General features: G+C 30.7%; 1 protein-coding gene and 1 long non-coding RNA gene across 11 annotated transcripts; one reads left to right on the top strand and one right to left on the bottom strand.

Annotated features, from left to right (window-relative positions):
* Positions 1 to 38,619: 38,619 nt before the first annotated feature.
* LOC107436775 (cell adhesion molecule 2) lies at positions 38,620 to 101,728 on the top strand. 10 transcript variants are annotated; one of them, XM_043050601.2, is made up of 8 exons: positions 38,620 to 38,703; positions 42,534 to 42,594; positions 83,303 to 83,419; positions 85,054 to 85,268; positions 89,963 to 90,098; positions 93,671 to 93,804; positions 100,503 to 100,683; positions 101,586 to 101,728. In XM_043050601.2, the coding sequence occupies exons 3-8, from the start codon at positions 83,341 to 83,343 to the stop codon at positions 101,672 to 101,674; spliced, it is 834 nt and encodes a 277-aa protein (XP_042906535.1). In that variant the 5' UTR covers positions 38,620 to 38,703; positions 42,534 to 42,594; positions 83,303 to 83,340; the 3' UTR covers positions 101,675 to 101,728. The 10 variants fall into 10 exon arrangements, with proteins under 10 accessions (XP_042906535.1, XP_042906541.1, XP_042906540.1 ...); XM_043050607.2 differs by having other exon boundaries at positions 38,646 to 38,703; positions 83,308 to 83,419; XM_043050606.2 differs by lacking the exon at positions 38,620 to 38,703 and adding an exon at positions 40,454 to 41,054 and having other exon boundaries at positions 83,308 to 83,419.
* On the bottom strand, positions 46,466 to 49,300 carry LOC122270998 (uncharacterized). Its single transcript, XR_006226098.2, has 2 exons — positions 48,999 to 49,300; positions 46,466 to 46,661 (listed from the first exon to the last, which is right to left on the bottom strand). It is a non-coding gene; the product is annotated as an uncharacterized lncRNA (long non-coding RNA).
* Positions 101,729 to 144,179: the final 42,451 nt, after the last annotated feature.

The raw sequence follows: 144,179 nt of genomic DNA, 5'->3' as shown, positions 1-144,179 counted from the left end.
TTTTTATATGAATATCTTAAAGATTTGAAATAGCTTTCTTATGATCTCTACTTCTTTGAACAGAATTCCATTTTTTAAGTAAACTTTTATTAATGATCCTCGGCAGAATTTAAATAATTCTCAGCACAAAGAATGATTTATGTCAATATAAAATAAACTACTGAGAGTACAAGAATTTGAATTGTAACGTTTGAGCAGCATAAATAAAAGATGAATAGTACATCAATCGGAAACAAATCGTAACAGACACACAATCCTTACTACAGTTGATACTCTATGTCAGAAATGACAGGTTGCTGTTACAAAAAAATAATCTATGTTTTCTAAACAGTATTCCAAAAGTTTCGTTTCGTAAAATTCAGGGAAACTTTTTGGTATGTTGGAAATAGGTTTCAAATGGCAAGCTTATGAAATATTAATTTCAATGATAAATTTCCTCAGTTACGGTTTTTAGACAAGTTATGTTATAAATTGCTTTGGGAAAGATTGCTTTAAATTCATATTTTGTTTTTACATCAGTATTTTTTTCAATGAATTTCTTAAATAATTTTTTTTAATACACTTTTTAAACTTGATTATATGCACTAACACTCAAAACACTAACATTTATAGTTTCTATACTTTTTGATTAAAGTTGCTATAGAATTTTGATCTTGACAATAAGCTGTAGAATACAAACAAAAATTTCACAAGATGTTCAATATTGAACCGATTACTTTTATCATTAGCTTTTGAGTCGCGATGGCTCCAATTCGATAGTGCGTTCGCCTTCCTATTAGGAGAACCGGGTTTGAATCCCTGTGATGACTGACCGATATTCATCCGCATCCGGCTCGCACCGACCACAGTGTGCTGACCTGAAATATCCTTGGTGGAAGACGTATCATGGGTATCCTTGCGTAGTTCCTGTAAGGCTAACCGTGGGAGATTTTCGTGGTTTACCCCTGCATGTAACGCAAATGCTGGTTAGCTCCACAAAAAAGTCATCCAAGAAAGCGAATATCTCTCGATACTTGATCCAGGAGTTTCCTTGTTTTCTGGATTGGGTTTAAATTTACAAGGTTTCGGAGTTAAATATTTGTTGTAGGAAAAACCAAAAATTAGGTCGGTTGTTCAACGACGTTTATAAATATATTAATAAATATCATCAACTTTGAAGTTAGATAGTATTTATAATTACTAGTAAAAGATTGTTTCATAACGTTGAGGAAACAGTTTTCGAGGTTGCAATTATTTTTTAAAGGCTGCTTATCACACATGGGGAATATCTAGTATTTGGAAAAAAGTAAACAATCATTGTCTGCCCAAAAACATAAGTTTAAATATTTATTAATTTGATATATGAATATTTAATCAGGGTGCTTAGTATATTTTATTTCAGAGTTTAAACAAACAAAATAAAAATAACTATAAGAGCTGCGATAAATTGCAAAGCGTTGAGTTGAGTTACACCATGACAAGAGTTAAAGAATTTAGCGTTAAAAAAATATGCATATAAATGATTTTGAATTGTCAAGTTTATGTTTTATGCATAAGATATTTTTATTAAAGGAATGATAGGTATTTTATTAACGTAGTACTAAAGCTGTACAATGGGCTTTTAACGACGGTCTGGAAAACATCCTTTAGGGTGATCCGAAGACATGCCATCACATTTTTGATCCTCTGCAGAAGGGATGAACTCCTCCACGCTTTGGTAACCCGGCGGCGAATTGCCAAACCATACCACAGATTATAAAAGGGTTGGCGAAAATTTCTATTGGCGTTAAAGGAGCGTTCTCGCAAATCGCCAAACAGCTGTATGCTTATGTTTTTGTTTTGTTTTCGGTATCACGTATCGATTATTCACCAAGTTATATATAGGTGCGACATTTCAGAGTTTCAAATAAGCTGATCTTCATTAGATTCTTCTGCATTAAATGAAATATAAATCGTATTTTTTTTGTTATAGCGCCGACATAATCGTTTGTATCTGTTAACATAATTGTGTTTATTAGCGTTTTTTTAGAATGTCGTAATAAAACTAAGATAAAAAAATTATATATTATTACCTCCATAGCCCCTTCTATATTTTCATAACTTTCATTAAATGTATTTCGAGTAGTGAACTTCTTTACCTACTCATCCACTAATTAAAATTAATAATTTCACAATAACCTTTTAATTCTTAATAATGAAATGATTATTACAATAAAGTTTGTTCACTTAAAAGATAAATTTTTTTTTATTTATTGTTTAGCAGAGACTTTGTTTCCCATTCTATATTCATTAATTAAACTTAATGGTTCTGCTCGACAACCATGTACAATTTTTTTAAAATTTTATTTAATTTTCAGTTATTACGGAATATTTCGACTTAGAGATTATTTAGCAATAATGCGAAAAGCTAAAATTTATAAATTTATAATATTTCTAAATGTTTAAGAGAATTTTAAGCAGCTATTTTGTACTAATTATTTTAGTTGAAATGTTCATTATACACAGTTTTATAATAATAATCGTAAAATTCATTGAACAATTGAGTATTACATTTTAAAATGCAAGTAGAATTTAATAATTATTTCATTTTATAATTGTAAAAAGGTCGATAAGTAACTTCGTCATAAAGTTTTACATGATACGAGAATATTATACGATTACTTTATAATGAAAGAACAACAATTAAAGTTTTATACGTTTTGTGGAAGAAAAAAAAAACTAAATTTTTTCCTGTCATCGGTGTTAGCGATTAGAGAGTCTTTTATCGTATAAATATTAAGTCAGTACTGTTCCAATTTAAATAAAAATGCATTTTGCTCCAGAAAAAAAAATTACTTGAATTTGTCAATAGAATTCCCTAAACATAACTCGAAGGAGGTTTAAGTAAGGACATTAATATCAAAATTTCAGAAGAAAAAAAAATCACTTTTTAGTGTACAGTGAGTAGTAAACAAAAAATCTAAAACTAACTTCTGATCAAATGATCAGATGTTTACGTTCTTGGACTCAGGCTTTAGATTTAGAATTTCCTTAATTCCCTACCACTATTGTAAGGTATTTACTTTTCACCTAGCTTGCAAAATTAAAAAGTTTAGAATTCCTTACAAAATCATACCCACCCGCTTACTGAACGCGGCCAGTGATGCTTGCCTTCAGTGTTCCACTGGGAACCGTCTCTTTACGATCAACTCACTGAGGTACTATAAACCCCTAAACAATCGGTTAATTTTCAAGAAAACGGTCATAAAAGTGCCTATTTTGAAAAATACGCTTATTTGATTAGCAATTTTAAGCGTTTAAGCAATATATTAAGAGAATAGTTAATTTCTGTCATATTATCCCTGATCTGAAAATCTTTACCTGCAAATTAACATTCTTGTTATTTCTTATTTATTTAGAAAAGAGATCTCTCGAATTAAAGGTTCCCTCCAAACGAAGGTTTCGTCTACCGCCAATTAAGGTTCCGTCTACCGCCTACGAAAGGAGGGCATTTAAGCAATATATTAAGAGAATAGTTAGTCACAAAAAAAAATTCTAAACTACTTAAGCCACGAAAACTGCAATATCGACTGCAATAATAAATCTTTTAAAATTTCATATTTTATTTATTTTTATTTATTTTATAACCTTCGTTGAACAGCCGACCTAATTTTGAATTTACTGTTACTAATGCGCAACTACATAGCCTTATAAATTTGAACCCAATCCAGAACACTTGAATACTCCAGGATCGCGTTTTGGGAGAAGTTTGCCTTTTTGGAGGACTTTTTGATGAAACTAACATGCATTCGCGTGTCATGGAGAGCAAAACCACGTAACTCTCCCACGGTTAGCCAGGTGACAGGTTGAATTATCCATCATACGTCTATTTTACCTGAGGATATTTGATGCCTACACTGTTGTCATCGCGTGCCGGGTGCGGAATTTATGTAGACCAGCCCTCGCTGAGATTCGAGCTAGGGTTACTTTATTGGAAAGCGAGTGCTCTTCTCCCTGAACCACAATTACTCTTAGATTATAGATAATATTTAAAATATCAATACCCTATTCTAATTTTGTTACACGATGAGGATATTTCTGTAGTCATTAAGTCTTGCACAAATTGTTATAACCAAGCCGTTATCACCTTATTTCAAATTTATTGCAATTTTATTAATTGCACATTTATTTTAAGCTGCAGTCACTATTATTTTAAATAAATACCCTCGCGCCACTACTTAGTATAATTTCCGTTCATTGGTGTGTTGTAGTTCATTTAAGTCGCACTAGAGCTGTATAATAAGCTATTGGCGACTGCCTGGATCTTGATGATGATCCGATGACATGTCATCATAATTTTGATCCTCTGCATCGGGGATGGATCCTCCCCTTCGATAGCAAGAAGACCCGCTCGAAGTCTAGCACTTCACGTTAAAACAGTTTAAATAAGACCAATACCGCACATCTTTGGTCCCTACGCAGTCTGACCCAAGCGGTCAATCACCCTCCGTTCATTGTTGTCATTCGTTCTGGCTATTTGCGAATGAAAAACACAATATGTATTGGTAGTTTCTAAACTGTCTTCAACCGAAAACCTTTAGCACATTTTAGTTTGGAATCAACTACGTTTCTAGTTACGTTTGAAGAGGGTTTAAAGTTTTAACCCTTGAAATCTTTAAATAACTAATTACAAATAAACTTAAATTTTAGATTTTTCGAAATAAACTGAGATGAAAATAATTCACATAACCTGTAATTAGAAGTCTTTCCAAAGTTAAATAATTCCCTTCACGCAGCGTTTGAAGATTCAACACAAATGTTGATTCATCTTTTGAACTCATTGATGACACGATGATTCCTTAGGGATGATTCCTCGCTGTAAAGTTTAAAAATATTAAAGAATTTATAAAAGCAGACGATTGTAAAGTCTAAAAATATTAAAGAAATAATGGGTTTGCAAAATCATAATTAAAATAAAGTAAACGCATAAAGAGATAAACTTAAAATAAAAGCAGACGATTAAATTAGAAGTCAATATTTAGAACGACAGAGTTGTTGATTCTTTTTAGATTAGTTTTATTGTGGAATTTGAGTTTCCTTATATCCCGTTACGGTTTTTCTAGTTGTTTATGATGTTTTCACTATCCCGTTACGGGTATTGCATATTTCTTAATGTTTGTGTTTGTTAATAAAAGTTTTTATTTAAAAGAAAAACTGAATAGTTCTTGATATAGCTTATGATACGTTACATCGCAAACCTAAAAATGCAATTTAATAATTTTGTAATTATGAAAAAAAACCAAATTTAAAAATGTTGGTCTAATATTAAACAGTATGCTCTCGATATCTCAAGGGTGAAGGAACGCTAAAAAAATTTGAAATAGCGAATACGAGATTAGTTGCGAACTAAATATGTTCTAAAAATAGTTTATATTCTAAAATATTACTTTAAAAAGAAGAGTCACGAATCCTAAGTATAACTACATTTGAATATGTATATAGTTGTTAATAAGTCCTAAAAATGAAATTATATGCGTTGTATTTAAAGTAAGACAATTATGCATTAACCAGAAAAGAATTAGTAAACAATAATTTTACATTGTGATTTTTCTAAAAAAGATAAAATTTCTATTTCGAAAAAAATTAGACACAAGGTTTCATGAAAAAACTCTTGAACATAGGGAATTCAAATTAACATTATGTAGTTATATAATGCTAAGGGGGAAAAATTGGCATGGGGTTTCATGGGGTAATGCTAAGGGATAAATATTTTTTTTGACATAGACTTTTCGAAATACCGAGAGTAAACTTTAGTTAATATTAATTTTAAAAACTAAAATTTTCGAAATACACTGTATAACAAAAAAATCGACGCACCAAGAAGGAGTTGCCCGATTGAAACGAAAATTGGTGGATAGGAAGACAATGTGCAGAATAGTAAATGATTTAAATTTCATAACAATTGAATAATTTATTGCAGAGTTACAGTAACAAGTTCAATAAGGTGTTGACCCGCCTCTAGCCTGGATACAAGCTGCCACACGGCGTGGCATAGACCGATAAAGCTCCCGGATGGTCTCTTGCGGTATTTCCTGCCAAATTCGATCTAATTGTTGAACGAGGTCATCAACATTCCGTGCCAATTGCAATAGCCTTCCCATCATATTCCAGACATGCTCGATGGGAGAGAAATCTGGTGATCTGGTAGGCCAACAAAGAGTTTGACAAGCTTGCAGACAGTTCATAGCAACACGTGTCGTATGTGGTGTGGCATTGCCCTGCTGAAACCCAGCCCAGGGTGCTGCAAAATGAGCAGTAGCAAAACAGGTCTTAGGATGTCGTCGACGTACCGCTGTGCAGTAAGTGTACCTCTAATGACGACCAAAGGGGTCCGGCTGTCAAAGGAAATGGCACTCCAGACCACAATACCTTGTTGAGGGCCGGTGTGGCGTGCAATAGTGAAGGCAGGATCCCCCCTCTGCCCTGTGCGTCTCCTAACACGTCTTCGATGATCGTCAGGACACAGTTGGAATCGGGATTCGTCGCTAAAGACTATACGTCCCCAGTCGGCATCATTCCAGCCTGATCGAGCGTCAATTTTGCGCGTCTTAGTGCGTTCTTGGCGCGTCGATTTTTTTGTTATAGAGTGTATTTCATCAGTTTCGGTGCAGAAGAATCGGTTGAACCATTATATAGAACCTGTAACATTGAAAAATCAGCAATTTTTATTCGATGAACACCATAAAGTTTAACATGATATGGGCTCAATTTTGAAAATCTGAACGATATCATAGTTCAAAATTTTCATGGGTAGAACTTGTAAGTATCCACCTTTGCTTTATGATCTTACCTATATTTGTTCAATATTGGAACTTCTGCTTATGTTCAACACAGTAGTCTCTTAATTTTGAAACAGACCTTTAAAACAAGGGGAAATATACTCAAATTTGTTTCATGCTATTTAATTATTTACACTTATCTGTTTAGAAACAATTAGACTCAGATAAAATATTTGCTGGGAAACAACGCAATATTTTGACCGTCGTTGAACAGCAGACCCAATTTAGGGTTTACGGCTTCTAATGTTATACTCCGTAGCCTTGTAATTTTGAACCCAAACTAGAAGACAAGGATGAAGTATTAGGTGAAATTTGCCTCTCTGGGGAACTTTTTGATGGAACTAATCCACATTTGCGTTCATGGTGAGGAAAACCTTTCACTAACCGACGATCCGCCTTCCTCTGAGGATATTTTACATTAGTACTATGGTCAACGTAATGCGGAATTAATATCGACCAACCATCGTTGGGATTCGAACCCGGTTCACTTCATTGGGAGGCGAACGCTATATCCACTGATCCACAGCGACTCGAAAGAACGAAATTATGTTCCTCAGTGAATTCAAAATGACTAACCTCGAAAGAAATGCTCCAAATTTTTAAATCATGGAGTATGTTTCACATTTATTTTATTTCCTAAATAAAAACAGAATTAACTATGCATGAATTATCCGTTTTTAAATCAATTATTAAAAAAGAGTAAACCAATTTTAATACTAAATTTATCACTGTTTAATGATCTCTAATATTTTCGTTAAAGAAAAGTTCGGTAATTTTTCAGTTTTCAAATTTTAGAATTATTTTTTTTTAGAATTTTTTTTTTTGAACTTTGAAGGGATTAATTTGATTTTTTTTACTAATCATGTTGGTAAAATCATGACACAATAGCTCGCAATTTTAAAAAAGTTCAGCTTGAAAGTTATTTTGCCACTGTACCTAAGTTCTCAGTAAATAATTGTTTTACGGTGAGGCTACTTTCATAAAATATTTGCTAAGAATCCCCATTGATCAGCAGGAATTTAAGGTAAGGTACAAAAACATTTTATGCAAAACGTTCGAAATTTAGTTTATTGTAAATTTAGTATTCCTGTAAGTTTATATTTTTAAAAATACTTTAATTTTGTTTTTACTCTATTTACAAAGTTATAGCAGTTTTTGTGCATGGTGATAACAATGAATAGACTTAAGTCTTTAAATAATTAGTCTATCAAGTAATCTCGAAATCAGATTATTTCACATGGTTCATCACGTTAAACACGATATCTTGTGTTCTTAAAATAATTGGCTAAAGTTTTTAATGCTTGTTTATGACTATAGCACACATGTTTTGAACTACAGATTAAGAGGGAAAAAAAGTAGAATTTTTATGCATGTTTTTCTGCAAAGACAAGTGTGGAAAGTTTCAAAATTTTGCTTTTTTAAACTACATTTATCCCTAACTCAGAAGTACATGCATTTTAATTCGTGGAGAACTTTTTAATGGAACTAACCCGAATTTGCTTCAAATTGAAAAGGAAAACCTCGAAAATCTCCTATGGTAGGTCTGACGGCAAGGGGACCCTAACCCATGATCCGTCTACCACTGAGGATATTTTGCGTCAGCATTGCGGTCGGTGCAAGCCTGATACGGAATTCGTATCGATCTGCCAGCCCTGGGATTCGAACACTGTTCACCGCATTGGGAGGCGAACGCTCTATCCACTGAGCTACCACGGCTCAACAGGAACTGTTTGCGGAATGCCAAAGTTTCTATCATTTTTTCTGATCGCTAAAAGCAGCATTTATCGTCAATCGAAATTTCGACAACTTTCCGACTAGCCAGAGCATACAAATCTCAACTTGAGTTTTGTGCAAAAAAAAAGACAATACATGTGTTAAATAACTTCCTGAAAGTGATAAGTAAATATCATTAAAATTGCCAAAATAATTTATTACCAAACAAAATTGAGACCACTTTTCGTCTAGCTAGAGTGTTCAAATGTCAATGCCTTCGTGGAAAAAATTTTGCTTTCGTGGAGGACTTTGTGATGGAACTAACCAGCATTTGCTTTACATGGATAGGAAAACCACGAAAGCCTCTCATGGTTAGCCTAACTGCAAGGAGATTAACCCATGATCAGTCTACCACTGAGGTTATTTTACGTCAGTACTGGGATTCATACTTTGCAATACATTTTAAATCCTTCAGAAATTTGACGGACTGACAATAAAATACGAAAGAAAACAAGTATTTTTGAACGCCTTGCAGAAAATCGAGCAATAAACTTATAACGTATATTGATTACTTTGGTTGTAGTTTGCAATAACTGCATAAAAGTTAGTAAATCTAGCTTATATATTTAAGAAGATGAAAACATTTTTATAAAAAACTATTTTTTTTGTTGCAAATGAAGTGATCGAAAGAAGTTTATTGCTTGATTTTCTGGAATAGGGTGTTCAAAAATATTTGTTTTCTTCCTTAATTTTTTGCCGATGCCTCAAGTCTCAGAGCTTTAAACTTTATTGCAAAGTAGGAAAAATCACATGACCTAATCACTTCTAAAGTCACAAAATAGTCCTTTAAGTATTTCAGGAGAAATTCACAAAAATATCAAAAACTAAAGTGCCCCTTCCACTAATGTAGTGTAATTTTTGGAAATTTTGAATAGTTCTTTCAATAATGACGATTATTTTCGATATATTAAAAGGTTAAAAAAGAACATTTTAGTATCAGATGCAAGTGTAGGTGTGTCAACTAAAGATGGTTAAGAACAATTTTATTTTGGAATCAGTTTCAGAAAAAAAATTATTTATAGTATCTGATACACAATCTTATTTTCATATCTATGTTATAATATCTTATCTTATAATATCTAATAGTATAATCTTATTTTCTATATGTAGAAAGCTAATGGAGAAACATTTTAGTAAAATTTCAATCTCTTTTATCAATAATGAGCTAAATGTTTATTTTAAATCTGTAAGGCTAATATTGAATTTAATTAGCTAAAATTGCAATTAAAATTCAGTTTTAATTTTAAATTGCAAATTAAAAATTAGTTTAGTTTGACCTCAAAAGCTACGTTGTAGTGATAATATCGTGTTTGGCCAAAAGGATCGATTTGATAATGCCAGAGTACCATTAAAAATTAGTTTCAGTTTTGAATTATAAAGACAGCAATTAAAAATTGCAAACTATTTTGTTAAAAAAATAATATTTAGCACATTTTAATCGTCATTGGCACTATAAGAACATTAATCTGCATATTCTTATAGTACATCTATGACTAACAAATTCATGTATAAATAATTACTGAAAAATAAACTGATTGTAATAGCAAACTGAACATTTTTAATTTATTCCCAAATCTAGCCATCGATAGAACATAATTACTTCAGCTCATATCAAAACATTTATTGTATTCAGGTATTATTTTCAAATGTTTTATAATTATGTAAAAAATTTAACACACATTTACTGTAAAATGAAGTGGATAAATTTAAAATAATCAAATACAGCGTGAAACTGATGGTTATGGAAAATCAAATTTGTATTTTTCCGGTGAAAGAATTTTAAATGAAAAAATCCACAATATCCAAAAGCTTGATAAATAAATTAAAAAGTTCATGTATTTTTTTGGAATCAACTGATTTAAAATTTAGATTTCGCATTCAAAATCACATACTACTCTAAAAAAATATATAAATTATATTTTGATTTTCAATTATAGTTAAACTAGAGTGAAATTTTTTTTTGCATTAAATTAAATTTAGATGTAAATTATGTTTTAATCGGTTACAATATTTTTTAATTCGTTCTATTTTTTAATTAGTTTAGTTTTATAGTTTAATACACAAAAGTAAAAAATCTTACACTCGTTTTTAAATCAAGCAAATTTATAAAGCCACAAATTTGTATTTCGTCCATAAAAGTCAGAAAATTATCTTTCGTAGTTCAATCAAATAACTTTAACAGATACTTAGATTTGTCTTCAGAAATCAGCCTAACATTTCTAATAAAAAATTAAGTAATGTTAGGCTAGTTAATGCCAACAATTAACGAATTGTAATAGCTAGGTAATCAATCATTATAACAAAATCGATTTAATATATTAAGCATTCTCTCTCAATAAAAAGATAAATTGCACTAAATTAATGTTTAGTTCAACAGCAATAGTGATCAAAATAATTTAATAAAAATTTGCCTTCGTGGAGGACATTTTGATTGAACTAACCCGCATTTGCGTTGCATGGTGAGGAAAACCACGAGAACCTCCCGCGATTAGCTTGACGGAAAGGAGTAATCCATGATCCGTCTACCACTGAGGATATTTTATATCGGCGCTGTGGTCGGTGCAAGCCGGATGCGAAATTCTTATAAAAATTAAATTTTAACATTTTAATAAAAATTAGATTTTGACACACGAAATCACATTCTATTCTAAAAAAATGTATGAAGTATTTTTAAATCATAGATATACTAGATACAAATATTTGAATATTTGCTTTAAATTCAGTTTAGATATAAATCTATGTTTTAATTGGTTACGATATTTTTTAATTCGTTCTAGTTCTTTTTATTCGTTTTATAGTTTAATACGCAAAGCTACCATTCAAGCTGGATTTCACAACTTGGACTGATTTTTCAATTTCTTCGTTTAATGAAAAAAGGAAATCAAAAAATTTAGGGAAAATATTTAGGGTTTAGTTTCAAATTTGGAAGCAGTTCTTACAGAATAATAAGGTATGGTTTCATTAGGCTGCGAAGATATTGAAAAAGCATTTCTTTGCGTAGCATACAATCTAAACGTGTTTTAAATATGAGCGATAAGAAAAATTAAAAAAAAAAACAGTTCTAATCAAACGCTTTTTCTTTCTGGATTGACTAAGTTAAACGCCACAACATTTCAAATTATGGGTTTCAAAAACTGTCTCAATTGTTTGTCGTCGAATTGGTTTTCAAATCTTGCCTCAAGATGTCACAAAATACTTTTCTTTCTTCAGCATTTATATTGAAATCGTAGTTAAGCCATTAATTATATGTTAATAATAAAATATAAAAATACTTTTAATTATTATTATTTTGTAAATGCATTAAAAATGCCTGCTAGTGAAAATAAAAATAGCAGTGGTCGCCATAGCAACGCAGCGAACAAATTTAAAACTTGCATTTGAACGGATTACCTTTCAATAAAAACTCAAAACCCGGTGTGCTTGTTGCTTAATCGCCAAATTGTTCTTCAGATAACAAAGGCTATGAATTTTGAAATTAAAATCGGTGAATTCATTTTATCGTAAAAGCTCAACATCATTTGATACATATTTTTACGCTTTAAATTTATCGAAATTAATGTATTACTAAAATAATATTTTCTATGCGTCAGATGTTAAACATCAATTAAGCAGATAGGAGGGAGAAAAAAAATTAATGAAAGTCTTTAATTTACTTTAAATTTGAGTACTACAATAGAGACTATTTAAAGATAAAAAGCAAAATCTTTTGACAAATGTTATATACATGTGCTGATGAAAAGATAAGATAGATGAAATTAAAATTTTAAAAACTACGTTTTTAAAGAAGTAGATAGAAGGAAATTTGATTTTTGTTATATTAAAAACGATAAATGTAAGGCGCAATACAGTTGAAAGACGAAAGGTGATTTCGATATAAACAGATATAACAGATGGAATTATTTTTTTTAATAAACTTCGACGATTTAAAATTTTTTTTTCATTTTACTACTTTCCTATCTGATATTGTTTAAGTTTGGGTCAGAAAGTGATCGAAACTGCGATTGGCGATAATAACGATAATACATTTTAGCTTAGAAACTTGAACACTAGAAAGACAAACTTAGTCTATACCTATATTGCCCAAAAGCAGTCAAAAAGACTGCATTGTGAAAGAATAACTAATGTCTAAACAAATTTTTTACAATAATTTTTTTAATAAATATTGCTTGCGTTAAAATTTTGTTATTTAAAAAAAAATTAAAAGCAAGTAAAAAACTATAGCAAAAAATTACGTATGGAAAAATTTAAAATTTGGTATTAAATTTGAATTTGGAGTGAGAACAAAATTGGAAAAAAAAAATTGCGTAAAGTTTCAGTTTTAAGAATTTTGAACACTAAAGAAATACACAAAAAATTCAGAAGAAATATTTAACTCAAAATTTTATAAAATGAATTAAAATATATTTCGTTTTAAACACAGTTCAAATTTTCATTTGAATTTAATCCTAGAATTTGAATACTACAGTATAGTGTGATAAAAGAAAATACAAAACCAAAACCCCTGAAAAATTCTTACGCAAGCAGCGGTACCAACTTTCCAAACCAGGAATCGGTAATCATTGTTAAATAGAATTAACAACAATAACACAATGTATACACTATACCAGGGATGGGCAAACTTTTTTGGTCGAGGGCCAAAAATTGAGAAGAAAAAAATTGTTTTGTGGGCCAAGTAAAAACTTCAAAATTTAAATTTTTAAAAAAACTAATATTTAAGTTTTAATTTAAGTATTTAGTGAGATGAATGAAATTTCGATTTCATTTTTAAAAGTTCCTTATATGAGGTTCGAAGTGAGATGTGCTTACTTTAAGGAACGAGGCTAAATGCTTGTCTGTTAGTCTACTTCTAAAATGATTGTTTAAAATGTTCATAGTTGAAAACTCTTGTTCACATATATATTTAAGATTAAGCAAACATAGCACTGATTTCCTGAGCATGAAATATTAAGATTTTGGGTACTAGCTTTTGGTAATGATTTGTAAAACTCGAACATTGGCATATTTAGAAACAACTGTATCAGATGATTGCTAGATTATCCTCTCGTTGGAGCTTAAAATGCGCAGTCTGCCACACGTGAAGCATATTTCACCTAGATTAGATTCCATAAGTTTGCTCCTCGAGAAAGACAAACGCCTATCTACAGCTATTCTATAAAGAACTTCTGCTTTCAACATTTTACCAATTGAAGCTCTCTGTGCTATTTCCATCAATTTATTTGAAGAACAAAAATAGAGAAAATAAAAAGGTCATCAGTACTTTGTTAAAAAAAAGAAAGAACATAAATAGCTTTAAAAAAGTCGACAAGAAAATAGATGCATATTTTTTATATTTACCCTGGATCGGCAAGTTAAAATTCTATTCGCGGGCCGGATAAAACCTTCCGACGGGCCACAGCTGGCCCGCTGGCCGTAGTTTGCCCATCTCTGCACTAAACCATAATTGTATACAAAATTCAATATAGTGCAATTTTAAAGTACAATATACTGAATTCTATATAGAAATAAAATATTATTAGAATTTACCAAAAATTTACTATTCAATAAAGAATTAAAGGTACCAAATAAAAAATTATTATACACTGAAAGCTTATACAGTTTAAGTTCCTTATATTGAAAGTTCGTTAAATAGAAAATCACAGTTTGAGACAAAACAGGGTTTCACTTCATAAACACTAGACATAATTAAAACAGCAATTGATACATCTTGTAAACTAGTAATCTACTTTTTATAAATCTTAACCATCAAAGAAATTTGCATGGGAAGTAAGAATAGAGCAAAACATCATTCAGTGTTACACTATCATGCTACATATATTTTCAACTAACGAAAGCTAAATTTATGCATAAAATTATAGCTGCATTTATAATAAAAGTAATTTTAAACATACACTACCACATGCGTTTTTAAGTTTAATTGCAACTGATAAAATATTTAGTCTGAGTTTTTCGTTTGAAATGCAAACAAAAAGCGAAAGGGATTTTACTGCTTTCTATAAATGTTAAGTGGCTTCGAAAAACAATTCTAGGTCATTTATCCCATAAAATAAGTTAACAATTCTAAAATGTTCAGAAATATTTTGGAAAATAGGGAAAGTGGATCTCAAAGAAAAGTTTGTTATCTAGAAAATTCAGTTCGATATTTGGAAGTTAACTTACGAAGAAATTTCCAAAATGTTCTCGATTCCTCGAAAAAATTCGCAAAATAGAAAAATTCGCAAAATGGAAGTTCGTTAAATAGAAGTCAGACTAATTCCATTAAAAAATAAGTCTAAATTGATTACTCGGAATTATTTGGGTAAAAATTAGAACTAGCCCCTATTGCATTTTTAGGATTCTGCATTTGAAACACAAAACAATTTTGCTCACAACACTTAAAATTTGAGTTTATGATGTATTTATGAAATTTAAACGTATGTGTTCAACCATCTATATTTCCTGAAATTAGCTTACAAAAATTTGATAACACTATAACATTCAATAATTTAACTTCAACAACAAGTTAATTTAACAAGTTTAGCAAGGTAATATAAATTTAAGAAAATCAATTCTATCACAATTATTAACGTAAATAGCTATAAAATAATTGGATAGATATTATAAATATATATTTAAATCTGCAATAAATGTTTTAAAGAAATGGTAACTTACTAGATAGATCGCAATTCTATTTTCAGTCTTATTAAAAATAACACGGATATGACAGACAATATATTCAGTTACAACAAGAAATAATTTAAGAACTTAAAACTCGTGATTGCTCCGCTCTAAGAAAGAGAATACTAGTTAGGTTTTCAAGGGTTGCTGTAATCTGATATTGTTTCTTCGGTTCTTCTTAGTTGGTTATTTAATAATAAAAAGTCGCCAATTTAAAATTCACTGATTAAAAAGGTTTCTACTAAATTTTACATGCAATTTTTAACTACAGATTTCCTTGAAGTATGTTTAAAAAAGTTGTGAAACGCTTTACTTAACTTGAATTCGATTAACTAGAGTCGAGGACGAACTACTTACTCATTTTAATTGCATTGATGAAAAAAATAATGCATTTTATTACACAGATGATTTTATGTAGATCACGATTTTTTAAATAGTTTCTTTTATTATCAATTTTTAAAACCTTGTTTTTGAATAAAACATAATAAATCCAATTTTTATCTGTTTTTCGAAAACATCGCATTTCGACTCAATTTTCTGACTGAAGCACTCAAATCGCATTCGAAGCCCAGTGCCATATGCTAGTTTGAATCGTTTGCCTATCCGTTACATATGCAATCGTTTGCATTTACTGTTAGAATCGTTTACCGTTATAAGTAGAAATTATCTTTATTTTATGACTAAAATGAATTTATCTTCTGCAGGACCAAATTAAGGGAGGTGTAATGGGGCTGTAGTCTTAATCCCTGTATCACAGAAGGATCAGACATGAAAAATTATTGTTGAAAGAAAGCTTACCAAAATACTAAATAATGGAAAATTCTGAAAAATAATATTTAACTGTTTTCCTCAATCTGGAATTTTACCACCAAAAATTAGAAATTGGACATTTTTTAACACTATTTTACTATATGAAAAAACTTTGTGATAGAGAAAAAAAATAGCAGAGTCTGGTCAGGGTGGAAAATAAACAGTAATTGAAACAACTTTACAAATTATTATAAAATTTTAATTTCATCAGAAAATCTCTTGGTGAGAGTTCCTAAACAGTTTGCTAGAATGATTTTAGAAAGAATTTTCTCACAAAAAAAGGTCAGCTGCAAATTTGTTCGAAGACTACTTATTTGATATATTCTTGAATGCGGGTGTACCTAAAAGGTGTTCTGAAGAACCCTGAGGTTTCGTGGAAAAGCCACAGGGGTTCTGATAAATAATTTTTAAATAAGTTAAGATTTATAAAATCAATTATTCTGTTTATATCCCATCAATTATCTTATTAATTATCTGTTATTATTTATCTGTCTGGGGAATACTAACATGAATTAAACTAATATGAGCCATCGACTAACGAAATAAAACTAAATTATCAAAATAAACTATTTAATAAAATCTTTCAAATGAAAAACTGAATTAGAACATACTTCAAACTTCCAAAGTAGTTGGAAAAAAGCTCTGTGGGACCTGAAACTCGCTTAAAACCAGAGTAAAACATGTTGTCGCGAAATTGCTAATCCAACTGAAGCAGGCAAAAATATTCTAGTTAGCTAGAGTTTCAGAGCGCATGCGTAACAAATCAACAAATAAGAAAAGATTTCTCCTAACAAGTTATTGTTAGAAGATTCAACTACGGCTGAACAATCAAGAAGGGATTTAGATTGCTTTTCTAAATCTTTGGTTAAACAACTTTTTTTAGTGACAAAAAATTCGTTTATTATGTATATCAATATATACCTAAGAAAAAATTCTTGATGGTCCCATCAAAACATTTTGATGGTTTATGTTGGTTTCAGTTCGATTCATGATGGTCCAACATTATTTGATGGTCTACCGCCATCCAACATTTTCGATTACGTGTTCATGACTTTTGATATACCAACAAACTTCCATCATTGCATGATGGGAAATGCCACTTAAATACTATGATGGTTAACTATCTAGAAAACTTTGGCTCTCATGAACCGACTATCCATGATCTGTGATGGTTTATGATTCCAACTATTCATTGCCATAATGGTTTAATGGAATTCTCGTTAGTTCTCGGGAATATACCAGCAAAACAATTTAGTTTTTTTTCTTTACGTTATACCATCAAAAATCAGTCTGAATTCCTACATTGAAATGGTGGTTTTTCATGATTGTTCCAACTTTTGATTTTTAAGACACTATGAGGGAACCTTGTGATGGTTCAACCATCAAAACAAGTTGCTATTATGTTGGACCATCATAAATCGGTCCGAATTCCTATATTGAGGTGATTATTACTTATGTAACTATCAAAAATGCAATAGTTCATGATGGAATTATTGATTGTTGCCATCACGATTATGTTGGTTCATCAATCAAAAATTCGAGTGTGGTATATATATTATGATGCACTTTTTTAAAATTTTCGGTTCATAAAATGTATTGAAAGTAACCAGTGGTAATTTATAAAATTTAAATTAAACATATTTAAGTCTGGTTTTACAGTTGCGCTAATAGTAGATCAATACAATTATTTTTATAAAATTCTTAAAGCATTAAAAATGCTCTAGTTTGTTTAAATAATAAAATTTCGAACTAAATGTCTAAAATGTAAAAATATTATAAAGACATAGTCTTTGTCTACAGCAGTGTTTTCCAAAGTGTGGTACGCGTACCCCTAGGGGTACGGGAACAGTTTAGCGGGGGAACTCGCTCTTATATCTTTCAAAAAACGAAAATTTCAAAAAAAAAATTTTAAAAACAAAGCTAGCAGTGAAAATTAACGATTACGTATTTTTCTACTGACTATTTTTTGCAGAGTTAACAGTTCATAATTTGTGGTGTCAACAGCCAGTTGTGATTTTTAACATTTGTGGAAATTTTTATAGTAAAAAATACATTAATTTTATATTTGTGGTACACAGCGCTAGGAAAAATTTAGAAAGGGTACACAATAGTCATAAGTTTGGGAAACACTGGTCATCAGCATTGAATGTCTGATTTCTGCTTAGTTGTATCGAATAGTGTTGAATTTAGAAATCTCAGTAAGCATGTAAATAATGACTTTTAACTAAACGCAAACTAAGTCATACTTTTATTAACTAAGAATATAAAACTAAAACTTAATGCTAACAAAATTTACAGATTTCAAGTTTCTGTTACCTGTCTTCACAGAAGTTTTGGGTGTTCAAATGAGTGTCGCAGCACACGGTGTTATTTTAAAAATATGGGATGATTTTTGACACCAAACGATTGCTTTCTGGTTTGAAAAAAAAAATTAACTACTGTGATTTCATCCAAGATAAAATAAGTTTCCGAATGTTGCAGCTGTAATTTGAATTTTTTTGAAAAGTGTGAAACTATGTTTTTCTATAAATTCACAATGTCACCAATTATTTATGAAATTAACTATCGGAAACATACTTAAAAGCCAAATTTATATTTATGTATTTGTAGTTGGCAACGCTAGAGAAATTTTAATGCGTTTCATAATTTCTGGAATAAAATTATAATACTATAATTTGCTTCAATATAAACTTTCGAAATGACCTTTTAACTGTAATTTAAATTAGAAAAAAAAATCGAAGCTATTTGTTTCTCTAATTTAACAATTCTTCTAATTATTTATGGAATTAATTATCAGAGGCATAAACTAGAAAGCCAAATTTATATTGTTACGAGGAAGTTAATCTTTTTAATGAACTTTTTTAAAGGAAAACTCAGATTTTTACTTTCGATTTAAGTTCCATGATTCTAATGCATTCGCATACCTGCCAACTTTCACTCTTTCCGAGAATGGATTTTCAGAGTGGTTGTAAAACAATAAACGAAAAACAATCTGACTCAAAAGAATATTTATATTTTGATCCCGTTGAAATTCGCTTGAGCAAAGATTATTATGCTTTGATACATTTATTGCAATTATTTATATGTAGTGGTGGTCAAACTCATTTATAATTATCATTATAATTCAGAAAGTTAACTAGAATAATCTGAGTATTGCTATCACTTTAAATATGAAAATAAAATCTTCCGGAAGAGTTGGCAGGTATGCATTCGTAGTTGGTAGCGGTAGAGAAATTTTAATTTCATAATTTCAAGATATTCGTAATTTCTAGATAAGAATCCAGATTGTTGATAGTCCACCAGTCTTATCACAATTTGTTTACGTTTCAATGCATAAGCGAATATTAAAAAACGCATTTTTATTTTAAAATGCACTGTCAGAATTTATGAGATACTTCATTTTCGATGTCGTTCACAATTAGCCATATCGTTAAAAACCTAGAGTTTCGACAGCTTTTTTTAAAAATATTAACATAAAATTTTAAGAACTAGTTTATTTGTTTTACGTGTAAAAACACTGGCAAAAATATTCTTTTCATATGGCTATTTTTTGGTAAAAATAAAGCATTTTTTAATATGCGCTAAACACTGTAAAGAAATTTCTATCGCCTAAAACAAAAATCCTTTGGAGATTTTATTTTGAAGTTAATAAACTATATTTTAAACTATTACATTAACAGAAAGTGCATTACACTGCTTAATTAAAGAATATTAATGTAGTTAATGTAGTTAAAAAGTAGTTAAAACTTAATTAAATTGTTTAAAAAAAAGTAAATGTTTAAAAATTTCCGCTCTTGCCTTAGCAAAAACCATGCATTGCGCATGATATTCTTATTTTTTCCTTTAGTTCAAAACATGTGTGCTATAATCATAAACACTCATTAAAAATTGTAGACAATTATTCTATAACAAGAGGCATCGTGTTTAACGTGATGTAACATGAGAAAAATCTGACTTTGAGATGGACACATTTAAAGACTTCAAATAATTAGTCTATCTAGTGTTATCAACTTGTACAAAAACTGTTATAACTTTGTAAATAAGTGTACAAGCAAAAGGAGAGTACTTTTAGAAAGCTAAGAGTGCGGTGATTTTAAATTAATAGTGAACTCAATTTCGAAAATTTAGCACCAAATCATGTTTTTGCATCAAGTCTAGTTTTAGCTCCTTAACAAATTGTAAAACTCTTACTCGGTTGATTGATTGAATGGAGGGTTTAGTGGCACAAAGTCCAAATGAGGACATGCTGCGCCAAACAGTACGGTAAAGTAGTTTAAAAGCCTAATTGCATACAAAATTTAATTGTAGCACAGTTATAATTGATAAAACAGTACTAGTAAGGGAATAAGACAATATAAATTATCTAAATAAAATCAGATAAAAAAGTATGATTACAGTATAAGACGCACGAAGTGAGTAAAATATACGAAGATGGTAAGATATTTACAAGAGTGCATAAAACAGTAGATGTGTTAAAACTTTTATATGCTGTTAAAAATGCCAACGACACGCAAAAAGACAAAAAATGTTAGGATGGTGAATGTCATCCAACAAATCTTGAATGCATAAAATGGAACTCCCAAATAACTTTAAACGATGTTGATTAAAACATGGACACGTTATTAAAATATGATGAATTGTGAGAGGAACGTTACAAGTACTGCATTCAGGGGGAGGTTCTCCGAACAGCAAATGAAGATGTGTTAACCGGGTGTGACCGATTCGAGTGAGTTTAACGTCAGAACGGTGCAGAACAGGCAAATGGTCCAAATTGGTTTTAACACTATGTAGCTTATTGAGAGTTTGGAGATCACACCTTTGCTGCCATTAAAGATGTTATAAATTTTCGGATGTGTAACTTAACATAAATTCTTACTCGAATTTCCCTTAGAGGCTATTCTCTAACAACCAATTTTGAAATGTGACTTCATTATTTAATCGACTAGTGGATTTCATATAGCCGAGGCTTGTTCTTGTTCATTTTCGTCGCACTAGAGCTGCACAATGGGCTATTCGCGACGGTCTGGGAAACATCCCTGAGGATGATCCGAAGACATGCCATCACACTTTTGATCCTCTGCAGAGGGGATGGCACCCACGCTTCGGTAGCCCGACGACCTGCACGCGAAGTCGAGCACTTTACGGTAGAACAGTTTAACGAGGACCAATACCGCACACCCTCGGTCCCTACGCAGGCTGATCCAAGTGGTCACCCACCCGCACACTGACCGTAGCCAGTGATGCTTGACTTCGGTGATCTGCTGGGAACCATGTCTTAACGATCAGTCCACTGCGGGACCATATAGCCGAGGCTATATTGTGAAGGTATGGAAACAAGAATTTTGTCTTGCAGTAACATTTTTTAATCGGCGTTGAACAGCCGACCAATTTATGAGTTTACGACTACCAATGTTCAATTCCGTAGCCTTGTAATTTTGAACCCTATCCAGAAGACAAGGGATTTCCTGAATAAAGTATCAGAAGAAATTTGTCTTTGTGGAGAACTTTTTGATGAAACTACTAAGCCATCACGGCTTAGGGTATAGAGGAAAAAAGGAAAGTATTTTTAGAAAAATAAGAGTACAGGGATTCTAAATTTATAATCTCAATTTCAAAAGTTTTGCCCAAAATGTTTTTGCACTAGTCTTGCCTTAAATCCCTGCTGATCAATGGTGATACTTAGCAAATATTTTATGAAAATAACCGCAGCGTAAATCAAATTATTCGCTGGGAAAAAAATAAACTAATTCGTTAAAAACTCAAAGAACAATCTAAATTATTTTAAAACTGAAAATCTCAATCTTCTTGAACCAAAACATTTCAGGGAAAACAGTAAGCAGTGTTACATTCAGTATAAAATTGGTTTACTCTTTATTAATAATTTGTTGAATTAATAACTGCTTTAAAAATACGTAATGTATGCGCAGTTTAATTCTGTACTGGTTTTTCGTTACAAGATAAAAGAAATTTTAAAGTACAACCAATATTTTAAGAAAAATTTCGAAAAAATAAACTCCCACTTTGGGAACATATGGCTTGGATGGATGACCACTTCCCAATGAAGCCATCATGGTTCGAAATTTAACGACGGCTGGTAACTCTTTAAGCTGCGTCCTGGTTTGTACCGTCGTGAGGTTTTGCTTCAAAATTTCACTCCCATTGCAATTTTGGTTAGGTTTACCCATTCCTCAATGTAATAAAGTTTCTTCAATGCTTAATAAAAATTTTAGGAATAGTAAATTTAATAATAGAAATTCCCAGCATTCCGAATTGCTCAATAGAATGTTTCAGATTTACAAGGAGTAGTTCAATATGGGAGAAAGAGCGTTTTAAGCGTTGTTTTTTTTTTTAAGTATATTTGGAGCTTTTCTTTTGAGAGGAGTCATTTTGAATTCGCTGAGGGAACAATTCTCTCTCTCATCGATAACAGAAAATGATAAAATGATATTAAAAAAAAGATAATAAAATGATAATCTTATTTTTCAAAAATTTAAGCGAAAGCAAAATTATATTTTTAAAAATATAATTTTGCACACCCGCAAAATAGACGTCGCCTAAACTGTCAGTTAAGAAATTTTAATTTTTTGAGTCAATAAAAGTGCGTTTTTTTCAAATCGGTTCCAGTAGAAGCGTAAAACTAATGTGTCATTGATGTTGGAAAGGTCTAAGGTTCGAGTTTATAACAGTCGTTGAACAACCAATCCAATTTTGCGCTTACGACGACAAATCTGCGACTCCGTACCTTGTAATTTTGAACCTAATCCAGAAGACAAGGGAACTCTAGGAACAAGTATTGGGAGAAATTAGGAGACATTTTAAATGGAACTAACCCGAATTCGCGTTAAATTGAAAAGGAAAATCTCCTATGGTAGGTCTGACGGCAAGGGGACCCTAACCCATGATTCAACTACCATTGAGGATATTTTACGTCAGCAATGTGGTTGGAGCGAGCCAGGTGCGGAATTCGTACCGACCAGTCATCGCTGGTAATCGAAACCCGGTTACCTCATTGGGTGGTGAATGCTCTACCCCCTTAGCCCCCACGTCTGTAAAAGGTACGTCAACGGCACGTGGTGTTCCTAGGTGGCCACCCTTCCAAGTACTGACTGCCCAGATGATGCTTGATCGGAGGAGTACCTGTACTTTCATCATGGTATGTAGTTATCAAAGCATGTTTAATTTTTTTATTACGTTATGGATAAAATATGGTCCACGCTGTGAGGTATTTTATGTCATTCATATAAAAATATATGATTATTTAATATAAAATGTAATTTTGAGTCCAAAATATTTTGTTTTCCTAAAACTTTCTTAAAGTTTGATTATTTTGAAAAAAAAATTAAAAAAAAAATAATGCATACTACAGAATTTCTTGTTTTTTCTTTTACTATGCAAATTAGATCAGTTTTGATTATTGCATGAAGATATTTTAAAAAAAACTCAGGAAATGCATATCAGGATCTAGAAAACCGAGTACACTTAAATATTATCGTTCTATACAGGCTAAAAGAAAAAATATTATGCAAAAAAGGGGTTTTTAAAAATTTACACTATTTTTTTAAGAAAATACAGTTTTATTGAAAATAATATCAGTAGGAAAATTGAACTTCAGAACATTTTTAATGTTTGTCGAGCTTGTTTTTCAAATTTTTAAGAAAAAATGAATAAAAAAACTAAAGAAAAAGCAAATATTGAACATTTAGAGCCCCATAATGAATTTTATATTTCGAAATGATATAATAATTTGTTGAATGATAGCATTAACAAAACACCAGTGAGTGTAAAGCTATTGTTCTAAGATAAAAAATTCATGATAGAGCATAAATTTATATTAGTCTCAAAATATACAACAATAATTTGTATATTAAAATAAATATTTGAGCCGTAAATATCCTTTTTAATTTTAAGCAATTAAAAAAACTCGAAATCTAAAAAGAAAAAAAAATCGTTTGCTTAAATTGTATTTTAACCGTTGCAATTAAAAAACTAACAATAGTGTAAATAAAAATAGAACGTAGAATAATTTGTTGATTTTCGTTTCTATTTTAGATTAATTTTTTGAAACCCATTTATGTTAATAATTGTCAAAAAGTAATTCTTTTCACATGCTTTAACTTAAATCAGTTACAAATTGTCTGTCTTCACAAACAGCGTATTTCAGCGTATTTAAAAAATTCTACAAAAGACAAACTTATTAAAACAGTTTTTGCAAACTTGAATGCCCAATAATTATTAAATAGTAATGTAATAATTCATATTTCATTATTAATGATATGAATTAATGATAATTAATAATATAATTAATGATAATTAATAATACAATAATTCATTATTAATATCGACATTTCATGAGGGGAAAAAAAAGAAAGAAATCCTTTGCAATGAAAGTCGTACTTATCGACTTCTCCCTCGAATAGAAATAAATCGAATCTTAGAAAGAAAGGGAACAATGGCTCTCAGCTAGAGTTCCAGTTTAGGACTCAACTGGAAGATGCTTCTTTGTCCGATGCCAATTTCCTGTTGTAATCGTTAGATTGTCAAAATCTTTTTTCTATTGGTACTCGTTTTTCGATGACAACATGATTGAGGAATTTGCTATTCAACGACTGTTATCTTAGTTTAGAATTACTAACTCAACGTTGAACCCTAATTAAGTACAGATTCGCTGCAAACTTAATAAGGTTAAACCATCTTTCTGTTCAACCTTAGCATCTTGTAAATTAGCTTATTATTATTGTTACCTTAGCATATTAGAGCCTAAATAGTATAGTTTGCATATTAATTTACTCTTAGAATTACTGGTTCAACGTCGAACCTAAATAAGTACAGATTTGCTGCAACCTCAATAAGATGTTAATTTAAACAATCTTTTGGTTCAAACATAGCATCATGTAATTCAACTTATAATATAGTTATCAGTTTAATACCTAAAATACGATAATATAATTTAGGCACATTTAAAACATTTTAGAAAACTTGAACGATATTATGGTGTAATATATGTACTTAAATTTCCAAAATTAAATCTCTAAATTTAAATTTCTAAATACTTCTTTTTTTTTAATATAGTTTCATGTATTTTTTTTCTATTATTACAGTGTTCAACAATATATGATGTCTTATGATGAGCAAAATAATTGATGATTGTAATATCCCCCCCCCTTTTTTTAAATTTCTAAGTTAAATTTATTGTATTACTTTTCTTTGTCGCCTGGACAGGATTTTCCTCTTGACGACGAATATATATTCTTTGTATTTATGTGTTTGTTTTTGTTTCCAATAAAGTTATTAGTTTGTAAAAAAGAAAAAAAAATGATTCAATGTTGAACCATAATATTGATCAATTTAGCACAGATAGCTACCACCTTAAAGTGATTCTCATTTTCTATTCAAATTGAAACTTAGTATTGTGTAATTAAACTTAAGTGGCTCAACTTAGAACCATATTAAAGCAGCCACAAATTGGTACGATGATCAGGTTCATTATATTAAGGTTCATTGTTGAACCTTAATACCAAAATATGTAATGCAAATTTTCTACCACTTTGCTAATGAGGTATTAAACTGAACCACGTTTTCTGTTTAAGTTGTGCCTCAGAGTTAAACTTAAATACGATAATTAGGTGCAACTTTGCACCATATTAATGAAGTAGCAAATTTAAACTGTATTATGTTTCAATATTTTTTGCAGTGCTTGAAATAAAGGGAAATGCATTTTAGAAAGATAGAAAATAAACAGTTGTCTTCAGGTATGTATAAAATTTATTTAAAATATAAACTTTATAAATACAATATATCAGTAAAATATGCATTTTGTATTACACTGTAAAAAAAAAACTCTGTAAATCTTCAACCAGTATTTGGTGCAAAGTTTCTCATTATCCCTAAGTTTAGTTAAATGAAACATTTTATTTTAGTTTCACCGTAAATTGTGAAGCATGTTCGAGAAATACTTCCATGGTGCAACTGACTTCACTAAAATTTAGTTAAAGACACAATACATTGACTGTAAACTGAACGATGTTTGTTTACGTCGCTATGTTTTATTTATTACTCAGTCTCGGTGTATCGGGACGACTAATGCACGTTGTTTCAAGTAACAACTTATTTAGGTATTTACATTAATTAAAGTTAATTTCCTTTATGTTGCCTTTTTATATTTGGTTGGCGGTATAAAATGGTTTCAGATATGTCCCAAGTCCTAAGAAAATTCTAAACTACTTAAGCCATGAAAACTGCAATATCGACAGCAATAAACCATTTTTAAAATTTCATATTTTATTTTATTTTAATTTTATAAGTCGTTTAACAGTCGACCCAATTTCGAGTTTACTGCTACCAATATAGAACTACGCAACCTTGTAATTTTGAACCCAATCCAGAACACTTAAATACTCCAGGATCGAGTTTTGGGAGAAGTTTGCCTTCTTGGAGGACTTTTTGATGAAACTAACTTGCATTTGCGTTACATGAAGAGCAAAACCACGTAACCCTCCCACGGTTAGCCGGGTGACAAGGAGACTTATCCATGATACTTCTGTTATACTAGAGAATATTTTTTGACAACACTATGATCTGTGCGAGTCAGGTGCGGAATTCATCTAGACCAGCCATTGTAGGGACTCGAACTAGGGTTACTTTATTGGAAAACGAGAGCTCTTCTCCTTGAATCACAATTACTATTAGATTATAGATAATAAATTTTGAAATATCAATGCTCTATTCCAATTTTGTTACATGATGAGGATATTTCCGTAGTCATTATGTCTTGCGCAGATTGTTATCACCAAGCCGCCATCACCCCATTATTTCAATTTTTTAGCAATTTTATTAATTGCACACTTATTGCAAACGGCAGTCACCATTAATTTAAATAAGTACCCTCATGTCACTACTGAGGCCAACTACCGTTCATTAGTGTGTTTTAGTTCATTTACGTCGCACTAGAGCTGCACAATAGGCTATTGGCGACGGTCTGGGCCTTGATCATCCGATGACATGATATCATAATTTTGATCCTCTGCATTAGGGATCTCCCCTTCGATAGCCCGAAGACCCTTGCGCGAAGTCTGGCACTTTCCGGTAAAATAGTTTAACAAGGACCAATACCGCAGACACTCGGTCCCTACGCAGACTGATCTAAGCGGTCACCCACCCTCCGTTCATTGTTGTGATTCGTACTGGCTATTTCCGATAGAAAAAAATTATAGTTATTGGTCGTTTCTAAACTGTCTTCAACAGAAAACTTTTAACAAGTTTTAGTTTAGAATTAGGAAAGGCATTTATAATTCATATTTATAGGACTAACTGAAATTTTTTATTTTATTAAATTCCTTTTACTCAAATAAAGTAGATTAATTAAATTACATCATGTTAGCCGAGCAAATAATTTGAAGTTAGGAAATTCTAGTTACGTTTTTGAAGAGTGTTTAAAGTTTTAGCGCTTGAAAACTTTAAAATTTAAGCTTATTCGTAATAAGTTATTCAGATTTTTCGAAATTAACCATAAGATGAAAATAATTCACATTACCTGTAATTAGAAGTCTTTTCAAAGTTAAATAATTCCCTTCATCAAGCGTTTGAAGATTCAACACAAATGGGGATTCATCTTTTGAACTCATTGATGAACACTGATTCCTTAGGGATGAGACAATGTGATTCAATACTCGCAAACCTAAAAATACAATTTAATATTTTTGTAATTATGATTAAAAATCAAATTTAAAAATGCTGGCCTAATATTAAATAGTATACTCTCGATATCTTAAAGTTGAAGGAACACAAAAAAAAATTCGAGATGACAAGTTCAGAACTAAATATGTTCTAAAAAGTAGAAAAATATTCTAAAATATTGCTCTAAAAAGTAGAGTCATGAAATATAAGAATGACTACTATTAAATATGTATATAGTGATATATTACTGTAAGTCTAAATACAGCAATGATAATTTTATCTTTTAAAACTAAGACAATTATTCATTCAACACAAAAGAATTAATATATAATAATTTTATATTGTAATTTTTCTGAAATAAATTTCTATTTCGAAAAATAATTCGACTTAAGATTTTGAGTAAACAATACATTACGTAACTAAGGGAAAAAAATATTTTTTGCATGGAGTTTTCGAGATATCGAAGTTAAAGATATTGAGAGTATACTTTACATAAAATAGTTTTGAAACTAAAATTTTAGAAACATTTCATCAGTTCCGGTGTAGAAGAATCTGTTGAACCATTATACCGAACCTGCAACCTTGAAAAATAGCCATTTTTATTAGATAAACACTACCAAGTTTAACTTCACATGAGTTCAATTTTCACACGCACTATAGAGCAGTGTTTATGACTTTTGTGTACCCTTTCTAAATTTTTCATGATGCTGAGTACCACTAATAAAAAAGTGAATGAATTTTTTACTATAAAAAATTGCACAAAAGTTAAAAATCACAACCGGCTGTTGATAGCACTAATTATTAACTCTACAAAAAATAGCCAATAGAAAAATACTTAATCGTAAATTTTAATGGCTAGATTTGTTTTTAAATAAATTTTTTTGAAATTGTAGTGTGGTTCCCAAAGTGTGGTAAGCGTACCCCTGGGGGTACGCTTACCACACTTTGGGAAACTCTGAACTGGAGGATGAAAATATGAACGATATCATGGGTAGAACTTGTAAATGTCCACCTTTGCCTTATGATCTTATCAATATTCTCTTAACACAGAAATCTCTTAATTTTGAATAAGACCTTTAAAACAAGGGAAAGATGCTTTGTTTCATGCTATTTAATTAATTACACTGATCTACTCTGTTTAGAAACAATTTCATTCAGGTATAATAAAAAAAACCTGGTTGGAAGCAACTCAATTTTATGAACGTCGTTGAACAGAAGACCCAATTTAGGGCTTACGGCTACTAATATTTAACTCTCGTAGCCTTGTAATTTTGAACCTAAACTAGAAGACAAGGCTGAAGTATTAGGTGAAATTTGCCTCTGTGGAGGACTTTTTGATGGAACTAATCCACATTTGTGTTCATGGTGAGGAAAACCACGAAAACCTTCCACTAACCGATGATCCGTCTACCTCTGAGGATATTTTACATTAGCACTATGGTCGGTGTAATGCGGAATTAGTATCGACCAGCCATCGTTGGGATTCGAACCCGGTTCACTTAATTGGAACTCGTATCGACCAGCCATTGCTGGGACTCGAAGCCAGATCAACTCATTGGGAGGCGAGCGCTCTATCCACTGAGCCACCGTGACTCGAAAGAACGAAATTCTGTCCCCCAGTGAGTTCAAAATGACAAACCTCGAAAGAAATTCTGTAAGTTTTTAAATCATGGAGTATGTTTCACATTTTATTTCCTAAATAAAACCAAATACAGAATTAACTATACATAAATTACCCGTTTTCAAAGCAATTATCAATTCTGCAATTTATTGAAAAAGAGTAAACCAATTTTAATACTAAATGTAACACTGTTTACTGTTCTCTAATATTTTTGTTAAAGAATTGCGATTTTTCAGTTTTCAAAAATTTAGACTATTCTTTTTGAACTTATAACGAAATAATGATATTTTTTTACTATTCATATTGATAAAATAATGACACAATAGCTCGGAATTTTAAAAAGTGTACTTTATAAGTTATTTTGCAGAATACGTAAGTTCTCTGCGAATAATTTGTAAAACTTTCACAAAATATTTGCTTAGAATCCCCATTGATCAGTAACAATTTAAGGTAAGGTACAAAGACATTTTCTGCAAAATTTTCGAAATTGAGTTTATTATAAATATTGTATTCCTGTACGCTTATATTTCTAAAAATACTTTATTTTTGTTTGTACTCCAATTATTTACAAAGTTATAGCAGTTTTTGTGCATGGTGATAACTATGGATTGACTTGAATCGTTAAATAATTAGTCTATCAAGTAATCAGTTTATCTCGAAAACAGATTTTTTTTCACATGTTACATCACGTTAAGCACGATATCTTGTGTTTTTAACATAGTTGCCTAAAGTTTTTAATGCTTGTTTATGACTATAGCACACATGTTTTGAACTACAGACTAAGATGTTTTTCTGCAAAGACAAGAGCGGAAAGTTTTAAAATTTTGCTTTTTTAACTACATTCATCCTTAACTCAGAAGTACATGCATTTTGTTTTAGATTATAATTCAAAACATAATTGATAGCCTTCTAAATAAAATCCTAACAAGATTTTTTGTTTTAGGCTATAGAAATTTCTTTGGTGTTCGGTATATATGAAAAAAAAGCTTTATTTTCTTCCTAAAAATGGCCATATAAATATAAAATAAGGTTTATTTTTTTGCCTGTTTAATATGTTTTTACGCATAAAAAACTAGTTTTTAAAATTTTATACCTATATTTTAAGAAAGTTGTCTAGATACCTTAACGGTATGACTAATAGTGAACCACGTCGAAAAAAAACTACTCTTCAATTCTATGACAGTGAACTTTAAAATAACAAAAATATTGCTTTCAGATGCATTGAAAACGTAAAAAAATGTGATAAGACTGGTTGACTATCCACAATTAAGGTTTTATTCTAGAAATTACGCTAACAAAATTGGAAGAATTCTCTACCGCTGCCAACTACAAACACGTTAAAATCATTGAACTTGTATCGATAGTAAAATCTGAATTTTTCTTTAAAAATGTTCACCAACAAACTTAACTTGCTTCTAACAATATAAATCTGGCTTTCAAGCCTGTGCCTCTGATAATCAGCATTGTTAATTTATAGAGAATCAAATAGTTTCGAACTTTTTTAATTTCAAAATAATAGCTGTAACATTTCGGATACTGGTATTCTATATCGGATCAAATTACAGTATTTAATTTTTTAAACACAGAAAGCAATCGTTTGGTGTTCAGATCATCCTATATTTTTAAAATAACACCATGTGCTGCGAAACTCTTTTGAACACTTACACCTTCTGTGAAGATTGGTAACAAATTTGAAATCGTAAATTTTGTTAGTATTAAGTTTTAGTTTTATTTTCTTAGTTAATAAAAGTATGGTTTATTTTGCGTTCAATTAAAAACTGTCATTATTTACATGCCTACTGAGATTTCTAAATCCAACACTATTCGATATAACTAAACAAAAATCAGACATTCAATGCTGTAGATAAAGACCATATCTTCATAATATGAGACATATAGTTTGAAAATTTTTCATTCAAACAGGAACAATTTCAATACTTTTAGAATTTTATAAAAATAAATGTATTAATCTAATTTCAACGCAACTTTAAAACCAGACTTAAACATGTTTAATTCACATTTTAAAAATTGCCTTTACATTCTTTACATAGTTGTACATTTACTTTAGGGAACACATGGAATACACATTTTTTCCTTTTGTGTTTCAATCAGAAATTTCGCAAGCTCCAATCGCACAAACTGGCATCTCGTTAATAATTTTAAATTTTTGTAATTCACTTCAAAAAACTTAGGAAAATCACTGTAAAAAACAACGAATGTCTTGGAATATGTCACAAAAAGGAATGCTCCAATACTAGTTAGAGCTAGTTAGACCGAACTTCTTGAAGTAAAAGTTCAAGCTTTGCGTTGCCGTGACGTCACAGGCGAAAATCGGCGATTTGGCACGGCGAGAGAGATTCTTCAAAGAAGTGAACTAGCCCTTCAATTCTCTCTTTAGCCCTGGGGTTTTAAAAACTTGAGTAATAATAAACTAGCTAGATTAGTTTTTTAAACACAATTTTCAGTAAAGTTTTTAAAAAAAATTTTTGTAAAATCAGAATTATTTTGAAATATTTTGAAACTGTTTGAAGTTTTTAAAACTTATTTTATATCTTTTATAACGGTCGTTGATCAGCCGAGAAACTTTTTTGGTTTAGGACTATAAATGCTAAACTCCTCATCCTTGTAATTTGAGCCCAGTCCAGAAACAAGGGAACTTGCATTCTTGGAGGATTTTCGATTGATCCAAACTGCATTTGCGTTACATGGAGAGGAAGACCACGAAAACCTCCCAAGGTTAGTCTGACAAGGGGACTAACCAATGATCCGTCTACCACTGAGGATATTTCATGTCAGCAGTGTACGAAATTCGTATAGATCAGCCTTCGCCGGGATTCGAACCCGGTCCACCTCATTGAAAGGCGAACGCTCTATCCCCTGAGCCATTGTGGCTCTTATGAAGTGTTTATTAAAAATGACCATTATAAATTAAATTAACGGTAAAACCACATCAAAATTAAAGTAATTCTTTGACAATGCATTTTAAAATAACGAAATTGCTATCTTTATTCAAAATTGACTTCCATGTTTGGAGTATGCATTGATTATGTAAACAAATTCTGATGAAACTAGACTATCGACAATCTAAGATTTTTTCAAGAAATTCTGTTCACAAAATAAGAAAACATTAACATTTCTCTACTGTTGCAAACTACAAAGTCATTAAAATCAGTGAACTTTAATCGGACTAAACTTTTAAAAAAATTTCTATTAAGCTTAACTCGCTTCTTAAAATATAAATTTGGCTTTTTAATATGTTTTTGATTATTAATTTCCTAAATAATCGGAAGCATAGTAAATTTATAGAGAAACAAAGAGTTTCGAATTTTTTTCAAATTCAAATTACAGCTGTAACATTTCGAAAACTTTTATTCTATATTGGATCAAATTAGAGTATTTAATTTCTTTTTCTAATCTAGAAAACTTTTCACAACACACTGGACAAACTGGAATAAACAAACTGGAACATTTTAATACTTTAAAAATTTTACAAAAGTAAAATGTATTAATCTACTTTTAGCATGGTGGGTTGCTGGGTGGCGCATTTGGTTTGTCATCGGCCTTCTGAGCCCAAGTCTGCGGGTTCGATCCCCGGCCCAGACACCGGATTTTCGGGATGCAGAAAATCCTCAGCGGCCATGTCGTAGGATTATGCAGCATGTAAAAGATCCCTGGAGTGCCTCATTGGCTCTTGGCATTTCCGGCAAAATTAAATTCCTAGTGCACTTTAGCATCCAAATAGAGTCTCGGTGCTGCCATCTAGTGTGGCAGAAACTAGACGTCCAAATTAACAAGACCAACGGTATCTCACCCATTGTGGTGGTCCTGAAAGAGTGGATACCACCTCTGGAGAACGCACTAGGTCTGCTCATCGGCAAGACCGATTGTGCAGCTCATTGGAAATAAAAAAAAACTTTTAGCATAACTTTGAAACAGACTTAAATATGTTTAATTCAAATTTTATAAATTACCACGAGTCACTTTCAATAGATTTGAACTGAATACATATACATAATAACTAAATTCAATACCTATAAACTGAAAATTTTAAAAATGTACATCATAATATTTAATCGACTTATCAGCGAATTTTTTGTCGTTAAAGAAAGTTATTTAACCAAAGATTTAGATAAACAATCTAAATCCCTTCTCAAATAAATTTAGAATTTAAAGCGTTAGTGAAAGCTAAAATCTACATTTCAATAAATAAAGCGGAATTTTAAAAATTCAGATAATTTAGAATCAGCCCATATGGCGGTAAATTAATCTACAAATTCCATGAATATCAAACTCTGGATTTTGACGGAAAGAACAAAACAAAAATGTTATTTAGAATTAAGAGAAGTTTTTTTCCCAACATTTCAGAGATTCAATAATATAACCGTAATAATAGACCAAAACTATAAATTCTTTAGTACAATAGTCTATGAGACATTGCATTAAATATCTCAATAAATTATTCGCACTACGTACATTTTATAAACTAATCTTGGTTAAAAGAACATAAAAGTGTGTTTTTAAAATTATTACTTATTACGAGAACTATCTTCATTAAAATATGAAGTTTTTCGAGGGTTTTAAAAAACTTAAGTAAAAATAAACCAGTTCGATTACTTAACAATTGTGATTAAAGAACTAGTTTTTTTTATCAAATTAGATTTACTGTAGAATCAGCACTACGCTAACTATTTTGAAACTGAAGTTTAGGATTCTCTTGATTTTCAATTTTTTTAAGAATAAATCTACAATGTACATGAATGTGTTGCATAGCAAAATTTTAAACTTTTTTTAAAATCTCGCGTTGCGGAAAATTCAGGAATAAATTCAAACTACATGGTGCGTATGAATTTTCTTTTGTATTAATTGCAATTAAAAGAGAAATATCTTTCGCGCATTTTAAATCATGGTCATACATATAAATAAAATTTGTGAAGTTGTACTTACTGGACAAAAATTTAATCATCAAGAAGTAGCGAGTCTGTGAGTTAACGATGAATAAACCACAAAAAAGGAGTAACTTGTAAATTACAAACGCGAATACTATATTACTTTTCAAACAACCTAGATTCCTTTTCATTAAAAACAACACACACCAGTTTCAATCTTGACTTCACCTCCAAATTAAATAAAGTAATAGGACTCACATTTGACAACAACTAGTCATCATCATCATCATCGAAATATAACTGGGCGCCTGGGGCCGTTAGCGGCCTTTTTCCCATTCATCTTGTATTTAATCTTTAAGGTGGTTCTTTCTGGTAACTGGAATAAGAGGAAATCAAATATTTTGTATTTTAGTTAAAATTATGTCACTACAAAAATGAGCTGCAATCGGCCTGAGGTTTATGTCTTCTCTTAAGTTTTCGAACGTAAAAATTTCGTTGAATCCTGCGGTGTCACAATATTTGGTTTTTTCAAAAAATCTGAAGTTTTGCTTTGCAATGTGATGATCTAAGAAATCTATGTTGAGGTCGCTATGTATGTTTTTATTGCGGATAAACCATCTTGCTTTTGTTATTTTCCTGAGGATTTTGTTCTGGCATATTTTGAGTTTTTTAAGGAGTGATGTGGTGATGTTGCACCAAGCTGGAGATGCATAAGTCAGGATGGGACGGATCATCGAGATGTAAAGTAAACGTTTAAGTCTGAGCTCCATTTTAGGGTTCTGAAGAAGGATTTGTAATCTGTGGTAGGCTGTTTGTGCTTTGTTGATGACTGTTTTGACGTGATCTTTCCAATTAAATTTGCTGTTTATGACCAGACCAAGATATTTTGCTGTTTTGACTATGGGTATCGTTTCGTTAAAGAGTACAACTTGATTTTTAGGGAGGATCGTTTTTCTTTTATGTTGAATGATTAGTAGTTTCGATTTTTGGCCGTTTACTTTAAACTTCCAGTCTAGGCACCAGGTTTCTATTTCTGTGATCTTTTCTTGGAGTTTTTGTAAGGCAATGTTGGGATTTTTGGACTTCACGACAATTCCTGTATCATCTGCAAAAAGTGCTGTGATGCTGACAACAACTAGTTAATTCCGACGAAACACCTCTTTTTTTCCGATACGTAAATGTTGCGCAACTGTAGTTAATCTAACTTAAGTAAAGAGAGTTGAGTTGTTGAAGATCTATATTTCTCGCCTTAACCGGCCAGGTGACGGAGCGGTCAGCGTGCTGACTGTGGAGCCAATGGTTGCTGGTTCGAATTCCGCTCAGGGCATGGATGTTGTGTGATGCGTGAATGTGGCCCACCCTATAAATGGGTATCCGTGTCAGTGTGGCGTGGGTAATGTTGCTCGCCTCCGTGACTTAGGTTCACAGGTGTCCACTGGGTAACGTTAAATGAGTAATGCTTCCGGCATCTTTTTAAGCGAAGAACAGTGCCTGCCGTTAAAACAAAATATTCTCGCTTTTATCCAGAGGACGAATTGCTACTTGTTTTTTTTTATCTTTTTTTGGAATGACGATTTAATTTTTATTTTATAACCGTCGTTGAACAGCCGACCCGATTTCTTGAATTTACAACTGTTAATGTTAACCTACGCAGCCTTGTCATTTTGAACCCAATCCGTAAGACAAGGGAACTCCTAGATCAAATACTAGAAAAAATTTGCCTCCGTTATTCTTGTTGTTCTTGTTAATGTACGTCGCACTAGAGCTGCACAATGGGCTATTGGCGACGGTCTGGGAAACATCCCTGAGGATGATCCGAAGACATGCCATCACAATTTTGATCCTCTGAGGAGGGAATGGCACCCCCGCTTCGGTAGCCTGACGACCTGCGCGCGAAGTCGAGCACTTTACGGTAGCACAGTTTAACGAGGACCAATACCGCACACCCTCGGTCCCTACGCAGACTGATCCAAGTGGTCACCCACCCGCACACTGACCGTAGCCAGTGATGCTTGACTTCGGTGATCTGCTGGGAACCGTGTCTTAACGATCATTCCACTGCGGGACTTGTCTCCGTGCAGGACTTTTTTGATGGAATTAACCCGCATTTGCGTTACATGGAGAGAAAAACCACGGAAATCTTCCCCGACGACAAGGGGACTAACCAATGATTCGTCTACCACTGATTATATTTTAAATCAGCAATGTGGTCAGCGTAAACCGGAGGCGGAATTCAAATCGACAAGTCATCGTTGGGATTCGAACCCGGTTTACCTCATTGGGTGGTGAATGCTCTTTCCCCTTAGCCCTCGCGTCTGTAAAAGGTATGCCAAGGAATGCAGAGGAAAAACCACGAAACACTTCCACGATTTCAAGGCGACTCTAACCAATGATCCGTCTACCACTGAGGATACTTTACATCGGCACTGGGGTCTCCCTGGCCGAACGGTATCGCCCACCAAACGCTTTGCAAAAGGTGAAGGTAGCGGGTTCGAAGCCCTTCTATTTGACAAAGGTTTATGAGCCTAAATTGAGCACACAAGCTTGCAAATGAATGCAAATCCAATAAAACCGATACATCATCACTGTGGTCAGTACAAGCCGGATGTGGAATTCAAAGCGACCAGCCATCGCTGGGATTCGAACCCAGTTCACTTCATTGGAGAGCGAATGCTCTATCCCAACAGCTATCACGGCTTTTGAAATGACGATATCATTTTAATTTTATTTTATATCGGTCGTTGAACAGCTGACCAAAATTTTTGGGTTTACGACAACTAATGTTTAACTCCGTAGCCTTGTAATTTTGAACCAATCCAGAAGACGATATGTTATGGGAACATGGAGGACTTTGTGACTCGACAAATGTAACGTACATCAGTCACTATTTATTACGCGGGAAGTCTTCAGTCGGCGAGGATAGAACCCATGACCTCTTGGTCATGGGCCTAGAGCCCAAGCTGGCTATCCCGGCTCATTTGAAATGACAACTGCGATTGAGATCTATCTGGTCAAGCGGTTTCTGCGTTCCGCCATACGGTTATAAAGTCTAAAAATATAAGAAAGATAATTGGTTTGCAAAAGCATGAATAAAAGTAAAAATATTAAAAACTAACAGGCTGGCAAAAGCATAATTAAGATAAACACATAAAAAGATAAATTTAAATAATAAAAACAGACGATAAAATTAGAACACCAGAAAGTTGTTGATTTTTTAGAGTTAGTTTTGTGTGGAATTTGAGTTTTCATATATCCCGTTACAGGCACTTTATCTAGTTGTTTTATAATATTTTATCTATCCCGCTACGGGTGAGTTTCCTTATATCCCGTTACGGGTTTTTCTTGCTGTTTTTATGATCTTTTCACTATCCCGTAACGGGTAATTCATATTTTTTACTGTTTGTGTTGTCTGTTAATAAAAGTTTTTTATAAAAAAACTGAACAGTTCTTTAATATAACTTGATACGCTACACGATCTGTTTGCTCTTCCCTGGCCTAGAGCTATTATCCGCCAAACACTGTTCAAAGCGTGGAGGTAGCGGGTTCGAATACCGCTGTTACCCTGGATGTACCTTTGTGCTGCCCTTCTCTGTATTGTTCTATCTGTCCTTCTATTTGACGCAGATTTATAAGCCTAAATTGAGTACACAAGCTGCAAATGTATGAAATTCAAATTAACCAATACACTCTGTAGCCTAGAAGAAATTGGACTCGAATCTCGCCGTAATTCTAAATAGATATTTGTGATGATATGATTAAGTTTCTCTTCAATTTGAAAATTAGAGTGATATTTTTTAGAAATTTAACTGAGAGCGTAATTATCAAAAAGAGCGTAATTATTAAAAATATAATTTTGTACACACTCAAAATAGACGTCGCTTAAACTGTCAGCTAAGACATTTTAATTTTTTAAGCAAATAAAAGTGTGTGTGTTTTCCAAATCAGTTGGAGTAGAATCGTAAAAATGATGTGTCATTGATGTTGGAAAGGTCTCAGGTTCGAGTTTATAACAGTCATTGAACAATCAATCCAATTTTGCGCTTACGACGACAAATCTGACTCCGTACCTTGTAATTTTGAACCTAATACAGAAGACAAGGGAACTATAGGAACAATTATTGGGAGAAATTCGTGGAAGACTTTTTAATGGAACTAACCCAAATTTGCTTTAAATTGAAAAGGAAAACCACGAAAATCCTCTATGGTAAGTCTGACTGCAAGGGGACCCTTTCCCATGATCCGTCTACCACTGAGGATATTTTACGTCAGCAATGTGGTTGGTGCGAGTCGGGTGCGGAATTCAGACCGACAAGTCATCGCTGGAATTCGAACCCGGTTGACCTCATTGGGTGGTGAATGCTCTATCCCCTTAGCCCCCACGTCTGTAAAAGTTACGCCAACGGAGCGTGGTGTTCGTGGGTGGTCACCCTTCCAAACACTGACTGCCTAGATGATGCTTGATCGGAAAAGTACCTGTATTTTCATCATGGTATGTAGTTATCAAAACATGTTTTTAATTTTTTGTTACGTTAAGGATAAAACAATATGGTACACGCTGTGAAGTATTTTATGTCATTCATATTCAAATGTATGGTTATATAATATAAAATGTAATTTTGAGTCCAAAATATTTTGTTTACCTTACAGGAACTTTTTTATCGTAAAAGTGTGATTTTGCAAATTAGATCAGTTCTTTTGATTGTTGCATAAAAATATTTTTAAAAAAACTCAGGAAACGCATATCAGGATCTCAAAAAACGAATACACCTAAATATTATTGTTCTATACAGGCTAAAAGAAAAATTATACAGAAATGTTTTTAAAAAAATTTACACGATATGTTTTTCTTCCTTTTTTTTTTTTTTTATAAAAAAATGCAGTTTTACTGAAAATAATATCAGTATGAAAATTGAACTTCATAAAGCACATTTTTATTGTTTGTCGAGTTTGTTTTCCAAATTTTTAAGAAATTTTTTTTTTTTAAAGCAGAAGTGAATATTGAACTTTTTGAACCCAATTATGAATTTTATATTACGTAATGATATAATTTGTTGTATGATAGCATAAAAAGACACCAGCTGTATAAAGTTATTGTTCTAAGATAAAAAAATAAATTTATATTAACATCCAAAATGCACAACTATAATTTTTATATTAAATAAATTAATATTTAAGCCGTATAAATAATAATTTTATTTTATTTTGAGCAATTAAGAAAACTCGAAATCTAAAAAGAAAAAAATTATCATTAGCTTAAATTGTATTTTAATCATTGCAATTAAAAAACTAACAATAATTTAAATAAAAATAGAACGTAGAATAATTTAATTTTTTTTTCTATTTTAGATAAATTCTTTTAAACCCATTTATGTTAATAATTGTCAAAAGTAATTCTTTTTGCATGCTTTAACTTAAATCAGATTATCTATTTTACAAATTGTCTGTCTTCGTAAACTTGGCACTTTTCCAGCATATTTAAAAATTTCTACAAGAGACAACTAAAACAGTTTTTTGCACACTTGAATATACAATAACTATTAAGTAACGTAATATATCATATTACATTATTAATGATAATTAACAATATTATAATTAATTATTGTTAATGATAAGAGTATAATAATTCATATTTCATTATTATATTATTTACAGGAATGAACCTTAATTTCTGCGGACATATGATAAAAAATCAAATAAAAGAGTACTTATTTAAATAACAAACTTAATTTTTTCATAAATATTATTCTATAGGCGTCTTATTAAGGGAAAAAATAAAGAAAAAAAGAAATCCACTGTGATAAAGGCGTATCTATCGACTTCTCCCATGAATAGAAATAGATCGAATCTCAGAAAGAAACGGAACAATGGCTCTCATCTGGTGTTCCAATTTATGACTCAAGTGGAAGATGATTTTTTGTCCGATGTCAATTTCCTGTAGAAATCGCCGGATTGTCAAAAACTCTTATCTACTGATGCTCGTTTTTTGAGGACATCATGCACAGGAATTGGTTGTTCAAAGACATAATAGGTTCACTCCTAAGAAACTCTCGCCACTCCAAACCTCCGATATTCGCCTATGAGGTCAAGGTCGCTTAAAACTGGAAACTTCAAGAACGGAGCTTTCGGTCTAACTAGCTCTAACTAATATTGGAGCATTCCTTTTTGTGATATATTCCAAAACATTCTTTGTTTTCTATAAAGATTTTCCTCAGTTTTTTTTAAAGTAAATTACAAAAATTTAGAATTATTAACGAAATGTCAGTTAGTGCGATTGCAGCTTGCAAAAATTCTGATAGAAACACACAAGGAAAAAATATAATTTTCCACGTGTTCCCTTAAGTAAATGAATAACTATGAAAGCAATGGCTTCAAAGTTGCAAACGAAATGACCCAGTTAATATTAAATATCATGAATATGCAGTAAGCATTACTTGAAAGAAGATTAAAAAGATTGATATGAGAAATCGTTTGCTTGGATTGCCAATTGGAATGATTTTAAAATTGTCCTACGCTCTACCAAGTGCTCCCTTATCTAAGGGGGGATTAATTGTTCCGTCAGCAGCATGGATGAAAGTGTGTCAGTAATTTGAGAACATTTTTCAAAGAGTGCATGGAACCTCTTACAGAAAATCAAAAAGTGTCATCAAAGAACTTATAAATGAATTCGAGGGACGATATCCCGCAGTGAATAAAACAGTAATACGCTTATTTAATCTTTCAGAACTTTTATAAGTATTCGCCATCTAAATTGAAACCGCCCAGCTTCTTCAAAAAGAAAGACAGATGAAAAAATTAGAAAATGGATAAAGTCAAAGAAAATGAAGAAAACTAAAATGAAAGGTATAAATAATTAATAGTTAAAATTCTCCGAATTTCATAACATATTTTTAATGAAGTTATTCTAAATATTTATAATGTTTTAATTGTATTCTTTTAAATTTATATATCTATAAGCAATTGTAAAATTTATAATATTATTATGAACCTAAATTAATATTTTGTTACAGTGATTAGCGTTTAAGATAGCTGTTTCCTAAAGATTAAGTATAAAGAAATTGTCATTAACAACACATTTTAAGATCAGGATTCTAAATTTACCCAAACCAAATTATTGTTATCGAACAATATGTAACTAAAAGAGTGTCGATGTATGCATTAAACTTTTTTTCATAGTAAAATAATAATAAAAATAAAAGTCAAGAAATAAAAATTTTAAAATAAAGTATTTATAGCGTTATTTGCGACAACTACTAAAATAGTTTTAGTAGTTTAAAATGGTATTTAATTTAATAATTTGGCCAAGAAAAATTTTTTAAACTATGTTTTTCAAAAAAAATAATGTGTTAATTGTATAAAGTTTGAAATCTAATATTACAAAAAAATCGAACTATTGATGCAAAGTTTTCATAATATCTTTGCTTGCAATCTCTGTGTACAGCGTGACGTCATGAGGAGGGAAATCGTAGCTTCGTTATCTTAGTTTACTGACGCCCAAAGAGTATCTAGTAATTTACATATTAACTTACTCTCAGAATTACTGGCTCAACATTGAACCATAATTAAGTACAGATTTGCCGCAGCGTCAATTAAATTAACCATCGTTCTGTTAAACCATAGCATCTTTTAAATGAACTTATTATTATTGTTACCTTAGTTTATTAACCCCCAAATCGTAGTATAGTTTTCATATTACTTTTCTCTTAGAATAACTGGTTCAACGTTTAACCCTAATTAAGTAAAGATTCGCTGCAACCTCAACAAGGTGTTAATTTAAACCATCTTTCTATTCAACTATAGCATTGCGTAATTAAACTTATGATATAGTTATAAGTTTAATACATAACACGATAATGTAGTTTAAGCACCTATAAAATTTTTTTTAGAAAACTTGAACGGTATTATGGTGCAATATATGTATACAAATTATGATTCAATGTTGAACCACAATATTGATGTTTTTAGAGCAGATATGCTACCACCCTAAATAGTATTAAATTGAACCACATTTTCTATTCAAATTGAAACTTTGTGTAATTAAATTTAAGAAATGGCTCAACTTACAACGATATTAAAGCAGCCTCAAATTGGTACGATGATCTGGTTCATTTTAATAATATTAGAATTCATTGTTGAACCTTAATACCAAAATATGTAGTGCACATTTTCTACCACTTTGCTAATACCGTATTGAACTGAACCACGCTTTCTGTTTAAGTTGTGTCTCAGAGTTAAACTTAAGAATTTCGATAGCGTGATGCAACTCGGCACCATATTAATGAAACAGCAAATTTGAACGATAATATTTTTTAATATTTTTAGCTGTGCTTGGAATAATGTGAAGTGTATTTTAGAACGATAGAAAATAAACAACAGTGTTCAGGTATGTATAGAATTTATTTGAAATATAAACTTTATAAATACAATGTATCAGTGAAAGATGCAATTTGTATTACACTGTAAAAAAACTCTGCAAATTTTTAACCAGTATTTGATGCAAAGCTTCTCATTATCCTCTAAGTTTAGTTAAATGAAACACCATTTTATTTTAGTTTCACCATAAATTGTGAAGTATGATCGGGAAACTTCCATGGTGCAACTGACTTCACCAAAATTTAGTTAAAGACACAATACATTGACAGTGACTGTAAACTGAACGATGTTTGTTTACGACACCATGTTTTATTTATTACTCAGTCTCGGTGTATGGGGACGACTAATGCAGGTTGTTTCAAGTATCAACTTATTTAGGTATTTGCATTCGTTAAAATTAATTTCTTTTATGTTGCCTTTTTATATTTGGTTGGTGGTATAAAATAGAGTTATGTCTCAAAATTACCTACTTACAGTAAATAGTTTTGTAGCGGTAAATAACAACTTCGGCCTGAATTTGAGTTCTTTAAATATACTTAATAATGGAGCAACCTTCCTACGCCTTTATAAAAGAAAAGAAAATGAAATTACAGACAGATTTCTATTTAACGAATTTTCATTTTGCGATTTTCCCTATTTTGCGATTTTTTCCCCCCGAGGAACGAAGAACATTTTGGAAGTTTCCTCGTAAAATAACTTCCAAATAGCGAAATGAATTTTCTATTTGACAAACTTTTCTTTGAGATTCACTTTTCCTATTTTCCAAAATATTTCAGAACGTTTCAAACTTGTTAACGCATTTTATGGAGGAAATGACACAAAATTAATGGATTTTATCAGTAGCAATTAAACTTGCATGTGGTGATGTATGTTTAATATTACTTTTATAATAAATGAAGCTATATAATAATAATATTTGTAATAATAATTACTATTATACAAGTAATTATTCTTGTAATTGTTACAATAATTATAATGGTAATTATTATTTTAGTAATAATTATTATAATATAATTAAAATGATAATTATCATTATTATAATAATAATTATCATTATTATAATAATAATTATCATTATTATAATAATTATTAGAATAATAATTACTATTACAATACTATTTAAAATAATAATAATTATCATAATAATAATTATTATTATGGTTATCATTAATGTTTTACAATTAATTATTACAATGAACGGTTAATAATAACGAGTAACTATACACATAACTGTATATCGTAACAAATAATTATCATGATTTCTAATTGTCCTTCCTTTTATAACGATACTTAGTAATATAACTGCTCGTTAACATTGATTTGAGGCACCATGTGTATAGAATCTAATGATTTTTTTTGACAAGTTCTAAAGATATTTTTTTAACTTATCATAAATTTTTAACTTATGAAAACCAAAATATGAAAAATATCAAAATAGTTCTTGCTTTCATTCATTCAAATACTATCAATTGCATTGAACAGTAAATAAAAAAATAAAAAAAAAACATCAGTTTCGGGCTTCTGAATATTTCAAACATTTTTTATTTTTACGAAAACAGTTTTTAACTTAAGTGTTTTGTTTACAAAATGAAAGTTGAAATTGTTTAAAAACTATTCATTTATTTAAAAAAATAAACAGTTTAAAACAATTTCCTTACACGAAATATAAGTTTAAAAGAAAATGGAGGAAGAACTGTGCTCTAAAAATGCAAGTACTTCTAAACAAAAATAAATCAAGAAGCATTTTAGTTCCAAATCTCATATTTTAAACCTACCATGCAGACCACAAATTCTTAGTAAAACTTACATTCTTATAGTTCTTGAGGAGATTTTTAAAATTTCTAGTTTAGAAATGTTAGCATTTTTATGTCAAACAGACATTTCTTACAAAATAATTCTTCATTTTTATTTGTATAAAATACATATCCTTTTTTTATGAAAAAAGGGTTACATTTATACTAAAATGTTTAACTCTTCCGTTTATATAAATACCGTCAAACCCCGGCATAGTGAACTCCCGGATATAGTGAACGAAACGTTCTCTCCCGTGCCTTGCTATATGCATATATTATTTTTTGTGGATATAGCGAGCCAAAAGAAGAGAGTAAATCGGATACTATGAACTTTTTTCTGTCTTCGACAGATTTTTACATCATTTTCCGGTAATTTTGAAATTTTTACATAAAATACATATGCCGATTTTTAAAACTATCTATTGAATAGAATGTAACCATAAGCATTTCTTCTTGTCTCAGTTTCCCATCCCTAAATAAAGACCACCCCTAAATTATGTGGGCGCAAGATGAAGAGTAATTAAAAATAAAAGTTAACGCAGTTTTGTTACTACATATCAGGGTTCGTGATTTTTTTGATTTTTTTTAAAAAAATCAAAAAAATCGGATTATTTTGATTTAAATCGGATTTTTTTGATTTAAATCAGATTTTTTTGATTTTTATTCAAACACATTATAAGAGCTATAATTTATGATTAAAAAAACTTTATAAATGTTTAATCAAAATTAAATTAATATTAAAACTATATTATAACAATATTTTAGAAGCTCTAACTTATTAAAATAATTTTTCATTATAATGCATAGCGACCATTTTAATACAAAAGCATGATTGAAATTAAAAGACAAGATAAAAAAGATAATTTAAAGAATACTACTTTAACTAGTAACACAAAGTTTCAATTAGCACACCATAATTTTAATTTTAAATTGTGATCTCTTTTTTTTTTTCTCTTGATTTATAAAATGGCAAAATAAATGCAACAGATTGTGTTTATAAATGTTGTCATTCATCAAAAAATAAATATTCAATCTATATATTTTTATGTTAAAATAATCATTTTTAATCCTATATCAAAATACATAAGTTAAGCTAAATAACATTTTTTAAAAATCTATATACTCATTGGAAATTTTTTTCACAAAAGAAAATCTGATAATTTCAAAGATACCGTGAACATATTTTGAGGAAAAAAAATACCAGTGAATAACCCTTCTGCTTCAAATAGACTTTGAAAGGGAAGAATGACACTATATCAGGAAAAAAATATCTGAACTCAGCTTTTTTTTTTCTTTCTATTTTTGGCATATTAAGGTAATTTCTTTTTAATGTAGCCTCAAGCTTTAGAAATGTAGAAATTTCCATCAATAAACTATAATGTAGATTAGAATTCCATGCTTTTTTAATCAAAAGGTTAACATTTGCTTTTTTTCTTTATGAAAAAAAATCATGTTTATTTACTTTCTATAGCTATGCAAGTCTATATTAAGATAGCATTAAATATTTACTTTAATCTGTACTTTCAATGTTAAGAATCAAAATATTTTAAACATGTAATTTCAAATGTGTTTAACACACACCAAGAAAGAAAGTAATTTCGTTAACTAAAATTAATAAATGCAGCAATTTATTTAAAGTAAATTTTAAAACTAAGAAAAGAAAATAATAAAAGTATCAATAATTTAAAGCACTGTTTTTTAACTTTTAAAATCAATATAATATATATATAAAAATCAATTGATTTAAATCAATGATTTTTTTAAAAAAATCATTTGATTTTAATCATGATTTAAATCGTGATTTAAATCAAGCTGATTTAAATCAACGAACCCTGGATAAAACTCCGCAAGTTTCATCAAAACCGGATAACTGTGGTTTACAACCCTTGTGCAATTTAGCTTCGGATGACCTTACATCGCAATTTATTTTTTAACCTAAACTACAACATAAAGAGGGTCTAATGTATTGATAATTCTATTGTGAAAATGTAGATTTATTAGTAGTACGTATTGTAATGTAGTAGAAAATATAGTATAAACATACTTACAAATTTTAACAATTAATATTTTAAAAAAGAAAACAACAAATTGACAGTAACAATTTTATTTATTTCATTTTTGATAATATGCTGTTCTTCAAAATTCAGAAAACAAATCCAAGCTTCTTACTAACTTCCTTTGAGGTACTCGCTTAAATGCCTTATTCCAGTCATTGGTGTTTTTCATTTCCAAAAGAATATCCAATAGAATATTTAAAGGAAGACTCTTGTTTCCTCTACCCCACCTAAAAACATTACATTGCAAAACTATAAGAAACATATCACAATTAATTTTATAACAAACATTTAGAACAAAGGTATAAATTAAGGAGATTTATAATTAATAAATGAAATTATGGTAAGAATATAACTGCAGCAAGATTCTAATTTTTCAATAATCAATTTTGTATTTTATAGATAAACTTGCAGCCTGTGGTGACCAGCTTGGTTACCTTTCGAAATTACCTAGTATAGCATAAATAAACTTGATTAATAATTAAGCCAACATTATACATTTACATTTTATAGTAAGGTACATCACAACTGTATTTAAATATTCAAACTCATCAACTCTGATCCTAACATTTTAATTAGTTTTAAACAATAAATTAACGAAATGTTTTCATCGTCTAGATGGTGCTTACAAGGAAGTAATTAAAATTTCAATTTAAACCAGTGGTTCCCAATCGTTTGTTGCCCACTGTCCCCAGAGAGGCCAGTTAAAGTGGTAGTTTATCAATTGTGATTCTTTGTTTAACAAATTCAATTTAGTAGATTTTTATCTACCACTATTTCTAAATAATTCGTAGGCTTACATAATTCACCACTTTATAGTACTTTAGTCATGCTATATCTTTTAAAAAGCAAGCAAAAATTGTCAAATATTTGCAAAACTTACTTGCAAGTGCGCATCAATAAATTTGAATATATGCTAAATTATATCTGATTTTAATTTAAATGTAAATAATGAAGCAATTTTATACAGTCACTGTAGAAAATGAAATTAAAAAAATGTGCATCCCTTTCACGTTTTTTTCATTCCAAAAGAGGTGATATTTGAAGCGCTAAAATGGAAACAAGAGTATATATTTTTAAATTTATTTTGTAATTTAATCTGGAAAAATTGTGCTGGAAATGTCTTGTGTTTGGCGGAGTTTTGTAAAAGCTTGAATATCAGGCGTTTTGTTTGTCAGATTAAAGCATAGGTCTTCTTTGATGCAAATCTCCAACCTACTTCTTTGTTTTATGAGAAGCTGGATGACCTAACTAAATCTTTTTTTTATACTAAATATGTTGATGGGAGTCAGATGAGGAGCGATTGGCTGGCTTTTCTTATTATTATTAAATTTAATTTATAACTGTCGTTAAACAGCCGACCCAATTTTTTGGTTTACGACAAATAATGTTCAACTCCGTAGCGTTGTAATTTTGCACCCAATCCAGAAGGCAAGTAAACTCTTGGATCAAATATTGGGAGCAATTTGCCTTTGTAAAGGACTGTTTGATGGAACTAACCTGCATTTGTGTTACATGGAGATGATCATGAGAACCTTCCACGGTTAGCCTGACAGCAAGGGGACTCTAACCCATGATCTGCCTACCACTGAGGATATTTCACGTCAGCACTTTGATCGGTGCAAGCCAGGTGCGGAATTCTTATTGACCAGACATCACTGGGATTCGAACCCGATTCACCTCACTGGAAGACGAGCGCTCTATAACCTGAGCCATCGCAGCTCTATTATTATTGATTGCAATTTTCTCCCTTTGAATACTATCCCCCCACCTGAGGATTATTGCCTCGTTGAGGAGCCACATTGTTCCCTTTAGGGTCTCGAAGCCTTGATTTTATAAACTGCAGTATTAGTGGAGAGAGGGAAAGAGATTTTGGCTGCATAACACTAAGTACAGTACTCCACACTATCAAAAGTCTTATTTCTGAAAGACACTAAGAGGTCATAGATCTGAGAACGAATGGACAACAGCCCAATTAATTTTTGCCATAGACTTTTGCTTTATTCACAGCATTTGAAATGCCATTCTTGTTAAGTTTAATGTTTTATAATAATAAAAAAGTACAATAAATAAGAAAAAAAATCATAAAGATATCTCATTTTTATTAGATTCATGATAAACTTAAATAAAAAAAAACAATTTAAATCAATAAACTTTATGCTTAAACTTAAAACTAGAAAATTATAAATTCAATCTGTATCCAGATTTATTACATCACACTTGTTTAATATCAGTTCAGCATGTTCCATCATAGGTATAACCAAGAAATTATTATGATCAACCCAAAATACTTATGTTTAATGAATATAACTTTTCTCTTCAGTTTCCTTCACATTTTGACCTACTTTTTATAATATTGTAGTCAAGTCAAAATAGCATTACTTATAAACTATTGTTCATTTGGAATGATAATTTTTTGGAAAAGCGTCATACAATTTAATATTCCTACAACTACTAACAATGTTTATTTTAAATTTTATACTTATAAAAAAAAAATGATTTAAAATACTTTTTCAATTCTACATTTTTGAAAGTATGACAATAATGATTTTTTACTGAATACTTACATTAAATATTCATCATATGGTAGATGCACAGCTTTAATTTGTTCTCTTTTAGCTTTAGCCAGAACTACAGGTTCTTTAATGCATTTATCTACCAGACCACCTGAAATATAGTGATAATATTAGATCAAACTGTGAGATATCATCAGATAACGCAAATGATCTAAAACTATTTCTGTTAGTGTACAACAGTTCATAATTCTATACAAAGAAAAAAATACATTTATTATAGTCCATTTAACGTAAATTTTTTGTCATAATTTTTAAACTGGGTAACTTAGCCCCAAATTTCAACTATGTTTTTTCACATTACTTGTTTAATTGTTGTTTATAACATGTTAAATTCTTTTTACAAGANAGTTTTTCACATATTTTAAAAATAACATCAGTGATAGTCTCTAGCTTATAGCTTTATTTGAACAAAGAAAAAAAGATTATTCCGCACATTTAAATATTTTATATTCGCTGTGTCAAATAAATTCAATAAAGAACTGCACGTGTGGTCCTAGTAACCAAATTTATACTTTTATAGTTGTCTGATACTTGGTCGCTTATTTTTCAATTCCTACTATTAGTTCACACTCTCCCTATATATCTTGTTCAAATTTTGAATCGTTCATAAAATACTTTTTATTCATCCACTCTCAAGTTCAAATACATTTTTTTTTAATTATAGGGGATCACACTTGATGTTAATACAGTTTTTTCAAATATTAATTCATTCATTAAATTTAAATAATTAATTTTAGTTTTATATGGGAGAAAAAATTGTAATTGTTTATTAGAAAGTAACTAAAATAAAAATTTTCTTTGTTGGCCTAAGTAGGAATTGACTTTAAAAAAAAAGAATTATATTTCTCTTTTTTAATTTTAGAGGCAAGTGTTAGAAACAATGTTCTAACGATAATATTTAAGAAAATGGTAGATATTTAATTAATTTTTTGTTTTAGAAAAATAATTACGTGCTCACAACTATATCTAAACAATATGTTAACTTCAAAGCGAAAATAATTAAAAGTACGCGTACCCGGTAGACGAAAAAGATGAAATTTCTATTAAAAATGTGTTGAGTCTGTGCAAATTCTCTTTTTTTTTAACTTTTGTATTTTTCCCCAACCTATTATAGAAGTAAACAAACTTACAAACAAATGTTTCATTTAATTATGAAAAAGCATGAGAGCATGACTACTTCACTTTCTGTTACCGAAGTCGATTCTAGTTATTAGGTAGGTGAAGGGGACTGTTAGGGGGGGGGGAAGAAATCACGCAAAAATGAAGACCTTGTTTACCAGAATCTAGAATTTAGCTAACTTTTCGACTATCTAGAGTGCTTAAATGGCTTTGTGCTGAATAACAAAACAAGTTTAGATCTGAATCGACTTCTAATAGTGATTACTTCTTCTAGTTATAGCCAAATTTAATCGATTACGAATAAAGTTTTCCGTTTTTTCTTGAGTAGATGACGAGATCAACTATAAAACTCAGATGAAAATGCAACGTTTAATTGTTTTCGAATCATTATAATTACAGTTTATAAACAACTTTCTACATAAAAAATAGCACAGACACATTACTAAAGTTGTATAAAAATGATATAATAAAACTCTTCGTAAACCAAACATAACTAAAAAGAGGAATGAATTATTTTTGAAAAATGATAACTAATCATCCCAAGAAAGTGAATAGGAAAAATAAGCATGTAAGCAGAAGATTCCATTTACTTAAAAACTAACGTAGATAAATTCAATATATTTCGAGCACTCAAAACAAGACCCCTATTTTCACGCATGAAATCACGTGAAAAAGAATCAAATGGTAAAAAAAAAACACAAATTAATAGTTAGTAGTAGTGTAGACAAAGTAATCAACGGGAAAAAAATGGAGAAAAAAAATTAAACGACGGGTAGTAAAAAAACAAATAAAAGAAGCTGTGGTAGCCAATGAAAACAATGGCGGCGAAACAGTCAAATGAGTTCATGATATTTTTCATCGTAGATTGTAATGAAGTAACGGAGTTGACATCATCAGCATTTATATAAATGTAATATGATAGAGCGGTGGTGGCTTAGGGGATAAAGCGATCGCTTTCCAATGAGGTGAACCGGGTTCGAATCAAGGCGATGGCTGGATGATTCAAATTCCGCACCCGGCTTGCATTGACTACAGTGCTGAAGGGAAATATCCTCAGTGGTAGACGGATCATGGGTTAGAGTCCCCTTCCCGTCAAGCTAACCGTGGGAGATTTTCATGGTTTTCCTCTCCACGTAACGCAATTGCGTGTTAGTTTAATCAAGAAGTCCTCCACTGAAGGCAAATTCGCCCTATACTTGGTCCAGGAGTTCCCTTGTCGTCTGGATAGGGTTCAAAATTGCAATGCTACGGTGTTGGAAATTAGTAGTGGTAAACCCCAAAAAATTAGATCGGCTGCTCAGCGACGGTTATATAAAATAGAAAATAAATAGTTATACGATATAAATGGAGCATAATCCCAGAGCATCGAGATAAACTGATGTGTCGGGGTGAAAAAAAGTTGGCGTTATCAAAGTTAAATTTATGTCCAAGGTCCCAACAATGTGCGGCAATAGATGATGTGCAAAATTCCTGATTGCATCATTTACCGTGTACCCTTATTCTAAATTTCACAGCTAGTGTGGTTTACCTCTCTCTTGGCTGTATTGACTCTCTTTGTGACTCTGTCAGCCACGTTGTTCCTGTCTTTGCTTTTTTCCCTTTTTTCCTACAGTTTATTTCTTTTCCATTTTTATGCGTTTCATCAAATAAATAAATATATATATANTATATATATATTCTAAGTCTTCGTAAACAATTAATGAATAAGAAATCTGCCACCTATCATTTTCTTCTTGTCTGGAGAGTAACGTTAACGAAGTGAGAGAAAAAAATGACTCTATTTTTTCCTCCGTTCAGTTAATGCTTAATATTTCAATCAGGAAAGGTGAAAGTCGAAAGAAAAGGTCTTAATGAAAGATTTTAATTAAAAGGGAAGCGTGTCAAATAAGAAAACTAATTTTAATTCCCGTCACTATTTACCATTAATACCTTCTATTTGTAAATCACGATTATCAAAAGTATGATAAAAAGTTTCAAGGATATAAACGGGGGAAAAAATAATAGCTAAAGAATTTGTTAGAAACTTATGATTGTTTCATCTTTAATTTACAAAAGTATCTTACGTTTTTTTTACTTACCAAATTAAGTATTTTATAATATTTTAATTAAAAAAAATTTTTTTAATTTATGCGAATTTATATAAATATATCACCATAGTTTTCTTTTCGTTTCAAGTAAGACTCTATCACTCATAAATTACATCTTTTACGCACTCAAGATTATTAACTACGTTGTTAAGGGTGTTAAAACACAACTCAATTTTTCAAAAAAACTGCCAATACCAAAGTTAAAAAACTTACAACTTTTAATTATTTTAAATAAAACAATGCTAACAAAAAAAACATCATACCAAAGAACAAAACAGAAAAAACACCAGTGGCGTAACTAGATCAATGGTTATTGCTTTTTTAATTTATTGTCGTTTTCAAATAAATGATCAAGTTCATCGCTTTCAATTTATTGTTGCTTTCAAATACATGATCAAGTTCATTGCTTTTAACACAGAGAAGTCCTTTTTTATCTAATATATCCGATGTCTAGCAATTATTACAGGAAATTAAAAAAATTATTTAACTCGTGTCATATGTTGTCTCAGATCAACGAGGTGGTGGAAGTCACTTAAACTTTTACTTAACTGTGAATTATTTTAAAGAGAAAAAGAACTTTAACACCGCGGAGTGTCCTCATTTTAGTGTTGCCTTGATTTTATTGCTTCCTCTAGTTTTCTTTTTTACTGTTAGTGGTATCTTTAGATTTTAGTTTACATAACAACGCTGATTTTTCTACAAGCAATTTGCCTTTGTGATTTTAAGGTAATAATAATGCATATAGGAGAAATTTGCTATGAGAATTTTACAAATCTTTATCAAACTGTGTTTTTGTTTTGTAAAATTCGCTTTGAAAAATTATATAGCTCATTCTAAAGCTCAACATTCAATAAAAGTTAATTTCAATTCAATATTTATTTCTTGCACATGTTTTCCATTTCATTTATAGCCCCTGGCCAAATTATTAGACACACTATAAGATTCTATGTAAAATCTTAATTATCGTGTAATACTATACAACTTTATTGTTTTTACTCAACTGAAAACGATTTGCACGTGTTAACGTTAGTGTAGGGTTAGCATTGCAATGCAATACACTGGAAATAAATTCATGTAGGAAGTATATGAAACTCTTCGGTATAAAAATCTATTACAGGTACTTCGAAATATAAATGTATTGTATATAAATTCGTGCAAAACATGCAATTATTAAAACACTAGGGGAGAGTGGGGTCAATTGTAACATTTTTTACTTAACTATTTTTAACTAACAAAAAATCCAATATATTATTAGTATTAATGAATAGACGAGTAAAGTAGACTATCCTCTACTAGAAAAAAAATAATAAATACCTTATTTTAAACGTTATTATATTAGTTATTAACAATTTTTGACAGTCGTGCACTTGTTACAATTGTCCCCACTTACGGGGTCAATTGTAACAGTTCATAAATTCAACTACAACATAGTTAATTATACATATTATCATAGTTGCGATATATTTTTTTATTGACCAAAATAGTAGTGATATTTTAGGAGTAAAAATAATAATGAGCAGAGACCTAAAGGGTTAAACTTTTAACTTTAAGGGGTTAAAAATTTTAATTTATGCTGTGAAAGGTGACAAATAAAATAATGCACATGCAACATAATATAAATGATAAAGGAAACTATGGGTGGTTCTTAAAGAGTTAAGTAATGGTTTGTAAACATAAGATTATTTATTTTCAGCTGTTACAATCGTCCCTTTACTTATTTTTACAATCGTCCCCAAGACGCCATTTCAGCTTCATTTGTTAAAAACAATGCTAGTTAATTAACAAAACTAATCTTTTTTTTTAAATGTTAATTAAGGTGTCTACTTACATATTCGGTTACTAATTTTTATTTGTTTAAACAAAATTACTTTGTTACAATATAATATTCTAATACTTAAAAAAGTACTTACGTAGCGTGAAAATATCTTTTGTGATGTAACTCTTTCAAAAGTACATAAAAATGGTTGCCAGCAGGGGTGTACATATAGATTTATTAAATACACCTTGTGGGCCACCTAGGAACCAAATCTAGAATCCGACACTCAAAATTTTTGCTCTGTTACAATCGTACCCTGTTACAATTGACCCCACTCTCCCCTACAGTGCGTCTAATAATTTGGTCTAATATTAATATAACACCTGATATAATAAATACTCTATATTTGTATATTATATCGTCTAATTTATCGAATCGTCACATTTATAATATATATCATCTAATTGAACCAATACGATACACGAACGTAAACAAGTGCAAATCGGTTTCAGTTGCATAAGAAAAAAACAGAGCTGTATAGTATCACCTGATAATTAAAATTTTACATAGAATCTTAAAGTGCTTCCAATAATTTGGCCAGAGATTGTACATAATCAAACTGTTAGCCTTATTCTTATTTCTTCAGAAAACGAGAAACTACGCAGACTTGACTTCCAAGCAGGAAAAAAAACTACTATAAGCTTAGTAGACTTGTTATTAAGTCGAAAGAAAACATTAGATGTCAACATTCCTTTACCACAAATACTTTCAAGAGCCAGACTAACTTACACAGGAAACAGAATTACACAGGCTCTTGTGTTCCATCATAACTGGAGTAGTATGGTTTATTCCAAAAGTCTTCGACAAATAATAAGCCTCGTTTTTTTCTTTTTTCCTTTCTAGGATAGGCAAGATGAGCTCTTGCAAAAGATTTTCACGATTTGTTTCTCTCTTCTTTGATGTTCTCTTCACCCTAACGTTCTTTGATATGTTAACTCCAAGGAAACTAATAAGATTAAATTAAGAACACGAGGATCGTTTTCTTATAGTCTGAAAAAAATATCATGAAAACGATTTGTTATCAAATGAACTGCATTTTTTTTTTAATTTTTAAGGAAGAGATTTCCATTATGTTTAGAGATGGAAACGCAAATAAATTAAGTAGGTAATAACCATGTAATGTCATGAGTTATTTAAAAATGTTTTAAAAGATGGATTTTTAGAGACGCAGATCTTAAGTATTCAGTACCTGACCAAATTATTCGACTCACTATAAGATTCTATGTAAAATCTCAATTGGGGTATAATATAGCTACGTCACAGGTTGTGTTGTTCCTACTAAATTTAACCCATGAACGGCATTTTCTGCGAGCCTAACTTCAAGCCACAAATAAACAAACGAAGTGTTCGATCGTTTAAATAGCTGCTCGCCAGATTTTATTGCATTATAAAGAAAAGTTATTGAAACTAAATACAACAAAATAAACAACAACAACTAAAACAAATAACAACAACTACTAATAACAATAACTAAATAAACAACAACTAAATTCCATTCGTTTAGCATTGCGTCATATGTTGTTCCTACTAAATCGAAGTAGTTGTGTTTTTTTCACATTATACCCAATTATCAGGTGATATTATACAGCTTTATTGTTTTTATGCGACTGAAACCGGCTGCACTTGTTTACGTTCGCATATCAGTGGGTTAAATTAGACGATATATTATATAGATCAGACGATCGGAAAAATTAGACGATATATTTTATAAATAGAGAATATCTATTATATCAGGTACTATATTAGTATATTATAATAATTAGACCAAATTATCTGACGCACGGTAGTGTTTTAATAATGACATGTTTTGCACGAATTTATACGCAATATTTTTATGTGTAAGCATACATGTAATGGATTTTTATTTAGGAGATTTTTCATATACTTCATTGTTAAAAAGATTAATTTTAACTTTTAATTTAAAGAATAACGATGAATAAAACGTACGTCAAAAAATTTTGATATTTTTACGACATGTATGCCACTTGATAAATTTTCATGGAATTTATGACAATACGATGATCATCTGATTAGTTTAATCTATGCAATCATTTTTTTAATAAGAACTCAATCATTTGATCGTGATAAATTATTAACAATGCAATTTGGTAGTAAGAAACTTTTTTTCTCCGAAAGAAAATGCATATTATAAATATATGCAGCTGATTATCCAACCTACTGTTTGTTTCTTTGTACTTTAATTCTGTAATGAAACTCTTTTCCGAATGCAGCGTTACATATTAAATCAAATCTTTCTCATTAACCCCAATCGTACTGAAAGGGTTAAAAAAAAGTCCTCATGACTCAAAAATATAAATTCTTCTCACCCTGTGATATATATGTAGGAAACACGGCTTTTACTTCAACTGAAATATTTTTTGAGTAATGGGTACCATGAAAAGAAAAAAGTGTTCTCTTCACAGGCCGAAGAACTTAGAACTCAATTCCAATTTATCAAAGAATTTTTATCTTTATCTTTTCCCCTCTTGCACTGGATTAAAATAAATGGATAAAGTTTGCAAGGAAGAGAGAACAAAAAAGAAATTGTGAATAAGTTTTCCTGACAGTTGCTCATTTCTTGCAGATAACTTTTGAAATGATTTCAGGAAAATATGACGCGTGAATAAGAACATAAATGAAAGATGTGTTTGAAGCAATACACAACTGAGATTTCTTGTGTGTGAATTATCTGTGTGTGAATTATTATTTTTTTCTTAATTATAAGGACAATTATTATTTAATTTTTTTATTATGATTATTTTCATTGTTTGAAAATGAAAGTAATAAAATTGGGAAATTCTATATGTGATAAATATAAAATTTTTTAAATTATACATTTATAAACTCAAAACCAATTTCCAGCATTTAATTTTGTGTGTGTGAATTATTAGTGTGTGAATTATCTTTTTTTTTCATTATAAGGACAATTATTATTTAATTTTTTTATTATTATAATTATACTCATTGTTTTAAAATGAAAGTAATAAAATTGGGAAATTCTATAACTAGAAAATGCTATGTAATAAACGGAATATTTTTTTAAAAAATATTGTACCTTTTTAAACTCCTAACCGATTTCTAGCATTTAATTTCCTTTAAAAACAATTTAATATCATTATTAAATGTTAATTATTATTGTTAAATTATTATTGTTAAATTACAATTATTATTTAATATTTTTATTATTATGATTATTCTCAATGTTTTAAAATGAAAGTAATAAAATTAAGAAATTCTATAAGTAGGAATTGGTATGTATTATATATAATTTTTTATATGTTATACCTTTTTAAAATCTAAACCAATTCTAATTTTAATTTTTTTTAAAAACAATTTATTACAGAAGCAAATTGAGTCTTAAATAAAAGCTTAAATAAGAGATGTGTTAGACGTAGTGTTTTTTATTCACTTGAAATAGTGAGTTCAGATTTTCTGCACGTAAACTGTCTGTACAATATCATTTTTTTATAATTTTAGATAAAATTATAAATTAGAAATTTTAGCAAATTTTTTTTAAAAATTGAAACAATTAAAATTTAAAATAAAATTCTACAGTAATGTTAACAAGGTTACTATGAGAGTTGTATATTTTGAACATCAAGCCCACTTCTTGTGCTTAATCAAATTAAATGAAATTAAAAAAAAAAAAAAAAAAAAAGAANAAAAAAAAAAAAAAAAAAAAAAAAAACAAGTCATATAAAAAGAATTTAAAGTTAATTCCAAAGAAAAAAGCAAAGAAAAATTTCATTTTAGTTACTTTTTATTAAATAATTAAAATATTTTCTCTAAATTTAATTCTAAATCTAATCTAAGATTAATTAAATAAATTTAACTAATGAATCAATATTTGAAAAAACTGAATTAACATCATCCACTACAAGTTCAAAAAAAAATGTGTTTGAACTTGAATGGAGGAATAAAAAGTATTTTATTAACGATTAAAAATTTGAACAAGATATGAAAATATAAAAATAGTAGGAACAAAATTAAATAATTTTAAATGTTAGCTTATTTATTACACCTAATTTTTTAGAATGATTCAGAATGAAAATTGATTATTATTACGTCGAATCTATATTATATATCATCTAATTGAACAAATAGATACACGAACCTAAACAAGTAAATAGAAGCAATATTGTTTAAACATTAGATATTTAAAATTTTGTGTGAGTGAACTGGAAGTAGAGTATCGATTACAAAAATCGATTTTAAGTCTTAATTTTTTTTTGTAATCAATTTTTGAAATTATCTGAGTATATTAGGGGGCTAAACCATTTGTTTGCTGCCTTTCGCCAATCCCGATGATTGAGTCGCATTAATTGGTGTTTTATGTCATAAAATAAATTTGTACGAAAATTAAAACTATTCACTTGTGAACTAAAAAAGAACTCCTACTTCTGTCAGAAGAACACGATTATATTAGTGAACAATTTTGCTTGGTAATCATTTTTAAAATTTAAGTTATATTTTTACTGTAATTTATAATTGTATACTTTATGTAATTTGTAGAAAAAAAAACAATGATTACAGAAGTATTGAAAAGTTTAGATACCGATAAGTTTATCTTAACATCGCTCTAAGGAAAATTCATAGAATTGCGTAGTAAAAAAACTCTTTTAAATTCAAAAAAGTGATATTAAAGTGCCATGAGAAAAATAAATACGTCAAAGGAAATTAATATGGGATATTTACCATGTGATTTTCCATAAAAACGCTAACGGAAAAACTGTGTTAAGTATATAACTCTTTAATAATAGCATAAAAAATGTGCGTTAGGAACACTGTTTGTCATGTGATCGAGTGCTCTTTGTGAATTATCAAAAGAGTAGAATTTTTTTCTAATATAATTTCGAGGAGCAGTGGTGACCCGGGGATAGAGCCTTCCAATGAGGTGAACCGTGTTCAAACCCCACTAATGGCTGGTCGATTCGAATTCCGCATCCTGCTGGCACCGACCACAGCGCTGACTTCTGCTGTCCAATGAGGCCTGGTCGACACGAATTCCTCATCCGGCTTGCACCGACCGAAGTGCTGGTGCAAAAATATTCTCAGTGGTAGAAGGATCATGGGAGGTTTTCGTGGTTTTCCTTTCCGTGTAACACAAAAGTTGGTTAGTTCCACCAAAAAGTTCTCCACGAAAGCGAATGTCTCCCATTACTTGAACCAGGAGTTCCTTCGTCATCTGGATTAGGTTCAAAATTAGAAGGCTGCGTAGTTGAACATTAGTAACCATAAGCCTAAAAATGGGTCGGCTGTTCAACGACGGTTATATAATAAAATAAAATGCAATTGTAAGGACAAAGAAAGTTTAGTTTTCGTTTAGATTTCGATAAAAGATAAAAAAGAGTTTATAGTTACAGATTTACTAATTACGTAAAACATTCTCTCATCGCTTATATTTATGAAAATACTGCAAACTTTCTATAAGAATGCGTCCGTAATATTTAAACGCGAAAAAAAATTAACTTTTTTCATCTTTTTTGTTAATTTATATAAAAACACTTGAGTACTTAAAAATCGATCAACTTTCAGAAGAAGTAGAATATAGTTTATAACAATTGCCATAAATTGGAATTCAAAATCTTAACTGTATAAAGATTCCATGTAATACAAACTTATGACCTTAGCAAAATGAGCAAAAGAAAACAACTAATTTTCAATATCGTTTATTAAAAGCGAGTTCAACTGCATTTGTATTAAAATACAATTTTTACGAAAGGTTTTACTGTAGCTTTAAAATTAGTAACTTGCAATTGATTTGTTCATTTTATTGAAATAATTTAAACTAAAATTTTCCTAGACGTGCTGTTATAATCTACGTGCTGCAAAGCCTTAGGAAACTCGCAGTTTTACCCACAAATAGTTTCCCCTTATTAATTCTTTTGAAAATGCAAAATAACAGTGAATAAACAAATTGATAATTCCAATGTTTTTAAATAGCAAAAAAAGAATTATTTTAAAAAAATTGTAATAATTTGAATTTCCAAACTAATTTAATTTATTGCACTTATATAAAATTTATTATTATATGAATTCGTCAATTTAGTTAATTACTTATTTATTTAATTAAGTTTTATTGAATTTGTACTGTTTTTAAAATTTAGTTTCTGAACGAATTTAGTTTAACACGCTGATATATGAGTTTCATTATTCTAAGGAATCTGTGTTTGTTAATAATTTTCATTTATTAACGCAATTTGTCCCGATTTCAGAAAGTGTTTAGTTATAAGCAACTGTTTCATTTTTAAAACAATCACTTTTTTTACATATTAATATTCATTAGTTAAGGTCGTTTGCAATTTCAGAATTGAATTTCAGAGGGAGTTTAATTTAATACACACCAATATCAGTTCGTTTTCAAAAATTCCATACGTCAGTAAATAAAATTTATTAGCTAACTTAGTTTTTAATAATTTCTGATCAAGTTTAATTAATTTACTTAGCATATTTTACTTATACAAGTATATATATCAGTTGCATGAATTAAAAAGTTGTATTAGTTCATTTAGTTTTTAATGATTTTAACACTAAACATACTATATCCGATCAAATGACCGTTAAAAAACTTTTGCATCTAAAATGCGCTTATCATCTTATCGTTCTTGCACGTTTGACTTCATCACTTTTTCTAACTATTATATACAGTTAATATTACATTATTATTTTTTTGTATTTTGTTTGTATCGAATAATACTTGTCGTATACTTATTTCTACGTCCCGCAGTGGACTGATCGTTAAGACACGGTTCCCAGCAGATCACCGAAGTCAAGCATCACTGACTACGGTCAGTGTGCGGGTGGGTGACCACTTGGATCAGTCTGCGTAGGGACCGAGGGTGTGCGGTATTGGTCCTCGTTAAACTGTGCTACCGTAAAGTGCTCGACTTCGCGCGCAGGTCGTCGGGCTACCGAAGCGGGGGTGCCATCCCCTCCACAGAGGATCAAAATTGTGATGGCATGCCTTCGGATCATCCTCCGGGATGTTTCCCAGACCGTCGCCAATAGCCCATTGTGCAGCTCTAGTGCGACGTAAATTAACAACAACAACAACTTATTTCTACCACAAAAGGGTCATTTGACCGGGAGAACAATTTATTGCTTTATAAGGCTAACGGATCAGAAATTACGATGTAACGCGTGTTCAACGCATTGCATTTGATGAGTTGCACATTTCTGCAAAGACTGTTACGTAGTTGGTTCAATCAGAATAACTGTGAATTCCAATTTCAAGAAAGTACCTATCATTTTAGATTGGCATTTTTGTGTCAGAAAAAGTGACAAAAACTAAATGTTTGTGTAAGTAGCTTATATTTTATTTTGATAGCTCTACTTCATTTCTAATTAACTGTTAGTTTTTACCCGGAGAAGTGTCGAAACAATCAAGACAGCACAAGTTCTTAGAAGAAATAATATTAATTACAAAAATAATTATAAGAATTAAAATTCTTATATATTCTTATAATTATAAGAATAATTATAAGAATTATAGAAATAATAATAATTAGAAGAAATATGTTTACGAAAAATGTACAATGGAAACACGCTGTATATGTAAAAAATGCGTTGAGCAATAAATTAAAAATTCTTATTATTTGTGTTTGTGATACATAAAAATTGGCAATATACAATTTTTTTTAATTATAGTAAAGTTTTTTTTTTATAGTTTATTTCCTTCCTAACATCCATATTTTATTCATTCAATCAAGAAATATAAAGTCCAGTCATTTGACAGGCCAAGTTAGAAATAGGTATTAAGTGTTGGTATGGTTAGTGCTAAAACAAATTTTACTGAATAAAGCACTGATATAAGCTTTACTATTATATAAACCCCTTTAATAAAAGTTACGAAGTTTTGCCATTACAAACGAAACAATTCAGCATTATCATAAAAGCCCAAGTTTTAAGTCATAAACCTTATCCCGTTATCCTAATTTGTCTATTTTAAGACGTAACTTTGGAATGGCTTTTATTAAAATATTAATTCCTGAAGTTACATTTCCGCCCGCTCTCAAAGACAGGTAGACAAATGACGGCACGAATTTAATGTCAGAAATCATCTAAAACTTGAGAGCGCCATCTACCGAATGAAAAGAAAGAGTGGAGAAGTGATGTTGTTCTGAGCACCGAGAGGCAAGTCTTCATTTCACATACTTTCGACTAACGAGAGAAGTTCGAAGAGAGAGGCGGCGAAGTTGAAAGAAAAAGAAGATAGAAATTCTGCGTAATTTGATAGGAAATAAATTGGAAAAACTCGCAGAGAAGACATTAAAAGCTTTTCCGGAGTTAAAATTGCATTGATGATAAACTTTCGCATCGGTGTTTAACAATTAAATATTGAAAAATCTACCTTTGTGTTATAAATGTTCGAAAGCATGAACTTATATATAATTAAGCTACGAAAAGGTTGTTAAAAAGATTAATTTTAAATTTTAATGTACAGAACAATGATGAAATTAAATGTACGCCAAAACATTTTGATAATATTTATACGAAATTTATACCACTTGACGAATTTTCATGGAATTTAAAACAATATGATGACGATTTGATTAGTTTAATCATGTTACAGTTTGTTAATAAGAATTAAATAATTTGATCGTGACAAATTATTAACGATGCAATTTGGTAGAAAGAAACTTTTTCTCCAAAAGAAAATGCATGTTATAAATATTTGCAGCTGATTATTTGTAAATTTATCCAACCTAATACTTTGTTCACACGCCAGTCTGTAATGCAACGCTGGATGAGTTTTCCGAATGCAGCGTTACGTATTATATCAAATCTAAGTGTTTTAAAATTTAAGAAAAAAAAGAATAATTTTTGCTTTTTGTGAGAAAGTTTTGATTATCAAACTAATACCTGAGTAGTTTATGAAAACAAAAGTGCTGAAAAGTACAAAAGCAGAAAAACTGTGAAAACGCAAAGCTCGGGAATCTAAACTGTAGTATTTTACATGGATACTGACTTCGAAACATCTCTATACAATAATCGTTGCGTAACATTTGGAATATACAAGTTGGTAAGTACTTTATATTTATCGAAGCTAGTTATTCTGTAGTACATCAATTGCGGTGTTTACGAAACACCCTGTATAAACAGAATTTTACTATTGATAAAAATCTAGTGATGGTGTCGCAGTTTTCCATTATTGTCCGTGCATTTTTATCTTTTTCTTCACGTAAATATTAAATTAATTTTCCTTAATTTATGATAGGAATTCTAGATATAGGTATTAAGAATAGTGATGGCAAAATATTTTGTACATTTGAACAATCCTTATAAGAATTGTCCCCCCCTTACGTGGTCCGTAACTATTTACAAATATTTTTATACGTATGAGTGTAAGTTAATAAATAATGAAGAGTAATAGACTTTAACAGTGTGAATATTTTGTAAATGGATGCAATTTTTATTGAAGTTTAAAATTATGACTAATTATGCTGTTATAAAAGCCGTATCTTTTTTTGCATTTTTCTCTATTTATCATTGAACAAAACCTCTAAACAAAATGCAAAATTTATTATTTGCTGTGCTAGAATTGCCTTGCCGTCAGGTTAGCCGTGGGAGGCTCTCGTGGTCTTCCTCTCCATGTAACTCAAATGCGGGTTAGTTCCATCAAAACGTCCTCCACAAAGGCAAATTTCTCCCGATACTTGATCCAGAAGTTCCCTTGTCTTCTCGATTGGGTTCAAAATTACAAGGCGACGGAGTTGAACATTAGTAGTCGTTAACCTAAATATTGAATCGGCTGTTCAACGACGGTTATTAAATAAAATAAAATAAAAACAAAATAATGAAAAAGTAAACATATTTTTGAAGCAAATTTATCTTTTAAAAAAATTCAGGTAATTTTTGCTCCAATTTATATATTAATTGTAGTACAGAACATAGTTTTGATTTAATAAGAAAGTTAATAGGAATAAAAAAAATTATCATAATATTCAAAACAAGCTAAAGATTACATAATAGTGTTATAATAGTTTTCTCAGTTGAAAACGATGACAAATCATTACTCATCTCTTATTATCTTCTGGCATAAATGAAACCAAGCTGAATGAAAATAATTTTTTAAAGAACCACGTTTTTCAAGTGAACCTAAACAAGAAAAATCGCATTTCAAATTAATTTTACAATAACTTCAATTTGCAATAAGTTCCAGTCATACTCTCACATGTTTTGTTTTAGGTGGGTCAGAAATAATTTCTGAGTTTTATTATTTTTTAGCCCACTCAAAAAGCGTGTTTTTTTATTTATATATTAATTTTTTTGAAAGAGTTATATTGTGTTATATATTTTTATTCATTTTGGCGGAGAAAAAAAAGAACGTTATGTGACTGTTTATTATCGTTCTTGAACAGCCAAGCCAATTTTGGGTTTACGACTACTAATGTTCAGCTCCGTAGCCTTGTTATTTTGAACCCAATGCAGAAGACAATGGAACTCCTGGATCAAGTATTGGAAAAAATTTTGCCCTCGCGGAGGACTTTAAGATGGAACTAACCCGTATTTGCGTTACATGGAGAGGAAATCCTCGAAAACGACCCAGGGCTAGGCTGGCGCAAGGGGACTCTAACCCATGTCCGTCTACCACTCAGAATATTTTACGTTAGCCCTGTGGTCGGTGTGAGCCAGATGCGGAATTCGTATCAACCACCAGAGTAGCTGGGATTCGAACCCAGTTCACCTCATTGGAAGGAGAATGCTCAATCCCTTGAGCCACAATGGCTCTTCGTGTTACAATTGAGATGAGTACTCTGAGCGTAAAATTGTTGTTGTCGTCGGTCATTAATGCACAGGGGGTGCAATTGTTCTCGTTTTACAGTGGCGCCATCTATGGCCAAGAATTCGACTTCTGCCTCACCCATACGTCACACCCGTTTATAGGGTGGGCCCATTTATGCATCCATTCCATCTATATATAAATGCCGTAATTTTGACCTGACCAAAGAACAACCAATCTCCAATTCAGTATAACATTTGTAACATGCATATTCAGTATAACACAGAGATAACATTTGTTATATAAACATGGAAGACTTTGTAACCCGATAGATTTAACGTGCACCAATCACCATTTACTACACGGAGAGCCTTCCGCCGGTTGGATTTGAACTCCCTTTCTCACGAACGCGAGTCCAGCACCCTGCCAACCAGACCATTGGAAACCAACTCAGAGGAAAAGTAAGATAGTCGATCCTTTTTCGACAAAACTTTGCTTGATAAAAAATTATTTTAGAATTCCAATATTTTAATAAGCATAAAATGTAGAAAAATTGTCTACATCTTTACAAAAATAAGAAAATTTAGTTTCATTATGGCTTTAGAAACTGTAAAAATGTGTCTATTGATAAAACTTATTACAAATTGATTCAGAGTCTTCAGAAAGAGAGTTTATTTTAACATACTCATATATTAATATTTTACGATTAATCGATATCGAAGTATATAGCAATCTCGTTCGTTTAAAATATTATATAACGTACATTTTACAATAGTGTTGCATCTTGTAAAGTCATAGATATCTTTTCTGGCATTTAAAATTTTTAAAAACGTTTACAATAAAGGATTTTTGACACATCAAGGATTCTATATCAAGGATAATGGTGTTAGAAACGGTAAAAATGTGTCGTTTGATAAAACTTATTACAATTCGATTCAGAGTTTTCAGAAAAGGAGTTTATTTTTTAACATACTAGTATATTAATATTTTGTAGATTAATCGATACTGAAGTATATACAAATCTCGTTTAAAATATTATTTAACGTTCATTTTACAATAGTGTTGCATCTTGTAAAATCATAGATATCTTTACTGGCATTTAAAATTTTTAAATGCGTTTACAATAAAGGATTTTTGACACATCAAGGATTCTATATCAAGGATAATGGTGTTAGAAACGGTAAAAATGTGTCGTTTGATAAAACTTATTACAATTCGATTCAGAGTTTTCAGAAAAGGAGTTTATTTTTTTAACATACTAGTATATTAATATTTTGTAGATTAATCGATACTGAAGTATATACAAATCTCGTTTAAAATATTATTTAACGCGCATTTTACAATAGTGTTGCATCTTGTAAAATCATAGATATCTTTTCTGGCATTTAAAATTTTTAAATACGTTTACAATAAAGGATTTTTGACATATCAAGGATTCAAAAAATAGAACAATTGTGAAAAAAATTCTGCATTACTTCAAAAAAATTTGCTTCACTCTTTAAAACTTTTTTATTTTATTTTAACTTAGAACATATTATGATAAGGTTAAAAAGCTTTAATATAAAAAAATAAGGCTTTGTTTAAAAAGCTTTAATTTTGAAAAAAAGCTTTAATATAAGGTGAAAAAGCTTTTAAGCTGTTAGTATTCTCGAGTTTCTTTTCGATAATATTGCAATTTTAAGAAAAATTGACGATTTCAATTGAAAATGACCTGATGATATTATTAAAGACTTAATAATCTAGTATCAAAAATCTTTGATTTATTTATCAAATCGTTTCGTTGTGACTCTTACATATTCCCGTTTTGCAAAACTAATCCAAAGCATGCTACTGAAATTAAAATTATACACAGAAATTTTTTTTTCTCGAAAACATTAGTGAAAGATAAAAAACTCTACGTAAATAAGCGATAAGAAACAACGTTGTCGCCAAAACTTAGCCCATAACAATTAAGCACTAAAATTAAAAAGAATAATGTATTAATAATTGAATAATTCTAAAAATCGTAACTTCATGGTTAAGTTGCGTTTTTATTCTTCTATATTTACTTCTAAGATAGATTTAAAAGTTTAAATATATTGGATTGTAGAATGAATAAGATGGAGTAATCGGGATTAATGTGATGTTTTATGGAAAAGAACATTCTGAAAATTCTTTATAAATAAAAAAAAATTATTTTATTTTATAACCGTCGTTGAACAGCCGACCCAATTTTTTGGGTTTACAAATATTAATAACAAGCTTAAGCCCGCCCCGCCCCCGTAAGGGGGCATCCGGGGGCACTCCGAAAGTTCGAAGTGAGCGTAACAGTTCAATTACATGAGCAAACATATTCAAAATTTTCAAATTAGAGTTTTAACAAATAGGTGGAATGTTAAATATGAAATCCAGAAAACGGTGCTACTTAGAAATAAACTAAGGAAACAAACACTACAAAGAAAATAAACAGTAACAATCAGAAGAGATATTGATGTCGCATCTTCAGTAGGGGTGCAAAGTTAATAAAAGGAAACAATTTCACATGGAAAATATAGGATGTTTGTAACTCAGAATATAATTATGGCTGGCACAACAGTACTAAAGTTATCAAATTCCAGTAATTATTATTATTATTTTTTTTNTTTTTCTTTTTTGTATTCTATTTGTTTCTTAATTCTAAGTTGAAGATCCTTTTCAGCTTGAAAAAGTCTTCTTCTTGCTCTCAGCTTCTTTCTTTGTATGGAGAGGTCAACCGACCACCATTTAGGGCTATTTTTATGGCTCTTACATATTTTCTTTTTTGAGCTATGACAAATATTGGTAATCTTCTGAGTTACATCTTCAAGAAAATCGTCCAATTGAGATGTAGTGGTTATCTGTGCTAGAGTGTCTTTCGTCTCCATCACAAGTCTCTTAAAGGATGATGAGAATGTAAAGAGATCCAAGTCATGATAGCTAATGTGTTTCGAAGCAAGAGAGGGTGTTTTTTCCAAAGCTATTGACATAATTATGAGCCTATGGTCACTCATTGTTTCCTCGTCAGATACTTGCCAATCTGTTACCTCGACGTCACCACGGGTAAGTGTGACGTCAATCCAGCTTCGGCCAGTGATTGAGTCAAAGGTTGGAAGAGAGTTAGAATCATTTTCGATATTCATATCCATTAGGATGACAAACTCCACCAATTCTCGACCTCTGTCAAATAGTTACCCTACCACAGGACCTTTACAAATATTAATATTCAACTCCGTAGCCTTGTAACTTTGAACCCAATCCAGAAGACAAGAGAACTCCTGGATCAAGTACTGGGAGAAATTCGCCTTCGTGGGGGACTTGTTGATGGAACTAACCCGAATTTACTTTACATGGAGAGGAAAACCTCCCACGATTAACCAGACGGCAAGGGGACTCTAATCTATGATCCGTCTACCACTGAGGATATTTTACGTCAGGTCTGTGGTCGGTGCCAGCTGGATGCGGAATTCATATCGACCAGCCATCACTGGGATGAAACCAGGGTAACCTCATTGGAAGGTGAGCGCTCTATCCCCAGAGCCTTCGCGGCTCTAAATAAAACTATTGTAAATCCAAAATTAATTAATTTAGAGGATTATTAAATGAATAACATGATTTTAGATGATTATCATCATTAAATTAATTCAGCTGTGAAATATATAAGGTCTTCGTAGAACAGCTTTTCGTTCCTGCAACCAAATGTGGCACGATAAACCATAATATTTTAAGAGTTTTGGCTTTAAAATTCCAGCATCGATTTTTTTTCATTGTAAACGGAAGGTTGAAAAAACTCTCTCTTGATTCGCTTTCAGTCACGTGGTTTTATCATAGGGACAAAAATTATCATGACGTGTACGCTCTATTATATATTACCTCTATGAAACACATACGTGAAACAATATATTTCAATCAGTAAATGAAATAAGAAATATGTTTTTGTCACCTTGATCAAACTTGTCTTATCTCGTTCTGTATGGATTTCTCAAATCTCATATATGCCGGAAATTTTGAGTTAACTTTTTTTTCTGTTGGAATGAAACTTAGTTTTATTTCTTTATCGAAATAACGGCCTTTTTGGCCTCCTAAAGCCGTATCATTTTAACCACAGAAATGCATTTATTTCCTTAAAAAATCAGTTTACACTTTTTTTTAAAGCTTTTCTAATAAGTTTTTTTCAAATGAAATTGCAGCCTAAAGTAACACATTTTACAAATGTAATTGTTAATTAAGAACATTTTAATTTCTTCTAAAAAAACTTTTATAATTGTAATTTTATGAAATTTTAAAAATAAAATAAATGCATCAAATAAAATAAAGAAAACTTTTTTTAAAAGAATTAAAACTCAATTGAATAGCAATATTCACTCAGGAGATAAAATGATAATAAATTTTTATATTGACGTTTTAATTTGTATAATTTTATAGAATAATAATTATTTTGTATTTTTCTATGTATTTCATTTGAATGTTACATGTTTTAAGCCTTTTCTTTTAAGATAAAATTAGATTTTATTATTTTGCTTGAATAAAAAAAAAAAATTATGCTGTTTTTTTTAAACTTCAATTCCATTTCTTTTTATATTCCATTCAATCATTATTCCGTTCTATCACTATTATCATTATTCCATTTTTGATTGGGAAAATTTCCCTCCTTTCTTCCAATAAGAAACGCAATGTAAAAGGAAGTTAATAGAATAACAGTGTTGGCATAGTAAACTTAAAAAATAATTATAATACTCTCCATATCTCAAAGTTGAAGAGAAGCTAAAAGATTTTCCAGATAACAAGTTCAGAGGCAAATATGTTCTAAAAAGTAGAAATATATATTCCAAAATATTACTCTAAAAAGTGGAGTCATGAAACATAAGAATAACTACTAGTAAATATGCATGTAATGATAGTTGACTTACAAGTCTAAATACAACAATGATAATTTTATTTTTAAAAGTAAGAAAGAAATAATTATGTATTAAATAGAAAATAATTTGCTTAAAAATAATTTTTGTGATGTTTCCCCCCCAAAAAATTTACTTTTCTTTTTCGAAGAAAATTCGACAAAACAAGGCTTTAGTAGAAACCTTTCGGCATAGGAGTTCAAATATTTTACTGTAATAATAATTCCTCGAAGACTAAAAGCTGAATTTAGAAGATTAATCGTCCTCTTCTTAAACTTCTGTTCTTTGAAACTGGGGTTTCCAAAATCCAGCATTTGCGTTTCATGGAGAGGAAGACCACGAGAACCTCCCACGATTAACCAGACGGCAAGGGGACTCTAACCTATGATCCGTCTACCACTGAGAATATTTTACGTCAGCACTTTGGTCGATGCGAAATTCGAATCAACTTGCCATCGCCGGGATTCGAACCCGGTTCACCTCATTGGGGGGCGAGCACTCTATCCCCTGAGTCACCACGACTCCGACTCTGTGATTTAATTTTTATAACCGTCGTTGAACAGCTTAACCAGTTTTTAGATTTACGACTACTAATGTTCAACTACGTAGCCTTGTCATTTTGAACTCAATCCAGAAGACAAGGGAACTCCTGGATCAAGTAATGGGAGAAAGTTACCTTCGTGGAACACTTCATTTGATGAAACTAACCAGCATTTGCGTTACATGGAGAGGAAGACCACGAGAACCTGCCACGGTTAGCCAGATGGCAAGGGGACTCTATACCCATGATCCGTCTACCAATAGGATATTTCACGTCAGTACTGTGGTGGGTGCAAGTCTGATGCGAAATTCGTATCGACCAGCCATCGCCGGGATTTGAACCCGGTTCATCTCATTGAAAGGCGAACGCTCTATCACCTGAACGCTCTATCCCATAGTGCGCTACGCTACAAACTATGGAAAAAAAGTAGCGATTACAGTAGTTTCGAGCGTTTGTTGGTTCTGCTCATAAATATGTTTTAAAAAAAGAAGTCAAATGTCAAACATTACACCAGAGAAACACATAAAAATTGCGTCATCTGGTCTTTAAATAACTTATATTTGTTATTTGGATCTGGCATCAGTGTTTCCCATACATTTTTGTTTGACGATACGGTTGACGTTTTCACTATTCCTTTTTCTTTTCTATATATGCCTTAGAATTCCATATTTGTACGAAGAAACCTTTCTTTTTTTTTTGACAGCTGTTTCAATCACTTTTAAAACCCCATAGTAGTACTTTGTGTCTCATGTATTGATTTTTGTGTACTATTCGAAAATTCTTATTCTACTTTTATAGCAGTTTCTGCAAAAATTGAAAGGGATACTTTTCTCAGCTACATGAGTTTTTATTTTATTTTGTAGCTATTTCCAGTCTATTTCGAAAAAACCCTTATTCTATTTTGTTGGTGAAAAAAAAAAAGAAATCGAACTGCATCCGATTTCCCAACATAGGAGTAGGGTTTGGGTTGGTGGAAATATAAATAAATAAAATTCTAAAACTTCTTTTTCGACATTTCCTCTCTGTGCCAGATCACAGTCTAAAGGATATTCTTGAAAAGGGAAGAAGAAAAAAGAAGTTCGAAGAATCAATTTACCTAAGCGAACGGGCATGAAAGTTAAGGAATTTTCGTTTTTTTTTTTAGTATTTGCAATATATTAAGGAGTAATGCCACACTAGTGTTATTAAAAAATTATATTCCTTGGGAAGTTGTTATGCAATTATCGACTTCTGTTATTTACACTAGAAAGACTGAAACTTAGTTTATACCTATATTGCCCAAAAACAATCAAAATGACTGGATTGTAAAAGAATAAAGAAATTTGTTTAAAATTAATTTTTAATATTATTTACAGTTATATTGCAAGTTACTAGAAAATAATAACAATAAAAAATATATGTTGTACAAAAAGTCACAAAATTCTAAAAAAATTTCGTCATTATATACCACATTGTTTTTCTAATTGAAATTAAAAAGCAGTCAAAATGATTTCCTTAGGCCAGTGTTTCCCAAAGTGTGGTACGCGTACCCCCAGGGGNTATTATTTACAGTTATATAACAAGTTATTAATAAATATTAACAATGAAAAAAATTATATGTTGTACAAAAAGTCACAAAATTCTAAAAAAATTTCGTCATTATATACCACATTGTTTTTCTAATTGAAATTAAAAAGCAGTCAAAATGATTTCCTTAGGCCAGTGTTTCCCAAAGTGTGGTACGCGTACCCCCAGGGGTACGGGAACAGTTCAGCAGGGGTACGCGTTCTTATGCGAAATATCTTGCAACATATGAAAATTTCAAGAATTTTTATTTAAAAACAAAACTAGCCATGAAAATTTACGATTACGTGTTTTTCTATTGGCTATTTTTGGCAGAATTAACAGTTAATAATTCGTGGTGTCAACAGCCAGTTGTGATTTTTAACTTTTGTGCATTTTTTATAGTAAAAAATACATTCATTTTTTTATTAGGGGTACACAGCGTTACGAAAAATTTAGAAAGGGTACACAAAATTCATAAGTTTGGGAAACACTGCCTTAGGCAATCTAGTGTTAAAAGCAGCCATGGTCAAATGTTCAGAAACGCAGGCAGACAGTTGAAAGGACAATGATATTTATGTCATTTTAAAGAGATGACAGAGCACTATTTAAATCATTTCAAGCATTGGCGTGTCTCAAATCACACCCCGAAATCTGAGTGCTTTTGTTTTTATCTTAGGCAAAGTAGCGTGGTATGGCTCGGCAAATTTTCCCTCTAGTTTATTAGGTCTCCGAAAAAAGGGGAAACATTAATATTTATAATGGGTCTATTAAATAGATCTAGGGATATTTAGCTTTCTCACGCTTAGTTGCTGGGGAAAATGTCTAACTATTAATTAATGCGTACTTGAACTAAGAATAGATAGAAAGACAGGAAGTGAATTTTAAAGTGTGAGAAAGAGCGTTTAGATTTGAATAATAAATTAAGTAAAATATTTACAGAAAAAATATAACAGAAAAAGATTAGTTGAAGCTTATTATGTTGCAATATATTAGTAGCGAAATTTGCGAACGAAATTTTATTACAATGATACTTAAAATGAGAAAAAACCTTTATGCACTAAAGATCTGCTATCAAATAAACGAGAGAAAAAACTTTTCTTCTTCTTTGGACTCTCTACTCAGCTTTGTAAATTTAATTTGAAACAAATTTAAAGAATGAGAAGAAATTCTCATTCACATCTGGCATGTCCTTGTAAACGGGCGTCTGTTTTTGAGCGCATGAAATATGTCGACTGTTATTTCCAATTTGTATATTTTTGAAGCGAATGAAGTTTTTAATCAAGTGATATCTTACAGATTCAGTGTCTTGAGATCATTTATTTAAATTTAAAGGTATTTTTTTTAAGCTTCAGCAATTATTTTATAACTTTTTAGAGAGAAAGAAAGTTTCCCAGAAAAATTTGCGGCCACATCATGAAAATTTGTTTGAAAAACAAAGGCCTCTTTTATTTTATGCTATTACTGTTGAAGTTTTAAAACTGATTTTCCATCTAAATGATTAGATATTTTTGAAAATTGTGCTTTATTATGCTTGATGGAATAAATATTTATATTTACTTATTGAAAATTTAAAGACGTTTTAAAAACCAATTCTTACATAAATCACTTTGCAATTTTAAAGTCTTGCGGCATTCATTGCGATATTTGCGAATTTTTTGGACACAAGTCAAAATAATCCCGTAAAATCTCGTATTACATCCACTAGATTTCTCATTTCTCAATATTGATTATAGATATCGCAGTTGAGGAGTGAGAAATTATTTCGGGTTACGCTTCCAGCTCTCATGTATCTTTTAAGATAAGCTTATGTCAGAGAATGTGATATTGAACAATATGTCTTTGCTCCCCGGTTAAAGCTGCTTTCTATTTGATATTAACCTTGTGAACATTTATTTCCGTTCTGCGTTAATGAAAAGGAGGATTCAGTAAAACATCAAATCAATAAAGAGAAACGGGTCTTTAAAATGTTGTTAGAATTTATTGTAATTTTTAAAAGCATTCTCTATACGATTATAATGGTGTAACAAGTGCATTTCTGAATATATTATAGATTAGTTTACTAGTATTATAGATTGTTTTGAATAGATTATAGATTTATATCTTTATTTTATGTTGTAACCGTCGTTGAAAAGCTGACCCAATTTTTGGTTTACGACTACTAATGTTCAACTCCGTAGCCTTGTACTTTTGAACCCAATCCAGAAGACAAGGGAACTCCTGGATCAACTATTGAGAGAAATTTGCCATCGTGGATGACTTTTTGATAGAACTGAGCCGCATTTGCGTTAAATCGAGAGGACGATCACGAGAAACTCTCACGGTTAGCCTGACGGCAAGGGGACTATAACCCATGATCCGTCTATCACTGAGGATATTTTGCGTCAGCATTGTGGTCGGTGCAAGCTGGAAGTGGAATTCGTATCGACCTACCATCGCTGGGATTCGAACCCGGTTCACCTCATTATAAGGCGACCGCTCTATCCCCTGAGCCATCACGGCTCAGATTTTTTTATATTTTACTGAAACATATAATGTTCAGTTTATGAGCCATTCCATGAAAAGCGATGCTTTCGTGCAATTTATTTTCATCATCATCATGGTTGGATAGACAGCCCAATGTGAGCCAATGCCTTCCTTCTTTTAAGATTTCTCCATAACAAACTTCAGTTTTATCTTTGATCTCTAATTATTTTCCTTAATTGCAAGAAATTCAGACTCCACCTAGTCAGCCAATCTTAACAGCGGCCTTCCCCGCTTTCTTGTTTCAGAGGGTCTAAAAAGCAATATCTTTTTTATTGTATTATCATTAATCATTCGAATCAAATGGGTCCAGCAGTGGACTGATCGTTAAGACATGGTTTCCAGTAGAACGCCGAAGTCAAGCATCGCTGGCTGCGGTCAGTGTGTTGGTGGTTGTGACCACTTGGATTAGTCTACGAGGGGGCCGAGAGTGTGCAGTATTGAGTGTGCAGTACTGTTCTACCATAAAGTACTCGACTTCGCGAGTACTGGGCAACCGAAGGGGTTGTGCCATCTCTTCTGCAGAGAATCAAAATTGTGATGGCATGTCTTCGGATCATTCTCAAGGATGTTTCCAAACAGTCGCCAATAGCCCATTGTGCAGCTCTAGTGCGACGTAAATAAACTACAACGACATTGAATCACGTGGGCCGTTCAATTCATTCTATTTATTATTTTCATTTTACGATTCTTGTCACGAAATCTTTTGAAGAAAAACCCCGAATGACTTCAATTTATTTTATTTATAATGAAATTAAACTGTTTTTATATAGTTCAGGTAAATAGTTTATGTAAACATGCTTGAAGATTGATTTTAACAGTTTTGTCGGTATATTTCAAATACTCAATATCTGGAAACAAATATTTCTATTAGTTTAAACTATTTTCTGTTTTTATGTAGCTGAGATACTCTATGTTTAAAACTAAACATGGAAAATAATCTACATGTTTAGTTTCAAACAACATGGAATTTATTTCAGTCCAAACAACATGGAATTTAGTTCAGTCCAAATAACATGGAATTTAGTTCAACAACATGGAATTAATAATTTCCATGTTGTTGTTTGTTACAATTTATCTACCGCCGGCCAGGTGGCCGAGTGGTTAGCGCGCCTGACTGCGAGCCAATGCCCGCGAATTCGAATCCCGCTCTGGGCATGGATGTTTATCTCTCTTGTGTCGTCCTCTGTTGTTTGTGATGAATAAATGTGGCCCACCTTATGAACGGGTTTGTGGATGTGTGGCGTGGGCAATGTTACTCGCCTCCGTGACTTTGGTTCACAGGTGCCCACTGGGTAACGCGAAATGAGTGACACCTCTGGCATCTTCTAAGGCGAAACGAATTAAGTTCAATGCCTGCCATTCGGAAGAAAAAAAATTATCAACTCATTTTGGGAAATAAATAAAGGATTATTTTGCTATTTAAATATAGTCCAAATACTTAATTTGCAGAAAAAAACATGAATATTAATTGTCAATCCTGATAAGCCTTATCACAATAAACAAAATGGCTGATAGTCCCTTTAACACTTTTTGTGTTGTTACTTCGAACTTTTTGTTCCTGTAATATTAAAATTTATAAGGTTTCCCCATAATCACTATATTAAGGGTTTTTATTATGATAAATTTCTCTAGTTTGTTTAAAAATAAAATAAAATCTGTAAAAAGGTTTTTCACTAGAAGTGTGAGAATTTTTAGTGTATTGTCACGATCTGTACTGTGATCGTTTCTGTACTTTAAAAATACATAATGAAGAAATCTTCTTTTCATGTGTATCAAATTAAAGACCTAAGTTGCCTACATTTAATACACTGTACTGGACAAGTTGTTCATTTTACTATACACAAAAACAAGCAATGTAAAAAAAATGTAAAGTCAATTTTAGTCATAAGGTCATAAAGTCAAATTTTATACATTTTATTTTAGTTACTTTTTATTATATAATTACAATTTTTTCTCCCATATAAGACTAAAATGAATGAATTAAATTTAATGAATGAATTAATATTTGAAGAAACTGTATTAACATCACGTGTCATCCAGTACAAGTTTAAAAAAATTTATTGGAAGTTGAGTGTATGAATAATAAGTATTTTATTAATTATTGAAAATTTGAACGAGATATAGGGAGAGTGGGAACTAATAGTTGCAATTGAGTAAATAAATCGTAAAAAGAAATATTTAACTGTATAATACTCAATAAAAATTTATTCTATAAAGCTTTAATTTAAACTATCACCTGATTCAAATTAGTAATCACCATTTTATTTTCTCTGGAAGAAGCTCTACCATTCTTCTGCAAATCAACATTACGTTAAACATCGCACCCAAATATCTTACGTAATTCCTCGGCAAATTACCTTTGCCGAACATATCATTTTACGATCGAGCAACGTACAACATTTACATCGTGAGAATCGTATGATTTTTCTTTATTTTATTGCCGTAAAAGTATATTTTGTAGCAGATTTATGGGATCGCAGATATATGTTACGGATGATTGTAACAAGATCAAATAAACAATGGAGCCTTCCTACTCTGATGACGTTGTTCTGAGTTAAGCAGCAGCTATTGGATGTAACGAGCCAAACATAATGGCAAAATATGTTCTCGGGAACGTGCTAAGATTAGTTTATTTGCTTCTTTATCGTTATCAGTTCCTGACATAAATAGGATCAGCCATTGCTGGCATATCAAATTCATTGCAGAGAAAACTGTTAGGGATAAATTATCGTTTTCTCGAAAAATCGTTTTCTTCGTTTGTCTCCGAATTCAATTTTATCGAACGATGCTTCATAACTAGTTGCCGAAATTATTGGGACTTCTTCCGAGAGTGAAGAAATTCGATGTTTTTTCCCGCTATAAAATAAAGAAAATATTGATTTTGAGATTAAAAGAAAGCAATTTTTATTTGACATGATGGACGGATTAGTCCGACTAGACACTCATCTACTCAATTTTGTGGAGAAAACATCAAAACTTGTTGCGTAAATTATTAAGTTTTTTTTTCTTCCAATAATAAAGAACCTAGCAACTTTCCTTAAAAAAATTTCGACAAAATATAAGTTCAATACTTAAAAACTTTTGCGATAAAATCTTTAGTAGAGCAAGTTTTTCCTTAAATAATAATGATCTCCATATTCTAAAATAATGATTTAAAAAAAGATATTAAGTTTTCCAAAATTTAAATTAAATAATATAATTTAATTCTTTACATTACTTGCACCGAAAAGAATTCAATTTTTCTTCAAAATTAATAAAACAATACATCTTTTTTCTTTAAAAAATGTATATCTAGATAAAAACTCTATGTGAGTTTCCTTTCGCCGTTATGTTGAATTCCGAAATTTGTTATCTAAAGATATTGTTTCTAAGTAAAAGCTATTTATCATTCTTCTTTCCTTTTCTCTATTTTTATTAAATTCCGAACAAAGAAAATATGCTATCGGTTAAAATGTTTATAGTTCCCATGCCATTAAACGGTGCACATAAAATGTATAATTATTAAAAACTAAAAAAGTAATGGAAAATTCTTAAAACAATCTTTACAAAAATGCCATTAAAATTATAATATCGCTTTTTAATGAGTTCAAAATAAACGATAAGCAGCCTTTGCGTCTTTCTGCTGAATGTAAATAAAAAAATTTTAGATTTAAGATTATTTTGAGATTTAATTATTCATATTAATGATTATGTTGTAAAAATGGCAAATCTAATAAATCTAGTTTTTTATCACCTATTATAATTAATCGTTATTCTTTTTTAAAGAGATAAATGTTTTAAATTTTACACGGAAAAATACCTAATTTTGAATACATCGAGGAATTTATAAATTTTTAAGTAGATTTTTGTTTTTACAATATATTTAAGGTAGCTCATAGAACTTTTATTTTATTTTTATTCAAAATAAAATGTATACAATTTTTTGAAACTAATTCATATCGAATAATTGACACTTTGATAATGCAAAACACTGTAGCAAAAATAAAATTTATTTACTAAATGCACTCTTGAAATCTAAACAAATTCAATTTGTGCAATCTTTTTCATGGTGCGTAGCGTTTTTAAAAAGTGCTTGAAGGTGCTAATTTTCGATTTTTTTAAAGCCCTTAAGGGTGCTTTTTTTATTAAGTGTTTTTAAAAAGTACTTTATTTTCCCTTTTCGAAAATGAAATTTTTTTCGTTACCATGTCAATTTTCGCCTCGTATTATGCAAAAGCGTGCTTTTCACATTTTTCGATTTAACGTTTTCACAATTCATTCAACCACAATCCATTTCGGCCTACCGTCGGTCCATAGCGTATGAAAACGCCAATCATTTTACATGTTTGATGAAATACTTGCAAGTCCGCATGTGCTTCCACTGAGCTGGATTCGGTGAGATTCTTGCACTCTCATGTGCAACTCTGCTGCATTTTGCAAGATATTCTCAATTTCTGGCTTCGTTATTCACCCTCTGATAAAGAACCAAAAAATCTCTTGATCATTTTATAATTGTTAATATAATCAAGAATAAAAAGTTCTTTGTCAGAAACTAGTTATTTTATCATGATCATGTAAAGTCTTTGAAAATCGTTTTGCATTTTGCTAATGTATATAGTCCTTAANCTTAATTTTGGTTATTTTTTAATGCTCTTAACGAATTTATAAGCCATACAAATATTTAAAAACAATCCTAATCTTGAAATTATAACATATAAATACTTGGAAAATGTTAACTTTCTTTTGTTATCATGAATTGAAAATTAAAGTGTCAACATATTAACACATATTGTTCATTAATTGGGAAATCTATGCCCAGTAAAGGAACCTGCCTGTTCCCTCACTGGTTAGAAGTTGTTTTTCGTATTTTTAACATACTTTTGATGCGGAACATCACTAAAGGTACAAGAAAATTAAAGTTTATCTTTTATTTTCATTAACTTAGAAAAAAAAACCAGTAAAGGAGCACTTGTTCCTTCACGGGTTTTTCATCGTTTGGTGATCCAGTGAATAAACACCCCCTTATCTCAGTACTTTATTATGCTATGATGCTTAAAAAAAATTACGTAACTTCAATAACTATATTTTGAATTCTCTTTTTCACAGTGAGAAAAATGAAATTATTACATGCAATTAATTCCACTTCAAACATATAAATACAAACCTTCACCTTTTAATTCTTTCAAAGAAACAAGGTGTTGCAGAAATAATAGCAAATTCAAAAATTTTTCCAGAGAAATCTATTTGACCAGGTAATCCAAAACATTGCTAGATGACTTCCTATTGTTTGGCAGTAAGCTATTGTTACCAATCAATCTAAAGAAAACTTTTAAATTCTTATTTTTAATCAATATATATGAAATGTTCCTTCACTGGGTATTGTTCCTTCACTGGTTGGTTCACCCTATATTGTCCTTAAAAATCACTTGAAAGGTGCTTATTTTTCGTTGAAAGATTTAGCTAAGCAAGCTGTTATTTAGTTAATTTATTTTTTACACTCTTTTAATATCAAACGCATTGAGACTCAAATTCTTAGACTTTTAACCTCAGACGTTTTGTTACATTTATTTATTAATAGAAAAACCTGAATAAAAAGAATATTTAGATACATCCATGGCTAATAAAATATCAAGACTTTTAGTTTCACTTGTTGGTTTATCAAAAAGTTGAAATAAATTCTAACAAAAAACCTTAGTTTATCTCAACAACTAAATAAAAGTTAAAACTTTTAGTTTCATTTATTTATTGAAGATGCGTCTCAATAAGTACTGGAGAAAATATTTATCTCAACTGTTGTTGAAGTTTTATTAATTTTATTTACAATTATTTATCGAAACAGCTAAATAACTTTTAAGAAAATATTTATTTATCTCCGTCACTTAGAAAATGTTAAAATATTTAGTTACACTTGACTGAATAAATTCTCGGAATAATCTTTGTTTATCTCAACACTTAAATAAATGTTAAATTATATAGTTTCATTTGTTTATTGAAGATGGGTCTAAATAAGTACTGGTTAAAATCTTTATCTATCTACACTGTTGTTAAAGTTTTATTAATTTCATTTACAATTGTTTATTTTTCGAAAAGACTTATTAAGTTATAGGAAAATATTTATCTAAGTGAGTAACAAAACGTTAAAACTTTTAATTACACTTGTTGACTGATCGAAAAGTTCTCAGAAAAATATTAAATTTTTTTAGTTTCATTTGCTTATGGAAGATGTATTTAAATAAATACGCGGAGAAAATGTTTTGTTAAAATTACCAAACATGGATGGTAAAAGCATTTCTAGTGAAAGAAACTAAAATATTAAAAATTAAACCAAAATATGCGGTATTTAAAATTATTCATATGGTAATTTTACCGTTCGCTGTTGTTACTATTTACCGGAAATTCTGCTTTCCAAAATTCTAGTTCTTATTACAATACATTTAGTGACAAATACGAATCTCAAAGGTTAACGTAACCATATAAATGGTTTTTATGTCATGATCTAAAGTATCGTGATAAAATTATTAAATTGATCTTCAGAACTATCAGCCCTTTTGTGATTCATTTTTAATACTTTTGACCTTTTGATGTTTTTGCCTCTTACGAAAAAGAAGGGTAATAATCTGCTGTTTAAACTTTATTTAAAATAGCAGTTTATTTCAATAGTTGATAAGAGTTAGATGAATACTGACTATTTCTTATTCTAATATTGTTGTTGGTTTAAGTCGCATTAGAGCTGCATAATGGGCTATTAGTGACTAGTCTCAAAGCAATTCATTTTTATATCGAAAGGTTAATTTCCTCATAAAATGTCTTTTTTTTTCTTTCAAAAAACAAAAAAAAGGTGAATGAGAAATTTTTATTGCAGTTTATAATCCAATAACCAATATAGATAGTTAGGTACTTTATTTACGTCGCACTAGAGCTGCACAATGAGCTATTGGCGACGGTCTGGGAAACATCCCTGAGAATGATCCTAAGACATGTCATCACGATTTTGATCCTCCGCAGAGAGGATGACTCCCCTGCTTTGGTAGCCCGACGACCTGTGCGCGAGGTGGGTGCTCTTCACGGTAGAGCAGTTAAACAAGGGCCGATACCGCACACCTTCGATCCCTTTGCAGACTGATCAAAGTGGTCACCCACCCGAACATTGACCGCTTTATTACCGCCAATCAATAATGCTTGACTTCGGTGTTCTATCGAGAACCGTATCTTAATGAACAGTCCACTGCAGGTCTCTAATTATAATATAATTTCTCAATTATAACATTCGTTAAAAAAACAAGAATGCTTGTATAAATTATTTTAAAGATATTAAATGCAGATACATTATACTATGAAGACTGTTTTATCCGCATTTTATGAGGGTTAGGAAGATATGTTTATTGAGAGAAGGTACGTTTTTGTGTCTCATTTTGTAACTTAAAATATCATTTGCACTAATTGTTTGGCATCATTGTAGTTACCATCTTAAACCATTAAGATTGAGTCCTAGAACCTCCGATCAGTAGATTAAAAGTTATTTACGGTGGTCAGTTTGCTCAGTGTACGTTGCCTTGCTATTGGTGGGGTATCATCACCGACTTCAACGATTCTATTTAATTACTATCATTTTTTACAGAATTTTATATATTTTTTTAAAATCATTGCTAGTTATCAACTAGGAAATTCCTTAAATGATTTTTAAAGTGAAAAAAATATATAGAAAAATTTGAACCTTATAATCAACTCTACATTTTTCATTTGATTTTGTATTATGTTAAACTCGGAGACATCCTTATAAATTTCGCTTGTTTTAGGATTCTTTTTCTGCGAAACTTTGTCTTTCTTTATCTTCACATGAAAAATAGTTTGCTTTTTCTAAAAAAAATGTTTTGAGTGTTGAACTAGTATTACGTTAAATTTTGTTAATCAGATCCCTTAGGCATAATTTTTTCATGCTTAAAAAGTTACTCAAATACTGCATTGTCTGGACCTACAACAATGGAGAATTAATGATTGATTACAATACAATTCAAAATTCTCGTAGACAGCTTAAAAGAATTGAATTTTTTTATATTTAAGCAATTTGCCCGTTCTAAATCTATGATAATTCCTTATGGTATAGTATAGTTCGTTCACCAGCAGTTAGCACTTGGCTCCGCCTTCATCACATGGTATCTGGCAATACTATTTCGCTATTTTGGGTAAAGAATGTGACAATCGTGAACCATGGTTGCTCTTTGGCGATCGTACGACAAAGATATTTATTTCGAATCTTTATGTGCATTTTTTTAACAAGTGCATTTTATTTCCTAAATTTGATGATATTTCTCTCTTTTGAGTGAATTGTTTGTCCTTCTTGAGAAGAACAAACTTGAGAAACTTTGCTGCAATATATTTAATTGGTTAGAGTAACGAAAGGTATAATAGCAGATGATAAAGCGAAGTAAGAGCCGGAAAAAGAATTCACTGTTTGCGTTTGGAACACATTTAGGACTGTCTCAATTTCAAGCGCGGAGACGTTTCTCCTCCTACTACCGCACTGAAATGAACTCTTCGTCCGAGGAGGTAGAGCCAAGTGCCAACTCCTGATGAACGAACTATATATATAGTTTCATTTATAGTTTTTATTTAACTTTAATGGAGCTGGGGTAATCTGATCTAGAGTTTGAATACAGACGGCCGAAGACTCCTCGGGTAGTAAATGGGGACTGGTGCAAGCTGAATCTATAAGGTCACAAAGTCCTCCATGTTCCCATAACAAATTATACCTCTTAGGGTACTGGATAGGAGATTGATCCTTCTCCGTTTCAGGTTAAAATTACGATCTGTGGATAAATGAATGGATATATGAATGGGTCTGCTTTATAAACGGATGTGGAAGAAGTCGAATTCTTGGCTACAGATGGCGCCACTAGAAAATAAGAACAGTCGCATCCCCTGTACCTTAATGGCCAACGACCACAACAACAATTAACTTTAATGCACTTAAATCGAAAGCACATTGAAAAAGACCCTTAAAAATTTATTGTCAATTTACTAAAATGTAGCCAATTGCATTATGTATCTAATGAATTCTAATTATTTTTTTAAGATCAGAAGTGAAGAGACAAATCGTCTGTTGGATGAGAAATGCTCAAAGACCCAACATTTAAGGCATACATTTTTGAAAATCTTCTTCTTATTCTTGCAACATTTTTACCTGTCTCTTGTGAGTACACTTCTTTATATTTTAAGAAACTTTATAATAGGATATTCTACTTTAAATTCCTTTTTTAAGAAGGTTCACCAACTTAATCATTTTGAAAGAACTATAATACAGTATATTCTCGATATCTCAAAACTGAAGGGATTCTAAAAAAATTTCGAGATTGCGAGTCTTCGAAAAAGCAAGTTCAAAGTTATATATGTTCTAATGAATAGAATAATATATTCTAAAATATTACTCTAAAAAGTAGAAAAGTTTAAGTTCAGCAATGATAATTTTATTTTTAAAAATAAGACAAAAATAATTATGTGATAAATAGAATAGAATTGATTTACAATAAACTTACTTGGTAATTTTTTCGAAAAAATTCTTTAGCAAGGTTTTGAGGAGAAACTCTTCGACATAGGAATTCAAATTAATATTAGGTGGATATGTAATGTTAAAGACAAAAATATTTTTTGACATAACAAGGTTTTCGAGATATGGAAGTTTGTTATGTCAAGACTAAAGTTTGTCGGTAAGAACTCCCCCCAATGTCTGAGGCCGTCTGCTGCCATGGAAACAAGAATAGCGCGTTTCAGGAACGGTAGCTTCTCTTCTCGCTAGATTCTAACACGATAGACCGAAGAAAAATATTTTCTTTTTTTCGCCGACCCCACACCCCTACTTGAAATAACTATCCCTCGTTACGGCCCCGAGTTCAGATGAATGGCTAGGGGAGTTCTTACGTTAAACAAACTACATATTGTATTGTATTGATAAAAAAATTCAATTGTAATAATTTATTATAATAGAAGTAGCTTCGGAATTCATTTTTAATGCACACACAAATTTAATATGATAGAATTCATAATGACATTCCATTATAATTAATATATTATAATAGAAATGTCTGCCGGAAACCATTTATAATGCATGTTTGTATATTTTATAACAGGAGTGATATTGACATTTCTTTATAATAAATATACAAAATAAACTACAAGAAGCTAATCAAATTTAATATAGTAATAGAATTCATAATGACATTCTATTGTAATTAATATATTATAAATAATATATTATAAACCTGCAAAATTATTAGCCACACTATGAGATTTTAAGTAAAATCTTAATTATCAGGTGATACTATACAGCTTTATTATTTTCAAGCGACTGAAATTGGTTTGCACTTGTTTACGTTCGTGTATCAATTGGCTAACATTGTTATGCAATGCGTTAAAAATAAATACAAATGCAAAATAAATGTGCAAAACATGCAATTATCAAAACCCTACAGAGCGTCTAATAATTTGGTCTAATTATTATAATATACTTATATAATACCTTATATAATAAATATTCCATATTTGTATAATAATATGTAGTCTAATTTACCCAATCGTCGAATTTATATTATATATCGTCTACTTTAGCCAATTGATACACGAACGTAAACAAGTGCAAACCAATTTCAGTCTCGTAAAAACAATAAAGCTGTATAGTGTATCACCTGATGATTAAGATTTTACATAGAATCTTAGAGTGCGTCTTAATAAGGTTAAAGGAAGTTTTCTTGTTACTATGGTTTCCTGTACCGATGTTCATAATGATTTCTTCGACATGTTGCATAAGAGACTCCAACATTTCTTGTACAGGTACACGCTTTAGTTTGCCTTTGAGAATCAGCATGCTGCATATACCCACCCCCGTAGTGACGGGCGAGGATGTCCGACTACACTGTTCATATGAGCTTGGAAATGAGACCTTGTACGCAGTCAAATGGTACAAGAATCTGGGGGAGTTCTTCAGATATGTCCCTGCATCAGATCCACCCCTAAAGACCATCCCTCAACTTGGAATCGATGTTGACGTGAGTGCTTCTTTTTTTTCCCCTTTCAATTTGTGTTTGGTCCCTCGCTTATCCTAAAGACATGATTTCCAGTAGAACACCAAAGTGAAGCTGCGTGATCACCCAGGGGATTCATCCCCTCTGCAGAGGATCTCTTAGCATATTTGTTATAATTAGAGTATTAATACCCTTAGACCATTGAGATTGACACTTCTTACATGAAAATTGGATCATTAGAAAAGTTATTCAAGGTGATTTTTTTTTTTTTTTGCGCACTGCACGATGATTTTGGATCGCTCTCCTGATCAAACTATGGTGGCCATATTTGCCATATTGCGGCAACCCCCTATATTTTGGAAAACAGATCTTCAAATCCATCCAAAAAAAAATTACATTTATTTAGAGAGAGTACGTTTTTTGTGTCTCATTTACTAACTTAAAATGTCGTTTATACGGACTAATTAGAATATTTATAGTCACCTCCTCAAATCATTATGATTGAGTCATTAAACGTCAGAATTAGATCAGAAGTTAGTCAGAGTGGTCTGTTTTTATATCTTGCACTGTACAGATTTTACACTCAATGCCAACTCTTTTAAACGAAGCTAGAAAAAAAACTCAGTATTACAAACCTTTCACGCACGTTTTTAAACATCACATATGGTAAACAATATGTTACTGTTGTTAACTTTCACCCGTGAATGTTGTCAATCACATTGTCTTTTTGATGAATGTCCGAAGTATATACTAGGTCTACTTAAATGCCACTGCCCGGTATACATCTGCCCCGTAAGAACTGCATCAATGTTTTTTTAAGGTTCAGTGCCACTTCCTGGTACACATTTGCCCGGTATGCCTTACATCGATGTTTTTTAAGGTTCAGTGCCACTGCCTGGTATACATTTGCTCGGTATGCTCTATAACCGTTTTTTAAGGTCAAGTGCCAGTGTCCAGTATGCTTTTAACCGGTACTCCGAACACTGATATGTTTCTCCTAATCTATCCTCAGCAGATATTAAAATATCGAATAAATATAATAATATCAACGAATAAATTAATATCAAATCGGATATAACAAGTATTACAGATATTTACCAAAGCGACTATGTGATTGTAGACATTCACCGGTTAAAAACGACATTCAGTCAGATTATTTAAGTCATTCACAGTAACATATGTTCTTGTATTTTGTTTTTTGTATTATGTAATATATTTTCGGTATAGTAAATAATAAATTCAAAAAAAATAATAAAATGTAATAACACATGTTAAATCATCATAAACAAATAACTCAGTATAAAGTAACCTATTCCAGATAAAACTATTCTCTCAAAATAAAAATACTTTTTTATCATATATATATATTGAAGGAGAAAAAAGAACTAAAACTCGACCAGTTTTATTCTCTATCATTCTTAGGAGGAAAACCATAAAAACTTCAACTCTATTTTATAGTAACAAATGAAATTTTGATACAGGCTATATATATACATAGCTGGATATTAAAAAGAAAGTGAAAATTCGTTTTTATGGAAATGTTATTGAATTCTTTGCCAATTGCAGTGCCAGACTAGTTAGGCTCAACGTTAAAGCCAGATAGTTTTATTCCATTTCTTTGAATTTTTGAAGAGAAAAAAAATTATTCTTTATAAGTTTTTGGTGTGTTTTGTCATTGAATGCTGGGATGTAATTTTCCTCCCTCAGTTTTATCTTTGGTTAAATGGAATGGATAAGAAATAATAGTTTAGTTTTTTGTTTAAAAAAAAGGCTTATTTCTAGTCTTTGGTAAAAAAAAAAAATTTTAAAATGACATTTACAAGAGGTGTCAAAAAATAAAATTTAAGCGAAAATTATTTAATTTTTAACTTTTGATCATTTTAAATATCTATTATGTCGTTTGGCAAATCTATGCACACTTTANACCAGAAAGACTGATCCTGAATGGAGTTAACATCACTTTTCGCTGGTCTTCCATAAGAACATGATCTAAATAAAATACATCAGATTTCATTAAAATCCTGTGTCTGTTTCCCTGCTCGGTCCGACTGCATCATTTTACATATATATGTATATATATAATTGTAGCGTATCTACCACTTCAAAAATACAATTCCAATTCACCAGTATATAAGACATATTAACCCGATTCCATGATGGGGTACCTTTTCATAGATGAGGGTTGACATGGTCGATAGCAATCCCCAAATAATTAAGGGCGGTGAAGAATGTACTTGTTTCCTTGCGACGTTGGCAACAAAGAATTGAAATATTATGCACAAGAGCTGTCGTATCGAAGGATTGAAATTCGTATCGACCAGCCGTCGCCGGGATTCAAACCCGGTTCACCGCATTAGAAGGTGAACGCCCTATCCCCTGAGCCACCACGTCTCTTATTCTACTCATTGTAAAATTTAACCACTGCAGGGACATTTTCTATTTAATCTGGTCATTTGTGCTACGTCAGGTGGTTAGAAAAATTCATTTACTTTTATGTAGCACTATATATTGTGAAAAATTCATTGGTGTTAAAATAATAAATTAAAAAATAATAAATTAAAAAATAATTAATTGAAAAATAATTAAAAATGAATTAATTAAGAAATAATTTAAAAAATAATTAATTAAAAATGAATTAAATATTAATTTAAAATTAATTAATAGAAAATTAATTGTTCATAAAATAATTAATTAAATAATAATGAACTAAATTTGTTTATTAATGACTACTGTACAATAAATGTCTTAGAAATGCTTGTGTACCCTGAGAGGGGAGCACGAGATTTGTCCCTTTAATTCGCTGCAAACTATTCTAATTTATCTAAGTAATTTCTGTTTAATATCCACGAGTTGTTCATTAAATTCTATTTAGAATAAACACCTGAAGGCGAAACTGGAATGGTGTTGATTTGGATAATCTCATTTCGGAGGACAACCAACAGAACACTAATGAGCTTTAAACTACTGCAAAGATGCTGCTGCGTCTCTCAATTCCATTTTAAAACTAGTCTTTAAACTTTAAATGCCAATCTTCTCATTACTACTCGTTCTTCCAAAGCCTCTACATTGACATTTTATGAAATAAGGCTTTTTAGTAAATAATTGTTCTGATTATGTAGCAATTACTCATGAATGTTAAGTTTTTTTTCCCGTCTTTATTTGCTTGCTTTCTCTTAATGTTATTACATGGTGCTAAGCCTTTTTAAAAAGTGCTAATTTTCTCATTTCTAACAGGAGGTATTTTTTCTTCGCCGTGCCAATGTTCGCCACGACTTATACAAAAGCGTGCTCTTCACATTATTCTATTCAACCTTTTCACAATTCATTCAACCACAATCTTTCTGTCGGTCCAGAACTTATGAAAGCGTCAATCATTTTAAATTAATCATTCATGTGCAACTCTGCTGCATTTTGCAAGATATTCTCCATTTCAGGCTTCATTTTCCACCCTCTGATATCGAACCGAAAATCCTCTTCATCTTTTTATAATAGTAGCTAATATAATCAAGAAAAGAGTTCTTTTTTTATCTTTATTTTTTAATTTTTGTCTGAAACTGGTTTTTTTATCATGATCATGTTATACCTTTGAAAATTATTTTGCATTTTGTTAATGTATATAGTGCTTAAAAAGTACTTATAGGGTGCTTATTTTTTGTTGGAAGATCTGGCTACGCACCCTGTAAATCATTGTTTTGATTCTCTAGCAATTGCTCACGACTGTTAAGTATTTTTCTGTCTTCATTAGCTTGCTTTCTTTTTATGTTATTTGTAAAAATGGCGCAGAATGTCTGTGTAACAAACTCCGCAATTTTGTAAAAAATTTTTCCATATGAAATTCTTATTTTTGAAAAATGACTTCAGCTCTGGGTTGTTGGGACTCATAAAACATGCAAATATTGAGCTTTCACCCCTATTGAGAGCATCTTGAAACTTTTAAGTTCGTCTGCTTGTTCACCATTGTTAAAACTCTTTGTTCTTAATGGGGTCTGACGTCATTTTAGATCTTTTTATAACTATAGTGAGTTTGTAAGATGAATGTGCATATTCATAATTGTGTTTGATTGGCTACGTTTTGTACATTTTCAGCCAAAACACTCAATGAAAACAAAAAAAATTGCTCAGATAAAGCCACAATTTTATAAAAATAAGAACCTTTTTTTTTGTAATTCAGGGCCAGTGCTAAACATTCGCCACCTCGCTAAATACAATAAAATCTCAATTTTCGAGAATAAAATTGTGTTCTGGTGAAAGTATTGGAGAATGATTTTTTCTACTGGAAAGAAAAATAAACAAAAATGATTCAGATTTTCATTTGATATTTGGCTAATTTTTAAAGCTTTTGATATTTTTAAAGCTTTTGATAATTGGCTAATTTACTGGCTAATAATTTGAAATCCTTAGCGTGGACTTCAGGGTTGGATTGTTCAAAAATTCAAAAAATTAGAATCGCTCAATTGATTCTAGCAATTTTCATCTAAATAGAAAAACGTCCCAAAATTGACGATTTTTTTCAAGCATATAATTTTTTTTCTAAGATTTAAACTATTCGTCAGCTTTATAATTCAGACGATAATATGTACAACTTTATGTTAGAGCTTTACATATGGATTTAAAGACAATTTCTTTTGTTTCTTTTGTTAGGGTAAAGAGCTTTAAAGTTAAATCAAAGTTACAGTATCTAAATAAGAATATTATTTATTGTGTGTTTTGTTTTTCAGATGTCAAGATCAAACAGCACTACAGTATTTCTTAGAAATTTAAATATGGATAGCTTAGGAAATTATACATGTCAAGTGTCCACTGACAAACCTTTTTTCAGATGCGTTCAGTCCACAAAACAATTAGAAGTTGTAGGTAAGACATTTTGTTTAAAGGTAACAAATATTTGTAAAATTAACAATATTTTCTTTAATTAAAATAATCGCCTATAGCATTTTACAAAAATAAACAAAACAAACTGACTTATATAACATTTTTTATTAATAAAAATATTAAATTGTACAGCATTTCTCCAAAATAAATAAATCAAGGTATTAACATGTTCCATTCACCCGAGGTGGTACTAATATATTTTAGAAACTTAATTTAACGTAAAATTTCATTTTAGAAAGTGCTTTTTGTAACTCCAAAACACTTGTAATTCTTATATTTTAATTTAAAAAATTATAAATTCCTAATTACTTTATAACACTAGGGATCTATGCAAATCTTTTTCTTTTTGAAAAAAAAAATTTGGTTTTTTAAGTCATTGTAAGAAGTCTGCTCATAATTTTGTGAATTTGTTAAAATTTCATGAATATTTAGATAAAAATTAGAGAACTGATCTTTCCATGAAAGGTTTTGTAGCTTTGGGAAAAATCTACTTACAATTTCTTACACCTAAAATTATCGTAGAATATAGTTCTTTCTGTCATGGTCCTGTTAATGTAAATCTATAAAAAATAAGGTCCGGTATTTCTAACAAAACACAAAAACTATGTCTTTCAAGGATTATTATTTTCAAAATTTTGAATTAATGACGTCACAGACATCGGTTTTCAAAATAAGATTTATGAATAGTTCATTTTAAAAATGAAAATGAAAGTGAAAAAATTCATTTTAAAAATGAACCGTTTTTAAGGTAAAATATTTTGTGAAAGGTTTGTTTTTACAGGATGCGTAGCGTTTTTAAAGAGTTCTCATTTTTGATTTACGTTTCTAAAAGCTTTTAAAAGTGCTTTTTTATTCGGAGTTTGTAAAAAGTGCTTAATTTTCTATCTTTTAAAAACAAATTTTTGTCTTTGCCATGTCGGTTGTAGTTCTAAATTACAAAAAAATGCATGATTTTCACAATTTTCTCTCCAAATATTTATCAGAAACTAGTTATTTTATTATGATTATATTTGAAGTTTTAGAAAATGTTTTTGAATTTTATTGATTTTATATTTATAAATTAAGAACTTTAAACGATAAAATTTTTTTTTATTTCTGCACAGATCGTAATTATAATTTTTTGGGGGGGAAAATGATTCGAAATATTTTTTGAGTGCCTTAAAAGTACTTAAAAGGTGAATATTTTTTGTTGAAAAACCTGGATACGCAACCTGTTTTACGATAAAATAATTTTTTAAGTTACATTTTTAGGATAAGATAATTTACGCATTATCCATTTATGGTCCCAAAGTGCTCTTAAATAGAATCCTAGAAACATACATTATTAAAAATTGTAGTGGCGCACTTTTAATACTCATTTGTTTTGTAATGCCTATAGTAACTTTATTTCGTAACTTTAGGACTTTTTTTCCTTTTTATGAAATTTAAAAAATAATTATTATTCGAAAATATTAAAAATATATACAAAAAATAATATACATGTACATATAAAATATGATATTAAATATAAAATAATATNTTTTTTTTTTTTTTGAAAAAAAAAAATTGATTTTAAGTCATTGTGAGAAATCTGCTCATAATTTTGTGAATTTGTTAAAATTTCATGAACACTTAGATAAAAATTAGAGAACTGATCTTTTTATGAAAGGTTTTGTAGCTTTGTAAAAAGTCTACTTACAATTTCTTACACCTAAAATTATCGTAGAATATAGTTCCTTCTGTCATGGTCCTGTTCATGTAAATCTATAAAAATAAGGTCCGGTATTTGTAACCAAACACAAAAACTATGTCTTTCAAGGATTATTATTTTCAAATTTTTGAATTAATGACGTCACAGACATCGATTTTCAAAATGAGTTTTATGAATAGTTCATTTTAAAAATGAAAGTGAAAAAATTCATTTTAAAAATGAACCGTTTTTAAAATGAAATATTTTGTGAAAGGTTTGTTTTTACAGGGTGCGTAGCGTTTTTAAAAAGTGCTCATTTTTGATTTACGTTTCTAAAAGCTTTTAAAGGTGCTTTTTTATTCGGAGTTTGTAAAAAGTGCTTAATTTTCTATCTTTTAAAAACAGATTTTTGTCTTTGCCATGTCGGTTGTAGCTCTAAATTACAAAAAAATGCATGATTTTCACAATTTTCTCTCCAATATTTATCAGAAACTAGTTATTTTATTATGATTATATTTGAAGTTTTAGAAAATGTTTTTGAATTTTATTGATTTTATATTTATAAATTAAGAACTTTAAACGATAAAAAAATTTTTTATTTCTGCACAGATCGTAATTAAAATTTTTTTGAGGGGAAAATGATTCGAAATATTTTTTTAGTGCTTTGAAAGTACTTAAAAGGTGCATATTTTTTGTTAAAAAATCTGGCTACGCAACCTGATTTACAATTATTAAGTACCTGATTAATAATTTTTTAAGTTACATTTTTAGGATAAGATAATTTACGCATTATCCATTTATGGTCCCAAAGTGCTCTTAAATAGAATCCTAGAAACATTCATTATTAAAAATTGTAGTGGTAATCTTTTAATACTCATTTGTTTTGTGATGCCTATAGTAACTTTATTTCGTAACTTTAGTACTTTTTCTCCTTTTTATGAAATTTAAAAAATAATTATTATTGAAAAATACTAAAAATATATACAAAAAATAATATTTATGTATATATAAAATATGATATTACATATAAAATAATATTTAATATAAAATACATGTAAAAAAAACAAGTAATATAAAACAATATTAAAGTCAATTCCTACTCAAATTAACCAAAAAAAATTTTATTTTAGTTACTTTTTATTGAATAATTAAAATTTTTTCTCCTATATAAAACTAAAATTAATTAAATTTAATTAATAAATTTGAAAAAACTGTACTAACATTAAGTGTCATTCACAACAAGTTTAAAAAAAATGTATTTGAACTTGAGTGTATGAGTAAAAAGTATTTTATTAACGTTTGAAAATATGAACGAGATATAGGGAGAATGTGAACTAATACTGGGAATTGAAAAAAAAAAGTTTTTACCGGCACTTCATAGATTTTACTGTTTTTATAACGAATTGACTTAATATTAGAAATTTAAAGAGTAAAATATGAAATGCGATGGTAATAGAAAATAAAATGTAGTTATAATGTTAAAAAAATGTATTAAAAAGGAAATAGTAAATTTAATTATTCATCTCTCTGTTTTATGATAATCAAAATGTAATTAATAAATCATATTAAAGAAAGCGCAAACAGCAGTAATGACTGAAATTACTAATAAAAAATAGCGAAAATTACTTTATCTTTCTTTTAATTGATCCTACATGCGCATATTTTACCTCTTTCAACTCCCTAACAAATATATATGAAGTATTGGGCATAGCTAATAGTAGGAATCGAGTAATATTAAAAAGTAAACATATTTTTAAAAAAAAGTTATTTTGAGTAAATTTTATGAAATATATTATCATAAAAAAAGTTTTTTTTCTTTAAATAATTGCTCTTTTTTATTTAATAATTTTATCAGTGATCTTAGTACACTATATTTTTCTCACAGTGCCTCCGTCAGATAGACCCGTATTGATGACAGAGAAAGCTGAATATGAATTAGGAGATAATGTCTCAATTTTGTGCAATTCCGGAAAATCCAAACCAGCACCAGAGCTCAAATGGTACATCAATGATCAGCTAGTAAGTACATAAAATATATGGAGTGTTCTTTAAAAGAATCATTGAACGAAGTATTAGGGGGACCGGAAAGTAATGCCATTTCCGCGCCTTAAATATTCGTTAGTCTTCCTCCCAAATCAAACTTTTTGATGTTTTTCATTGATGGAGCAACATAATCGTGATCAGGGGATAGAGCCTTCCAGTGAGGAGAACCGGGTTCGAATCCCAGCGATGGTTGGTCGATACGAATTCCGCATCTGGCTTTCATCGATCACAGTGCTGACGTAAAATATCCTCTGTGGGAGACGGATCATGGATTAGAGTCTCCTTGCTGTCAGGCTATCCGAGGATGGTTTTCGTGGTTTTGCTCTCCACGTAACTCAAATGCGGGTCAGTTTCTTAAAAAAAGGTCACAAATGCAAATTTTTCCCAATACTTGATCCAAGGGTTTCCTTGTGTTTTGGATTTAGTTCAAAATTATAAGGCTACGTAGTTGAACATTAGTAGTCGTAAACCTAAAATTGGATCGAATATAAACTAAAATAAAATAACATGGGATCGAAGAAAAAATTATATTTTCGAAATTAGAAAAACCAATATCGAAGTAAATAATTCAGTTAAAGAGTAATTATCTATCAAATCGGTTCCCTTTTTATTTTTTCGATTGAGGTATGGAGAAAAAAAAGGGTTATCGATGTATCCATTCTATCGATCATTATATCGATTTATCAATAAAATTAGTTTTTATATCAGGCAGTTGAATTAACAGGTCTGGTGCGGCATCTAGTCCAGTTCTTAATTTGCTTTTAATGCATGCACAACCCGAGAATGAATGAGCTGAAATATAGTTTATATCAACGTGAAAACGAAAAAGGAAGAAAATAAACGTTGAGAACGGTTGTCAAGAAACATACTTTTTTGTTGTTGTTGAAGTTGGGTAATTTTATTCGAATTTGAAAATACTAATGGAAATTTTCATTATTGAATATCCTTTTTCTTAATTCATTAATTATGTTGTTATTAGAAAAAAAATTCTGTTTAAATTCACAAGCATTCCAATTAAATAATTTCATAAAAATAAGGGAATAAATTTAATTACAGGTTTAGGAGAAAAAAAATTACTAGTTACTTGTTTCGCGGAACCCTCGGGTTCCGCGGAACACCATTTGGAAACCCTGATCTATACGATAGAAAAGGTGGGNTATAGCATATAAATTCGTAAAGAGCATTAAAAAATAGCCAAAATTAAGTGTTCCTTAACTGAGTGTTCATTCACTGGTAAGAGCTGTTTCTTCACTTGGTCTTCTTACTAGTTATTTGAACCTCCAAAACTTTAAAACAATATTATGTAAGTTCTCTAAAAAAATTTTACATAATTTGCAATTAGAAACAAATATGTTGACACTGTCATTTACCTAAAATTACGAATTTTGAAATTAATGATTTTTTAAAAGGCAAGCGAAGCTTAAGTGTTCCTTCAGTGGTTAGTTTACCCTACAAATATTAAGTAATAAACGGGAGGCCATTGTAGCCCAGTTGTAGGAGGGACCGGGATTGCACCCGGAGAAGTCTGGATTTGTTCCTCGTATCCACTAAGACCAGAGTACATGCATTGTACGTGCTTAACACTAGATTGCCTAAGAAAGCCATTTTGACTGCTTTTTAATTTCAATTGGAATAGCAATGATGCAATTTCTTGGAGTTTTGTGACTTTTTGTACAACGTATAATTTTTTTATTAATATTTACTGATAACTTTTTATACAGGTTGGTCCTAAAATACGTCAAAAATGTAAAGGTAGGTAGAGGGAACATAAATAAGCATTTTTCGGATAGGAATGTGTGTGCGGTAATGGCACATTAAAGCACTAGCAGTATGAATCAAAGGAAACTGAAAGGACAAGTAAAGACAAAAGAAAACTAGATTCCCTACCGGCTCAAGTCAGCATTACCGCACACACAATCCTATACGAAATATGCTTATTTAGGTCCCCTCTACCTACCTTTACATTTTTGACATATATTTTAGGACCACCCTGTATAAATAAATGGAGAGTGTGAATTAATTGTAGGAATTGGAGAAAGAAAAAAAGAGCGTGGTAACAAGTAATTATAAAAATATGAATTTGATGACCTGGACCACACGTGCTACCACGTAATGTTTTTTATTAAAATTTTCTGACACAGCGAATATAAAATAATTAAATATTTAAGTATGTATTAAGTAATTAATATATAATTAAATATTAATAAACTATTTTTGTTCAAATAGAGCTATAAGATAGAAATTATCACTGATGTTATTTTTAAAATATGTGAGAAACTGAATCGCATATAGTAAAATTTTAAAGAATGACTAACGCTTAACCCCATCAGAAAATTCCATTTCATTTTTCGCTCTTCCCTATTTAATGAATGAATTAATATTTGAAAAAAACTGTTTTAACATCATCCAGTACAAGTTCAAAAAAAATGTATTTGAACTTGAGTGGAGATGAATAAAAAGTATTTTATTAATGATTGAACATTTGAACAAGATATATAGGGAGAGTATGAACTAATATTAGGAATTGAATATTTTAATGATTTAACTTTTTTTTGCCATTTCTTCTATTTCCGTTTCTTATTTTCGTTCTTTTTCTCTTTTCTCATGTCTTCCATTTTTTTTAATTATTTGCTAAGATTATTTAAGTACTATATTAAAGCCATTATAATTTCCAATTATATTTATTTATTTTCATAAAACAAGCAAAATTTAAGTCAATACCGATATACTTAAGAAGCCACACATGCATGTTATTAATTTAATTATACCTTTCCTAACGATTCATGTCATAGCTTGTTATATTCAAACAATTGGCTCATGGCAGCAATAATTTTAATTTAACGATCGAGATTCAAATAATAGAGAAAATACTTCATTTCTAATCATCTGCACCAGTATTAATAGCTCTCCAATCAATTCCTCAGTATCAGTTCCACTAAACATAGTGATGGCGATCCGGTCACCACTTCATAAACTATTGTTTATCCTTATCCATGAACATCTAGATAAGATAGCTCAGATGTATATTATTGTTATCGAGGGGTTCTAAAAGCCGACTACATATTAATCAGGGCTCATATTAACTGCGCTCTACTCCAAAATTATGTAGGACTACTAACAATGCTTGAGAGAGTTAGTTCAAAGCTTGTTGCGCTGTAATTCCGAATGCTTTGTTCAATTACCAGATTGTAATCATTATGATGCGAAATTTTCGGATTACGCTGAGAGTGAAATATTTTATTAGGGCTTTAAGGAAATGGAAGACCTTATAGTGGAAGAATATGTTAAGTGGTAGTTCGGAAACTCTTCTATTTATGCGCTATAATATTATCATAAATGTATGGGATAGGTAATTATTCAATTATAAGATTGTAATTATTATGGGAAGAAATATTTCGGCTTGTGCTGATTGTGAAAAATTAGCCCAGCGATAAGAGGAATTGAAGATCTAGATGGAAGAACATGTTTACTGGTGTTTTGAAAATGATTTCTGAGTTGAAGAGCAATTGTGAGTGAACTGGTACTTCCATTTTAAGATCCTCATTATCCATTATAAGATCATTTTCAATTATATGATTTCAATTATTGTTAGGAGAAATTTTCGAGATTTCGCTTTGTTTAGACTTTTATGAAAATGAAAGGACTTATAGTGGAAGAACATATTAGGTGGCATTTTAAAAACTCCCCTATCTCTGCATTAAATCCTTATTATAAATAAGGGGGACTCTTGAAGGTAATTACAAAGGCGAAAAATTTAAGTTTAGCCAGAAATTTTCGAAATACGGTGAGGTGTAATATTTTGTTTATGATAATGGACATAAGAGTATCATGTTAAATGATATTTTTTGAACCATGATAGTTCAGGAGATAGAGCGTTCACCTTCCAATGAAGTAAACCGGGTTCGAATCCCAGCGATGGCTCGTCGATACGAATTCCGCATCCTACTTGCTCCGACCACAGTGCTGTCGTAAAATATCCTCAGTGGAAGACGGATCATAGGTTAGAGTTCCCTTAACGTCAGTCCAACCTTGGGAGGTTTTCGTGGTTTTGTTCTCCACGTAACGCAAATGCGGGTTAGTTCCATCAAAAAGTTCTCCAAGAAGACATATTTCTCCCAATACTTGATCCAGCAGTTCCCTTGTCTTTTGGATTGGGTTCAAAATAACAAGGTTACGGAGTTGAACATTGGTAGTCACAAACCTCCCAAATATTGGGTCATCTGTTCAACGCCGGTTAAAAAATAGAAATAAAATGAAAACTTTCTTTATTTAAATTTTTACTGAGTAGTTTACTTGGTGCCTCTTCAATTACGCAATTATTTTGGCAATAAATTCTCTGATTCCGCTGNAACTTTGGGAGGTTTTCGTGGTTTTGCTCACCACGTAACGCAAATGCGGGTTAGTTACATCAAAAAGTCTTCCAAGAAGACATATTTCTCCCAATACTTGATCCAGCAGTTCCCTCTTCTTCTGGATTGGGTTCAAAATAACAAGGTTACGGAGTTGAACATTGGTAGTCACAAACCTCCCAAATATTGGGTCATCTGTTCAACGCCGGTTAAAAAATAGAAATAAAATGAAAACTTTCTTTATTTAAATTTTTACTGAGTAGTTTACTTGGTGCCTCTTCAATTACGCAATTATTTTGGCAATAAATTCTCTGATTCCGCTGTTTCTCCGAATTTCGTTTTCTTCACATTGCTGTTACTGTTAACAGAATAATCTTGTGTTGTTCTTCCTTCGCCAAGTACTGAATCAAAACAGGAATTTTTATGTTTAAAGGCCGACGTTTCTTAGGAAAGCCATTGACGCCGACGTTTCTTAGGAAACGTCGGCGTCAGCTTGAAACGAGCGTTTACCTCTGATTGGTCAATTTATGAGTTAGACAGCATACATCATCGAACGCTCAGCTTGAACGACAACTGCCGTCCAAATCAACTGCAGTTGGATTACAACGTGACGTTAACAGCAGAAGCAATGGCGGACAACAGCCAACAACAGAGCATTGAAATCAGCCCAGATTTTAAATTTAACATTAAACGTAGCTTCTTTTTCCTCTTCTTCTTCATTTAGCTAAGCTATAATGTGTTTTTTCTTGAACAAAGTCATTATTTGTTTCTTAAAGCACTGGTCAACAATCACAAAATCAATACAAATTCAAAATAAATATTTGTTTACGTTATTAACGCATGCGCAATGCGAGATAATGTCTGTGTTGGACCGACTGCTCACGCTGAGCTAACAAAACGGTATTTTCATGGCGTCAAAATTATATCAACTTAACGCTGACGCCCAGTTAAGACGCTTCTCCTATGAGCTAACAAACCAGTATTTTGTTGGCGTCAGGGTAACGTCAACTTAACGCTGACGCCCAGATAAGGCGCTTGTCCTAAGAAACCAGACCTTAAGACAGCTTTATTTTGTTTTCACAAACGAACTAAGAATTTCAGCAACGTGTGAGTTAATGTGTCGCAAATCATCACACAAACATAATGGAGTTTTACAGCCTCGTAAAAATTAAGAGTTTCTTTATACTTATTCTCTCACAAAATTCTAACAATATATTCAAGAATCTGTTTTTACACAAAAGTAGTTTAACGTTTTTCCATTTTTTAAGATAATTTAAAAAAATTTTCGTCTTAAAACAGACCTGCTAATACAACGGCATAGTCTTTACATTTCTTTAATAGCTTTAAATTTTGTATTTTATTTTATAGCCGTCGTTGAACAGTAGACCCAATTTTTTGGGTTTACAACTACCAGTGTTCAACTCTATAGCCTTGAAATTGTGAACCCAATCCAGAAGACAAAGGAACTCTTGGGTCAAGTATTTTATTTCATAACCTTCGTTGAACAGATTTTCCAATTTTTAGGTTTACGATAACTAATGTTCAACTGCGTAGCCTTGTAATTTTCGACCTAATGCAGATGACCAGAGAAATGCCGGATCAAGTCTTGGGAGAACTTTGCCTTCGTGGTGTCCTTTTTGGTGGAACTAAGCCGGATGCGGAATTCTTATCGACTTGCCATAGCTGGGATTCGAACCCAGTTCACCTCATTGGAAGGCGAACGCTCAATCCCCTAAGCCATTGGGAGCATCATCTATTACCGCACATTGTGGGAACCTTGAACTTAAATTCAACTTTGTTAACGCAAACCTTTTTTCAACCCGTTTCATCAGTTTATCTTGATGCTCTGGGATTATGTTACATTTATATTATATTACATGTTATTTATTTTTTATAACCGTAGCTGAACAGCCGACCTAATTGTTTTGTGTTTACGACTACTAATTCTTAACCCCGTATAATTGTAATTTTGAACCCTATCCGGAAGACAAGGGAACTCCTGCATCAAATATTGCGAGAATTTGCCTTCGTTTAGAACTTCTTCTTGAAAATAACCCACATTTGCGTTACAAGGAGAGGAAAACCACGAAACCCCTGCATGTTTAGCCTGACTGCAAGGGGACTCTAACTCATGATCCGTCTACCGCTGAGGATATTTTTACGTAAGTACTGTAGTCGGCGAAAGCCGGATGCGGAATCCGTATTGACCAGCCATCGCTGGAATTATTTCAAAATTGTTTAATTTTGCTTTTAGCTCTTTAACCGCTTGAATTCTATCACATATTTGTTTGCTGTTAAACAGCTGCTGTTTTTTTTTTATTTCAGGCTCAATCTGAATTGTCCGATCAAGAAACTTTTGTGTACCCCGACCAGTTGGAAAGTACCAGCCTTGCTTTAAGATTTAGACTAAAGCCAGACGTTCTACACAATGGAAAAGTCATCCTTAAATGTGTTTCCACCGTTCATCACATTCATGCAGTTTCTGTGAAAGAAATTAGAGCTACAGGTATGAATGTACTTCCCTTGAATTATCTCAAACACACCTCATCTGATGTCGATTAAGATTTTCTTCTTTTTTTAAACATACAAAAAAATAAAAATCTTCTACATTTTTCTGAATTCATATAAACTAGTTATCTCTGGAATTTGAACATGGGTCAACTCAGTGGTTTAGGGTTTAGGAGGCGACCGCTCTACACATGACAAAATTTTTGATGGTTTTCCATTGATGAATCAACATAATCTTGATGGTAACCATCAGTATTCCATCGTGGACCATTATATTTTTGATGGTAACCAACATAGGTATCCATCACTCCAATGCAGGAATTCGGATTGATTAATGATGGTCCAACATAGGAATTTCAACTTGTTTTGATGGTTTGTTCAGGTTGAACTTATCTGAAACTTTCATCATAGTTTCCTAGAAACCAAATGTTGAAACGATCATGAATAACCATCCCCCCAATATAGGAATTCAGACTGATTTATGATGGTATAACATAAGAATATCAACTTTCTTTTAAATGGTGCTTTAATTTATTGAAATGGGGCTTTAAAGTTGAAAACCGACAAAAAAAGGTCTGGAAAATAGTTTTAAAAAAAATTATTAAAAAAATTTTTAAACCAAAATTTACAGAGGAAAAACAAAATAAAAATCAATTAAATTAATTTAAAGAAGTAAGATAAAAATACAAAAACACAATAAAGTAATAATGTGGCAGATCATTGTGACAAATGGTCTTTTACCGGACTCCTTATAGGTTGCTCACACGCTTCCCTGTAAAATTCAAGAATTTAAATTTTAATGCAAAAGGATTTAAACATTTAGTAAATGCAAGTATCGTGATAATTTTTAAGTCAAAGCATGTTGTGAAATTAAATTTTTTTTTGCTGTTTTTCTTATAGGTTCCAAGCCAAATGAATCTCATAGTGGATTATTGTGCATCACAATTACCATAAGTGTTCTGTTCTATGTAACACAATTTTTTGTGTAACTCCATTCTTCCATTATGTACAGTGATAATAAAATAAAAACCTTTAATAAGACAGCCAAGATTCATCCTGTTCCTCTATATTAGTAAGTTGATCAATAATATTAGTTAAGTAAGTTGATCATACAAAAAAGTAGTTATTCTCATCAGAGTGTTATGATTATTATTATAATTTGAAATACATGATCGTTGGAAGATTTTAATGTTTTTAAAGAGAGAGAACATTTTTACCCTTTGGCAAAATGGGTCTCGGTTTGGGTTTGATGGCGTTCACACACTTTTTAACTGTGTTCAAGAGTAATAGTAGACAGTGCGCATGCGTCGTCATTGCACGCGTTGCTCGCTGCTGTTTTTATTTTCACCCGCTGGCATTTTTAATGTAATTATAATATATATTTTAATATTTTAATACATAATAATAATTATAACATAATAATATTTTAAAGTATTTTTATATCATTTTATTATAAACGTACAATTACTGGCTTGACGGTGATTTCAATGTAAATATGAATGTTGAGGAAGGAAAAGTTATGAAACACTTACATAGGCAAGATTTGAAAATCAATCCGACGACAAACATCAATTGCGACAGTTTTGCAACCCATGATTTAAATTTAAATCTTGTGGCTTTCAACAGAGTCAATCCAGAAACATAAAGCGTTAGGCCATGGGTATCCAGTGATCTTTATAAGATGATCACAACTTTTAATTGGTATTGTTTTATAGTGTAAATATTTTTGCAATAAGAAATACATAACTTTTTCTTATCATATTTTCAAATTATCACNAACTGTCTTCAGATAGAATTTCAAATGTAATAATATAAAATAAAAAATTCATAAATCGCGAAAGTTTAAAAGATAGTTTGGTCTAGAAATGATCTTCTTTCTTTCATTTTTTTATCTTTAAAGAACAGCATATTTTACATAAACTTATTTGAGTATCTTTTTCTTTAAAGAGTCCTATTCGAGTGATTCGTGATCTTTAATTTGGGAATTCTGCGCGGATTTCACGATGTTTAATTTATTATCGTTTAATTTATTAACGAATTTTAAATTGTGCAGCGATTTACAAAATTCGAAATTGCATTTTTCCACCTACAAAATGCGAGACTATCGCCTATAATATTAGAATTGAAGAAATATTACTTTTACAATTAAAACTTTTTGTGCATTTTTTTATACTTTCTTCTGTAAATACAATGTTTCTGTTACTTTAAATTAGTAATTGTTATAATTAAAAGTATCTTCAAGCAAAATATATTAGTTCTAGGGAAGTTTGTCGCAGAAAGCCCGAAAAGTTTCTGCCACAGGGATAATATGGTATATACAGTATGGAAGTATAATTAATTGCAGTTCAAATATTACGTAAGCACCTTACAGGGTGAGGGAAGTTTATGATTTGCTTATTTTTGCAATCAGAAAGGAGGAGGTATTTGAGCAATGCTTACGTAAGTCATTAAAATTACTATAATTTTCAAATTTTTTCATCAAAGTAAAACACAAAATGTAACAAAAAACATTAAAATTTTTTTAATTAAAATTGCATTCTTGGGAAGAAAAATTTAAAAAAAACATTTCTGTGAAACGTTTCAAAAGAAGAGGAAAACACAAGATATTCCTAAAGATTATCCAAATCGAAATTTTGTAAATAAATTAAAACGCAACTTTTCTTTTATACAAATTTGCATCGTTTATTCGAATTTATTCCTAAAATTCGATTAATGGAGTAAAAGTCAAAACAAACACCAGAGAAGAGTTGTGGCGATTTTCATTCAAGGAGCATGATATTCTAGCAAGAGAGGAAATTTGTAGTCTTCATTTTTTTCTGCTCTCAAGGGTTCAGGGAGAAATAAAAATTTGAACGACCAGATTCTTTTTCGCAAATTCTTTTTCCACAGATTTACAGATTCTTTTCAATAATAATTAATCGTGACAAACAACCATCATTTATTAGTTATTGAGTCGTAATATATTAGTTAGTTTAAAAAAACTTCATTGGTTTTAAAAATATACAGAAGGAACTAACATTCGATACGTTCCTAGCGCTCAAAAATAGGCTCCCGTTTTCACGACTTATCAGATGTGGATAAGAAGAAACGAAAGTGATTTGAAATATAAAACGCAATGTTAAAACCGAAAAATGGAGCATAAAGATGAGATCAAAACTAATAAAACCACAGTAGCCGAGAAGGCAGCAAGAATAAAGTAATGTAATTACTTTTTTCTCTTTTGTCTATTAAACGAAACAAAAGGGCAATTCAAAGAAAAATGGCTGTAGTTTTTTGAAAAGCTCATGAAACCATGGCAATTGATCATTAATTTTAATCTAAATAGAACATTTTTTTTTCAAGTTGGAGATTTTTGTTTAAATATCATATTCTTTTTAAATTCATAAAATGTTTGTTCGTTACTGTAGTTTTTAGATAATAATTTTTAAAAATTGTTTAATGATAATTTTCTAACCCTTTATTGAATCATTTCTGAAGTTTTTTATTTCTTATGCTTTAATATTTCTCACTTTAATACCAATGGCTCATTGCATGAAAAGTTAATTTTTTTTCAACAACATACTATATGAAGGTCTTATATGAATGGAAGTTAAATCAGCTCAAAACAATGGAGTTAATTTTATTTTAATATTCCTAAAAGTCTTAATTACTATCTTAGTAAGTTTCGTATTCAACTCCAGCATATTTCTACTGCAAAATAAAGGGTATTGCAAAACAAGTTGACTCATTAGAATTTAAAGCTTTGTATTAGAAAATTAACGTAAGTAAATTTGCCTCATTAATCAAATCAAATCTGCGAAAACTAGTAGTTTGTGTCAATTTTTTCTTCTTTTTTTGTAGTAGTAGTAGTAGTCAGAATTTTGAAAAATGTGTTTGACTCCGACAACTTAAAAATTAGATCCAATAGATTATAAGAAGAAACGAATTTTTTAATTTAGAAATATTTTTACAATGATTATGTAAGCAAAATATTGCTCAAATAAATACAGTGTCAATTATTTAAATTACAACTTATTCCATATTTAATTTACCATTTCCGAACATTTTTATTATCTTCAAATTTATGCAAAAGAAACTACTGAAATAGCACATGTATTCCAAATTTTTTTATGTTAATTGAAAAGATATGTAAATGCATCAGATTTGTAATAGTTTCTTAGTTCTAATTATCTTTTGAATACTTTTCCAGTGGTAGTTCTTTTTTTTTTCAAGTGAAATTATACAAAGTTTGAAGAATACTAAGTTTTGTGCCATATCTCTGCCATGTTTAAAACATTCAGTCATGAGGTAGGTATGTACTTTATTTACGTCGCACTATAGCTGCACAATGGGCTATTGGCGACGGTCTGGGAAGCATTCCCCAAGATGATCCGAAGACATGCCATCGCAATTTTGATCCCCTGCAAAGGGGGTGGCAGCCCCGCTTCGGTAGTTCGACGACCTGCTCTCAAAGTCAATCATTTTACTGTATAACAGTTCAACGAGGAATAATAACTCGGGCCCTCAGCAAACTGATCCAAGTGGTCACCCACCCGCACACTGACCACATCGGTCACTGTTGGGAACCGCGCCTTAAGATAAGTCCTCTTCCTAGTCCGCGACTATCCTCCGAAAAATATTCTAATCATAAAATGTTTATAAATGTGCGTAGGAAATATTGATTCCTAATAGCTATTTCTTTATACTGGTTTTGTACAATTTCAATATTTTGTACAATTATTATTTATTTTTGCAATTTAAGAAAAAAAAAGTTTTAAAGGACGCAATTGTACGTAATAAAATAGAAATTTCAAAGTAATATTTATTTAGTAATAGTATTATTTTATAACCATCGTTGAAAAGCTGACACAATTTCCGGCTTACGACTAGTGACGTTCACCTCCTTAGCCTTGTGATTTTGAACCCAATACAGAAGACAAATGAACTTTTGGATCAAGTATTGGAGGAAATCTTCCTTTGTGGAGGACTTCTTGATGGAACTAACCCGCATGTGCGTTATATGAAGAGGAAAACAAAGAAAACCTGCCATGGTTAGACTGACGGCAGGGAGCCGTCTACCACTGAGAGTATTTTACGTCAGCACTGTGATCGGTGCAAGCCGGATGCGGAATCCGCCTCTACTAGCCATCGATGGGTTTCGCACCCGGCTCACCTCATTGGAAGGCGAACGCTCTTCAAAATCTAACCATTTGCGAAATGGCAGATATTTATAAAAAAATTCATTAACTTTTATGTATTGCAGTAAATTGATTTTAGAAAATCAATTGAATTAGAAAATTAATTAAATTAGGAAATTAATTGAATATAGTATTAATAGAATTTTGTAATAGTATCAATATTATTGTAATAGTATCAGTATTGTAATAGAATTAGTATTATTGTAATAGCATGAGTATTATTGTTATAGTATTAGTATTATTGAAATAGCATTAGTATTATTGTAATGGTATTAATACCATTGTAATAGTATTAGTATTATTGTAATAGCATGAGCATTATTGTAATAGTATTAGTATTATTGTAATAGTATTAGTATTATTGTAATAGCATTAGTATTATTGCAATAGTATTAATATTATTGCAATAGTATTAGTATTTTTTGAGGATTTGGTTAAGGAACTCTTTCCTTAACCTAAAACATAAGCTCCTACTTTACTACAAACTATTCAATAAATATGCTGAAAAAGCACTAAATCATCAAACTTTTATTTATGCTTCTATTCACTTGTCACATTTTCCAAAATCCCCCAATTCGAAAACATAGTCACATTTTTTTTTTCGATCTTGAAAGAGAGGAAAATTCTTAGGTGTGATAAATTGAGTTGAAATCTAACGGCCTTCAGTCTTTCATAACTCAAAAATGTTAACTTCAAGAAAAGAGGAGAAAAAGCGTTGTTTCCGAAATTTATAGAGTTCAGAAGAATGCCAAGAACTCTTGGATTCAGAATTTGTATTTATTTATTTAATATATGAAACTCTGTTTAAATTTATTTTGGTATAATATATAGATTTGTATACGAATCATTTTTTTTCTAAATTTGGGTAGCAATTCGACCTATTTACAGTCATCGGCCAAATTATTAGGAACACTATAAGATTCTATGTAAAATCTCAATTATCAGGTGACACTATACAGCTTTAATGTTTTTTTGTGACTGAAACCGGTTTGCACTTGTTTACCTTTGTGTATCAATGGGATAAATCAGATTATAGATAATAAAAATTCGACGATTGGATAAATTAGATGACATATTATCTATATATATATATTTCTCTTACACGGCACCAAAAAAAAGCCTCATTAAAACTCCCCGAATGGCAGCGTAAGAAAATCGACCAATGATTGCTGCTAAAAACGTCACATGGCAAATGTCACCTGAGGTGGCTCAACATATAGCGTTTTAAAAACGGAAACAATAACCAGAGTGAGCATTATCAGGTTGTTCAATTCAGATTCATGCCCTAAAAACATGANTCGTGTATCAATGGGTTAAATCAGACGATAGATAATAAAAATTCGACGATTGGTTAAATTAGATGATGTATTATATAAATATAAAATACTTATTGTATGATGCATTATATTATGATATTATAATAATAACTTGTTTACGTTCGTGTATCAATGGGTTAAATCAGACGATAGATAATAAAAATTCGACGATTGGTTAAATTAGATGATGTATTATATAAATATAAAATACTTATTGTATGATGCATTATATTATGATATTATAATAATAACTTGTTTACGTTCGTGTATCAATGGGTTAAATCAGACGATAGATAATAAAAATTCGACGATTGGTTAAATTAGATGATGTATTATATAAATATAAAATACTTATTGTATGATGCATTATATTATGATATTATAATAATTAGATCAAAAGATTAGACGCACTGTCGTGTTTTAATAATTGCATATTTAGCACAAGTTTATATACAATACTTTTATATTTAAGCACACATGTAATGTGTTTTCATTCTGGAGATTTCTTATATACTTCCTATTTGTATTGATTTTTAGCGTATTGCATTACAAAGTTAACCAATTGATACACGAACGTAAATAACTGCAAACCGGTTTCAGTCACGTAAAGAGAATAAAGTTTTATACTATCAGCTGATAATTAAGATTTTACTTAGAATCGTAAAGTGCGTTTAATAATTTTGAAAGCAGCTATAAATGCAAATTTAATAAATAGTCATTTTATTACCGTCGTTGAACAGCGTACCCAATTTTCGGGTGTACGACTGCAAATATTCAACTCCGTAGCCCTGTAATTTCGAACTCAATCCAGAAGACAAAGGATTCTGGATCAAGTGTTGGAAGAAATTTGCCTTCGTGGAGGACTTTTTTATGGAACTAACTTTTGCGTTACATGGAGAAGAAAACCTCTGACGGCAAGGAGACTCTAATACCTGACCCATCTAACCGTGAGCATATTTTACGTCCACTGTGGTCAGTAAAGGCCGCGAATTTGTATCGATCAGACATAGTTGGGACTTGAACCCGGTTCACCTCATTCGAAGGTGAGCCACCTCGGCTCAATAGATAGTCATTGATAATTTCTTCATTGGAAAAAAGCTAAACGAAGAAGAACTTGGTCAATTATCTTAAAGTATTGGGGAAGTTGCTTCTCTTTCATAAAAAAATTTCCAAAAACAAATAAATAAAAAAAACTGCCCCGTCGTGAATTGATCCTAAGGACGCGGTTCCCAGTAGAACACCGAAGTCAAGCATTACTGGCTGCGGTCAGTAAGTGGGTGCCAGATAAGCCTGCGTAGGGACCAAGAGTGCGCGGTATCGGTCCTCGTTAACCTGTTCGACAGTAAAGTGCTCGACTTTGCGCGAGTCGTCGGGCTACCAAAACAGGGAAGCCATTCCCTCTGAAGATGATCGAAATTGCGATGGCATGTCTTCGGATCATTATCAGGAATGTTTCCCAGGCCGTCGCCAATAGCCCATTGTGCATCTCTACTGCGACGTAAGTAAAGTACCTACCTACCTCGTAGCAAAGTAGTTGTACTACAAAAATAATGTAGTTTTTCCGACCACTGTTTGGAACAACAGGTGATTCTGTTTTTTTCTCTTGCTTAGAAGATAACGTCAGTATTATTTGCTAACGTATAGCTCTATTTAATCAAAAACTATTTTCACTGGGAGTTCATGGCATGTTCTTAATTTGTGAGCTTTATTTTGTGTAATTTTAAATTGATGATCATAGAAAGCGGAAAGTTCATTTGGGTCGATCTGATTATGCTTTTAATATACCTCATACCAATGCGCGTGTTTGTAAACACACAGCCGAAACACAGCATTTCATGTGCATATTTTAAAACCAATAATAGAAAGCTCTTTGCATTTGCATATTTCGGATGATGAGACTGACAGAAATGTTGTCCTTCAATTTCTCTCTCAAATTTGACCCCTTATGACTCTCCCTAACATTTGCGAGTATTAGAATTGCAAAATAATTAAAATACAATGAAGAATACGTGAGAGGGTAATAATAATTGAACGAGACATTGTATTAATTTTGCATCTGACCAGTTGGTAACGAAATTTTAGAAATGACCTACGTTGGAAAGGGAATACTAAATTAACTTGAGATATGGACTTCGAATTTCAAGTCTTGGAATATTAATTGATTTTGTCATGAAAAAGTATTTCAGTGAAATTTTAATAGTGAAGTATAAATTTGTTTTATTTCAGTGAAGTCTTCTTAATAAAACCACTGAATAGAAAGAAAAAAAAAGAGATGTAGAAACTTTTTCTGGAAAAAAATAGTTTATTGTTACACATACAGACGTATGTGCTCAATATTAAAAAAAAATGAAAAAAAAGACCCGCCGTAAACTGATCGTTAAGACACGGTTCCCAGCAGATCACCGAAGTCAAGCATCACTGGCTACGGTGAGTGTGTGGGTGGGTGATCACTTGGATCAGCCTGCGTATGGACCGAGGATGTGCGGTATGGGTCCTCGTTAAACTGTTCTACCGTAAAGTGCTCGACTTCGCGTGCAGGTCGTCGGGCTACCGAAGCGGGGGTGCCATCCCCTCTGCAGAGGATCAAAAATGGTGATGGCATGTCTTCGGATCATCCTCAGGGATGTTTCCCAGACCGTCGCCAATAGCCCATTGTGCAGCTCTAGTGCGACGTAAATGAGCAACAACAATATAAAAAAGAAAGGTTTATAAACCCTTGTCAAATGGAAGTATAGCTAACACAATTTAGACAAAGGAGATACAAAGATACATCTATAGTTAAGAACGGATTCGAACCCGCTACACCCACGCTACAGTGCGTTTGGTGGATTAGCGAGACCGTTCGGCCATGTAAATCTATTTGAGAAGTAAGCCGTGTCGTATAGTTCGTCTACGGTAGGAACTCCCTCCACCTGTAACAAAGTTTGAGGCCGTCTGCTGGAATCAAGAATGGATCATTTCTGGCAGGGTAGCTTCTCTTCACAGTAGGGCTAACACAGTTAGATTGAAGAAAAAGATTTCTTTAGCCAATCCGAGCCAGAAACTGCCCTAAACAATAACCTCACACCCCTACTTGAAATAGTTAAGCCTCGTTACCATAGTCACCACGCCTGGTCCAGGTGAATGGTGGGGGAGTTCTTACTCTAGACAAATTATAGGGAGGGAGGTATTTTATTTACGTTGCACTGGAACTAAATAATGGGCTATTGGCGACGGTCTGGGATACATCCCTGAGGATGATCCGAAGCCGCACACTCTCGGTCCTTACGCAGGCTGATCTGAATGGTCACCCGCCCACTTACTAACCGCAGCCAGTGATGCTTGACTTCGCAGTTCCACTGGGAACCATGACAGTGTCATAATATCAACAGTCTTGTTATTAGAAAAAATGGGTAAAATAGAAATGTCAGCATTAACATTCAAAAGAGATTAACGCTGACTAATTTGTCTCGCCATTCCGCCAAATAGATATACTTTTAAGCATTCGTAATGAGAGCATGAGTCTTCGTCCGGCAGTGGACTGATTGTTAAGACACGATTCCCAGCAGATCACGGACATCAAGCATCACTGGCTCCCGTCAGTGTGCAGGTGGGTGACCACTTGGATCAGTCTGCGTCGGGACCGAGGGTGTGCGGTATGGGTCCTCGTTAAACAGTTCTACCACAAAGTGCCCGACTTCGCGTGCAGGTCATCGGGCTACCGAAGCGAGAGTGCCATCCCCTATGCAGAGAATCAAAAGTGTGATGGCATGTATTCGGATCATCCTCAGGGATGTTTCCCATACCGTCGCCAATGGCCCATCGTGCAGCTCTAGTGCGACGTAAATGAACTACTACTACAACTAACACGAGACTTCATATTTCTGAGTAACAATAATAAAAACAACCAAAAATGTGATACATGTTGACGCCTCCATAGTTTTAACTTAAACAATCAAAGTGTTTGATAACTTTTTAATCATTTAGTTTGTTCATTAATAGTAAAGTTATATCATCAAAATGTTTCGATTACATCATAGATTTGTATCAGAAATCAGTTGAATGGAAATTGCCTGGTAAGTAAAATTGTTGATTGATTTATTTATTTTTTATCTCCGTTTCTTGGGAACAATTTTATTATTTTGAAACTTTTATTTCCTTCCTTTTTTACTGAAAAGCATCAACTAATTTCATCTAAATTGACTGTATTTTGTAAAAAAGAGCTAGATGCTGTAAAAAAAATAGAACAATTCGGTGTCAATTTAAATTGTCACTTAATAACCACTAAAATTTATATTCGAGTGTTTACGTTACTTTGTAAATAAATATTTTAATTAAACATTATCATGCTGAATATTTCGATTATTATTAGTTATGAATTGTGTGTTGGAAAATGACATGTATGTTTGCAAAAAATCTCATGAAATCTATTTTTTTCCACTTCTTTTAATTATTGATAGTTTTTATTATTTTGAAATTTTTAGTTCTTTTTCGCAAATTACTGAAAAGCATCAACTATTTTCATCTAAATTAGCAGAATTTTATGAGAAAAATAAGTAAATTAAAAAAAGAATAATTCGGTGTCAATTTAAAATTGCACGTAACTAAAATTTATATTCAAGTGTTTACCTTATTTTGTAAATAAGTGTTTTAATTATACATTATCTTGTTGAACATTTCAATTGTTATCAGCTATCAACAATAAAAATTAGTTTATTGAAAAATGGCATGTATGTTTGCAAAAACTCTCATGAAAACTGTTTATTTCATTTCTTTTAGTTAATATTTAGATAGTTTTATTGTTTTAGTTCCTTCTTTTAAATTACTAAAAACCATCAACTATTTTTTATCTAATTTGACTACATTTTATATGTAAAAAAAATAGATGCTTTTGAAATTCGGTGTCAATTTAAAATTTCCATATAATAACTAAAATTTATATTCGAGTATTTACCTTATTTTGTAAATAAATGTTTTAGCCCCTTAACGCACAGATTTTTTAAAAAAATCCGGCGATTTTTTTGTTTGAATGTAAAAAACACACTTTAACTGGTTCAACTTTTAATTTTGGTGGACAATTTTAGTATACTACGCTTTTGTTCCATGGGAAAAGGCTATATTTTATTCTTGAGTAAATAAGTGTTATAGCTTACAATCCTATGTAAATTATAAATATCAATAAAACGATTTTTTTTCTTAGCTTTCACATTGCTATTTTCAATTCTCGATTATATTCGAGTGTGAAAAATTATAGCAGCATAAAATACAACGCCGCTCGAATTATCTCGAGTGTGCATAGTTTGGCCTGTTTAGATCGAAAATGGCATGTATGTTAGCAAACAAATTCACGAAAACTGCTTATTTCACTTCTTTTCTAGATGTTGTTAGTCAATTCCAAATATATATATTAATATTTTTTGAGAATTAGTGTAATACAATTCGCAAAAAAGAAGAAACCATAACTACTTTTAATCTAACAATCAGATTTCCATGTACTAAGAGACAAGTTTAATTATCTGAGCAGATAACCTTACATGTTCTATTCTTCTTGTGCAGGAGACATTTTTTAATTTATTAATATTTGGATTGGAAAACACAGGAGTACTAAAATAGACATTTAATCTTTTGAAATTTTTAGTGGGTAATTACTCATATTAAAACTACATTATGAATGCCTTATTTTAAAATATATATATATGCATATGGTATAATCTCAAACTTCTAAATCTCGAAAACCTCGTTACGTTAAAAAAAAAATATTTTTCACCTTGGCAATACCTATCCACCTAATGTTAATTTGAATTCATATCTCGGAGGTTTCTTCTCAAAACCTTGCTATATCAAATTTTTTTTCGACATAGAAAATTAATTTTTTCCGAAAATTCGTTCATTGTAAACCAATTCTTTTCTATTTAGTGCATAATTCTTCTCATCTTACTTTTAAAAATAAAATTATCATTGTTGTAATTAGACTTATAATCAACTATCACTACATACACATTTAATAGTAGTTATTCTTATGTTTCATGACTCCACTTTTTAGAGTAATATTTTAGAATATATTTTTCCTACTCTTAAGAACAGATCTGAACTTATTAACTCGAAAACTCGCTATCTCGGAATTTTTTTTAGTGTCTCTTCAACTTTAGGATATCGAGAATATGAGAAATGTCCCACTGTAATCTTAATTAACAAACTTTGTTTGTAGCAGATTTAACTGATGCTATGTAACAGAAGCTACCTATTTTGTAAAATGTCTTCCAGTAATTCTTTTGTAATTTAGTGGGAGCTTAAAATTTCCCTGTCTAGCTCCTCTCAGTTAATTAAGTATCAAAATTCTCAGAAATGATAAATATCCCATTTAATAACCCCAAGAAAAGGATATATTTTTTGAAAACTGATGCAGTTACTCTTTAAATGATTGATTGCAGAGAAAAGCTGTAACCAACCGAATTCTATTTTTATTTTATACTTAAATGTTAAAAAAGGATTAAAAAAACGTGTTTATTAATTAGAAAGTGGAAAATATATATAGCATTGTAAGTATTTAGAAATTTTATTTCTAAATACTTATAGTTATTTCAAAAACACTTGGAAATATTAGTGATTTCGATACTTTCTTAATGAATTGTATACTCGCATATTTTATTTTTTTAGTACGCAGTATAGGTGGGTTAATATCAATGTATCTTATATTTTTTACGTAATATCTAAAAGTACCGAGTACTTTAAATGAATATATCATTAAATTCGTCTTAAATAACAAAGCGCCCTATAGGTAGTTGCGTCCGCGAATTGTTTTCCTATAAATATTTTTGCATCCCGTATTTAAAGGTATGCAAAAGTGCAAAGTATACCTGTTTGTTTTCTAAATTAAGTGTTTCAGAGGATTGTATTTATTATTATTATTATGCAAATGTACGTTACATTTTAAGGTAAAGTTATTTAAATCGGAGTCTGATCATAGTAACTGTTTTACAATTGTTGGAGTCGGAATGTATGAAATTGCCACAGGACAGTTCAAGCCAATTGCCACAGGAAATGGTATACTGCCTTATTTCAAATATGAAATCACGCTGTGAGACTTGTATATCTGTAAGAGGGGACCATACCCCCCTTTCAACCCTTTTTTTTGTTTGGTTTATTCTGCCACCGCTGTTTCATACCTTCCGACTCCAACGAGTGTTATGCACGATCATGCGTGTGTATTACAATTGTTGAATGTTTATTTGTTATGTGTTGTATCAATGTATGCACAGTTCAAATTTGATTAAAATCGGTCCAGTAGTTCTGGAGATAATCGGCCCAGTCTGCAAATTCTCTTAATTTCTCACAGCAGTGTTCATACTTTTACAGTTAATATTCAGAATTTCAAACAAATATAAGGAAGTTAAAATATTCTTCCTCATGTTCACTTTCTTGTGGATTGAGCGAATTCAACAAGTTGATTTGGAATTTAAAAAAAACTGCACTTGATTATCGAAAATCCATACTTATTAATGATATTTTTGAAAATGCGTTACTAGAACACATCTAAAACACGGAGTAATAAAAGCGCGTTAGAGATTCCTCGTAAAATCCATATTGACTAGTCCTTAAGAAAACATCTTGACTTTTAACAGTCATTAACAATCCACCAATTTCTTTTCACTCCTTAGAAACCATCACATTTTATAACTCGGTGATGAGCTAGAAACGGGGGGGGGGAATACAACCAGGATCGTACTTTCGATTTTTTACAGCGTTCTGACTTCGGCATTAAATTAGAACGATAAAAGGCAAAGATGGAACGACTTTTAAAATTGGAAACAAATGCCATAAACATTTTCAGGCGCTCTTAAAAACACATTATCTCCTTCCTAGTCGTTAAATCCTCACTTCTCTTCCTCTCGATAGGGGAGAGTAGGGACTTTTAAACATTTAATTTTGGAAAAAGGGAAAACAAAGATGTGTATTGGAAGATTCCCTTAACTGATTTTTCTAATATTCATTAAAAGAACTTACTATCAGCCAGATAAGGAAAGCGCTTTTCTTAAATGCTATCAAAGTACTGAAAAAAAAGTATAAACTGCATTGAAGTGTTAAAAAAATGCATACATAGCGTTGAAGTATAAAATAAATTAAAAATCGTATCGTTCGAATTCTCTGTTAAGCATTCAAACTTTGGAAAATGGTCTACAAAACCTAGAAAATTTAAAAATTTGTTTCAAAAATCGTAAATTTTAAAAATTAGCTGCCAAGTTAGAGAAAAATTTTATTTTATATGGGAACGTTATTTTTTAAATAACTAGAACTTAAATTTAATGTAACGATTTTTTAATAAAAAGTGCTATTTTTTAAAGTAGCGAGATAAAAAATCGAAGTAAGGAACAATAAGACATTGTAATAAGTATCGCTTTTAAGTACAAATAAAGATATCAGAAAGTAAAAATGTCTGAACATTAATTTTTTTTAATAGTAATTTTTTAAAAAATAGAATACTTTAGAATTTAATCTATAAATGATTTAAAATCTTCATTTAATTAAATTAATTAATTAAAAACTAATTAAAAATTAATTTTAAAATATTAATTAAAAATTATTAATTAAAAGTTAATTAAAACGTGATACTTAAAAATTAAAAATTATTTAATTAAAATTAATTAAAATTAGTTTTAATTAATTAAAAGCAGGTGCTTTTAATTAATTAAAAGCATAACCGTTCAAGTAAATTTTAATGGAAAAAAGATAATATTTCCAAATTCAATATGAAAACAATTAATTATTCGTTAAGTCGATTAGTTCTTATGTATGTTCAATTTGAATAAAATAAACGTTACAAGAAGTAAAACGTATAAAGAAGTAAAAAATATTAACTGTGAAGAAAAAAAGAAAGAAAAGGAATAGATAAGAAAAAAAGGTAAGAACAGTAGAATTTCGCATGTTCTTATATCCTAACTACCTATGAATATGAATGTTTTTATAATGCCACTGATTCTTCGAATATGCAGTGTGCTTTAAAATCATCACCTTTAATATACGTTTACTGAATTAATGTCGAAAATAAAAATAAAAAATATAATAGTTGACCGAAAATTAATAATGGAATAAAATAGAAGCTTCATCAAAAAATCTCAGTATTCATTATATAATTATAAAATCATTATATAATATCTTAATTTCCAGAAACAACTTTATTGTCTTTAATCGCCTCCCAATTCATCTCTATTTAATTTAGCAATCAAACTAGATATGATATTTTTCATTTCCTCTTTAATGATTCGCTGGATTTCGAAAATGTTTTTTTTTTCTGTGTCTAAATATTAACCATTGACAAAATGGGTGTTTTGGGTTTGATGGCACGCGCACCTTATTTGGACGTCATCGCATTTTTCAACTGTGTTCAAGAGTAATAGTAAACAGTGCGCATGCGTCGTTATTGCGTGCGTTGTTATGGCGACCGCTGCTGTTTGATAATTTTTTTTAGAATTATTTTTTTATTACCATTCTTTAAGACTTCATTTTTGACGAAGCTTTGTTGTTGTCGTTGTTAAGATATAATTTGTATTCTTCTTGTATTTTGCAGAGTTGAGGTGTTTGGGTTTTAGATAAACGGAGTTTAAATTAATAGTATATATGTTACTGTGAATGACTGAAATTAATTGCTGTTGACTTCCGCTGGTGAATGTTGACGGAAAGCGCTTTTCTTAAATGCTATCGAAGTACTGNTGCTGTTTGATAATTTTTTTTAGAATTATTTTTTTATTACCATTCTTTAAGACTTCATTTTTGACGAAGCTTTGTTGTTGTCGTTGTTAAGATATAATTTGTATTCTTCTTGTATTTTGCAGAGTTGAGGTGTTTGGGTTTTAGATAAACGGAGTTTAAATTAATAGTCTATATGTTACTGTGAATGACTGAAATTGATTGCTGTTGACTTCCGCTGGTGAATGTTGACAATCACATAGTCGCTTTGGTAAATGTCCGAAATAATTACTAGGTTTAGATGAGTGCCGCTATCCGGTATACATTTACCCGGTATACCCTGCATCAATGTTTTTCTTTTTAAGGTTTAGTTCCACTGCCCGGTATGCATTTAACCGGTACTCCGAACACTGATATGTTTCTCCTAATCTGTCCTCAGCAGATATTCAAATAATGAATAAATATAATAATATCAACGAATAAGTTAATACCAAATCGGATATAACAAGTATTTCGGACATTCACCTAAGCGACTATGTGATTGTTGACATTCACCGGTGAAAGTTGACATTCTTTTGATTTCGGCCATTCACTTTAACGTGTACGAAGCATATTTTGAAAATAAATTTAGCCTGTTTCTGAAATAAACTGATAAACTGTTCATATAAATAAAGCGAAGTAATAAACTTAACAAAGGGGAAAATCAATATATGTTTTTTTTTTCCCTTGATGATCTTAAAGAAATTCTTATTGCGGAAAACCATTAGATTATTTGAATTTTTCGCCGAAAAAGTTGAATTGATAAGAATTAAAATAAAAGCGTCATAAAAGTAACGACATGCAGCTTTTTTTTCATTTTGAAATCTGTTAATTATTCGATACTAAAATAATATAATCAAATTTTCAAAATATATATATATATACATACTCTGCTTGTTAGTACCGTATTTCGAAGCTTTGCTGCCATTTTAGTTCTTTTCGAAACAAAAGATTTAAATGAGCATTACTTTTAAGGCCTGATTTTGTGGGAGAAAAAAAATTCTGAAATTTAGTTGTCATTGAGTTTTATTACTTTTAAACTTTTCATTTACAATAGATTTTAACCCCTTAACAGTGACATGTATTTCTGAAAAATGGACCAAAAATGGAAGAAAAAAAATTGACTGTTTAATTTTGTTCTTTATATTATTATAAAAGTTAGAAAATAGTTTTTTATTGCAAATATAATATTTTAAATGCAATAACCACTGTATTTGTAATTTTTTCATACACATAAAAAGGTAATGGAAATCACACACATCTTATTCAATTAGAGCAAGTTAAACAAAATTTCGAAGCTAAATATAATATTACTGGTATAATATAATATAAAAACACAACTATTTGGTTTTTAATACAGAAATTTTTCAAATCTTTTACAGTATGGTATATCCCGAAACCCCAACCACATTGCCCTCACTCGACTGAAGTCATAATCAGTAAAAAACTAGGACCACTAGTGCCATCTATAAGGAAAATAGTGAATTAAGTATCCTAAAGTCGAAACGAACGCATCTCGGGATTCACAAAATAGAAAGGTTAATTTTTCTCCTGCCTGAAGTCAGTTCGGGCATCACAAATACTGCACGTAGTAGTTGCCCGAACTGGATTCTGGCGACACTGGCAAGGGGTTAAATAGGATATTTTAGTTTTAAGCAAAAAGAATCCTATAGCTCTTCATTTCGTTTTTACTTAATTTGTAAATGATTTTATTTAAAGTATTAACTAAAATTCATATAAAGCAGAAAAATTAAGATAATATTGCAAAAAATCGTACTTCTATGAACAACTTTTTCTAAGCTTGCATAACGCGAAATCGATTTATTTATTAGTTTGGAGTGTGACACGACAACCAGAAGCGACTAGAATGCGCTAAATAAAATGCGTTTGGTAATTTGAACAACAGCGTTAAGTAAACTACTAAAAAAGTAAAACTACAGTCTATTTAACGAAGTCGCTAAATCCCGATAATAAGTTCGTTATATGGAAAATTCGTTAAGTAGAAATCATCTTTTGAAATATTTAAACTACACAAAACAGGTTTTAAATTCCTAAACACTAGACGCAATTAAAATAATAATTGGTACACCTTTATCTAGTAAACTAATATCTACTATTTACTTTATAAATCTTAACCATAAAAGAAAGCTGCATGGAAAGTAAGAAGAGAGCAAAACATTATCCAGTACATGCTACATCCATTTTCAACTAAAAAAAAGCTACATTTATGCATAAAATTATACCTGCATTCATTATAAAAATAATTTTAAACATGCATCACCACATGCGTTCTAAAGTTTAATTGCTGCTGAAAAAATCCGTTAATTTTGTCTGAGTTTTTCGTTTGAAATGCAAAGAAAAAGGAAAAGGGATTTCACGGCAAGTTAAGTGGCTTCCAAAATCAATTCAAGGTCATTTCCCCCCTATAATGCCTTTTCAAGTTTGAAATGTTCTGAAATATTTTGAGAAAAAGGGGAAGTGGATCTCAAGGAAAAGTTCGTGAAATAGAAAATTCACTTCGCTATTTGGAAGTAATTTCCAAAATTTTCTTGGTTCCTCGAAAAAAATCGCAAAATAGTGAAATTCGAAAAAGGGAAGTTCCTTAAATAGAAGTCCGACTGTATTTACTTTTAACCGTCCACTATTTTTTTTAGCAATCACTATATTTTAAACATCATAGTAGATCTTTTGTTTAGAATTCAGGATCTGGGGTCCGAGTTGCTCTCTAAAATTTGATATGCCGGAAATGGTCCTCGAAGCATATAGAATTTATTTGATTGTGTTCAATTAAACAAACGATAAACGCTGATAAAAAAAAATTTCGTGCAGCTTTGGAAATAATTTTTCATTTTGATGGCTTATGTTGGTTTCAGTGCGATTCATGATTGTCCAACATCATTTGATGGTCACCATCATCCAACATTTTCCTTTATGTGTTCATGGTGTTTGATATGCCAACAAACTTCCATCATTCCGTGATGGAAAATGCCACATTAATAGTATGATGGCTAACCATCAAGAGAAGTTTGACTCTCATGGACCAACAATCCGTGATGTTTCCTACTATACATTTACATGATAGTTTAATGGAAATTCTTGTTGGTTCTCAGGAATATACCATCAAAACAATTTGGGTTTTTTATCTTGAACCATCATGAACCATTGCTATATCCAAATTCCTACATTGGTATGCTAGTGGTTCATGATCATTCCAACATTGGATTTCTAAGATAATATGAAATTTCTGATGGTTCAACATAAACAAGCCATCAAAACAAGTTGCTATTCTTTTGTTGGACATCATAAATCACTCCGAATTCCTACATTATGGTGATGGTTACTTCTGTTGGTTACCTTCAAGAAATATAATAGTTCATAATGGAATTATTGATGGCTACCATCAAGAGAAGTTTGACTCTCATGGACCAACAATCCGTGATGTTTCCTACTATACATTTACATGATAGTTTAATGGAAATTCTTGTTGGTTCTCAGGAATATACCATCAAAACAATTTGGGTTTTTTATCTTGAACCATCATGAACCATTGCTATATCCAAATTCCTACATTGGTATGCTAGTGGTTCATGATCATTCCAACATTGGATTTCTAAGATAATATGAAATTTCTGATGGTTCAACATAAACAAGCCATCAAAACAAGTTGCTATTCTTTTGTTGGACATCATAAATCACTCCGAATTCCTACATTATGGTGATGGTTACTTCTGTTGGTTACCTTCAAGAAATATAATAGTTCATAATGGAATTATTGATGGCTACCATCAAGAGAAGTTTGACTCTCATGGACCAACAATCCGTGATGTTTCCTACTATACATTTACATGATAGTTTAATGGAAATTCTTGTTGGTTCTCAGGAATATACCATCAAAACAATTTGGGTTTTTTATCTTGAACCATCATGAACCATTGCTATATCCAAATTCCTACATTGGTATGCTAGTGGTTCATGATCATTCCAACATTGGATTTCTAAGATAATATGAAATTTCTGATGGTTCAACATAAACAAGCCATCAAAACAAGTTGCTATTCTTTTGTTGGACATCATAAATCACTCCGAATTCCTACATTATGGTGATGGTTACTTCTGTTGGTTACCTTCAAGAAATATAATAGTTCATAATGGAATTATTGATGGCTACCATCAAGAGAAGTTTGACTCTCATGGACCAACAATCCGTGATGTTTCCTACTATACATTTACATGATAGTTTAATGGAAATTCTTGTTGGTTCTCAGGAATATACCATCAAAACAATTTGGGTTTTTTATCTTGAACCATCATGAACCATTGCTATATCCAAATTCCTACATTGGTATGCTAGTGGTTCATGATCATTCCAACATTGGATTTCTAAGATAATATGAAATTTCTGATGGTTCAACATAAACAAGCCATCAAAACAAGTTGCTATTCTTTTGTTGGACATCATAAATCACTCCGAATTCCTACATTATGGTGATGGTTACTTCTGTTGGTTACCTTCAAGAAATATAATAGTTCATAATGGAATTATTGATGGCTACCATCAAGAGAAGTTTGACTCTCATGGACCAACAATCCGTGATGTTTCCTACTATACATTTACATGATAGTTTAATGGAAATTCTTGTTGGTTCTCAGGAATATACCATCAAAACAATTTGGGTTTTTTATCTTGAACCATCATGAACCATTGCTATATCCAAATTCCTACATTGGTATGCTAGTGGTTCATGATCATTCCAACATTGGATTTCTAAGATAATATGAAATTTCTGATGGTTCAACATAAACAAGCCATCAAAACAAGTTGCTATTCTTTTGTTGGACATCATAAATCACTCCGAATTCCTACATTATGGTGATGGTTACTTCTGTTGGTTACCTTCAAGAAATATAATAGTTCATAATGGAATTATTGATGGCTACCATCAAGAGAAGTTTGACTCTCATGGACCAACAATCCGTGATGTTTCCTACTATACATTTACATGATAGTTTAATGGAAATTCTTGTTGGTTCTCAGGAATATACCATCAAANCAGAGCACGGAAGCGAGTGGAGCATTAAAAAGAGTCGTTGAATAGAACTAGTGATCCTTCTACGACTGCTGATTCTTCTACAATTAACGTCGGAGGTTGCGAAGTTTAACTTCTTCCGCACGGAGGGACACCACGCATTATTTTTTTTCTCTTAGTTTGTTTCATCTTAGTTTTTCTCTTAGTTCAAAACAGGTGTGCTATGATCATAAACACTCATTAAAAGTTTTAGACAATTGTTTTAAAAACAGCATGAGATATCGTGTTTAAGGTGGTGTAAAATGGGGAAAAAAATTTGATTTTGATTTTAAAATCACTAGTCTATCCAATGTTTTCACCTTGCACACAAAAGGCTATAACTTTGTAAATAATTAGTGCACAAACAAAAGTAAAGTATTTTTAGAAAGCTAAGAGTGCAGGGATTTTAAATTAATAATGAACTCAATTTCAAATCATGTTTTAGCATCTTAATAAATGGATGGAAAAATTCCTACTCCAATTCTCCTTAGAGGGTATTCTCTTGCAACCAATTTTGAAGTGTGACTTCACCAAGCCGTTTAATGGACTTGTGGATTTCATATAGCCGAGGCTATATTGGAAAGGATTGGAAACAACAACAAAAAAAAAAAAATTCTTGTAGTAACTAGAAAAAATCATATTAACATTGACACTTTATTTACCTACATTTTTTAATTGAACAGCCGACCCAATTATGAGTTCACGACTACCAATGCTCAATTCCGTAGTCCTGAAATTTTGAACCCTATCCAGAAGACAAGGGAACTCCTGAATAAAGTATTGGGAGAAATTTGTCTTTGTGGCGAACTTTTTTAAGGACCTAACCCGCATTTGCTTTACATGGAGAGGAAAACCACTAAAACTTCCTCCGCTTAGCCTGACGGCATGGGGACTCTAACCCATGATCTGTCTACCACTGAGGATATTTTACGTCTGTAGTGTGGTTCTGTGCGAGACGGGTGCGAAATTAGTATTGGCCAGGCATCGCTGGGATTCGAACCCGGTTCACCTCATAAGGAGGCAACCTTTCTATCCCCCTAAGCCATCACGGCTCTACCCTAAATTATATATAAGTTTGTAAAAAATACATTTTATTATAATATTACCATTATTATAATATCATGCTATATTATAACAGTGGTTGAACAGTCGACCCAATTTTGGGTTTACGACTACCAATGTTCAACTACGTAGCCTTGTAATTTTGAATCCAATCCAGAAGACAAAGGAACTCCTGAATCTAGCATTGGGAGAAATCTGCCTTCGTAGAGAATTTTTTTAATGGAACTAAGCCTTATTTGTGGTAAATGGAGAGGTAAACCACGAAAGCCTCCCATGGTTAGCCTGACGGAAAGGGGACTCTAACCCATGAACCGTTTACCACTGAGGATATTTCAAATCAGCATTACGGCTCTGTGAGAGCCGGGAGCGGAATTAGTATCGATCAGCCATCGTTGGGATTCGAACCCGGTTCACCTCATTGGGAGGCGAGTGCTCCACCCTCTAAGCCACTACGACTCTATTTCCCCACATTATTAAATTATTAATCAATTCCTACTATTAGTTCACACTCTTCCTATATATATTTCAATATCTTGTTCAAATTTTTAATCGTTAATAAAATAATTTTTATTCACGCATTCAAGTTCTAATGCAGTTTTAAAACTTGTATTAAATTACACTTGATGTTCAGTAAAGTTATTTCAAATATTAATTCATTCATTAAATTAAATTTTTTAATTTTAGTTTTGCATGGAAGAAAAAATTGCAATTATTTAATAAAAAGTAACTAAAATAAAAGTTCTCTTTGTTGAACTAAGTAGGAATTGACTTTTAAAAAAAAAAATATTATATTATTTGTTTATAAAACAATTTATATTATTTGTACATACAATTATTTGTACAATACAATATACAATTTAAATTATATTATTTGTTTATAGATTTGTTTATACATTAATATATTTCATAACATCAACGCATGACGTAATAATTATTAGAGTTAAATAACATCACCAATTTCTTATTCTCACTCGCAGAATGAAAAATAACAACTATTTCCAATAAAAGATTCGATCCCATTATCTCGTATTAAGAAAAGGGGTTCTTTTTAGTTAAGATTCCTTTCAGCGTAGACTCCGATAAAATAAAAAAAAATAAAAAAAACCTTACGTTCTATGGTCTGAAATAAATAAATCGAATCGGAATACTTAATCTCGGTATGGCCTTTATCCTTTTTAGGTAGAATTTATGAGTCTGTCAAGGATCGAAAGAAACTTGTGATACTTCTTAGCGACGGTAATTTGAACTTATCGGATATTCGATTCTTGGATATCGATAGAGCCTATTTCAAAGGCCGAATGAGCTCATTTGTGTGAAATATGAGATTCCTATAAAAATGTTTCCACACTTTTTTTTGAAATATCGATCATTAGTTTAAGTTTTTAATTTTTATTATTAACTCTTTTTAGTATAAGAATTTCACATTTTACTAATTCGCATACATATACTGGACTAAGAAATTAAGAGAATTTGCAGACTGGGTCTATTATCTCTACAACTACTGTACCGATTCTACTGAAATTTGATATCTACATACATTGATACAATACAAAACAAATAACCATTCAACAATTATAACACATACGTATGATCATGCGTAACACTTGTTGGAGTATGAGGGTATGAAATTGCCACAGGACAATTCAGGCCACTTGTCACAGGAAATGATAAACTGCCTTATTTCAAGTATGAAATTACGCTGTGAGACTTGTATATCTGTAAGAGGGGACCATACCCCCTATTAAACCATTTTTTTTATTTATTTATTCTGCAACTGCTGTTTCATACCTTCCGACTCCAACGAGTGTTAATCACGATCTTGCTTGTGTGTATTACAATTGTTGAATGGTTATTTGTTTTGTATTGTGTCAATGTATGTAAAGATCAAATTTCATTAAAATCGGTCCAGTAGTGCTAGAGATAATAGAACCAGTCTGCAAATTCTCTTAATTTCTTAGTCTAGAGTAATTTTTTTTTTCTGAAAGAAAAATTTTAGTAAAACAATTTTTACTGAATTTTAAATTAAAAAAATACATAAAAATTTAATTAAAAAAATAATATTGGCATTTGAAAAAATGTTAGCTTGGAACTGGAAAATACTTTAAACGAAGAATCAATTAGTTTTATTTTGTTTTTTTTTCTTATAATATAAATTTTTTTCAAATTTACACCAATTTTCCAAAATTCCTTTTATGTTTTGGTTTCGAATTTTGTTATCGCACACATTTCAATCCGTGAATTAGTATAGATTTTGTCTTTATTTGTATTAACGTTTAAAATTAGTTTTTTTTCTTTTCTCTCTTTTTTTTGATAAAAAATTCTTGCATTTTAATTTTTATATGTGAAATTTTAATTCTTAAAAAATTTTTAAAAATTATTCCATAGTTCCTTAGAAAAATGATCTCTATGTTGGTTCATTCAGCATGTGTTTGATTGAACCCTTTTTCGTTGTGCTTGATCTGACAATGATTCGTCAGATTTTAATAAAGTGTCTATTTCTAATGTGTTTTTTCTTGAGTGTATTAAATGCTGTGATTTAGGACAACAATGTATATGTAACAATATTGCTGTGTTTTTTTTTATCTCTCAGGCACTTGTCGGTCAGAAAATTGATGGAAAAATTACCGGTACTCTGGGGACCAGTACTTTTTTTTCCCTCAAAATTTGACATTTACTGTAAAATTTACGATGGAAAATATAAAACACATCGATCTAAAATTCCACTTAGTCGATGTTATATAGACGTGATGCTATATGTGACGTAACGAAAGTTATCCTGGTTCTCTATTGACGTTTGTTCTTTCTCCTTATGAACTTCACTGTAAAAGTAGAAGGTTATCCTGACTCTCTATTGACGTTATTTCGTTTTCCTTATGTAATTTACTGCAAAATTACAATTTATTGTAAAAGTCGATAGTACTGTACAGACCACATTTTACAGTCGTAATTATCACAGTACTTTCGTGAAAAAAGTTTTTTGCAGAGTAATAATAAAATTCTTATTAAGCAGATTAAAATTTTGCAACAAAATCGCAAAAAAATTCTTCTTTAACTTTCCAAATGATTTTGAAATAAATTTAAATTCAGTTATTCAATTCCTACTTTTAGTTTCATACTCTCCCTATATATCTTGTTCAAATTTTCAATCGTTAATAAAATACTTTTTATTCCTCTCAAGTTCAAATACATTTTTTTGAACTTGACACTTGATGTTAATTCAGTTTTTTCAAATATTAATTCATTCATTAAATAGGGATGAGAGAAAAACAAAATGGAATTTTATGATGGGTTAAGCGTTAGTCATCGTTTTACATTTTACTATAAGCGATTCAGTTTTTTTCACATATTTTAAAAATAACATCAGTGATAATTTCTAACTTATAGCTCTATTTGAACAAAAAAATAGTTTATTGAGCATATTTAAATATTTAATTATTTTGTATTCGCTGTGTCAGAAATTCAATAAAGAACATTACGTAGTAGCACGTGTGGTCTACGTCACCAAGTTCATACTTTTATAGTTGTCTGATACCACTCACCATTTTTTCTTCTTCCAATTCTTACTATTAGTTCATACTCTCCCTATATCTTGTTCAAATTTTCAATCGTTAATAATATACTTTTTATTCATACACTGAAGTTCAAATTCATTTTTTTTAAATTATTGTGGATGACACTGGATTTTAATGCAGTTTTATATAGATTAATTCACTAATTAAATTTAATCAATCAAATTTAGTTTTTACATGGGGGGGGGGAATTGTAATTATTTCATAAAAAGTATCTAAAATAAAATTATCTTTGTTGGCCTAAGTAGGAATTTACTTTAAAAAATTTTTTTATCATACTTGTTTTTTAATATTAAAATTATTGGAATCAAAATATTATATTAAATGTTTAACGTATAGGATAGTTCGCAACGTATAGCATATAAATTAGATCGAAAATCTTTGGACAAATATAGAATGATAAATAAATGGGAAGAAAAAAAGAAGTAGACAGGATGAACCATTAAACTTTCGAAGTTATTGTTTATTGCAGGTGGCGTATGGGCTTTTATGGGATGATCTGTCTCTTTTTGCAACAGGAAAAATTGAGACATTCTGAAATTTTCTGACGTGCCCATAAAACTGTCGATCAGAGTTTATCTAAATACCAAAAGGAAAAAAAATTCGAATAGTTCTTCCTCGAGCATTTTAGATTTTAAAGTCAAGACACTGAAGTTTCTTAAATTTAGATTAACAAGTCTATGCTGAGATTATCTACATTATTTTAGATATACTACAGTCGGACTTCTATTTAACGAACTTCCATTTTGCGAATTTCTCTATTTTGCGATATTTTCGAGGAACGTTTTGGAAATTTCTTCCTAAAATTTCTTCCAAATAGCGAAGTGAATTTTCTATTTAACTAACTTTTCTTTCAGATCCACTTTTCCTATATCCCAAAAATATTTCGGAATGTTTCAAACATGTTAACGTATTTTATGGGGGAAATGACCTTGAATTGATTTTCTCAGCCACTTAACTTTTAGAGAAAGCAGTAAAATCTTCTTCCCTTTTTGTTTGCATTTCAAACGAAAAACTCAGACAAAATTAACGGATTTCATCAGTAGCAATTAAACTTATGAACGCATGCGATAACAATGTAATGTATAAAATTACTTTTATAATAAATGCAGCAATAATTTTACACATAAATTTAGCTTTTTTTTTAGTTGAAAATGTATGTAGCATGAAAGTGTAACCCTGAATAATGTTTTGCTCTATTCTTGCTTTCCATGCAGATTTCTTTTATCGTTAAGATTTATAAAAAAAATATAGTAGATACCAGTTTACAAGATAAAGGTCTATCCATTGCTATTTTAATTATGTCTAGTGTTTATGAATTTCAAACCTGTTTTGTGCTGCTTAAGTATTTCAAAAAGTGATTTTCTATTTAACGAATTTTCCATATAACGAACTTATTATCTGGATTTAGCCATTTCGTTAAATAGAGGTCCGGCTGTAACTAGCAGTGCAAATGTTTCAGAAATTACTTTTTTATTCAGATTATTTTTTTATTATTTCATTAACACTAAAAATACCACCACTTAATATATACCTATTTCTACCACTGACGAACAATTGACCAAACTTTGTTTCTTGATTGAATGTATGAAATATGGATGCTAATCAAGAAATAAACTAAAAAAACTTTATTATACTTAAACATAATTGTATATTGTCAATTTTTATGTATTACAAACACAAAGAATAAGAATTTTTAAAGAATAAGAATAACAAAGAATAAGAATTTTTTTCAACGCATTTTTTACATATACAGGGAGTTTCCATTGTACATTTTCCATAAACATATTTCTTCTAATTATAATAATTACTGTAATTCTTATAATTACAAGAATATATTAAAATTATACGAATTATAATTATTCTTATAATTAATACTATTTCTTCTTGTGCTGTCTTGATTGTTTCAACATTTTTCTGGGTAAAAACTAATAATAAGTTAGAAATAAAGTAAAGCTATCAAAATAAAATATAAGCTACTTACTAAAACATTTAGTTTTTGTCACTTTTTCTTGCAAAAAAATACTAATCTAAAATTTTAGATACTTTCTTGAAATTTGAATTCACAGTTTTTCTAATTGAACTAACTACGCAACAGCCTTTGCAGAAATGTGCAACTCATCGAATGCAATGCGTTGAACACGCATTGCATNTAATCTGTATACTGGAGCTCAAAGTTTAGGTACTGGTCAGGGATTTAAAAAATGTTCGTGTAAAACCCAGTGTGTCAACAAAAAATGTTTTTGTTTTAGAAATAATGTTCTTTGTAATTCCAAGTGTCATTTTAGTAATCCTTGCTGTAACAAATGATTTTATGGTACGTTTCCATAAATACCATTTATACGCTGCATAAATTCGATAAATTGCTTCTTTTTCATTTTAATTGTCTGTCCTTAGTTTATTTATAGAATACCTAGTAATTTCATTTTAGATAAATTGTTTATTTTACACTTTAACTGTCTCTCATTAGTTAATATATGGAATACCTAGTTATTTCATAGAATAACTAGTTAAAGTGTCAAATTAGTAACATATTACACACTTTAACTGACGCGATCAGTTATTTCATGAAATAACTGCATTATATACTTTAACGGTAACATATATATATATATAAGATGATAAGTGCATTTTCGATGCAAAAGTTCTTGAACGGTCATTTAACCGGTTTTGGTACGTTTAGTGTCAAATACGATCAGTGCACCTATATGCGACACCATTCCATATAAGTTTGTCGCATTTAACTTTTATAGGATATATCGACCAAAAATGGACAAAGTATTACAACTTCTGTTCTAAACGAAATTGAAATTCTTGTTGAAATTGAATTATTATCTGTAACCTAATCAAAGATATGTTACTGCCGTATATAAGGCAAGCTGTCCCTAACTGCGACAGTGCATTTTTACAACGTTTTTTGTCCACTTTCTTCTGTTCCGCTTACAATGAAAACTTTCTATTGAAATTTCGAACCCTTTCCAACTAGCTAGAGTGCTCAGTTCCTCAAAAACAATGCAAGTTTAAATCATTTCATGATGAATGCATACAGCATTTATCGCCCTTTTATCGTTAAATTGTTCATTGTCAATTAAAATTCCGACAGGGCGTGCTAAAGTGCATGTGGCGTGCTAAAGTTGATGTAAATTTTTCAAAAAAAAGTTATAATGTTAATTAAATATAGCGCCATATCGCACATCGAATGTATTGAAATATAATTATTTCTCGTCTACGTCTTTTACTTAACTAAGATTTATTATTTGTTTACGTATTTTATTGTAACCGTGATACATTTTTGTTTTATGTATCTGGCAACTTCGATGCATAATTAGTTTGTTTATGCTCTACATGGCTGCGGGCCGATCTTTGTGTTAAGTTAGAAATATATAGCGAAAGAACTGAAATCTTTGGTGAAAGAATCTTTGTAAAAGAATATAGAATCTGTCACTTAAAAGAATTGATACTTGACGAGCTTAGCTTACTGGAAATTGAATGGAAGAAATAGTTGCTGACATAAACAAATGTTTCGTTTCAACAGCCAATCAGGATCTTTGTGCCCACACTATGTCACTTACAGGTATCCCATTAGAAAAATAAAATATAAAAGACATTTGTTTCACGTTTTATTATGTTTTCCGTTATTGGTACCTCTTAGACTAAGTGACACCAACTTGTTATCTGAAAATATTCTTCTATTCTTATATTCTTAATTATTCTAAATATTCTCATCATACCTGATTCCGAAAATATTGTCACTTTTCTTAAAAACTGCTAAATTACTATGCAAAGTTATTTTTGTAAAATCATTTAGATCTTTAATATCAATGTTTAATTTATTTCTTCTACCTACAAATAGCCTAAAAATGCTAGTCTCAAAGCAATTCATTTTTAAATAGAAAGAGTTTCAGGTAAAAGTTCCTCATAAAATGTTCCAGTTCTTTTTCTTCAAAAAACAAAAAAAAAATATGAATGAGAAATAAGTTTTATTGCAGTTTTAATCTAATGACCAATATAGATAGGCAGGTACTTTACTTACGCCGTACTAGTGCTGCACAATGGGCTACTGGCGACGGTCTTGGAAACATCCCTGAGGATGATCCGAAGACATGCCATCGCAATTTTGATCCTCTTCAGAGGTTGATCACTCTTCTCAGATTGAGGGGATGGGTCCCCTTCTTTATTAGCCCGATGACCTGCGTGCAAAGTCAAGCACTTTACGGTAGAACAGCTTAATGAGGACCGGCACCGCGCGCCCTCGATCAATACCCAGGCTGATCAAAGTAGTTACCCATCAGCGTACTGACTGCAGCCAGTGATGCTTGACTTCGGTGTTCTACTGGGAACCAAGTCCTTACGATCTGTCCACTCCGGGACTGGCCAATATAGAAAAAGTAGGGGAATGATAATTTAATTTATTAAACTTGATGTTAAATTATCTTTTTAACTTCAAGTTATTTAAAAAAATAAGTCTTCATTAAAGCCAGAATCCAAAAATATTTGCAATTATTATGCACAGGAACTAACAAATATGGTTTCATTCTAAAATGCATGCTATATTAGGTGACATGCGAGTTTGTTTGCAATTATGTTGGCAGTGTCGAACAGAGAGACTTGCAACTGTCCCGGGAATTAAATGAAAGAAGGGTCATCCAAAAGTTGACTAAGTGCATTAAAAACAAGTATTATAAGACAAAAAAAATTAAAGTCAATTCCTGCTTCGGTCAACAAAGAAAAATTTCATTTTAGTTACTTTTTATTACAACTTTTTCTCCTTTTTTCAACAACTATAAAACTGAAATTAATTAATTAAATTTAATGAATGAATTAATATTTGAAAAAAATTGTATTAACATCAAGTGTCCTCTACTAAAAGTTTAAAAAAATGTATTTGATCTAGAATGGATGAATAGATAGTATTTTATTAACGATTGAAAATTTGAACACGATATATAAATATATATAGGGAGAGAGTGTTGTGAACTAATAGTAGAAATTGGAAGGAAAAAAATAGGCGCGTGGTATCAGACAGCCATAAAAGTATAAATTGGGTGACGTGGACCACACGTGATACCACGTCATGTTCTTTATTCGCGATCGCAACGAACTATAGGGGGCGTTGTTGTATGAGACGCTTACCTGCAAATTTTGTCAAGATTATATTACACATCATTATTTTAATTTCAAGATTAATGAACAAAGCCTAAATTAATTTAAATTTGATTAAAAATTTAAAATACTAAAGTTTATTAAAAGATGACAAATGATTTTTATGGAAAATTGCCTTTACGTTCGTTCTTTTTTAATTGCGATTTTTTGAATTCTTCGTGTTCAAAAACTTTTTAATCGATACAATTTTATTGGAACCAAGGCTCGAAGAAACTCAGAAATTTTACCCGTCCCCGATGACGGCTTGTTCAACAATGTACCCTCCTCCTTTGAAACTAACCCGTAGCTTCGAAATAAATAAAAATATAATTTTCTCTTATTTATTGAAAACATTTATATAAATTGCACAATGAATTAGTAGTTACTAGGATTGCAAGTACTAGGATTATATTATACAGTAATAAAGGAAATACTAGGTTACTAATAGTAACCTAGTATTTCTTTTATGAAATAGCTTATTTCTTTTATGAAATAATTTAAATGACAAAGGTCAAGTTATCTGGAAAGTCAATTTATCCGAGGGTACTGCGTTTCTTAAATGAATCAAATATGACGTTTGCCAGTTCCACAATCGAGCCAATGATTTACAGAGGTTTCTGCACAGAAATCTGAAAGGGGTTTTCCATTTATGTTTTTGTTCATAATTGCGTTTAACGCTTCTTGTTTAAGACCATTGCACAATGTGTTTTTTTGTAAGTTCATTGCTTAAAAGCCCCTTCAACCACTGCAGTACTCCCAGACAGAGAAAACATCAATTCTAATAACAAAAATTGAAAAAGTATCACGAACATTAACGGGAAAATGGCCGTCAGCGCGGACGTCGGATTCGAGAAATTCGTTTTCCGCGGGGAATTTTTGATCGCCGAGAATGGGCGGACGGGCGGTTTTTAGAGCCCTGATTAGATCAATTTCTAAGAAATTGCGGTTAAATCAATCTTTATATNACGCTGCCAATACTCTGATTTGAATCTCAGTGCATTTCACTATGATCCGACAACCAACTATAGTCTTTCACCCAAGCGTCATCATCGGAAAAATGGATCAATTATGTATGTTTTGTAGTGCTCTCAAATTTAAGAATGAAACAGCTGGAATTTGCTGTTCTGGAGGCAAAGTGTAACTACCAGATTTAACGTCGCCAGCCGAGCCATTATCAACGTTGTTATCGGGTCAAGCAAATCAATAGAAACTTTTCTTGGCGAATATAGGTCAGTACATTCGTGTTTCCAAATGACTTCATTCGGTGCTGCTACAAGTATCGGTGCGCATATGGACAGCTAGAGTTATTTATTACATTCACATGCAATCCTGCTTGAGCTAAAATTAAAGAGCTTTAGTAACTTAGGCAAACATCATCGGATCTTCATGATACATTATCACACGTGAGTTAAAACAAATATTAAGCTTTAAACTTGGTTTTATTGCGAAAAGTCATGTTTTTAGAGAGACACGGCGTTTGATGCATTTTATTGAACGGCAGAAAAAGAGAATTGCCACATGATTTGGCTTATTGAAAAACTCACACCAGGACAAATTGGTCAGCTCATATCAGCAGAAATATTCATGACGCCATTGATCCAGAATTATTTCACATCATCATCCAAAATATGTTTCATGGTCGGTGTGCATCACCATACATGTCTGTTTGAAAATGCACTAACGATATCCTGGAGAATTGACTGTTGAGACTATCACTGGTTTTTTCACCATTAAATAAAATTCTCTATTCAAATCATAATCACAAATCCACAAATCTCATTTACACACTTAAATAAAAAATTTAAATTCAAACTGAAAGCGTTGCAACGCGCGCAGGGTACAGCTAGTAAATATATAAAGGGAGAGTGTTGTTAACTAATAGAGTAGGAATTGAAAAAATGAAAAGGCGCGTAGTATCAGACAACTATAAAAGTATAAATTTGATGACGTGGACTACACGTGCTACCACGTCATGTTCCTTATTGAATTTATCTGGCACAGCGACTATAAAATAATTAAATATTTAAATGAGCGCAATAAACTATTTTTCAGTTCAAATAGAGCTATAAGTTAGAAAATAAAACTGATGTCATTTTTGAAATATGTGACAAACTGAATCCCTCATAGCAAAATTTAAAACAATGACTAAAGGTCTGGTTTCTTAGGACAAGAGCCTTATCTGAGCGTCAGCGGGACGTCAACGTCCCGCTGATGCCAAAAAATACTGCTTTGTTAGCTCAAGACCTGGTTTGTTACCTCAAGACCTGGTTTCTTAGAACTAGCGCCTTATCTGGGCGTCAGCGGAAAGTTGACGCAGAGCTGACGCCAAAAAAATACTTTTTTGTTAGCTCAGCCTGAGCAGTCGGTCCAACGCAGACATCATCTCTCATTGCGCATGTGTTAATAACGTAAACAAATATTTATTTTGAATTTGTATTGATTTTGTTATTGTCGACAAGTGTTTTAGAGTACAAATAATGACTTTGTCCAAGAAAAAACACATTATAGCTGAGCTAAATGAAGAGTGCTATGTTTAATGAAAAAGCTATGTTTAATGTCAAAACCAAAATCTTGGCTGATTTCAATGTGCAGTTGGATGTTGTCCGCCATTGCTTCTGTGGTTAACGTCACGTTGTAATTCAACAGCAGTTGAGTTGGACGGCAATTGTAGTTCAAGATGAGCGTTCGATGACGTATACTATCAAACTCACAAATGGACCAATCAGAGATTAGCGCTGATTTCCAGCTGACAGCTTTCCTGTCCTAAGAAACCAGGCCTTAACGCTGAACCCATCAGAAAATTCCATTTCGTTTTCATCCCCATCCCTATTTAATGAATGAATTAATAATTGAAAATAAAACTGTATTAACATCAAGTGTCATAAACTACAAGTTCAAATAAATATATTTTAAACTGAATAAAAAGTATTTTATGAACGATAGAATATTTTTGACAAGATATAAGGAGAGTGTGAACTAATAGCAGGAATTGAATAAACTCGAAAACCTTAAATAACTAAAAATAATATTAAGAAGGGAGGACAAATAGTTTTTAAATACTGTTAAATAAGGGCTACATTTATAATTGACCGTTTTAGCTTTTAAAAACCTTACGATGAAGATCTTTGTTTTTCAAGGATAATATCGTGTGATTTCTTTGTCCAATGAGAATGCAGGAAACATTAACACGAAAATTATATTTTCAATGCATATCGAAGTATAAGAATATAGTTTTATTATTATTTTTTATGCTTGTTTTGAAAGAAAATGAAACTTCAAAGATTTTTTTGTAAGCATATTTTCTTTATCTTGAAAAAAAACAAAAACATTTATAGATTCAGGTAAGAAATAGGTAGCACGAATAAAATCTGTTTAGCACTGATCGGCGAATTCTAAAAAATACGTGAGGATTTTACTCCACCTCTGAATACTAAGATCGTCTGCTTATATTCGATGTATCGCCCATTTTTCGCTTTAAACCAACAATTTCAGCAGCGGAAACGGTTCGGGAATAAAATCGGTTTTCGAAACAACCATCCTGCTGGAATTCTTCTGGAATGGAATAAAAGATTCTTATCAAAGACGGAGATTTATCAAAATAATCCTAGTGCGCGAGACTTTTTTTTTTTTTTTTTTTTACCAGCATAAACTATGTGCTTTTTCTAATGCACTCTTATTTTTCTTCAGTTAGAGGGGGGGGGGAGAATTTCGTTGGTATATTTTGGTAAAAACGTCTTAGTTCTTAACGGAAAAAAAAATTATTCTCCTTATAAAAAATAAAAAAACGTTGCGTGTTTTATAATCCATAATGTCACTTTCTCGTAGGATTGAAAAGAAATATTCTATATTAGTTATGCCAGGAGATTGTACCAGAAATGGTATATGTATAATTTCGTATGGCATAAACATATATAATGGTATATTAAAATTTTTTTGACAGCTTAATATTGTTCTTTATATTATTATAAAAGTTAAAAAGTGGTTTTTTATTACAAAAAGGAAATTTTAAATGCAATAACTACTGTATTTATAATTTTTACTTACACATAAAAATGGATTACACACACATTTTATTCAATTAGAGCAAATTAAACAAAATGTTGAAGCTAAATATAATATAACTAGTATAATATAATATAAAAGCACTATAATATGATTTTCAATGCATAAATTTTACAAATCTTTTACACTATGGTATATCCCATAATCCCCAGCCCACATTTACCCTCCCTCAACTGATGTTGTAATCGGTGAAAAACTAGGACCACTTATGCCATCTATTAGGAAAATAGGGAATTAAGTATCCTAAAGTAGAAACGAACACAGCTCGGGATTCACTAACACTGCACATAGTATTTGCCCGAACTGGATTCGTGCGACACTGGCAAGGGGTTAAAAGAAGAAAAAAAAGTTATTCTCATTCTTTTTTAATAAATAAACAAGCTTTATAATCTATAATGTTACTTTTTCGTGGGATTGAAAAGATATATTTGGTGTAATTTGTACCAGATAATTGTACCAGAAATGGAATATGTATAATTTGTACCAAATAATTTTAAACACATTGCGTACAATCAAGATCCTAGATCTATCAAGGAAACATGAGTCTGAAGGCCCTGCAGAATCTGATTAAATTATTAGCCACTAGATGGCGTCTTATAGTGAAAATGTAATTCAGAACCACTAGATAGCGCCTCTTAATGTAATGTAGATTGATGTAGGAATTCAATGAAGGCAGATGCAAACCTAATGTGTCAAAATAAATTTTTGCTATTGTTTGAAATGATAGCTCATCTTTGAATTTTACAGGCCCTACTGTACCTCACAGGTATTTCCCTCTTTTCTGACCACTGACTATTTTTAGACTGTCTAAAGTTGCCGAATTTCTACTAGAGTTACTTCGACGTTGCCAATCTAACTTTCAATGGTTTCCTAACCGTTGTAAAAAGAATGAGTCGCCAAATGGAATTTATTGTCAATCATATTTTTAACACATTTCTGAAGTGTGTGTTCAATCTTTAACTGTTACTCTGCGTATAGTAACAACAGTTCATGTTACAACTTGCTATGAACGCAGTGAGAAAAAATTATCACCAATCAAAAGATACAACAACTTTCAGACTAGCTACTTTGCTTAAATTTTAACTAGATTTCTTGATCTGATAACAATAAAAGTACAATCATGTCACTTTCCTATGGGATTGAAATATTCGATAATCGCTATGCCAGATAATTGTACCAGAAATGGCATACATATAATTTTTACCAGATATAATTTTAAACACATTGCGTGCAATCAAGACCTTAGATTTATCAAGAAAACATTATTCTGATACCCCAACTGTGCCTAAGTGGTCTTTTCCACTCTTTAAGTTTTTGGTATTTATTTTGTTAGACATAATAGTTTAATAACATTTGACTCTGTTGCTTTTAATGTACGACACCGTTCATGTTTCGCGCAGCTTTAATATTAAACATAATCTTAAACCTAAATAATTTAGTTCCTTTAAACTGCATTCCTTTACTAAATATCCTGATACTTTAAAATTACATTATTATTCGTTATTTTATTAAATCTTTATTTTTGAATCTCTCTTTAAAATAGTTTTTTAAAATTATTTATTATAATTTTTAAAACAAAACAACCGCCATTCTTTATAAAACAAAATAACGATAAATGTATTCATATTTACTAAATTAAAATAACCCTATTATTTTATGTTTGTTAAGAATATTCTAAATTAATGAACTATTACTCTATATGTTTTTAAGCAATAACAAAAGCGGTCTCAATTACTAACTATAACTGTAACTACAACTAAATCGAAACTAGAATATTAATCAGTCAAGAAAAGAACTTCCGCCATTTTATCTTCCCATTCACATCAACGGAAGTAGTAAATTCCATTTATAACAGCTCCCTTGTCTGAGTTAAGATAAAAAATAATTAATTATCTCTAACAAATAAACACGAAAACATATTTCCGTTCGTAAACTCTCTTTCTGGTTTCACTTTCCCAATATTAAAGAAAAAGAACTTAGCCGGCATAAAATCTTAAAAGTTTCGTTTCCTGAAAACTGTTCGTAATTAGGATCTGCGTTAAAAAACTCAAAATATATTTAATGCATACAAAATAATTTCCTTTATATATATATATATGTGATATTTCAGCCAGATGACTTGAGAATGTTAAAAGAATAGAATAAAAACTGAGACTTATTATTTGATGTAGTTTTAAAAATGTTGTCAAAATTTGGAAAAAAAATACTTTTATCTATTTTATATTTTTGTGACGTGTATTAATTAATATAAATCATGCCTACTAAGTAATTTTAATGTTTATTATATTTAAATTAACTATGAATGTAGTTTTATAAAGATGAGCAATAAAGAAAAGGCTTTGTATTGATTATATATAAAAGACAAAACGTGAAAAATCACAAATATACTAAAGTATTAAGAAAAGAATACAAATATTGACGCATCAAATTTAATGCGAATTTCTTAAAAAAATATATTCCATTATTTCTACATAAAATTAAAATTTTTATGTTTGCAGTTTGTTTTTTCGTTACTCATTATACAAAATCGAAAAGGATAAAGAATCTCTTCATGAATTAGGGTGAAACACTAAAAAAAAAAAAATTTAAAAAAAAAAAAATTTTTTTAGTTTCTTAATAAAATTTATAAAGTTGATAAAGAATTTCACCGTATTCATATGATTACCAAAACCAAGTAATATAAATATTTAAAAAAAATTAAGTCAATTCCTCCTTATTAGGTCAACAAAGAAAAATTTTATTTTAGTTACTTTTTATTAAATAATTACAATTTTTTCTCCCATGTCAGCTAAATTAATATTCCCTTTAAATATATATTGCAGCAAAGTTATAAATTGTTCTTTCAGTTATTCGCTACTATTAATTTATGCGTCATATGTATTTTATGTATTATATTATGTATTTTTTATCTCATAAATTTTATATATTATGTTATATGTAATGTATTTTAAAATATAAAGCATTTTAATTAATTTTATAAATTATTTCGTTTTAATAAACTATAAATATATTTTGTTAATGACACAAAAAGAAGAATAAAAGCTTTGTAATCATTAACAAAAGATAAACAACGTAAAAACTCATAAATACATTTAAAAAAAAAGGAGACAAAAAAACAGAATACAATTACTAAACCATAATTTTAAATAGAAATTTTTTAAATAGGTAAACGTATCTCATAATTTTTATTCTTTTCTATCCATGTAAAATTTGACTGTATTACTGTTTGTTTATATTAGAGTATCACTAAGTATATTAATTAGATCATTAAAAACTGTTTTTCAAAATTTCTAGTTAATAAATAAAATTGTTACTGCGTTCCTATAATTACGAAAACAAAACTTTCAGCAAATGGATGACTTTTTCTTTTCATATGTTGCAAATCGTTCTAGCAATAATTAACTACCTCGATTAATTTTTTCAATTTTTTTTGCACCTTAACTAAATGACTGCTTTGTTTGTTGTATCTCAATTTCATCTATTTATTCTTTAATTTACATTTCGTATATTTTTTCATTCGTTAAAAAAATAGAAGTTATTGATCTGAAACTGATTTCAAATTGAATAATTACTTGCATTTTTTTCAAAACTAACAGCGCACTAACTTCACAGGAAAATATATATTTTTACTTTTTAAATGCAAAAATAATTAGTCTGCAAATTTCAAATAAAATCGCTTACTTTTTTCAAAACCAACAACGCACTAACTTTACAAATACATAAANAAAAAAAAAAAAAAAAAAAAAAAAAAAAAAAAAAAAAAAACATCATACAGAGAGGGAGGTGCATTCAAAAGCAGGGGGCGTAGAGTTTTTAAAAAGTGCTTGAAGGTGCTTGTTTTTTATTTACGTCTTTTAAAAAGCCCTTAAAAGTGCTTTTATCATTCAGTTTTTGTAAAAAATGCTTAATTTTCTATCTCTTTTAAAAAGAGATTTTTTCTTTGTCGTATCTAGTGTCGTCATAAATTACAAAAAATGCATGATTTTCACAATTTTCTCTGCAGTATTTATCAGAAACTAGTTATTTTATCATGATTATGTAAAGTTTTTTAAAATGTTTTTGAATTTTATTGATTTTACGTTTACAAATTAAGAACTTTAAACGATTGAGAAAAAATTTTTTAATAATTTTGCTGTATCGATTGTCTACCTAAATTACAAAAAGGCATAATTTTTGCAGTTTTCTCTACATATTTATCAGAAACTAGTTAATTTATCATCATTATGAAAAGTTTTTTAAAATATTTTTTATTTTATTTTATTGATTTGACGTTTATTAATAAATAACTTTGAACAATAGAAAAAAATAATTTTGTCGTATCGATTGTCGTTTTCAATTACAAAAATTGCATGATTTTCACAATTTTCTCAGCAGCATTTATCAGAAACTAGTTATTTTATCATGATTATGTAAAGTTTTTTTAAAATGTTTTTGAATTTTATTGATTTTGCGATAGAACACGATTTTACGATAGATATTTACGATAGAAAAGAATTATTTTTATTACTGCACAGATCCTAATTATTTTTTTTTCTTAGAAAATGATTTAAAATATTTTTCGAATAATAATTGATCCGTAAGCAATTTCAAATAAAATATTCGCTTACTTTCTTTCAAAAATAACAACGCACTAACTTTACAAAAATTTAAAAAAAAAGAAGTACATGATACAGAGAGGGAGGTGCATGCAGAGGCAAGGTACGCAGCGTTTTTAAAAAGTGCTTAGAGGTGCTTATTTTTGATTTACGATTTCTAAAAGCCCTTTTATCATTAGGGTTTTGTAAAAAATGCTTAATTTTCTATCTCTTAAAAAGAGATATTTTTTTCTTTGTCGTATCGATTGTCGTCATGATTTACAAAAATGCATGATTTTCACAATTTTCTCCGCAGTATTTATCAGAAACCAGTTAATTTATCACGATAATGTAAAGTTTTTTTAAAATGTTTTTGAATTTTATTGATTTTACGTTCATAAATTAAGAACTTTAAAAGATAGAAAAAAATAGTTTTTAATAATTTTGTCATATCAAATTACAAAAAATGCATAATTTTTGCAGTATTTTTCAGAAACTAGTTATTCTATCACGATTATGTAAAGTTTTTTTAAATTGTTTTTGAAAGTTTTTGATTTCACCATAGAAAACGATTTTACGATAGATATTTACGATAGAACAAAAAAAATTTATTACTGCACAGATCCTAATTATGATTTTCTTTCTTTTTTTGGAAAGTGGTTAAAAATATTTTTCGAGCTATCAAGAAGTACTTAAAAGGTGTTTATTTTTTGTTGAAAAATCTGACTACGCATCCTGAAAGGGTTTTGTAAATAATTCGATTTAACTTGTCAAAAAGCAGACTTGAGATTTTATGGATTAACTTTCAAATTACCGATTCGAGAAAACTAATAATTCTTTCCTTCAGATGCTTTGTCTGAAAATGAAAGGAATTCTCTAGAGTTGCTTAATTCTTGAGGTAATTATTTTGTCCTTAAGGCAGCATTTTCTAATTAGAATCTTTTAGCAGAAGGTCTTCTTTGTCTATTATTAACCGAATGCTTCACATGACTGATGAACATTATATATATATTTAAGACTCTTTATGTACCCATTTTCAGCAAGCAACAGGATTATGATATTGTAAGACGCAATTTGCATTTAATTAATTTGTAGTAAATGCAGCAGAAAAGTCTGAATTTATCTGAAAGAGCCGTGATGACTCAGAGAAATGAAGTGTTCGTCATCCAACGAATTAAACCGGGTTCGAAACCAGGCGATGGCTGGTCGATACGAAATCCGCATTCGGCTTGCACCAATCACAGTGCTAACGATTTACTGACTGGTTTACATTATGGCTATGGGGGGCTGGACTTCTTATCCGTGTATATTCTTAGGCCTAGCTGTCTCCATATTTATTATCTTTAAAAATGCCTGTTTAACTTAATTTTAATCAAATGTGAAAATCATTTTGAAAAATAGTTATCTGTATCTGTTGAAAAGGTGCCGTGATGGCTCAGAGGACAGAGCGTTCGCCTTCCAATAAGGTAAACCGGGTTCGAAACCCAGCGATGACTGGTTGATACGAATTCCGCATCCGGCTTGCACCGACAACAGTGCTGACGTAAAATATGATCTGTGGTAGACGGATCTTGGGTTAGTCTCCTTACCCTCAGGCTGACGGTGGGAGGTTTTTAGTTGTTTTCCTTTCCATGTAACGCAAATTCGGGTTAGTTTCGTCGAAAAGTACACCACGAAGGATTTCCCCCAATACTTGGAGTTCACTTGTCTTCTGGAATGGGTTCAAAATTACAAGGCTACGGAATTGTGCGTCAGTAGTCGTAAGCCCGAAATTGGGTCGGCAGTTCAACGACGGTTATAAAATAATACTATTACTAAGTAAATATTTCTTTCAAATTTCTATTTTATTATGCACGATTGTTTGGTTTGAAACTATTTTTTGCCGTTAGGCTAACAATGGGAAGTTTACGTGCTTTTCCTTTCCATGTAACGTAAATACTGGTTAGTTCCATCAAAAAAAGTCCTCCGCGAAGGCAAATTTCTCCCAACAGCTCTGTGAGCAGCCAACAGCACTGCCTCCATTGCCTTCATTTTAATATGCCAAAAACAGTCAGGATAGACTGGTTGGTAGGGCACTGAGCCCATGTTCAAAAAATCGTGGGCTCGATCCCCGCCGGCTGAAAACTCACCGTGCAGTAAATGGTGACTGGCGCATGGTAAATCGGTCAAATCACAAAGTCCTCCATGTTCCCATTACAAATCATAAATCTGGGGCTACTGATATAGAACTTTCCTTGTCTTCTGGATTGAGTTCAAAAGTACAAGGTTAATGAGTTGAACATTAGTAGTCGTAAATTCAGAAAATTGGATCGGCTGTTCAACGACGGTTATAGTATAAAATAAAATCTCTCCATGGTTGGTTTATTTTCGCAGCAAAAACATCTCCACCAATAATGAAAAATTATTCAGGTGGCCTAGACTAGACGAAAATATATTGAAAAGGAAATAGCTGAAGCAAGGTCACAAAAGGAAGCCGAGGCCTAAACTTACCGAGGCGGAACAGGCCAAAACCAAAGAATATAGGCTGGAATATTTAAAGCTTTACAGGCAAACGGATAAAAGAAAGGACTGTATTCGCAAACGTTAGCACACCGATAGTTCCTCACAAAGTTTCGAGAATTATGAAAATGGCTGTAAAATTTAAAAATCAAACTCGAGTTAGTGCTACAGTAGTACGTAAAAGTTCTATTTAACCAAAAGTTACTAAGTTCCATTTTCTTTTCGCTTTTTTTCGGGGNGGGGGGGGGGGGGAGGGCACTGTACATATGTTAAAATCACTCGCGTGGTTGGATGGAAACGAATAGATGTTTAACTAGAATTTCTTTCTAAACCAGAAAGCGTTTCTGAAAAAAGAAGCTAACATTTCGACTTAGCTTGTTTCACCGTTGATATACGCTATCGGCAATCGAATCTCCAAAGAGTTCAAAATTACTTCGCCAAAAAGTGTCTCAGGATTCTATCCACTCGATGACAGAGACATAAATCTTGACAATTCATACCCAAAGAAGAATAAAGACTATTGTACTTCTCCTAACGAGATTAAGTATTCCATTTATTTAATTTCAACCAGCAGCCAAGTTTTTGGGAACTAGAGAAATTTCGCCAAGAGGAATAAATTGTACTTTTCTTAAACATTGGTAAAAGAAAGCACAAGAGATTTGCTACGGCCAGTGTGACTCGCCGAAATGGCGACACGTTTTTAAATCCAATTTTCTTTTCATTAAGCATTTCGCATTTTCTTTTCTGCGACGACTCTTTAATTTTGACATACTAAACTGACCACCGTAATTACCTGTATTAATCCGTTATACTGCAATCTTTCAATATTAAAAAAATTAAAGCATGGCGTAAATCTTCTTTTTTTTACGGCAGGCACTGAATTTTCACCTCGGAAAAAGTCGGAAGTGTTGCTCATTTAACGTTTCCCAGGGGGCACCTGTGAACCTAAGCTACGGAGGTGAGCAACAATACCCACGCCACTCTGCCACGGATACCCATTTATAGGATGGGCCACATTCATGCATCGCATGATAGAGAACAACACAAATAGTTATTAAGCAGGTTTGAAGAAGTTTTTTTTTTTATTTTGAGTCAAATACCTATGCCTGAATACTTCATATACTGCTCCTTGCTTCAGTACATTATAGCGCTGATACAAAATATTGCCAGGTGTTTTTGTGGTTTTCTTCTCCAAGCAATGCAAGTAGGGTTTAGCTCTATTAAAAAAATCAGAAATAAAGTAGAAGAGATTGCTCTAATGCTCGAACCAGGTTTTTGGGTTGGATAAAAAATTAAAAGTCTAAGTCAAGAATTATGCAGCCAAC

Source organism: Parasteatoda tepidariorum, chromosome 1 (genome assembly GCF_043381705.1).
Source record: "Parasteatoda tepidariorum isolate YZ-2023 chromosome 1, CAS_Ptep_4.0, whole genome shotgun sequence".
Taxonomy (NCBI): domain Eukaryota; kingdom Metazoa; phylum Arthropoda; class Arachnida; order Araneae; family Theridiidae; genus Parasteatoda; species Parasteatoda tepidariorum.
The sequence above is the reverse complement of the archived record's forward strand: the minus strand, read 5'-3'. Positions and strand labels throughout refer to the sequence as shown.

Coding starts and splice junctions, on each gene's coding strand:
- LOC107436775 (XM_043050601.2), top strand. CDS start 83,341: ATGCTCAAAGACCCAACATTTAAGGCATACATTTTTGAAAATCTTCTT. Junction 90,099..93,670: donor AAAACAATTAGAAGTTGTAG/GTAAGACATTTT, acceptor TTTTTCTCACAG/TGCCTCCGTCAGATAGACCC. Junction 100,684..101,585: donor GAAAGAAATTAGAGCTACAG/GTATGAATGTAC, acceptor TTTTTCTTATAG/GTTCCAAGCCAAATGAATCT.